The following is a 103,305-nucleotide window of genomic DNA, read 5'->3' as shown; positions in this document are numbered from 1 at the left end:
ACGATCATGTTCTTACACGTCATGGTAAAAAAAGATAACTTGTTATGGACAGGCAGTCACAACAGTCACGCCCTTGTCAAATACTAAGTAGCTGAACAAAATAATAATGCCCCGGCGTTAAAGTAAAAATTAATAACGAGTACTGATGTAAACAGTGGAAACGAGACGAGACACCAGAGTGTGGAGAACGTTACATATGAGGGGCTGGTGTATTACCGTTAACTGTGTGTATCTATAGGGCTTCACAGGAAATATATCTCACTGGATATCAACCGTTATGATAGTATGCCGTGGCCCTATGCGCTTGTACAATACTAAATATTCTAAAACACTGTGTGACATGTACGCGCGTACCGTACGCAGTATTCTTAAACAGTACGTGGCCCTGAGTTCCCTTACGTACTGGGTGCTTTTGAACTTCCGGGAATAGGGCGGCGTGAGTTTTTTGTAGGCGACAGAATCGTGCATTTATTTTTACGGAGAGGCTAGGGGCGAAACTTGTAAATGACTACATGTGACATATGTACACAGTTGATTGATTCGATGAGAGTTAGGTTGTATTTCTGTAATTAGGACCACGGATCCATCTGTCTCAATATCAAGGACTTGTATATAATTCACGTCTACCAGTACCTGACTCTGACCAGGGCGCCGTTGTACAAAGCGATCTTAGCGCTAAGTTGATCGTAACCTATACCTTAACATAGACTTACGACAGTCGTTGCGCTTAGGTTGTTTTGTACAACGGGACCCAGGTTTCGCGAAGCGATCTTAGTGCTATGACTACCGTAAGTGTGGTGAAAGTGCGTATATAACGACATAATCGTATCATTAAGAATGCTTTGTGGAAAGAGGACCGGGTTTCCTAAACGATCTTAGAACTAAGACCGTCATAAGTCTATGTAAAAGTGTATGTGTTACCTCATCTATAGCCGGGGGCACGGGGGGCCCAAACATCTAAGGCGCCGCGATTCGCTGTGCAGAGGTGCGTCCCTTGGGCACGCCAGAAACCTATGATTGTGGGTTCGAATCCCGGTTCGCCCCGATTATGTTTCTAGATTTGTCAGCACCATACCCGTGCTCGTGGGTGTCACCGAAGTGGTAAACGTCTGAGACCTGCATCACTTCGGGCTTTCCTCCCACATTAAGCTGACACGCCGCGATATAACTGGAATACTGTTAAAAGCGGCGTTAAACCCAACTCACTCACTCACTCATCTATAGCGCTATGATCGCTTTGTGATAGTGTTTCTGCACTGTCCTTAGTCGTGAGATCACTTTGGGGAACCTACCAAGAACCACCATGAGAAAAGTGCAGTTCCGGACAGACTTGCATTTTCCGGAGACTTCATCAAGGTTTTAACTCTTCCAGTGTTATATTCAGTGTGGTAGTGTACGCAGATAGATGCCATCTCCTCTTGCAGGTTATATATCCAGTGTCGTGAGCGGCGGCAAGGGCGGAGGAGGTAGGCGTGTGTTATAACTTCACATTGTTATTTACCCCCTGTTCACTATGTGTGTTGGCGTTTCAGTTCGGTCTCCTAGAACGTGGCCTAACATCGTCCTTCACAGTTTATAACACCATGTCCATGCACTAGAGTGGCTTATCGTTTCTTGCTCTCAGCCACTAAAGCAAGCGGCCCTGCCTACGTGTGGCTGCGTGTGTACGTGTGTACGTGTGTACGTGTGTACGTGTGCGTACTGAGGCCTACTAAGGTGATCAGTAGATCTAGGGGTGTCACTTTCAGTCCTCATAACCTCGTTTTTGCAGTCAAAAAATGTCAAGTTCTAGACAGTGAGCGTGGCGACATATACTGTACAGACGGCAGCAAACGAGATCCCAACACGCCCCCAGGTACTTGGCATGTGTGTCCTAGCTTGTAGAGGTTACGAGAGCTGGCTTCGTGTAACATAGATAGTTTCAGCAGTTGGTGTGTTCTCACATGCTTGGTGAATGTGCATGCGTTTAGTGGTGCTGCTGCTCGTGAGAGCCATGTTCTGTATCAACTGTTCAATTGTGATGCTAGACCCCATATCGACGTCAACATTGAACTTGATAAAATACATCTCCATTATTTTATTTCATGAATGCAGCCCTATTGCGTATAAAGTGTGTCCGAAACGTGTAACGTGTTCAAAAGAAGGACATTTAATGGATTAATGGTTATAATATCCCTGCGTTTTTGTTTAATGTTTAATGTCCAAGCAAAATTTGAGACGAAGTATATTGTGATTATTAGTCGAGCAGCTTTGACCAATATAGTCTACAGATACAGGACAACCAGTGACAACGCACATGTGTCAACGTGCACCTTTTTCAGTATCGTCGCATGCATAAGAAACACGCCCAACAGATAGCGATACAGGACCACGACTGTCTTCACTCATCTGTACACTCTGTTATTATACACTCAACAGATACTAAGATAGAGCCATTACTGTGTTCAAGGATCTGTACACTCTGTTATAACACACTCAACAGATACTGAGATAGATCCATTACTGTGTTCAAGGATATGTACTCTCTGTTATTACACACTCAACAGATACTGAGATAGAGCCATTACTGTGTTCAAGGATCTGTACACTCTGTTATAACACACTCAACAGATACTGAGATAGATCCATTACTGTGTTCAAGGATATGTACTCTCTGTTATTACACACTCAACAGATACTGAGATAGAGCCATTACTGTGTTCAATGATATGTACTCTCTGTTATTACACACTCAACAGATACTGAGATAGAGCCATTGCTGTTTTCAAGGATCTGTACTCTCTGTTATTACACACTCAACAGATACTGAGATAGAGCCATTGCTGTGTTCAAGGATCTGTACTCTCTGTTATTACACACTCAACAGATACTGAGATAGAGCCATTACTGTGTTCAAGGATCTGTACACTCTGTTATTACACACTCAACAGATTCTGAGATAGGGCCATTACTGTGTTCAAGGATCTGTACACTCTGCTATTACACACTCAACAGATACTGAGATAGAGCCATTACTGTGTTCAAGGATATGTACATTCTATTATTACACACTCAACAGATACTGAGAAAGGGCCATTACTGTGTTCAAAGATATGTACACTCTGTTATTACACACTCAACAGATACTGAGATAGAGCCATTACTGTGTTCAAGGATATGTACACTCTGCTATTACACACTCAACAGATACTGAGATAGAGCCATTACTGTGTTCAAGGATCTGTACATTCTATTATTACACACTCAACAGATACTAAGATACGGCCATTACTGTGTTCAAGAATCTGTACACTCTGTTATTACACACTCAACAGATACTGAGATAGGGCCATTACTGTGTTCAAGGATATGTACTCTCTGTTATTACACACTCAACAGATACTGAGATAGGGTCATTACTGTGTTCAAGGATCTGTACTCTCTGTTATTACACAATCAACAGATACTGAGATAGGGTCATTACTGTGTTCAAGGATCTGTACACTCTGTTATTACACACTCAACAGATACTGAGATAGGGCCATTACTGTGTTCAAGGATCTGTACACTTTGCTATTACACACTCAACAGATACTGAGATAGGGCCATTACTGTGTTCAAGGACCTGTACACTCTGTTATTACACACTCAACAGATACTGAGATAGAGCCATTACTGTGTTCAAGGATCTGTACATTCTATTATTACACACTCAACAGATACTAAGATACGGCCATTACTGTGTTCAAGAATCTGTACACTCTGTTATTACACACTCAACAGATACTGAGATAGAGCCATTACTGTGTTCAAGGATTTGTACACTCTGCTATTACACACTCAACAGATACTGAGATAGAGCCATTACTGTGTTCAAGGATCTGTACATTCTATTATTACACACTCAACAGATACTAAGATACGGCCATTACTGTGTTCAAGAATCTGTACACTCTGTTATTACACACTCAACAGATACTGAGATAGGGCCATTACTGTGTTCAAGGATATGTACACTCTGTTATTACACACTCAACAGATACTGAGATAGAGCCATTACTGTGTTCAAGGATATGTACACTCTGTTATTACACATTCAACAGATTCTGAGATAGAGCCATTACAGTGTTCAAGGATCTGTACACTCTGTTATTACACACTCAACAGATACGGAGATAGGGCCATTACTGTGTTCAAGGATCTGTACATTCTATTATTACACACTCAACAGATACTAAGATACGGCCATTACTGTGTTCAAGGATCTGTACGCTCTGTTATTACACACTCAACAGATACGGAGATAGGGTCATTACTGTGTCCAATGATCTGTACTCTCTGTTATTACACACTCAACAGATACTGAGATAGGGCCATTACTGTGTTCAAGAATCTGTACACTCTGTTATTACACACTCAACAGATACTGAGATAGAGCCATTACTGTGTTCAAGGATGTGTACACTCTGTTACTGTCCCCCTCAACACATACCGAGAGAAGCCCATGATTACATTTAACGATCTTTAGACTGTGCTCTTTTTACTTCGTTTGCGAATCCGCGACTGTTAACATTGAGGGGAAGATTAAATCAATATTGTATTGTATATAGCGCCGACAGTTTTCATACCAAATAAATCATTTTAAATATTTGGCATCGTTATGAATGCTGACATGAAACAATTTTCTGAGTGCATTACCAATACTTGAAGACAGAAAGTACATGTACTTACATTTTTAAAAAAACTTTGAAAGAACCAAAACCAGTGAGACCAGGTTATAAAAAATAAATTTCAAAGTCCCTTAAACACATCTATTTCTTTTATCTGTGTAGACCGACACGTAATTAGTAATATAATCTGGCTCTTATATACTGTTGTGTTTACGCAAACTACAAATACCAAAGCATGACTTTGTTCTACGATCCTTTAGCAGTATTATAACACACTCATCACATACCAAGACATGATCACATGTAATGATCTGTTTGCTCCGTGAGTACACACCCACATATACTAAGATATGACCACTGTAATTTTCAATGATACGTTTACAATGGTGTTAATACAGACAATACTATAACACGTAGAATGGCTGAACTATGATTGCGGTAAAGGCTACGGTCAGGACTATAATGGTATCTGTTCGTTATCACGGCTATGACTGAATGTGACTGTATTAAGACTAAGTCTAGGGACATTTTATTGTGACTCAGCATTCGATAAAATTATAACAGTGGTCTTTTATTGAACTGATTCAGTTGTGTCTGGTACTGATTTTAAAATCTTAATACTGGGCTAAATAAGCTGTATGCAAGTCCATCCTGGGAACTGAGATAGGCCAAACCCTTGTTGTACCCTTTGTCAATCAGTGCCTCATGTTGTTGGAGCGTCCGTTGCTGTCACAGTGCCTCATGTTGTTGGAGCGTCCGTTGTTGTCAGGGTGCCTCATGTTGTTGGAGCGTCCGTTGTTGTCAATCAGTGCCTCACGTTGTTAGAGCGTCCGTCGTTGTCAATCAGTGCCTCATGTTGTTAGAGCATCCGTTGTTGTCAATCAGTGCCTCATGTTGTTCGAGCGTCCGTTGTTGTCAATCAGTGCCTCACGTTGTTAGAGCGTCCGTTGTTGTCAATCAGTGCCTCATGTTGTTAGAGCGTCCGTTGTTGTCAATCAGTGCCTCATGTTGTTAGAGCGTCCGTTGTTGTCAATCAGTGCCTCACGTTGTTAGAGCGTCCGTTCTTGTCAATCAGTGCCTCATGTTGTTAGAGCGTCCGTTGTTGTCAATCAGTGCCTCATGTTGTTCGAGCGTCCGTTGTTGTCAATCAGTGCATCACGTTGTTAGAGCGTCCGTTGTTGTCAATCAGTGCATCATGTTGTTAGAGCGCCCGTTGTTGTCAGAACGCCTCATGTTGTTAAGCGTCCGTGGTTGTCGGGGAGCCGCATGTAAGTAGAGCGTCCGTTGTTGTCAGGGTGCCTCATGTTGTTAGAGCGTCCGTTGTTGTCAGGGTGCCTCATGTTGTTAGAGCGTCCGTTGTTGTCAATCAGTGCCTCACGTTGTTGGAGCGTCCGTTGTTGTCACAGTGCCTCATGTTGTTGGAGCGTCCGTTGTTGTCAGGGTGCCTGTTGTCAGTGTGGCTCATGTTGTCAGAATGTGTTTTGTTGTCAAAGTGTCTCTGTTTTCTGTGTTCCAAGTTTTGTTGTCTCCTGTGACCCTTTGTCCTCCTGGGTGTTTCACAGTAACTTTCCGTATTGTTTCTTTTTTTATTTTTTTATTGAGATTTACATTTCAGCCGTATGTCTCGTTACTTTCTTTCTCTCTGTGCGTGCGTGCGTGCGTGCGTGCGTGCGTGCGTGCGTGCGTGCGTGCGTGTGTAGTATACATGTTTTCTGGCTGTTGTCCCAGGAGGTTCAGTGTCGCAGTACGGATTCCGTCTACTATGTCACAGGTAGGTACGTATTGTTTGACCTGTGGTGCCGCTTTCACAACAATAGGTACGTACTAATTGTCCTATGGTGTAACAGCACTAGTCGACCTGGTTAAAGGTACGTCGTGTACAGTCATGTGACACCGTACAGTATTATCGGAAAGTACACATTTGATCCAGGAATAGCCCACGTTGCAGTATTACTTGTAGGTGATTTCTCTGCGAGATATATTCCTTGTTGATGTGCTGAAGGTAGGTGTGGATTGACCGGCTGATATAAGTATTTGTCTAATGATGAATTGTACATGTGCATGCAGTGTTCAATGGAGTTTCATTACCCTATTATAGACGCATGTCGTAATATACCCAAGGAGTGAGTGAGTGAGTGAGGTTTCACGCCGCTTTTAGCAATATTCCAGCAATATCACTGCGGGGGACACCAGAAATGGGCTTCACACATTGTACCCATGTCGGGAATCGAACCCGGGTCTTCGGCGTGACGAGCTAACGCTTTAACCACTAGGCTACCCGACCGCCCCTATACCTAAGGAAGCTGTATTGTTCTAATGGAACATTTGTATCAGAGGCGGACTCGATGCGGACTCTCTGTTGAGGGGGGCAGTCGGGTAGCCTAGTGGTTAAAGCGTTCGCCCATCACGCCGAAGACCCGGTTCGATTCCCGACATGGGTACATTGTGTGAAGCCCATTCCGCCGTGGTATTGCTAAAAGCGGCGTAAAACCATACTCACTCACTCTGTTGGGGACGGGCGTAAGCCTTGCTCCAAGGCTGTACTGAAAGAAATGTCCATGGATGTACTAATGCCATCCTCCTAACAGGAGCCTCAAGTCTAGATCTAAGAGATCCAGTACCTTATAGGGACAACAAGATGTTCTTATTATTTACATAATCTAAAAATTATGATTTAAACTAATAATTATTGCCTTAGAGACTTGTACAAGTCAAGGCGGACGTGTGCCACATAATTGAACACACGTTATTTCTTAACCATTTTAATATAAAGTTTTCAAAACCGTTGATACCGAATAAATTTAAAATTATGACTTGAATACTTATTTTTAAAAAACAAATCAGATTTGTTATTGAGCCTACGTTACCCTTGTACCCCAGTATCATCACTAAACAATGGTACCGTTATCCCCATCACTGCCGTACATTTGATAACTTCCGCCTGATGATCCTGTATGATGTTTCAGTGTTCAAGTCTACCTTGTACGGGTCGTCTCATCACGACAGCAGCACGTCCATCGTCGAGAGTGTCGGGATGTACCTGTTCGGTATCTACCACGTCGTCATCATCATCGTCCTCATCAACATGCTCATTGCTATGATGAGCCACTCCTTCGAAGACATTCAGGTAGAATATCGCATTCTCCGGGCGCATTTACCTTGAAACAGTGAGGGAGAAAATAGCGTTATAGGGATGGGGCACATGGGGATATTCGGGTAGAATATAACGTTCTGGTATTCGAATTCTTTATAAAAACTTCGTTTAGAAACTAGCGTTCTGGGGACTGGGCTCTTTAGGTAAACTTCGATTAGAAAATAGCTGACTGCCGATCGGATTCCAAACGGAAAGTTCGGGTAGAATATAGCTTCCAATCAACATTGTTCAGAACGGGTGGTCAATGCAGAGTTACGTCCCCTACTCCGATCGGCGGATCGAATCCGATTTTTTTCCTGATTTGGGTCTTTGTGGTCAGCTACATACCTTTGCTAGTGAGCTTCCACAAGCGCTAAAACGTCAACGTATGTCCTCCAACATCAAGCTGTCAGGCTGATATATAGCTAAATACCGTTAAAAGCAGCGTTAAGTCGACCCCTCGCTTCTCACACGTTCCCCTGACCGTGTTTCAGACCGACTGTGACGTGGAGTGGAAGTTTGCCCGTACGAAGCTGTGGTTGAACTACATGGACGAGGGCAGCACCCTGCCCGTCCCCTTCAACATGATCCCGACGCCCAAGTCCTTCTATTACGTGTATATATTCTTTAAAGACTTGATAAAGCATAGCAAAAATGGATTCCTAGAATATGAAAAGAATAGAAAGCAGACGTTTCTGAAGGTATGTACAGTATTCTTACTTTAGTTGTTTTACTTCTATTAAACTGGATATCATGACATAGAATTTTGTCTTAAAGCGGAATATGTTATCAGCGCGCTTCAACATACAATTCACTAAACAGAAGAACGAGCACCACCAGCTTTTAGAACACCCAGCGTGAACGATTTATGTTTGTGTATAGCCTATTTTTTCGGCATTTTCCAGCATTATTTTTAAAAAAATCGCTTAAGAATAAGATGAATAAAATAATCACAATTACATATGAATACTGTATATTTGGAATTTTTGCGAGCAGAAAGTACCGAAAACTGCGAGTGACAGCCGCAGTAGCTTTATGACGCATGTATTGTTGTAGGCAGATGCACACCGCCTCCGTGGTCTAGTGGCAGAGCGTCCGCCCGGAGAGCGGAAGGTCCGGGTTCCAACCCCGGCCGCGTCATACCAAAAGACGTTAAAAGATGGTATTTAAAAGATGGCACACACACACACACACACACACACACACACACACACACACACACACACACACACACACACACACGTGCATGCACGTCGCTATAACAGTGCAATAATCTTTCGCGCGACGTTACACCCCATTTCACCTCACCTGTAGATAGATGCTGATAGATGTCACTACTTTGCCTTCAGCAGTCGCGCTATGCACGAACATAACGGGAAACGCTGTTATTACTCGTCAGCAACAGCAGTACCATTAGGTGGAGGATGTAGATCACCCTGACAGTAGTTTCACACCAGATAACAACATCTTCAGTGCTTAAACAAGTGTGTGACAAAATCAACACACTGTTCTATTTCAAGGACAGCATGCCTACGGAGAACTGTTGGAACACTGAGATCTCTATTGTGACCTCCCCTACTGGAGAGGTGTTTCATAGGCGCTACATTGAGATACACGTGGCGCCGTGGAAACATCTACCTAGTGGGGGCAGCGATACGTCAGGGGCATCACCGGCGTCACCGGCATCACGACATACAAATAGTAGTGTATGTCCATACTGGGGGGTACGATACGTCACCGGCATCACGACATACAAATTGTAGTGTATGTCCATAGTGGGGGGTACGATACGTCACCGGCGTCACCGGCATCACGACATACAAATTGTAGTGTATGTCCATACTGGGGGGTACGATACGTCACCGGCATCACGACATACAAATTGTAGTGTATGTCCATAGTGGGGGGTACGATACGTCACCGGCGTCACCGGCATCACGACATACAAATTGTAGTGCATGTCCATACTGGGGGGTACGATACGTCACCGGCATCACGACATACAAATTGTAGTGTATGTCCATAGTGGGGGGTACGATACGTCACCGGCGTCACCGGCATCACGACATACAAATTGTAGGGTATGTCCATACTGGGGGGTACGATACGTCACCGGCATCACGACATACAAATTGTAGTGTATGTCCATAGTGGGGGGTACGATACGTCACCGGCGTCACCGGCATCACGACATACAAATTGTAGTGTATGTCCATAGTGGGGGGTACGATACGTTACCGGCGTCACGACACCATCTCGACATACAAATTGCAGTGTATGTCCATAGTGGGGGGTACGATACGTCATCGGCGTCACCGGCATCACGACATACAAATTGTAGTGTATGTCCATAGTGGGGGGTACGATACGTCACTGGCGTCACGACACCATCTCGACATAATGTTTACTGTAGAATATTTTAAGACTGTTATTGTGTACGCAGCTGTGGGATGCTGGCGAATCGAAGGTTTGACGTGATGATTTTACGACGCTTGTAAAACTTTCACTTTCGCACTCACAGAAGCGTCGAGAGACAGTGTGCAAAACGTTGGACTTAAAGCCTGATGAGACGTCGTATATAGACATCATGCACAGGCTAGTAAAGAGATACCTCTTCAAGCTGGAGAGAGCTAAAGATGAAACTGGTACGTATATAACAACTGACCTGGTGATAGCGCAGTCACAGAACACAGGAGTATTTGCTGGGGTGGGGGTGGGGGTGGGGTGGGGGTGGTGGTCGGGGGGGATGTAACGGGGTCATGTCTATAAAAAAAAGAGTGTGATGTAGGGAACGAACGAACAAGATCCTGGTGTCTTCTGTAATCTATGTCTTTGAGAGAGACGAATGCCATTCTTGCTCACATGATATTTTCTGTCAATCGGCTAATTCTATTTAAAAAATCGACATTTCTCATCCTTCTCATATTTTAAACGGGCCAGAAAATAGTGATGCAGGATGTGTATATGTCAGACCACCGGCATGTAAAATGTGTTATTTTATGCTTTTGACTTGTATGGCATTACAGTTCGAGAGAAATGTAGTTTTTAAAAATAGAATTAGCAGATTGACAGAAAATATGTTTAAAGAATGTATTGGTTAAAGTTAAGTCAGTTAGTCAAAGATTTCATTAAACCGAAAACAACTTTATTATCATGCATACAACACATTAGCTAAATGTTTACACAAAACGATCTTGAATACATAACACATAAATATTTATAATAATCCATTTTTCATATTTCGACAACGTACTAACATTCTTGTCTAAATTAAACGTTAAATAACGTTCTTCATAAAACTCCTTCAACACGTCAATACGTTGCGACCAAATATCGCAGCAGACACAAACACACCATCTGCAAACGGAAGAGGAACTAACTGTGCAGGTTTCAGGGTGGGGTTGGATTTCTGGTACCCACAGGCTAATCACAAGCCAATTCTTTGTTATTTGGTACTATAATCGTAAGAATAGAAAATAATAAAGGACTTCATGCACGCCCATGTTGTAAACCGAGTGAATCTAGCTGACTCCTTGACAATATTATAAAATTTTACACATGATTTGACACTATTAAAAACAGATTTTCTATGATTTAATGCTCCAAATATAACCCCTCTGGTTCTTAGAATGTTCCAAACATTTGTCCTGTTGAAGAAATTAAAGCCTTCGAAACATTTAAAACACATCTATCAATGTCCCTCGCGTTTTTATAAGGGATTGCAGAAGAACTAAAATATTGTCCATACTATACCCTTGAGCTTTAACTTTCTTCATGAGCATAAAACCAAAACGTCAAATTGTATATTTAGTTAACTGAACATACTTGTAATAGATATTGCTCTGTAGTTAGAACCACATCCCTTGTCTATCGGTACAGTGAAACCAATGCGTCATAATTCATGAACATAGGAGCTATCAAACAAAACATTAAACAAATCCCAATGTAAGGAAGTAAAACGTCTTGTACAGCTACGCTATAATGTGATCAGAACCGGCACTTTAGATGATGTTAAATCTACAATGGCTGCTGATATGTCATCTCTTGTAATAGGAAAGACAAGAATAACACTGCTTGTATACTAGTACTCTAATACACCATCCATAATCTGACCACCATTACCAAGGTCAACATAATTCCTACCTTAACTTGAAATACATCATTCATGTTTCCTACCAAATTTCCATAGATATATTCTCACTAGATCATCGGTTCTTATTGCTACATGAGCATAAACATTGCATTCCGTCTAACGTAACGATGGCGTGTTGGCATCGATGACTTCTGCATCCTTTAATGTTTTTATCTGTAATGCCTTGTGCCTTGTAATGAACTGCAGCCTTGAAAGACATGGGCAACATCAGAGCGGAGGAGGTGGAGTTCATAGAAGCCCCAGACGTTCCCCCGCCACCAATACCTAGCGACACACCCAGCCGGATACCCTTCGCCACGCCCCCTATACCAGAGGAGGAAGGGGAGGATAACTCTAAAGCTGACGGTGAGAGGTCTACGTGGACGCCGCTCCTGCCCAGCGTGAAAATATTCAGCGGTGTCACATCTATTCGTGTGTTTGTTTGTTTGTTGTTTAACGTCGCACTCAGCAGTATTCCAGCTGTATGACGTCGGTCTGTAAATAATCGAGTCTGGACCAGACAATCTAATAATTGACATCATGAGCAGCAATCCACGCAATTGGGATACGATGACATGTATCAACCAAGTCAGCAAGCCTGACCACCCGATCCCGTTAGTCGCCTCTTATGACATGCGTGGGTTGCTGCAATTCAATCTTAACTAGTCGTCGGAGTCAAGCCGATATTTACCCGCTGATATATAGCTTGTTTGCACTTGGGTATATAAGCCTATAGCTCCTAAGAAAATTGCATATACCTTCAACCATACAGTCACCGTCGACAGTGCCATATATGTTCAATGAAGTAGCCATCGTCTACAGCGTGGTAATATTCAGTCAGGTAGTCACCGTCGTATCTGTATCACCGAGGACATTGTCGTGTATGTTCAATTAATTAGTCACCGTCGACAGTGGCGTGTGTGTTCAAGTAGTCACCGTCAACAGTGTCGCATCTCTTCAAACAGTCACCGTCGGCATTATCGTAACTGCTAACGTAGCAACTGCCGTCTCTGTTGCAGGTCGGGCCTCCGCCCTGTCAAAGAGGAAGGCCAGTAACCGGAGCCATCACACCCGGCGAACGTCCATGGCCAACGTTCCCATGACAACCACCCTGGCTATCCCCCAGCTGGACGCCATCCAGAGGTCCCAGAAGCTCCTTGACGTGCGGCTCCAGCACCTGCAGGCCAACAGCAAGGAGAACAACCGTCTCCAGGACGACGTGGAGTTCATACGCAAGTTGATGACGGAGAACCAAAAAGCTTTGTGTAATGTGGTGCAGGCGTTGGCCAACATTCAGGGGGAAATTGTCAACTTGGCTCAGTGCCTAAAGCCAGCACCGAGGCCTCAGTCAAACGCCATTCCTAACGCCCATGGGCAGACTAACGCAGTGTCGTCCAATCGTGCTTCCAGGAAGAGATCCGGTCCTGAGGAGGACGATACCAAGGTCTGACGGTGAGACGAAGTGGAGGACCTCGTGTTCCTGATGTGGAGGTGTACTGGAAGGCGATGTGTATGTTTGAGTGGCACTCACGGTCACTTAGTCATCTCGCCTTCCCCTGTGTATAGCTACCGCGTGTATAGGACTCTCTACCTGGAGTACTCCAGGCACACAAGCAACATGTCGATATTTATGCTGTCGTGAGATTAAGGGCGCCAAGACGTTGAGTTCTGTAGTGCGGGCACTACACATCCCCGGGCACATGTCGTCACTCGTCACGGTGTCCAGTTGGGCACATGACGTCACAATGTTCCTGCGCGGGCACATGACGTCATATTGTTCCTGCGCGGGCACATGACGTCACAGTTTCCCAGCACACGTGGTCATGGTGCCCGTGTGGTGAACGTTAACAATGTCTTTACGGGGGACAGCTTCAGTAGTGAATTCTCGGCATCTCCTGTCGCCTGCAGCTCCTGTAAGGTATCGCTACACACATAATCGGCCTTGACCTTCAACGAATGTGTCCGGACGTTGTGGTGTCGGGATTCCTCGAGCAGCGTTGTTACTGAGAATGGCAGGGATATTGTACCGTACCGGGTGGTCGACCACGACCATGGAGATATATATATACATGCTGACGGCACCAATAGGATTTATTTTTTTCTTTCTAGTTCTTCGTGTGATGTCATTGTGCATGTAATTGTTTGCTGCTCTGAGCGCCCAGTGTGAGCGGCCACCCAGATAGCCACCCTTTCTTAGATTTACATTAATGTGCGTTGTCGGTATCATAATGAACGAAACCTTTATTTTAGCTTTGCTGTTCCCGTACATGTATTTGTATTAAGTGTGTTTACCGTTAGCGTGAAGGTGTGGTCCGTTGTGTTTGACCCGCAGCAAAGTCACGCAGTTGTATTTTCCACGTTTCCAGTGTTTTAACATTTGCGGGCCCTCATTCGGGGAGGGATAATGCGAGCTTATCATGGCTTTTAATTCCGTTAGATGATAGCCTCGGTATGAGATTCTCAGCATGCAGCTCTGAAGGGCGCTTTATAACTTCCTCACGACATCTCCCTCTAGGCTCCATGCCACGTTCAGTTTTTCAGGCTGGATATGCAATATTGATGTTTAAAGGATAGGTAGATAACTTCGATTTTTATTTGTGTGTGGTTACGTAGACTGATTGCGGATTTGAATATAGCCACAAAATGTTTTAACCTGCATTGTGTTCGATACATACTCGCGCCAGACCATTCTGAAAAACGACGTATTGTGAGATTAGCATTCCAAGTGAAAAGAGCTCTAACTTTCACACTTGCTTGGTTTTGCACAATATAACAATAAAGCTAGGCAGAACACATCTCGCTATGACGGGTTAGATTCAATAATAATCCAAACCCAACTATGTATTCATCACAACGGTGTGATTGTTTTAACGCTCTCGTCAGCTGAAGTCATGACAGGTGTTAATACCAATCTGGGATAGTGTGCTCCGAGCGAGCCTCGTACCGTTGTAAGAGTCCACCCTCCTCTGTACAGCCAGATATCTGAATCGTGTGTATATCCATATACACAAACAAGAGTATAGCTACATACACAAACTGGGGGCATAGCTATATACACCAAAGCTGTGTATAGCCGTATAACAAAGTGTGTGTATAGCCGTATAACCAAGTGTGTGTACACTAAGCGTGAGTATAACCAGTACACAAACTGTCAGTATAGTGATATACACCTACTGTGGGCATAGAGATATACACCCGGTTTCAGTATAGCTATATACACCTACTGTGGGTGTAGAGATATCACCAGCTGTCAGTATAGTGATATACACCTACTGTGGGCATAGAGATATACACCCGGTTTCAGTATAGCTATATACACCTACTGTGGGCATACATATATACACAAACTGTCAGCAAAGCTATATACACCTATTGTGGGCATAGAGATATACACCCGGTTTCAGTATAGCTATATACACCTACTGTGGGCATACATATCTACACAAACTGTCAGCAAAGCTATATACACCTATTGTGGGCATAGATATATACACCATGTGTGTATGTATATGCAGTGACAGTGTGTTTAGTCATAATCATGAACTGTGTGTATAGCCACACGCATGACTCCGGCGCATGTCATGATATTTGACCTACTTGTATAGCTATATCATGAACAACTGTTGATGTATATAGTATCATAGGCTTTGATGCATACAGATACAGTGTGAGTAGCGCCATACAGAAGCGTGATACAGAAGGGTTGTGAAGTCAGGGACACGATACTAGAAGAACCACGTCCAATTTGTTCCAGTCCAGATATTATCCTACACCGCAGCCAGGCTTGTTATCCAGATTGATTAATAATGAAAGGGCGGAGGTCACGTCAGGTGAACTATCTAATCAACCAATTAGAATCGAGGCTTATATTATGTATATTCGAGTGTGCAAATCATTCAGACAAGCATATCTGATTTCTGTTTCTCGAAAACGAATATAATCGGGAAGTTCCGAATGCACAAAAGAAAAGCCGCGCCGTTGTATTGTATTTATTGATCTATAAATGCTGTCGTTTCTGAGCGCCATGACATCTTCACCCAAAAAGGTGGACTGTCTAGTGTATATTATTGTTTTGTTGCGGTTTCCTTTTTCGAAATTTCCGAATCGAATTGATAAAGAATTGAAACCGAATCGTTTTAGAAAGCTAGCATCTGATTGGTTCAAGAAAACAAGCATCCTTCATTTTGACTGGGCGGTCAAAGTTCGCTCAGGGTTCACCTGACGCGGCCTTCTATGGAGACGTTATTGTTATTATTGCCGTGTGTGATTCTCCGATATTGTTACTGGTAGTTCATGTAATCATTAACCACTAGACTGGTAGATATCGTACAACTGGAGCAGACAACCAACATGGTTTTTGAACGATTGAAACACATTTAGTCTAGTGCCCTTTAAGATGCGTTTAACACGAAGCAGCGGTAAAATACCAGGGTTGACAACGCAGCCCGTCTGCATTATATAGCTATAGTTTGTTTCCGTTTGTAGTTGCAGTGATTGGTATCGTAAATGTCTTGCAGAAGGTCCGGAAATGTTAGCAATGGGGTGTAATGCCTCGTCACCGTCCGCCAGTCAACCGAAATGTGTTTGGTTGGATGAATGTATGATGCTAGTCACCAGTAGTTCTAATACAGATACCCATCTTCAGAAGTAATGGCATACTGATATTGTTTATACACACTGTATTGCCTGACAGTCAAAGTATGCACTTAATTATCAAAAATCTGAAAATGATATGGTTAGTGCAAAAGACAAATGGTTCATACTTGTCTCCCCTTGGGGAACAATTTACTCCATACGTTGTCCTTTCTACCTGTGGCAGGACCCTCTGGTGTGGTTCAGCTGTTAGTGAGGGTGTAGCCGTGTTGTAAAAATGTAGGTTTGTGCTTCAAAGCGTATTGTGACTGATTCATTTGGCATAAGTCTTGTGCTTTTTTAAATATTTTGTGTTGTAAATTTAGTCATTACTACTACGATTGATAATTTGTTTGCAGCGTCATATGCAATAATACCTCATCAACCTACACCCACGACATGTCCTTCTGTGGCGGTACTGGGGCGAACACTCTGCTGCTCGTTACTTACGTTTGCGTACACTCATTTATTTTCCAACATCCGTACCCACACCCACACCCACACCCACACCCACACCCACACCCATACCCTCACCCTCACCCACAACCTCACCCACAACCTTACCCTAAACCTCACTCACACCAGTAACCACACCCGTACCCACGCCCACATCCATATCCACAGCCATACCAACGCCCACATGCACATCCACACACACACACCCACTACCACACCCACCCCCTCAAACACAACACACCCTCACCCTCACTCACACCCTCACCCACACTACTACCCACACCCCTACCCATGCCCACACCCACACCCGTACCCACATCCATACCCACACCCATTACCACACCCACACCCGTACCCACATCCACACCCACACCCATTACCACACCCACACCCGTACGCACACAGACACCCCCTCCTTCAGCTTAGTGTGTCACCCCTTCCCATTTCTGTCTCTCCTCACGGCAACTATCACCCTATATCTGTGCCCTGTCTATCTCACATCTACCCCACCTCTATCTCCCTATCATCTCTCTATCTATCCCTATCTACCTTTCTATCGCCTCTATTTATATCTACCGCCATCAGCTCTATTCATGACTATCGACGATATCTCTATCTATGTATCTCTATCTAACTCTTTCTATCTCTCTATCATCTTAATCTACTTATATCATCTCTCCCTCTCTCTCTCTGTCTGTGTGTGTGTGTGTCATCTCTCTATCTCTATCTCTGTATCATCCCTCCCTCTCTCTCTCTGTATCATCCCTCCCTCTCTCTGTATGTATCATCCCTCTCTCTCTCTCTGTATCATCCCTCTCTCTGTGTATCATCCCTCTCTCTATGTCTGTATCATCCCTCCCTCTCTCTCTCTCTGTGTATCATCCCTCTCTCTCTGTGTATCATCCCTCTCTCTCTATGTCTGTATCATCCCCCTCTCTCTCTATCTCTGTATCATCCCTCTCTCTGTATCATCTCTCTCTCTCTCTCTCTCTCTCTCTCTCTCTCTCTCTCTCTCTCTCTCTCTCTCTCTCTCTCTCTCTATGTCTCTGTCTATCTCTCACATATGCTACTTCTTCACCAATGTCTCCTCTATTCCCCCTGCTCCTGTCTAATCCAGTTGGATTCCAAAAATAACTAGGTCCGTTTGGCTGATAAAGTCTGGTAATTCACGCAGCAAGGGTAAGTGGGAAGATGTCGGGGTGGTATAGGATATCATATCACGCAGCAATGGTGGATGGGAAGATGTTAAGGTGGTATAGGATATTATATCATGCTGCAGGGCTGTGTGAGAAGATGTAAGGTTGGTATAAGATATTATATCACGCTTCAAGGGTGGGTGGGAAGATGTTAGGGTGGTACAGGATATTATGTCACACAGCAAGGGGTAAGTGGGAAGATGTTAGGGTGTTGTAGGATATTATATCACGCTTCAAGGGTGGGTGGGAAGATGTTAGGGTGGTACAGGATATTATATCACACAGCAAGGGGTAAGTGGGAAGATGTTAGGGTGGTATAGGATATTATATCACGCAGCAAGGGGTAGGTGGGAAGATGTAAGGTTGGTATAGGATATTATATCACGCTGCAAGGGGTAAGTGGGAAGATTTTAGGGTGGTATATGATATTGTATCACGCTGCAACGGGTAAGTGGGAAGATTTTAGGGTGGTTTACGATATTATATCACTCAGAAAGGGGTAAGTGGGAAGATTTTAGGGTGGTTTACGATTTTATATCACGCAGAAAGGGGTAAGTGGGAAGATTTTAGGGTGGTACAGGATATACGCGTCGCAATATTCACTTGGTTGTGGACAAACCTTGTGACATTCTTGTATCCTTCCATGGTGATATGCAGTGGTTTAAGTTGCTTCGATATTGTCATCAACAACTGCTGTTGTATCTCCACGTGAACAGTTTTAATGTAATACACACAATGTCAACGTCGTTAATTGTGTTAAAGAAACAATATGCAAATTTTGATAGCGTTCCCATAACCTTATAGTTGTCTACGCCCAGTTACGTAAGGAGGGCATTGTCTTGTGCAGAGTGTGTAGACTCATCCCCTGCTGGCGACGCCGCTCGCCTGGTTCTCTCCGCAGTGTCAATCACGTTGTTCAAGGTCACGTGGACCTGAACTATTTGTCACAACTGATTATGAAAGATTATGTCACAGGTGCCTTAACGACACAAATTCCTTTATACCTGTGTAAGACATTGTTAAAGATTTTCTTGCAGTTTGTAATAGGCCAGTTCAATTATGTAACCCACGGGTCGCGGACGAACCCCGTATTACTTGAAACCATGTCCCTGTGTATAATGTTATAACAAGCATCGCAGTCCAGAACCCACGTATGACGATATAACACGTGTACGAGTATATCCATAGGTTATAACACGTATAGCAGCCCTATACTTATCTATGACGTAATAACAATAACAAGTCCAGCACTAGACTAACATTTAGTCTCTGAAATCTTATATTACACAATATCCTTCTTGACTCTAAAAATAAATAAAAAATTCCCTATGCTGATTTGGCTAGACTTGCTTTTGTATGCGTTTCTAGATTATTATTTTTTCATAAAATAAATATATTCAACGGTCTTGGTGCAGGACTAGTCCAGCACCTATATTTAACGGTATCTTGAACTACAGTTCTATGACATTGTATTACCCGCAAGAGAATTCCTTTACAAAGAAAGTGCAAAGTAGACATATACAAGTTAAGATGTACATCAATACTCATACTGAGCTAAATATAATAAACAGGTAAACAACACTGTAAACAACAACATGACATGTTATAACACGTATGGCAGACATACTCCTATATAAGGTGATAACGAGGAACTCTTACAAGCAGATATATAATATCATACATCCTTTATATTGCATATAAATATGCTAGCATGTCGGCCTACTTTGAGCTTCTGACTAGTATACAGCATATGAAACTTGGAGAATTTCGTAATATGAGTACACTGTGACACTGCGGCATGGAACCAGGTGACGGTCGCTCTCCGGTAGATGTTTTATGTCTGACAACAGAGTGTACTGGTTCGCCCTATATAGATGATATTCTTACAAGTTGGATGGAATTTGTTGCTATGTTTACGAAAATAATTTATTGATTGAATAAATGTTTGAAATAATATTGACTATTATAAAGGAATAAACTTCCAGTCCGGTTATGTTGCCTGTTCTTGTTCCTCATTTTCACAGCAATAAAGTCGGAATCGGGATGACATGTGACCAATGCCCTGTCTCGCCAAAAGTATAAGGAAAAACAGGTGCACAGTAGACTTATCTCACCTGGAATATAGAGTAAAACAGGTGCAGAGAATATTTATCTCACTTGGAATAAAGAGTAAAACAGGTGCACAGTACATTTATCTCACTTGGAATATAGAGTAAAACAGGTGCACAGTACATTTATCTCACTTGGAATATAGAGTAAAACAGGTGCACAGTACATTTATCTCACTTGGAATAAAGAGTAAAACAGGTGCACAGTACATTTATCTCACCTGGAATAAAGAGTAAAACAGGTGCACAGTACATTTATCTCACCTGGAATATAGAGTAAAACAGGTGCACAGTAGACTTATCTCACCTGGAATAAAGAGTAAAACAGGTGCACAGTACATTTATCTCACCTGGAATATAGAGTAAAACAGGTGCACAGTACATTTATCTCACCTGGAATATAGAGTAAAACAGGTGCACAGTACATTTATCTCACCTTGAATATAGAGTAAAACAGGTGCACAGTACATTTATCTCACCTGGAATATAGAGTAAAACAGGTGCACAGTACATTTATCTCACCTGGAATATAGAGTAAAACAGGTGCACAGTAGACTTATCTCACCTGGAATATAGAGTAAAACAGGTGCAGATAATATTTATCTCACTTGGAATAAAGAGTAAAACAGGTGCACGGTACGCTTATCTCACCTGGAATATAGAGTAAAACAGGTGCACATTACGTATATCTCACCTGGAATATAGAGTAATGAAGATAAAGCACATAGAATACCAGGAATAAAACGGCTGCAGTCTTGAAGCGGGTCAATAGAACATCTTCGCTTGGAACTCATAGAACCCCAAACTACGAAAGTAAAATCGGTTCATAACATCCCATATCGTGGATAGGGCAGAACAGAACGGAACTTCGCCCCAAGGCAATATATAGTTAAATATAGCACGCTGAGGATTTACAGATCAGAGTTATTATGGTGTAGGTATTTGACGTAAGCAATTTTCTGTTATATAGTCTTTATTCATTATGTATTGTAGGCCACAGGCCCATTATACATTACGGAGTATACAGTGAGAGAGAAACGTTATAATACAAAGGTAAATTTTAGGTATTTACACAAGACGTGGCTTCATTGCTTTGTGAATGAATACGGATAGATTTTGAATGATTAATACAATATTTGATGCCATTTAAATATTAAACGTAGGTATGGAGGGGTACATGTGAAACTTTTTGGGTATATATTTTCGTCTTAAATGAACATATCGATTACAAATTATTATAAAATGGAAATTCATCTTCAATTTGACTTTGATTGCAAGCCAGACACAACCTTTCAGATTTTAACTCCTTTTTATACCTCCCAGCCTCAATTCGGAGCTGGTGGGGAACAGCATCTAAATTGCGCAAGGGCACGTCTTTATTTAAAAATTGATAATTCTTTTAAATATGTTTATAGGAGAATAGGATGTGTTTTACTTTTGATGCCCAGTTAGTTTTACCATTACTACAGGCTAACAATAATAAGTTATAACATTTCTTTACCAAACGTGATTCAGGCATATTATTTTTTTTCCACCAATACCTTACCAAAAACAAAATATGCATATGTTAACTTGTTTAGGTAAAGTATGTAAATATGTTTCCAGTGCAATGTTATCTTCTATGACTTTAAAAAATCTTGTTTTGCCAGAATTCTGAGATACTGGAATTCCGGTTTTAAATAAAAGTATTTTCAAGGCGTGTCCACAATAAGAGGTACGCAGAGGGTTAACATGTATACGGAAGTCTTGATGGGTATACTGTTGATGACAGGTTATGTGTAAACTACCAACTCATGTGATGATCCTTACTCAACAAAAAGGAGAACGAAATCTTTCATGTGTATCCACAACATTGCACCTCCTTTTTCCAAACCAAAGGACCAACGGTTCGTCGACACTGCTGACAAGCAGTTTAATGAAGCGCTCGTACAATTCTACAAACTCCACTATTGTGTGTCAACCATCACACAACCCGGTTTTTCACAATTCTTTTCAATGCATTTGCAGGTTTTTAACGCTTATCAGGAGAAACAATTTTGAATAAAGTCCTTCCACATATGCTTGTTGCATGCAATGTTCTCCTTGTGAAATAACAAAGAGAAATCAAGGGTGTTCACGTTTAAAAAAGAAAATACCTAAAAAATAATACAGTAAAGTACGGTTATAACGAACTCAAAGGGACAACTAATGTTAGTTCGTTATAACCGTAGTTCGTTGTAAGCATATATACATCATAACTACAGCAAATAGTCGGGACCAAAAACGTAAGTTCGTTATATTCGTCAGTTCTTTATAAGCGTGTTCGTTATAACCGTAGTTTAGTGTATCACGTTATCCATGGCAACATGTAACACGTTACACAAGATTTCTCGCCTATACCAATACCGTTGGTAAAACAAGAGGCGTGGGGTGACCTAGGGTCATGCATGCTACAAACATGTTTGACACACATTTTCATTGTCAAAGGCCACAAAATAACATGAAAACAATAAAGAAAGTATTTTTATTCGGGCAATACATTTTTAAAAAATGGTATTTTCAATTAGGTCAATGATTATTGTACGACAATAACCAACTTTCGTCACACATGACACACACGACTTAATTTACTGTGAGTATTTGTGAAACCTCGTTAACCAGACACTTTTCAGGTGAACAGGCAAGTCTAGTCATTTCTAAGGCTGAAGTACCCCAAGTTTAAAATACATACCAGGAAGGAAACACAAGAGAACAACATACACTGCCGGGCAAAAGAAAGTATACACCCATGCTTGATGGCTAAAATTGAAAGGAACAAGAAATGATTACTTGGTGGTGATGTACTTGCTCCGGGTATGACAGTTGTGTTTTGGACCTTGGGTTGGCAGTATATCAGTGGCTGTTTTCAGCCTAGTAACGTTTTGATACTTTTTGGGTCAAATGCAGTTTTCAAGTGTATACATGTACTTTACTTTGTCCAGCAGTTTACTACACAGGGAGTGAGTATCGTTTTAGCAATATTCCAGCAATACCACGGCCCGGTACACCAGAAATGGGCTCAACACATTGTGCAGCTGATCAGGTCGCACAGAAATCTGACAAATGTCTAGATTTGCTACACAATTATCAACATTTCAAGATGGAAGATGAAATCATATGCCTAAAATGAATAGTTTGTTGACAGTACTGAGAAAATTATGACTTGGTTTTTGTGGAAAATACCGAAACGTTAAAATTTGTGTGTTAATAGTGAAAATGAGTAGATTGTTTGACGGTGCTCAGTAAATAAATAGTTTGTTGGATACAGCTGAGGAATAAACAGAGTGTTCTCAACATACATAGTCCTTTCGGGTATTCCCTACTTTCGCATTACTCATTACGCCTTGGCACTACGGATCAGGCACGGAGCATAACGAGCACTTGGAAACATATCTTTAAATCAAGTAAAAAGTATTCTATGTGCATCGGGGACTACTGATCACAGACTATACATATCGCGGACTACACATCACCGACTATACACATCGCGGACTACTGATCACACACTCTACACATCGCGAACTACGCATCACAGACTATACACATCGCGAATTCCTGATTACAGACTATACACATCGCGGACTACTGATCACAGAGTATACACATCGCGGACTACACATCACAGACAATACACATCGCGGACTAAGCATCACAGACTATACACATCGCGGACTACACATCACAGACAATACACATCACAGACTATACACATCGCGGACTACACATCGTGGACTACACATCACAGACAATACACATCGCGGACTACTGATCACAGAGTATACACATCGCGGACTACACATCACAGACGATACACATCACGGACTACGCATCACAGACTGTACACATCGCGGACTACACATCACAGACTATACACATCACGGACTACACATCACAGAGTATACACATCACGGACTACTGATCACAGAGTATACACATCACGGACTACTGATCACAGAGTATACACATCGCGGCCTATGCATTACTGACTATACACATCGCGGACTACACATCACAGACGATACACATCACGGACTACGCATCACAGACTATACACATCGCGGACTACTGATCACAGACTACACACATCGCGGACTACTGATCACAGAGTATACACATCGCGGACTACACATCACAGACGATACACATCACGGACTACGCATCACAGACTATACACATCACGGACTACACATCACAGACTATACACATCACGGACTACACATCACAGACGATACACATCACGGACTACACATCACAGACTATACACATCACGGACTACACATCGCGGACTACACATCACAGACTATACACATCGCGGACTACACATCACAGACTATACACATCACGGACTACACATCACAGACGATACACATCACGGACTACACATCACAGACTATACACATCACGGACTACACATCGCGGACTACACATCACAGACTATACACATCACGGACTACACATCACAGACTATACACATCACGGACTACACATCACAGACTATACACATCACGGACTACACATCGCGGACTACACATCACAGACTATACACATCGCGGACTACGCATCACAGACTATACACATCGCGGACTACACATCGCGGACTACGCATCACAGACTATACACATCACAGACTATACACATCGCGGACTACGCATCACAGACTAAACACGTCACAGACTATACACATCGCGGACTAAGTATCACAGACTATACACATTGCGAATGACTGATTACAGACAATACACATCGCGGACTACTGATCACAGACTATACACATGGCGGACTACTGATCACAGACTATACACATCGCGGACTACTGATCACACACTCTACACATCTCGGACTACACATCACAGACGATACACATCGCGGACTACGCATCATAGACGATACACATCGCGGACTACGCATCACAGACGATACACATCGCGGACTACGCGTTACAGACTACACATCACAGACGATACACATCTCGGACTACCCATCGCGGACTACACATCGCGGACTACACATCACGGACTACACATCGAGGACTACACATCGCAGACTATACACATCGCGGACTACACATCACAGACATTTGACTTCGCAGACTACGCATCACAGACTATACACATTGCGAATGACTGATCACAGACTATACACATAGCGAACTAAGCATCACAGACTATACACATCGCGAATTACTGATGACAGACTATACACATCGCGGACTACTGATCACAGACTATACACATGGCGGACAACACATTACAGGCTATACACATAGCGAACTACGCATCACAGACTATACACATCGCGGACAACACATCACAGACTATGCACATCACGGATTACGCATCACAGACTATACACATCGCGAACTACTGATCACAGACTATACACATCGCGGACTACGCATCACAGACTATACACATCGCGGACAACACATTACAGTCTATACACATCGCGGATTACGCATCACAGACTATACACATCGCGAACTACTGATCACAGACTATACACATCGCGGACTACGCATCACAGACAATACACATCACGGACTACTGTTCACAGACTATACACATCGCGGACTACTGTTCACAGACGATACACATCGCGGACTACTGATCACAGACTATACTCATGGCGGACTACTGATCACAGACTATACTCATGGCGGACTACTGATCACAGACTATACACATGGCGGACTACGCATCACAGACTATGCACATCGCGGACTACTGTTCACAGACGATACACATCGCGGACTACTGATCACAGACTATACTCATGGCGGACTACTGATCACAGACTATACACATCGCGGACCACGCATCACAGACTATACACATCGGGCCTATGCATCACAGACTATACCCATCGCGGACTACTGATCACAGACTACACACATCGCGGACTACTGATCACAGACTACACACATCGCGGACTACGCATCACAGACTATACACATCGCGGACTACTGATCACGGACTACGCATCAGGTCTCCGCACGACGCACACATGGAATCAAAATTAATAAAATCAAAGCCATTTCAATAGCTTTAGGGTTTGGGTCTGGAAATGGAGTTCTTGGGAGTCTTGCGGATGGTTTTGGAGACTAGGTGGGCAGGGTAACTGTTGAGGGAATTTGCCCACTGCTATTTTCATTCTTTTATCTATCAATGCCAATTATACCCGGCTACCCGTTTGCCCATTATCCATTTCCATTACCAATCAGTGATAATTTAATTCTGGCTTTGAGTTGTCCATAACTATCAGCGCTGAGTACTGTAAAGTGTTGACTTTCATTGTCTATTACTAATCGCCTATCTCCGACAATTATCTGATGTCTTTCATGGTGAAGTTTCCACCTTTTGTTATCTTATTACTTTTGTTGTTCTTACATGTAGAGATATATGCCTCATAGCATTCATTCACCTGATGAAGGGGTAAGCATGTACTCTGAAACGTTGTGTTCCTCATAAATAAAAAAGTTGACATCCATAATTTCTCTTCCTTATGTGTATCACTTCTAAATGCCATTCAAAGACTTCAATAGCTTTATTTAGAAATGGTGTCATTCACCAGCCTTGGTGTCTTGTTTGATCTTTCGAAATATATTTTTCGTTGTTAAATAGCGACAGTGTACCTTTTAATTTTGAAAACGTTTCAACTTTCGTATTTAACCTTTGTGTCCACAGTTTTCGGTTATCTGATTGGTGAAAAATACTATGTGCATCAAGTGGGAATTCCGTTGACGTCATATTACCAAATATAAAACTGAGAAGGGGAAATGTAGACTCGGAGCGGGGAAAAAACAAAGGAAGTGGTGTATCTGTTTTCCGACCTCAGCTTCACAGGAACGTTATAGACTTGTAGGTTGATGGACATTATAGACAAGGAAGTTCAGCTTTGCGCGTAATCGTTGTTTGTTTTTGTTGGTTAACGTCGCACTCAGCAATATTAAAGCTATATGACGGCGGTATCTAAATAATTCAATCTGGACTGGACAATCCAGTGATTGACATCATGAGCATCGAACCACGAGGTTGGGATACGATGACGTGCATCAACCAAGTCAGCGAGCCAAACCACCCGATCCCGTTAGTCGCCTCTTAGGACGAGCATTGTCGCCTTTTACAGCAGGGATGGCTTGCTGAAGAAAATCAATTTTGTGAAAATTCAACAATTACACATTTTACTCCGACGTCCGCGCCTTGTTACTCCTCTGGTATATAAGTTTACTCCGACGTCCACGCCTTGTCACACCTCTCGTTTATATAAGCTTAATCCGACGTCCGCGTCTCGTCACTCCTCTGGTATATAAGTTTACTCCGACGTCCGCGCCTTGTCACACTTCTCGTATATATAAGCTTAATCCGACGTCCGCGTCTCGTCACTCCTCTGGTATATAAGTTTACTCCGACGTCCGCGCCTTGTCACACTTCTCGTATATATAAGCTTAATCCGACGTCCGCGTCTCGTCACTCCTCTGGTATATAAGTTTACTCCGACGTCCGCGCCTTGTCACACTTCTCGTATATATAAGCTTAATCCGACGTCCGCGTCTCGTCACTCCTCTGGTATATAAGTTTACTCCGACGTCCGCGCCTTGTCACACTTCTCGTATATATAAGCTTAATCCGACGTCCGCGTCTCGTCACTCCTCTGGTATATAAGTTTACTCCGACGTCCGCGCCTTGTCACACTTCTCGTATATATAAGCTTAATCCGACGTCCGCGTCTTGTCACTCCTCTAGTATATAAGTTTACTCCGACGTCCGCGCCTTGTCACACTTCTCGTATATATAAGCTTAATCCGACGTCCGCGTCTCGTCACTCCTCTAGTATATAAGTTTACTCCGACGTCCGCGCCTTGTCACACTTCTCGTATATATAAGCTTAATCCGACGTCCGCGTCTTGTCACTCCTCTGGTATATAAGTTTACTCCGACGTCCGCGCCTTGTCACACTTCTCGTATATATAAGCTTAATCCGACGTCCGCGTCTTGTCACTCCTCTAGTATATAAGTTTACTCCGACGTCCGCGCCTTGTCACACTTCTCGTATATATAAGCTTAATCCGACGTCCGCGTCTTGTCACTCCTCTGGTATATAAGCTTAATCCGACGTCCGCGCCTTGTCACACTTCTCGTATATATAAGCTTAATCCGACGTCACTGACAATGACAATGACAAATTGTTTTTTTTTGTCTCATCGGAGATACAGGTTATAGGCACATACATTATTATAAAAGTACACTGTAAAGTATCTCTGCCACCCACGATGTGGGTTATAAGAGACCATACATAATACATACTAGTAAAACAAATTGAGTTAAAACATATAAAAGCAATATAAATATATATGGTGTTATTGGTAGTGAGATTTTCTTCGGACAGCCACTTTGTAGCACATACTACCTAGTGTTGAAATAATATTATAATCATTTAAAATATATACAAGGTCAATATTATTATTTAAGTTGCCATTTGTGGGGTTAAATACTTGTGGAAGGTGGCTAACACGGATATCATCATAAAGTGAGCACTGGAGGAGAAAGTGAGTTTCATCTTCTACACATCCAGGGCAATATTTACAAAAACGTTGGTTAACTGGCACAGGAAGATTAGAATAACGTCCCAATTCAATCTCGAGCTTCATTGAACAGCATCTTAAAGATGATAAAACCGACCTTTTATAACGGGGAAGGAGGACATAAGGCTCTGTATAAATGGCTGTTTTAAATGTTCTGTAGGTTCTCATTTTCGGTTTAGTTTCCAAGGATTGAAGCCAGGTGTCATTATTATTGGACTTGAATGAAAGTTCTATCCTAGATAAAACCCATCTTGCACTCTTTTCATTACATCTTAAAACTCCTCTGGTATATATGCTTAATCCGACGTCCGCGCCTTGTCACTCCTCTGGTATATAAGCTTAATCCGACGTCCGCGCCTTGTCACTCCTCTGGTATATAAGCTTAATCCGACGTCCGCGCCTTGTCACACGTCTGGTATATAAGTTTACTCCGACGTCCACGCCTTGTCACACCTCTCGTATATATATTAAGCTTAATCCGACGTCCGCGCCTTGTCACTCCTCAGGTATATAAGCTTAATCCGACGTCCGCGCCTTGTCACTCCTCTGGTATATAAGTTTACTCCGACGTCGGCGCCTTGTCACTCCTCTCGCATATAAGTTTACTCCGGTGGACGTCCGCGCCTCGTCTCACCTGTTGTAAAAACCCAATACTAACTCTATGCCTATTATCACAAGTTTTTATTTACACCCCACTCTCTTCCAGCCAAACCCAAACCCCTAGCCTTCACTAGCTTAAGTCCTGTAAACGTATATATATTTTTTGGTTGAGCTTCTTTATATATTCTTTAAGCCCCCCCCCCCCCCCCCCCCCCCCCCCTTGTATAAGTGCAACATATAATTTATCACATGCGGAAAGCGCACGTTAAATCTCCAATGAATGAATGAATGAATCTACGCTCAATCGCAACTCTGCCTCTATACCACACGGAACACTGCCAACACTAAACACCCAAAGTAATCCACCCCCTAGTCATCCCCATCCCATACTTGGAGGCAATTCATCATGCATTCAGGCTCATACTGGAACTACCGGAAGCAAATGCAGTCATCATATCATTGCACTACAAGCGGCCAGCTGCAGAAAATCAAACTCTAGACCAAACACTGTCAATAATATTTTTACAAATATCTACAAAACTGTCGTATCAAGGGAAACAGGAGAACCTATGGATTTGAAAAAAGCAGACAGACTGGCGAGGCTAGCTCTAGACAAAGGGGAGATACAGCCTTATTCCTTCAGTAAACTAGAGATAAAAAGCAAAATTAAATCATCCATATCCCAGCGATGACAAGCCCCATGGGACGCAACTATAATCAGCAGATGGCTTTACAAAATTCAAGCCATAATCCACAAAAAAGCCATACTTATACTCAAATGAAAGGAAAGTTGAAGTAGCCATCTCACAAAAAGCACCATGACAAGGTTAGTATATCTTGCAATCAACCTGAATCCATCGCTCACGTGTTACTGGAATGCCAAGACCATACCCCAACCCGGGCTCAGTTAAAACAAGGAATTGCAGTTAGATCATATATGTCGTAGATCTACTAAAGCCAGGAAATGCAACAAGGAAGGCCAAGCTAACTCTATGGTTCACTCTCAGTCTGCCTACATCTCAGTCTGCCTACACTGTAAATTAAAGTGTAGGCACAATGAGAACACCCCTATTTCAATAATAACAGTATCCAGACTGTTAGACAAACAAAAAAGAATGTGTTATTTTTAATGTTATTTAATAGCAAAAACTTTGAGTTGAGAAATTGGGCCCGGATCTATCAATAGTTCACATCGTTTATTTATTTATGAAAGTTGGTCAGCTACTCGAACGTATAAAAAGAGAGCAGCCAAAAATATTCTATAAATTTCTAAAAATCAAACATCAAATCATATCAATACGAAAATATAACTCTTATCGATACAAAAACAGAAATGATATCAATACCCGAACTCGCAATAGATATGTGTCCCCTACCCACACACATGAGCCCCAAAGAGGGACAGGTCAGCCGAAGTTGCGACCTTAGAAGGCGACCTCTTAAACACTTAGAGCACCACCACCACCGTACCACCACCACCACCACCACCCCCAACAACAACAACAACAACAATAACAACAACAACAACAACATAGTCAACGAAAATCCAGAACTTCAGTTCGTAACTCCGGGTCGGTTGACCCGACGTAAGTTCAAAGACGGGAGTCGCTGACCAGCTGTGCATACAGAAGTTGATTACGTAACATGTGATTTGGTCCAATGTCTAATAATCTACAGTCAAGTCTTATTAATCCGACACTCGTTAATCCGACAATCGGCTTTATCCGACACCAATGATAGGAACCGATTAAATCAATGCTATTTAGACCCGTTAATCCGACAGTCTCGCACCCCGACTCCAACACACCTAATTTGCAATGAATTACCGAAATCACTCATTAAAAGTCACGTTAATCCGACACAGTGATCAGCGTAGTCCGTGGTCATCTGCCCGCGAGTACGCAGCCAGTATTTTATAGGAGGCGAGTCGGCTGGTAGGTGCATATTACAAAGCTGCAGAGATAAACTTTGCTTAACACTAAACAATTAATGCTTTAAATAAAGGAAACAGGATTAATCACATGCTAGATTACCTCAATCTCATTAAAAACAGATACAAGTTCTCGCTATCGCAGAGGACATCCCATTACAGGTCACGTCAGAAGAACCTTTCGCGAACTATGACCGACGAACGTTGGTACTACTTACTTTCGTTCATCTGACATACTCATTTATCCGACATAATCATATGCAACCAGCCATTGACTGTATTTAGATCAGGTGTCTACCATCGGCGGTGGTTCGTGGTCGAAATATCAAAAAAGGCCAGTTTCGCGCATCAGTACCCAGGACCTAACTGTCGTAAATGTGAGTGAGTGAGTGAGTTGGGTTTAACACCGCTTTTAACAGTATTCCAGTTATATCGCGGCGTGTCAGCTTAATGTGGGAGGAAAGCCCGAAGTGATGCAGGTCTCAGACGTTTACCACTTCGGTGAAACCCACGAGCATGGGTATGGTGCTGACAAACCTAGAAACATAATCGGGGCGAACCGGGATTCGAACCCACAATCATAGGTTTCTGGCCTGCCCAAGGGACGCATCTCTGCACAGCGAATTGTGGCGCCTTAGACGACTGGGCCACCCGTGCCCCCTCGTAAATGTGAAGGGAATAGAAGAGATTAACAAATCAATTAGCATACTCAGTTAAGTTATGGCTTTGTCGGCATTTCTTTGCTCCTAATCAAGATTATAAGTAAAACAAAAAATAAAGATCAATGTGAGATAAAGTAACCTCTTTTGATGTGACCCCGGATCTGGGATCGAGACCCAGATTGGGGATCGAACCCCGGACTTTCCACTCCCGGGGCAGACGCTCTACCAGTAGACCACGGAGGCTGTCTTAAGGCATGTGTCGTAGTGCAAACCATATCAATACTTTTCAAAACGTGCGCCGAAATTTTACCTCCTTTGTCTGTTTAATATATTCAGCAAACACTCGGCGTAACCCATCTGAGCTCCATCTGGTCATGACCTTTAACACCCAGCGCTATCTATAAATGTCAGTTAGTTCTCGTCGCAGGATCTTACCTATATATATATATATAATACATGTGTGTCACTGACCTAGCTTGCCCTACGTTATGTAATACCTCTATCTACAAAACCTGACTGACATGGTCAATCAGGGTGACGGGCCCAGGTCATCGACAGATCGGGCGGATTATACAGCTAGTCGTGGCGTCCGCCACGGCCGTCGCCCCACAAACCACTACGTCGACGATGAAGAAGCGACGTCCGACTTCCTGCCTAAATGTGTGGCGGGGGGGGGGGGGGGGGGGGGGGGGGGGGAGTGTGTGTATGCGGCGGGGGATTGTTACTTTGTTGGTGTCTTTGTGCGTGGTTGGTGCTGCTTTTTGTGTGGAGGCGGGGAGGGATGTGGATGCGAGTGAGGACGTGGTTGATGGTGCGGATATGGGAGTTGGTGTGGATGCGGGAATGGATACAGGTGAGGGTGTGTTTAAGACAAAGTGTGTGTGTGAGGGTAATGTGTGACGCTGAGGGTTCGAGCGAGGGTTCGGATGTGATTGAACTGATGTCAATGAGGATTTGGATGTGTCTGAATGTGCGGGTGTGTTTCCGTGGTTTGCGTAAGCTGCTGCGAGTGAAGGCCTGGATGTGGGAATGGATGTGGTTGTGTGTATATAGGATGTTTGTATGGGGGATAATATTATGAATATTATTTTCATAATTACTATTAAATGTGGTGTGTACAAATATAAAATATTGTTTTTATGAGTCTTTTAGTGTCTCGTAGGCCATTTTGGCCGGCCGCTGAATTTTTACATTCTTGCCTTGTCATTTTATATGTACAGCGGGTGACACTATAATAAAATATTATTCTTCTTCTTCTTCTTCTTCTTCTTCTTCTTCTTCTTCTGTGTGACAGAGTGGGGCTCCGCACCGACCTACCACTCGGTCCCGGTGTGCGTTCTGTCACGTGATCACTAACATGTACGCTTTTCGACTGATATTCACAATCAACAATAAATATGATAAGATAAGATAAGATAAGATAAAAGATAAGCTAATATTTTATTTGCGTGTCACGCAGAATAAAAAACATACATCCAAAGTACATGACAACATATAAAATATACCACCCGGCCAGTTTGCCTATGAGACACGAGAGATCAAAAATAACTCAGTTTTATGTAAAGAGATTATACTATTATCGTTTAGTGAGATACAAATGCAAAATATATACGGACGTGTGGTAACAGAACTATTTTATAAATACTTATTTGAAAATGTCCCATTGTTAATGTCTTTTGTAACTGTTGAGGAATCCTTTAAGGAAGAATACCATTCAAACTGACTATATTTAGACTTTTATAAACATGTGGTTAAATCCTATAAGGAAGAATAACAATTACTTATGGATCAGAAGTGCACTATTTACAATGAAAGTTGAAATATTCTTCTTTTATACATAGCAGTAACAACTGCGGCTAGGGGAATAGCTAGACTATCATTCTGCATAACATATATATGGTCTTCTAGGGTTAAACTTCTTAGACAAGTATGTAATGGAGGAAACAAATGAGAATAGTCATATCGTAGATCAGAGTTGTATTCACATTCTGTGAGGAAATGTACTTCGTGTTCGACACACTGGCGGTCACATAACCTACATAAACGGAGGTGTAGTGGTGTCTTTGGACGGGAGTACCGACCAACTTCAACCTCCCTCCAAAAGGGAGAGAACTGCAGCGTAGTTTTGCCAAGGTACTACGTTGCTGTCTGTCTAAAACAGAGCGGACATAGGTCGACGTATTTAGAGTATTCCTAAAGAGTCTAAAAGTCCTCAACTTATTCCCATGTTCATGACCAGTGTCATTCCATAAATCACGTGACCAACACTCGGCGTCATTACATCTCAAAGTGCGTGTGATTAGATGGAATTCACTAATAGAGAAATTCAACAAATCCATAGATGGAAAATAAAGTGATATAAACATTGCATTAACTGTCTTATCCCATGATTTGCGGAAGGTAAGAGACCAATTTCGAATCTGTGAAACAAGTCTAGATGGCGGAACAGAGTTTATCTTTCTCCAAAATCGGAAAACTTCTATTTTCTGTTTAGTGAGCTGAGCAAGCCAACCCATCTCGCCCCGGACAGCTAAATTTGGAGTATATTTACCCACCCCGAGAAAGAAACGGCAAGCTTTTTTTTTGACCTGCGTTTATACAACTGAATTCTCGATTGCCAAAAATAACTGAGCCATATGATAAAATTGGTTGAACAAGATGGCTGCTGTCGTCTAAAACACCACCCTACGTAAATCAAGTAGTAGTCACTTGTACGTGATGTCATTTATTTATACGGTGGCAATTCGTATAATAAATATATGTGTGTCTTGTTTTCTTTACTCACTACGGAACTGTGGAAGGTACTTGGTGCAATTATCCCCAATCGACACCGAACTGTTGAAAATACTTGAGTGCACAAGTGACCAGCACCGAACTATCTGATCTCAAAGTTACCTCTATTTTAGGACTTTGTCATAAGAGACGACTATGCTTGTCGTAAGAGGCGACTAACGGGATCGGGTGGTCAGGCTCGCTGACTTGGTTGATGCATGCCATCGATCCCAATTACATAAATCCGGTCTGGTCCAGACTCGATTATTTACAGACCGCCGTCATATAGCTGGAATATTGCTGAGTGCGGCGTTAAACAACAAACAACAACAACAATAACATTTATTTGAGATTTAAGACACTTCGGGTCGACACCCTATATTTAGGTCGGGTTGTGTATTGCCTGTTGTACCCCCATCACACCAAACTAGTTCTCAATACGTTCGTGAAAATGTCGAACGGGCTCCAACTGTGTATGAACGTAGTGGACGTAGTAGCAACTATTGACAGTCTTTTTACGAACGTCATGGACGGGCTCGGACGGGGAGGTTGCTCTAGAACTTTGAGTCTGCTCAAAAAAAATTTCCGTCCATCCCGTTCTGCAATTAGTTGGATTGACAACGTACTTAAAACGAGAAAGACGTATAACGAACGGAATTGCCGTACTTCGAACGGAATTGTCGTACTTCGAACCTACTAAGGACGTGTTACGACGCCGTGCAGTCGGACATAAATTTCAGTACGTGTGCACACCGACCGGGTCGACTTCTCTTTGGAGGCATGATGTGTACAGCTCTTTGACAGTTCCGGAGAAAGACTTTGCCATACTCCTTGGCCTCATTTGTCTGGCAATCTTGAAGACATCATCCATTGTGATGTTGCCAGAATGCTTCACGTGTTTGACCTTCTTCCTGTCCCTTGGGGGCTCCTTGAGGGCCTTGATGATGAGGGATGCAGCACTAGCTACAACCTCGACCTTGGCCTGTCGGTTCTGGATGATCAGCATCACAGTGATCTTCAGTCCCTTCCACTCGGTGGTGTTCTTGGCAATGTCATCACCAATCTTCTTGGGAGACAAACCGAGGGGACCAATTTTGGGGGCAAGGGAAGAAGTGGCTGGAACTTCGAATTCTCCACCGACAGCCCTCACACATACTTCGTGAATAGCGGTTCTGGGAACCTGTCAGTCAGTTGGGTGCACAGTTGAGAGAAGTCATCCCCACACTGTCATTGAGAAGATTGACAGTGTAGAAATGGAAACCCCAGAGGAATAAACTGGCAGCATGGATGTTTTGAAATAAACTTTTATGCATCAAAAAATTTTTTTTAAAAATGTGTACAGCTCGGAGCCCTGAAATTGAATGAAGACTGGCTACAACGCGCTCGGTATCCATAGGAGTTGCGCCAGGACGCGAATACACACACACTTGGGACGCGATGAGGACGTACTGCGAACGAGTTGGTCGGGTTAAGAATTAGTTAGGACTGGCTTGGACGTATTTTGAACGGGGTAGAACGAGGTTGAACTGGTTAAGAACGGGTTCAGAACAGCTACGGACGTGCTCGAACTGCTTCGAAACGTTGTCGGGATGAGGTGAACGGGGCACTTTTACACGATCTGAACTGGATAAAAACGGACTGCAGACTGGCTAAGAACGAGACAGACGTATTGAGGACTGCTTATGAACGAACTAGCATCGTATTTTTCGCCAAACTACGCGTTCTACCGTGATAGAGCCCGTCCTAGTATTTTGTTTAGAACGGGGTAGAACGGGATAGAACTACTTTGGTGTGATGGTAGCATTAGACGTACTCACGCTGTTTGAGTCCAACTTTTATTTGCTTACTACTAATCATAACGCTTTTGCTTGGTGGTTACTGTCTAGTTTTAATAAATCCGTAAACTATCATTTGGACCATCTTTGTCAGTGCGCCTTAATGCTATCAGTCTGTCTATTTATCTATATTATCGAATTCACGTGTGTGCATTTACTCACGCTTTAAAATTCCACTCGTCAGTTCATCTGTGGATGGATGAAGCGTTACTTTAGCGTTGGCAGCGTAATCATTAATCAAGCACCATATGACACCTATAAAGAGGCAGTGTGTCTACAATCCTAGTTTCCCTACAGTCGTAGAACGTCTACAATCCTAGTTTACCTACAGACGCAGTGTGTCTACAGTCCTACTTTACCTACAGACGCAGTGTGTCTACAGTCCTACTTTACCTACAGACGCAGTGTGTCTACAGTCCTACTTTACCTACAGACGCAGTATGTCTACAGTCCTACTTTACCTACAGACGCAGTATGTCTACAGTCCTACTTTACTACAGAGGCTGTATGTCTACAGTCCTACTTTACCTACAGACGCAGTATGTCTACAGTCCTACTTTACTACAGAGGCAGTATGTCTACAGTCCTACTTTACCTACAGACGCAGTATGTCTACAGTCCTACTTTACCTACAGTCGCGGTATGTCTACAGTCCTACTTTACCTACAGACGCAGTGTGTCTACAGTCCTACTTTACCTACAGACGCAGTATGTCTGCAGTCCTACTTTACTACAGACGCAGTATGTCTACAGTCCTACTTTACCTACAGGCGCAGTATGTCTACAGTCCTTCTTTACCTACAGTCGTAGAATGTCTACAGTCCTACTTTACCTACAGTCGTAGAATGTCTACAGTTCTACTTTACCTACAGTCGTAGTATGTCTACAGTCCTACTTTACCTACAGTCGTAGTATGTCTACAGTCCTACTTTACCTACAGACGCGGTATGTCTACAGTCCTAATTTCCCTACAGTCGCGGTATGTCTACAGTCCTACTTTACCTACAGTCGTAGTATGTCTACAGTCCTACTTTACTACAGTCGTAGTATGTCTACAGTCCTACTTTACCTACAGACGCGGTATGTCTACAGTCCTACTTTACCTACAGACGCGGTATCTCTACAGTCCTACTTTACCTACAGTCGTAGTATGTCTACAGTCCTACTTTACCTACAGTCGTAGTATGTCTACAGTCCTACTTTACCTACAGACGCGGTATGTCTACAGTCCTACTTTACTACAGACGCGGTATCTCTACAGTCCTACTTTACCTACAGTCGTAGTATGTCTACAGTCCTACTTTACCTACAGACGTAGTATGTCTACAGTCCTACTTTACCTACAGACGCAGTGTGTCTACAGTCCTACTTTACCTACAGTCGTAGTATGTCTACAGTCCTACTTTACTACAGTCGTAGTATGTCTACAGTCCTACTTTACCTACAGACGCGGTATGTCTACAGTCCTACTTTACCTACAGACGCGGTATCTCTACAGTCCTACTTTACCTACAGTCGTAGTATGTCTACAGTCCTACTTTACCTACAGTCGTAGTATGTCTACAGTCCTACTTTACCTACAGACGCGGTATGTCTACAGTCATACTTTACCTACAGTCGTAGAATGTCTACAGTCCTACTTTACCTACAGTCGTAGTATGTCTACAGTCCTACTTTACCTACAGACGCGGTATGTCTACAGTCCTACTTTACCTACAGTCGTAGTATGTCTACAGTCCTACTTTACCTACAGACGTAGTATGTCTACAGTCCTACTTTACTACAGACGCAGTATGTCTACAGTCCTACTTTACCTACAGACGCAGTATGTCTACAGTCCTACTTTACTACAGACGCAGTATGTCTACAGTCCTACTTTACCTACAGACGCAGTATGTCTACAGTCCTACTTTACCTACAGACGCGGTATGTCTACAGTCCTACTTTACCTACAGACGCAGTATGTCTACAGTCCTACTTTACCAACAGTCGTAGTATATCTACAGTCCTACTTTACCTACAGTCGTAGTATGTCTACAGTCCTACTTTACCTACAGACGCAGTATGTCTACAGTCCTACTTTACCTACAGACGCAGTATGTCTACATTCCTACTTTACCTACAGTCGTAGTATGTCTACAGTCCTACTTTACCTACAGTCGTAGTATGTCTACAGTCTTACTTTACTTACAGACGCAGTATGTCTACAGTCCTACTTTACCTACAGACGTAGTATGTCTACAGGCCTACTTTACCTACAGACGCAGTATGTCTACAGTCCTACTTTACCTACAGAGGCAGTATGTCTACAGTCCTACTTTACCTACAGACGCAGTATGTCTACAGGCCTACTTTACCTACAGACGTAGTATGTCTACAGTCCTACTTTACCTACAGAGGCAGTATGTCTACAGTCCTACTTTACCTACAGACGCAGTATGTCTACAGGCCTACTTTACCTACAGACGCAGTATGTCTACAGGCCTACTTTACCTACAGAGGCAGTATGTCTACAGTCCTACTTTACCTACAGACGCAGTATGTCTACAGTCCTACTTTACCTACAGACGTAGTATGTCTACAGGCCTACTTTACCTACAGACGCAGTATGTCTACAGTCCTACTTTACCTACAGAGGCAGTATGTCTACAGTCCTACTTTACCTACAGACGCAGTATGTCTACAGGCCTACTTTACCTACAGACGCAGTATGTCTACAGTCCTACTTTACCTACAGACGCAGTATGTCTACAGTCCTACTTTACCTACATACGCAGTATGTCTACACTCCTACTTTACCTACAGACGCGGTATGTCTACAGTCCTACTTTACCTACAGATGCAGTGTGTCTACAGTCCTACTTTACCTACAGACGCAGTATGTCTACACTCCTACTTTACCTACAGACGCGGTATGTCTACAGTCCTACTTTACCTACAGACGCAGTATGTCTATAGTCCCACTTTACCTACAGACGCGGTATGTCTACAGTCCTACTTTACCTACAGTCGCAGTATGTGTACAGTCCTACTTTACCTACAGACGCAGTATGTCTACAGTCCTACTTTACCTACAGTCGCAGTATGTCTACAGTCCTACTTTACCTACAGTCGTAGTATGTCTACAGTCCTACTTTACCTACAGTCGCAGTATGTGTACAGTCCTACTTTACCTACAGACGCAGTATGTCTACAGTCCTACTTTACCTACAGTCGCAGTATGTCTACAGTCCTACTTTACCTACAGTCGTAGAATGTCTACAGTCCTACTTTACTACAGACGCAGTATGTCTACAGTCCTACTTTACCTACACACGCGGTATGTCTACAGTCCTACTTTACCTACAGACGCAGTATGTCTACATTCCTACTTTACCTACAGACGCGGTATGTCTACAGTCCTACTTTACCTATAGACGCGGTATGTCTACAGTCCTACTTTACCTACAGTCGTAGTATGTCTACAGTCCTACTTTACCTACAGACGCAGTGTGTCTACAGTCCTACTTTACCTACAGTCGTAGTATGTCTACAGTCCTACTTTACCTACAGACGCTGTATGTCTACAGTCCTACTTTACCTACAGACGCAGTATGTCTACAGTCCTACTTTACCTACAGTCGTAGTATGTCTACAGTCCTACTTTACCTACAGTCGTAGAATGTCTACAGTCCTACTTTACCTACAGTCGTAGAATGTCTACAGTCCTACTTTACTACAGACGCGGTATGTCTACAGTCCTACTTTACCTACAGACGTAGTATGTCTACAGTCCTACTTTACCTACAGACGCGGTATGTCTACATTCCTACTTTACCTACAGTCGCAGTATGTCTACAGTCCTACTTTACCTATAGACGCGGTATGTCTACAGTCCTTCTTTACCTACAGACGCGGTATGTCTACAGTCCTACTTAACCTACAGACGTAGTATGTCTACAGTCCTACTTTACTACAGACGCGGTATGTCTACAGTCATACTTTACCTACAGACGCAGTATGTCTACAGTCCTACTTTACATACAGACGCAGTATGTCTACAGTCCTACTTTACCTACAGACGTAGTATGTCTACAGTCCTACTTTACCTACAGACGCAGTATGTCTACAGTCCTACTTTACCTACAGTCGTAGTATGTCTACAGTCCTACTTTACCTACAGACGCGGTATGTCTACAGTCCTACTTTACCTACAGAGGCAGTATGTCTACAGTCCTACTTTACCTACAGACGCAGTATGTCTACAGGCCTACTTTACCTACAGACGTAGTATGTCTACAGTCCTACTTTACCTACAGACGCAGTATGTCTACAGTTCTACTTTACCTATAGACGCGGTATGTCTACAGTCCTACTTTACCTACAGATGCGGTATGTCTACAGTCCTACTTTACCTACAGACGTAGTATGTCTACAGTCCTACTTTACCTACAGACGCAGTATGTCTACAGGCCTACTTTACCTACAGACGCAGTATGTCTACAGGCCTACTTTACCTACAGAGGCAGTATGTCTACAGTCCTACTTTACCTACAGAGGCAGTATGTCTACAGTCCTACTTTACCTACAGTCGTAGTATGTCTACAGGCCTACTTTACCTACAGACGCAGTATGTCTACACTCCTACTTTACCTACAGACGCAGTATGTCTACAGTCCTACTTTACCTACAGACGTAGTATGTCTACAGGCCTACTTTACCTACAGACGCAGTATGTCTACACTCCTACTTTACCTACAGACGCGGTATGTCTACAGTCCTACTTTACCTACAGACGCAGTGTGTCTACAGTCCTACTTTACCTACAGACGCAGTATGTCTACACTCCTACTTTACCTACAGACGCAGTATGTCTACAGTCCCACTTTACCTACAGACGCTGTATGTCTACAGTCCTACTTTACCTACAGTCTCAGTATGTCTACAGTCCTACTTTACCTACAGTCGCAGTATGTCTACAGTCCTACTTTACCTACAGTCGCAATATGTCTACAGTCCTACTTTACCTACAGTCGCAGTATGTCTACACTCCTACTTTACCTACAGACGCGGTATGTCTACAGTCCTACTTTACCTACAGACGCAGTATGTCTATAGTCCCACTTTACCTACAGACGCGGTATGTCTACAGTCCTACTTTACCTACAGTCGCAGTATGTGTACAGTCCTACTTTACCTACACACGCGGTATGTCTACAGTCCTACTTTACCTACAGTCGCAGTATGTCTACAGTCCTACTTTACCTACAGTCGCAGTATGTCTACAGTCCTACTTTACCTACAGACGCAGTATGTCTACAGTCCTACTTTACCTACAGTCTCAGTATGTCTACAGTCCTACTTTACCTACAGTCGCAGTATGTCTACAGTCCTACTTTACCTACAGTCGCAGTATGTCTACAGTCCTACTTTACCTACAGTCGTAGTATGTCTACAGTCCTACTTTACCTACAGACGCAGTATGTCTACAGTCCTACTTTACCTACAGACGCAGTATGTCTACAGTCCTACTTTACCTACAGTCGCAGTATGTCTACAGTCCTACTTTACCTACAGTCGCAGTATGTCTACAGTCCTACTTTACCTACAGTCGTAGTATGTCTACAGTCCTACTTTACCTACAGTCGCAGTATGTCTACAGTCCTACTTTACCTACAGACGCGGTATGTCTACAGTCCTACTTTACCTACAGACGCAGTATGTCTACAGTCCTACTTTACCTACAGACGCAGTATGTCTACAGTCCTACTTTACCTACAGTCGCAGTATGTCTACAGTCCTACTTTACCTACAGTCGCAGTATGTCTACAGTCCTACTTTACCTACAGACGCAGTATGTCTACAGTCCTACTTTACCTACAGACGCGGTATGTCTACAGGCCTACTTTACCTACAGACGCAGTATGTCTACAGTCCTACTTTACCTATAGACGCAGTATGTCTACAGTCCTACTTTACCTACAGTCGCAGTATGTCTACAGTCCTACTTTACCTACAGTCGCAGTATGTCTACAGTCCTACTTTACCTACAGTCGCAGTATGTCTACAGTCCTACTTTACCTACAGACGCGGTATATCTACAGTCCTACTTTACCTACAGTCGTAGTGTCTACAGTCCTACTTTACCTACAGACGCAGTATGTCTACAGTCCTACTTTACCTACAGTCGCAGTATGTCTACAGTCCTACTTTACCTACAGTCGCAGTATATCTACAGTCCTACTTTACCTACAGACGCAGTATGTCTACAGGCCTACTTTACCTACAGTCGCGGTATATCTACAGTCCTACTTTACCTACAGACGCAGTATGTCTACAGGCCTACTTTACCTACAGTCGCGGTATATCTACAGTACTACTTTACCTATAGACGCAGTATGTCTACAGTCCTACTTTACCTATAGACGCAGTATGTCTACAGTCCTACTTTACCAACAGACGCAGTATGTCTACAGTCCTACTTTACCTACAGACGCGGTATGTCTACAGGCCTACTTTACCTACAGACGCAGTAGGTCTACAGTCCTACCTTACCTATAGACGCAGTATGTCTACAGTCCTACTTTACCTACAGACGCATTGTGTCTACACTCCTACTTTACCTACAGACGCAGTATGTCTACAGTCCTACTTTACCTACAGAGGCTGTATGTCTACAGTCCTACCTTACCTACGGTCGCACATTCTAAATGGTTTAGCTTTCGTGCAAGCCCCGTAGCCCTTAGCTGTCGTTTGGAAAGTTTGGAAAGCTCACAGATGCCCTAAACATAGCGCTGCTAATCAATATCCTCCCCTTAAACCCGAATACCATTTAATTTTCACTTTTACTTTGAGTCCCCGTATCCCCCTGTTGTCATGGTGACATCTGATCAACATGCTTATATACAGGAACCGCAGTATATCTAACTGTGTAGCACACCACTTGTGTCATGAAGAGATTTGATGGGGTCATTATCACCGACCTTAAATTAATCTTTGAATAAGAAAATGTGAATGTAGATCTGCTGTTATAGTCACGGGCGTCCATATAAGATATCATATCATACGAGGGCTTGTCAGAAAGCCTGACTAACTTTCAACTATGGGTCATAACAAAGTGAACTAGTCCATGTTGTACATTGTTTGGGTAGTTCATTGCAAGTGTATTTGTTCTGTTGAGGCCGTTTGTATGACAGCCAGTTGAACGTGATGGGGGTCCAAATGGACACAGAAAAAATGGAAAAGAACGAGTACCGAGCAGTCCATCTTCCCGAGGCAAGAGAGTTAACTGACTTTAAAAGTCCAGTTTCCACCCTTGTCGAACTAGGCTGGAATTCCTGGGCTCGATCGTGGCGCGATCAGTGGCTATTACGAGTTCTGTGCCTCTCCTATGGACCAATCAGATTCCACCTCTCGTATCACTTGCATTTGCTTCAAACAAAACGGTGGCGCCCAGTCAAGACGATCTGATCTATAATCAAGATCTATATTGTGATAAAACGAGTCTTACATCACGGAGTGCATCAAATCACGCGAGCACCTTGATTAAAAACATGAAAAGATTTAGAAAATATCTGTTGACAACGAGTTCGCGATGCACTTGCTTTGCAAATCCTCTAATCGACCGAAATCTGCATGACAGTTTACGAACCGGATTTCGATTTCGTTAGTCCAGCCAAAATGTAACTCCATAATACCAGCCTAGTTCGGCAAAGGTTGAAACTTTTAAAGTCAGTTAACTCTCTTGCCTCGGGAAGATGCGAGCAGTCATCAAGTTTTTGACTTGAGAGAAAAGTACTTCCCAAGGAATTTGTGACCCCATGCCACAAGTGTATGGGGATAGGTGCCCTAGCTGGTCTACTGTAGTACGTTGGACAGCTATGTTTAAGGCTGGGGGAACAAGCCTTGATGATGACCCTTGGTCTGGGCGTCCCTCAACTTCCATCAATGAAGATTCAATTAAGGAGATAGAACAACTTATACTGTCAGACAGACGTATTGCCATTGCTGAACTCGAAGAAGACACATGTCTGAGCCATGGATCCAATGAAACTATTTTTCATGAACATTTACAGATGAAAAAGAAATCTGCTCGTTGGGTGCCAAAGTTTCTAAATTCTGATCTTAAGAAAAAAACTGACATTGTCAGAGAATATTTAGAGCTTATTGAGGAGGATTGCGTCAAATTCAAAAAGAGACTAGTAACGAGTGATGAAACATGGGTTTTCTACTATGATTCCGAGTCAAAAAGTCAATCCATGGTATAGCACCATTCCACTTCTCCGGCACCAAAGAAAATCAAGTCTTCAAGATCAGCGAAGAAGGTTATGGTCACTGTATTCTGGGATGCGAAGGGTGTTATCCTTGTTGATTACGTAGAAAGTCAAAAGACGATTACCGGTTCCTACTATGCCGAAATGCTTCATCGCCTGAGAGATTCTATCGAAGAAAAGCGGCGAGGAATGCTGACTGCTATTTCATGACAATGTCTCTTGTCACACCTCTCGACTTGCAAAGGCTGCTGTGCGAAGATGTGGGTTCGAAGAGCGTCCTCACCCTCCGTCCTCGCCAGACCTGGCACCAAGTGATTTCCACCTGTTTCCAAAACAGAAAGAACACCTTCATTAAAAGCGCTATGACGACAACCATGACCTCTTAGCTGCCGTGAAAGGGTTTTTCAAGGTGGCTTCAGAAAACTTTTTCCTGACTGGAATTTCAAAACCACCCTATCCACATGAGAAGTGTATTGAAAAGCAGAGAGATTGTGTTGAAAAATAAAATTAAAAACACTTTCACAATTGTTGATTTATTTGTTAGGCTTAGAACCTTTTAACGAACCCTCGTAATGGCGCACATTTTTGATTTAATGCCTGCGTGTGCATGTCACGTACCCCTTTTTTCTCTAGTTCTCACATTTGCCAGAACTATAGTCCAGTAATATACACAGAACCAGCGGACACTACTTCATAACTATACATATATTCAACGCATGCATGGTCAATAACTCTACATGACTCGACTGTTAATAAAAGAAAATAACGGGGAAATGCTCACAATATAAAACGTGACCCGTTCAATTACTTATTTCGAGTTGGAATATATAATCCTGTGAATTGTACAGGACTGAGTAACTGGTGGCAAACAAGGCAACATTTTTTAAGGAGCTCCCTGCGCTCACCCGGCCTCAGCTATGACCGGTTACGTTATGCAAACAACTAAGGTATATGCCCTGGTGCCGTACTACTGGATAAGGCGAGTGAGTGAGTGAGTGGGTGGGTGGGTTGGTGAGTGAGTGAGTGAGTGAGTTGGGTTTAACGCCGCTTTGAACAGTATTCCAGTTATATCACGGTTTTACACGAAATTGTTTTATTGATGTTTGAAAGCTGCGTAAAAAACAATGTTATACTCGGGTAATTTTGAAATTATGAAAACACATTCACAATATAATATTTTATTTAGATTATGACAATACATTCACAATGCTGGTCTAGCTAAATGAAGACCAAGGCGGCGGGGTGTCTATTCCCGCTACGTAATGTGGCTATTACATGACACTCCTGTGGTTGACACGGGACCGTCGCCTTCGGCCTGGGTGGCGGCAAACCCTTCTAGTAAGTCGTATGCAGTATAGCCTGTAAATTTGTACTGTGGTGCAGTGCTGTGATAGTGACAAATGGTCAGAGGTGTTAAGATGGCTGGTGACATAGATATTCAAAATCATCAATCAAGACAAAGAACTAGCCTTCAGCCCTTTGATCAAGACAATAAAACAATTATACTAAAATGGAATAAACTCACTACCCTTAAAACAAGAATGAACTGACCCTATAACCTGATTAAGCTATGAGAGTAATATACCCGAGATTTGGATAGACAGACAACTAATTACGACACTTAACAAGCTGTGTAGTCTGTTGAACAACCCTATATACATATATACAACGCATAATAAAATGTAATTGGTACAGTTGTTTAAAATGGTTGATTTTATCCCTGTTACAATATAACATTGTGAATGTATTGTCATAATTACAAAATTACCCGAGTATAACACTGGCGAAGGCTACCAGGAAAGGGACCACATGGTCGATTACCATTTAGGAGCTATCATTTATTGAATGAATATTTTTTGTGTGCTATATGAGTGAAAAAAAACAATTAATTGATAAGGCACTTACTATTCCGTTTTAAAGCTATTCAGTACATTTTCTTGTTATTTTGGAGGGTTGACGTTGTAGATTTTAAATCCACTCTAGGTCAATACCGACCAGGTGGGCCCTTTTCTAGTAGCCCTCCCCTTATCCTGCCGTACCCTTCCAACTATTTAAAAATGTGTCAACAGTCAGAACTCTGCTACAACGCGCATGCTGTTAGGAGCTTTTGTATGAGGGGAAAGGTTGGCGGTCATTGGGACACTGCCATAGGTGAAGGTCGTGAAAAGCTTCTCTATCAGCTGCGACTGTCCTCTGCGTTGTATAAATCTGACAGTTTATAGTTCGCAGGAAATAAAATGTTCGAAGAACCACCTCCCATTGCAAACTTCTGATTAATGATATCTAGAAATACTGCAAGGATATGAGGTAGGTTAATTTATGTTTGCGTTTTTGTAGACCAAAGACATCTAGTCGTGCGTACCGTAACCTATCGGTAGTTATTTGACAGACGTCCAAATTGCTTCTCTATTCGCTATCCATAATCCCTTCAGTGTGTCAAACATATATTATGTTATAGTCTACGGTTTTGCTTGATTATTCCCTCAATATAAGCTCAGGTATACATATTAGATATGTTTTGTTATTGTTTGAAAATTGTAAGAGCAGTTTGTTTTGTCAAGAGACAATGGGACCAAAACAATCCGCCAATCAATGCAGATAATATTCGAAAAAATAGTGCGTTCTTCAACTACCTGAGTTGTCGTTTCATTTTGATTATTCTTGATAAAAAAAGTCCCCAAATTTTTCATCATTTTATTTTATGTTCTCTGTCGACATGTATATTGAATCAGGTGAAGTCTTTTGGTGAGATTATGAAACAAAGCATTTTGGCTGTATCTTTGGTACTTGTTTTAATGCTCGGTTTGTTAATATATTTACACATATTTTACAGAAACCTAAGTTTTATATACTGATTCTTTGATTATTGTATCATAGTTGCAGGTGAGATAAAAAAACAAAAAACAAAAACAGTCACATAGATCTATGTTATAATATGAAGTACCATTTTATGCAAAAATTGGGGTAGAAGATTAAAAAGGTTTAGCAATAAAGTGAATATGTAACCCAAATTCATGTCACTTTACAATATCATGACAAATTAATTTGTTAGTTAGAAGACAACTTCTTTCATAGCTTTAGTGTATTCAAGGTCCATGCATTTACTATGATTTGCTGTTTTGATATAGCTCTATATACTGCATGATAATTTTCACAGCTTTACAAAGATGGCTGGGTAGCATGGTGGTTAAAGTGTTCACTCATCAAGCTGAAGACTCAAGTTTGAATCTCTACTCATGGTCGCGAATTGTGAAGCACATCATTGGCGTCCCCTGCCTAATATTGTCTAGAATACCAATAAATGCTGCATAGTAAATACATTCTTAGCATTGTGATGCACAAGGATGATTAGAGAGTATCAGCATAAACAATCATAAATATTGAAATGGAGAAATGATAAATGTTACATGCTAACCTGGCTGCATAGGCTCCACATGGCCCATACCTCATGTCCACATAGTGCTTTGATGAGTGTTAGTTTGGTATGCACATTAGGGTCGTAATGATATATCAGACTATCAATGTATTGCAATTGTTTGCCCTATGATAGTACTATATTGACAGGAATTTTAAAATGCCAATAATACTGTTGAAAGTATGCATAGCAATCGATAGTTTCAACAGTTGCAATTAGTTTTAAATATAACATAAATTATGTGAATTTAAAACTTGTCTGTGCTTGTCATGACAACTTCAGATTAGAGTTACTTTCCTATGGTTTGAAAATGGCCAACTTTGAGACTTTTCAGCAATACCAATCTCATTAAAATCAGATCTTAAATCTCGTTACTGCTAAACAAAGATCTGAGAACATCCCATTCCGGGTCACGACAGAACGACCTTTTGCGAACTTTGACCGACCACTGAAACGACTAACAAGAAGTCGACATCAGCCAATTAGAAAGCAGCTTTCTCGAGCTTTACGGCACTCGTTTCAACGTAGCGACTTCCATTTCAGACTACGCTTGAAAAATATGTTGACACGGTTCTCGATTAAAAATTTGAAAACTGAACAAAGGAACATTCCGGAATGTCTAATATATGGTTGCGATTGTATGGCAGTGCTTCCCACATACTGTGCAACGCCTACTCCGTTCAAATGTTTATCCCACGGAAGGGAGAGACAGACGATAATTTTGATGTAATCAGTCGTACGGGCCGTAACTGTTGTTAATGTTTTCGCGGTTGCATGATTAGAAAACGCATTCCGACTGTCACTTTCATGATCTGGTAAGCTACGCTCTGATTGGTCGGATGAAGGTCGTTCTGATGTGACCCGTAATGGGAGGTCCTCAGATTTTTGTTTAGCGATAGCGAGAAGATCTTATTTCAATTGGATTGCAGCAATACTTTATTCATATCTATGACAATTATTAATATCATAATCAAGCCTTAATGTTGGTTTACTACTATTGCAATACAATCATATTAGCAGCGGTAGAAACTAACAGTTTTAGTTCACTAGTCCTTATAATGATAACATATAACCCCTTAAAAAGGGCAAATTTCTACTAGTCCTTATGATCCCTTAACTATTGGAAAGTTGGGCAAGGACTAAAGGAATAGTGACGATTACTAACCCTGCATTAGTTAAAAACAGCCCCAATAGTCCGTCCCAAGTGAGCCCATGTTTGTGCTTACTATGCTATATATATATCAGCAGATGTTCAGTGATAATATAGTGCTTCACAGCTATATTAATATGATAAACAGGGTCAAGTTGTTTAGCAGTCACCACTTGTGCCATATATAACATGGCAGAGAGATGGTTTATATTCTCCACTTTCACTTTCAATTTGTATGAGTTCAGTTGAATATAGTGCAGGCTGAACTTTGTATGAACATCGGAACTAGTGACAAAAGAATGTCGCTTGAGAATTTCAGGGTCATAAAATGTGAACTGTCCATGTGCTTGGTGTAGCTGTAATAGTGTGACCCATGTCACTCATGAAGAACATGATATGTGAATATGATATAATAGCATGACATCTGAAACTTTTCCTATAGAAATGTTAATGTAACCAGAGCTCGACAAGCCTTTTTGAACCATTGAGTATTAACTTACATGCTATCATTCTGTTTGATATTTCTGTTTAATTTGCTGTGTTGGGTGAATTCTGAATTGCATTTTTTTAATGTGTTGACCTAATGTGTCAAATGTTCCGTTTAAGCTCTCATTGGCGATATACAGTGTTCTCTTGCTTTTGTGCCCTTCAATAGCGCTAACTCAGTTGTAGTGAGTGATAATACCATGGCTCCCAAAATTTAGGTACTTTTTTATAACATTTTTAATTTTACACTGACACAATGTTTTCTTCACAAAAATATTACCATCTGATCACCACAAGCATGTAACACTGGAAATACCAGTCAACAAATCTTGGCTTATTAGCAGTGACGGCTAAGGCCTGCAAGCTGATTGGATATCACCACCAGTGGGTACAGATTATACTTGATCGTTTCATTAGTTGTGGGGAGATTTGTCTTGATGTATATAATGCTGATATGGGTTCCATGTATGTCAAGACTATGGCTAGTGGGGGCATGTCAAGTTACCTTTATTAAACGTGAATTATACAAATTTAGCAATGTAACATATGTTTCTTTTGAATTTAAGTGACCCCGAAATCACCAGATCATATTCCGAGAAACGTTCACATTCCATGATAACTCAAAAACTATTGTCATTTGATCTGAGAATATTTTAAACACATGGTGGTAGAGCGTCCGCCCGGAGAGCTGAAGGTCCGGGATTCGATCCCCGGCTGCGTCATACCAAAAGACGTTAAAAGATGGTACTTGTTGTTACCTTGTCTGGCGCTCGGCATTAAGGGGCTAAAACAAGGACTGGTCGGCTCGGAGTCAGTATACTGTGTCTGAGTGGGGTATTCATGTTAAACTGCGGCATGGTATCTCAGTGAGCTAGCACTATAAATCGGCATCAGTTTGGACTAGTACAAGCAGCCACACAAACACACACACGTACATGCACGTCACTATATAAGTGCAATAATCTTGGACGCGACGTTAAACTCCATTTCACCTTACCTTAAACACATAAATGTCTTGCAACAAAATAAATGAAAGTACCGAAACGTGAACAATAAATGCAGTTGAAGAAATAATGTTTCGCGTGTTGTTTTCTCACCGAATAGTAAACTCTATTTGTGATGTAAGAGGCCTTTGTCACATTTCCCTTGTTGAAAGAAAGAGGAGAATGTTAGAAACCTTTAATCCCCCTCATACGAAGGAAAGTACAGTGTACAAATGGTCATTGTTTAATTGTGGGTAGGAGAATGTCTAACAGTTAAAAAGGGTGAAGAAAAGAAGAAAGAGAGAGAGAAATAGTTAATTTATTTGTCACACATTACACTTTCTTCCATTGTTGAGAAAGTGTGCAATCATGATCGTGAACGGAGGCTTGCTAGCGATCAAGTATGTAATTTCGGAGCTAAACAACAAGACCAAATATGGAGCCTCTGTATATTAAAGCTACCCCCTGCAGTATTTTCACTTCAGCCTTTTAAACTGAAAGACAGAACAAAAGTGCAATTACTGCGAATAACCTTATATAATTTTGTAATTTGAAGTTTACACGATATACAGCTTTTCCATGGGACGAGAGGTCGGTCATATGAGCGTGAAATTGACGTTCATAAGTGTATGAACGACACAATTTGACGTTCATACGTTTTTCACGAGATCGTGTTCTTGAAATGACGTCAACACTGACGGACTACTTCCACATTCCTGGGGAACCCCCTGGGAATTCCCTAGCACGAAAACATACATAAGTGTTCTTTATGATCATTTACAACCTTTATTCTTGGTCTCAGCGTTTCAGTATACGTTGAGAAATTTCAGAGAGCGTGACTGCATGATTGTTCAGGAATATCCTTGCTGCGGCCCATCCTAATGAACAAACGAAGAAATGCACATCTAAACTATCGTAGTATCGACTCAATCCGTACCTAGGCTGACCCTGACTGTCTCCAGCAATCTATGAATTTACCTTAGTGTCTGTTTGACGCATCTTTATTCACCTTTCAATGATCGGCCAGTTGATCAATGATGACTAACACATGTAACCACCACAGGTTCATTAACAACTTCGTAAATCTCTCCCGTCACGTTTATCGTGTCGGCCATTTTGACGTCTTGTACTTGATGTGTATGTATTACGACGCGCTGTCATTGTGACTGACTAACTAAGGAAGTTCTTTAAGACCTTCCTCATCTAATGAGGATATGATTTGAACACATGTGCTGCGTAAGATGTTTCTGAAGAGCAAGTTGTGCATCCATACGCCCATGTCACCATTCTTTTTAAGGAACTATTTTACTCTGCGGTATAGCTGGTTGTTGTATGGCTGTCAGTGTAAACATGAAGTCACACATACTAAATAAAATTGTGTTTAGATGTTGGCCTACATCCTTTGAGGTAAGAAATTGTGATAAAAAATTATAAGAATTATAAAATTATTGAATTGCAAGCTCCGATGTTCATACAGTTTGGCCCTCACTCTATCTCTATTAGGTTCATACTCCAATGAACTCACACAAAGTGAAGGTCAATTCTTAATTTCATGCTGTTTTCGATGTTTTGAATACGATATTTGCAATAATGATTTTACGATCTATCCAAATCTGCAAAGTTGTATATTCCTATGTGACTTGCACTTTAAGGAATTATTAAATTGTAAAGACATAATGTTACTGGCTAGCTGCGATACAACAGTATATAATAATATTGATTCTCATATCTGTAACAGTTGTTTAGATTTTTCTTATCTCAGAGATGCTATCTTGTGATATTACTGATGGAGGAAGTGTTAAAGTGTATTGATGTTTTAAAATTGAACACGGCAGCAGGTGAAGAAGATATTCCACCTGAATTTTTCATATCCTCCGGAGGTTTCCAAGTTCCCTGTTTGAGAGACCTATTTAATAAGGTATTTCGGTATTTTCCCTACAGTATGGAACATAGGTATGATCGTTGCTTTATTCAAATCCGGTAAACTGAGTGAACCATCAAACTACACATCAATTTCTCTTATAGATATCTCGGTCAACTATACACAGGCATTTTAGATAATTGTTTATGTTCATGGGTGGAACTAAATGAATTACTTAGTGAAGCATAAACCCGGTTTAGGCGCAGCTATTCTACAGTTGATAATACATTCACTTTACAAGCTTTCTTTAAGAAGGCGTTCAACCTTGTAGATTAAAGCTTTTATATGTGCTGCACACAAAAGCATGTCATGGAAAAATGTATTTCTTTTTAAAGAGCATGTATGACTCCTTGGCTGTATGTGTGATAACTAACTGAGTTTCTCTGGTAAGACAAAGACGTTTAATACCATATCAGGTGTACTTTTCCTTTTCTTTATAAATGAACTTGTTGATGCTATTTATGAGAAATACAGAAATAGGTTATTTGTAACTCAATAAATTACGGATCAACTTTTACTTCTATTTGCTGAAGACATAGTTATGTTTTCTTATACAGCGAATGGTCTATAAAAGCAACAGAACACTCTACAGCAGTTTTGTGACACTTGGGGGCTTGAGCTTAACCTGGACAAGTCAAATATAGTGATATTTAGAAATGGTGGCATAGTTGTGCAAAAGGAAAACTTGTCATTTTGTAATGTAAATTTGAGAGTTGCTACCTAGTATAATTTAGGTTTAATGTTTTCCTTAATGTGATTAAATTGGTCAATGGCCAGGTCAATGGTATTTGGTGCAGAGATTTGGGGCACCAGGTATTTTAAAGAAATTGAAAAAGTTCATGATCATGTTTTAAAAGTTTTCTTGCTGTTGGAAAGTTTGCTTCAAGTAAAGCTATATCCAAGCCCAGATGAAAGTAATTAAATATTTGACTAAATTATTATTTAGCCACATTATCGTTACCCTTACCAGAGATTTTTTGGTTTGTTTTGATTTTATTCTATCCCTTACCAGAGTTATTGGTTGCTGGTGTCTTTAGATAATAATGGCAAACAAACTGTTACATAGACATCTGATGGCAGAACATTGTTATTTTCTTATGGTTTTTCATATGTTTGGACTGCCCAAGATGTTGGGGATAAGTTATCGTTTGTTTCTACCTTTAAACAAAGACTCGTTTATATCCTTCTTTCAAGATTGGTCGGAAAGTATTAGATCCTCTCACTTTCTTTCACATTATGTTTCCATTAAATCTGTGTTGGAACCTGAGAAATATTTAACATTAAATGATAAATCTCTTCTTCATGTGATGTGTAAGTTTAGAATTACATTACATTGTTTAGAAATACAAGATATTAGGAAGAACAAAGACATACACTATTCAAATATTATGTGTACATGTTGTAAAGCTGGGTCTATTGAAGACGATTTCCGTGTTCTGTTTATCTGCCATGCCTTTGCCCTCCAAAGAAAGAAATATTTGCCACATTTAGAAAATACATGCATAAATCACAAAGTAATGTACAATTTGCTCAACTGAAATGATGTAAGTACTATTATGTCAGTAGCCATCTTTATCAAATACATGTTCTATGAGGTTTCTGAGAGTTGTTAAGTTAGCTAATGTCCTGTCAGTCACATGGCTACAACTGTATTTTCTTCATTCAGTTGTACTCTGGGCCACAAGTCCTAAATACTGAAATCACGTTTGTGTGAGTGTGTGTCTGTCGATACACACAGAACAGTCATCAGTATATGTGGTGGCCATTGTGAACACATTCAGTCATCCTTCACACAAGCCAAACAGTGCATAACGATTGTTCTATATTGGGCCGGTTGAGCTCCAGGGACAGGTCAGTGCACAGGGACAACACAATAGTCTCTGTCAGCTGTATATTGTCATCACTCTATATTATGGTTCAGGTCAACTTGTTCCACTTGAATAATAGGTCACATTCCAATCAGCATACTGAAATAGTTACACGGGACAAAAGTGCAACTCAAACTTATTTAAGTGCCGCTTTATATGTTTTGAATACAATATTTGCATTAACGATGTCACGATCTATCTAAATCTGCAAAGGTGTATATACCCATGAGACTTACACTTTAAGTGACAATAAACGAGACATGGCACTTTTATGCATTCAGTCAACACATAAAGATCTGCAAAGTCATTTTGGGTACCCAAGCAGGAAAGCAGCGTTAGAAATTGGCACTAGTCCTGTAGTCCTTACCAAACTGCCCAATAGTAAAGGTATCCTAAGGACTAGTAGAAATTGGCCCATTTTAAGGGTTTTGCTATATGTTATCATTATAAGGCCTAGTGGGCAAAAACTGTTAGTTTCTACCCCTGGAAAGGCTGGATTGTTAGTATGTGTGTCACGATCTATCTAAATCTGTAAGAAAACACAAAACAGAAAAGATATAACATATTCATGCATGACATACTGTCATCTTGTCACATATTAATACTTTGTTTACATGCTTGTTCTTTTGTACTCTTTTGTACCACTGACGGTGGTTTGGAGAATAATAAACTGAAACTGAAACTGAAACTGTTATGCTGTGTGTTTTTAAATTTTCATGCACATTTGTATGCAACCAGCTCAAATTTAGTTGGGTTGTGGTGAATAATTTTGCATATTTTAAGTAAATAGGCAGCATATGTGTTGTTTCACATTACTGACATTCACTTTAAGGCAGCTATAAGTTAATTATTATTTTCATAATTTTTTATCCCCTCGGTTTGAAAAACTTGCTACCTGGGTATACAGATCAGTCTAATGGTGAACTGATGCCTTTTGATGATTTCGGATTTTGAAAAATACTGAACAGCAGTATTTTTGTCTTCGCTGAACCGAAAGTATCCAATGACAATGAACCAAAAGTAGGGTATAGTAACCAAACTCCATTTCTGAATGACACCAGACTGGGGTGGATATGTCATCTCCTGATGACTTTTGAGGAAAATGTGGGGGGAGAGGCATTTTTACTTTGTAAACAATAAAACTGTTGAAGGCAAGTGTTTTGCCTTGGTATGTTATCTCATATTTGACATGGCATAACATAAATAGTGACCCAAATGTGTATTAAGGGACTGTGTTTTTTCAAACCACTAATGAAACTAATTTATAAACTTCATGTGAAACAATCAATTTTTGGTGTGTTCTTCAGAACACAGTTAAACAAGACTCAGCATCCAAGCCATGAATTTGTGCATATTGGATGCATAGTTTCAGAGGCATGTAAAACCCTGACTGTCTAGTGATGTGATTCACATATTGGTCAGTCCAGTCGGTTCCTTACCAGGCTAACATGAGAACAGTTTTGTAATGGAATCCCTGATCATGCTGGTACAGAAGCGAAGCCAGGTAAAAAATGTTTTGTTCAACACCTACTGCATAAAAAGCGTGGCTGCACAGGTTGGTCCACTGAAAGCCTACTGAACATTTCTAGGTACCATGTAATCCCAAATTATAGAGTAGGTAAAAAACTAGAAGTACTAAGAACAGTATGGTATATGCTTATTGTAACCAATGATTGCTTTAATACGTTTCATTCGCACATAAAACGGAGCATATTTAGTGTACTAGTGCCTTTTGATGATTTTTCATGTAAATCCAGTAAAGATCTGTCAACCAGGACAGACATTTTACAAAATGGCCGCCACTCCCAAGCTTTTATTTACAAAATATCTGCCTTGAGAACGAAGTACTGCCTTGATAGTTATATCACTTTTTTTTTCTTAACTCCCTTGCATCTTACAATAAGTTTAAGGCAATGCACATTTCTGCTTATATCAACTGGCATTTAGTAATCCAAACTGTTAAGGTTAGTAGCCAACTACGGATCACAGTTGATTATTTAAAAAATGTTTTGGAATGGTGTACTATTTGGTTAGATATCTGCATCAGTATATATATGTAGCAGGATATATATATAAGTGACTTGTATAACATTTTAGCAAGTGTTTACCATGGAGTGATATATTACAGGTAGGGCTGGGATGGGTAAGTCGGACACTCAGGTCCGGTGGGTCCTGAGTACGACCCAGGTACCCACAGGACTAACCGGACCCGTGGTTAGTCACGTGATATATGGTTTAATGACAAAAATTATCTAAAACTCTATGATTACACTACAAGTCACTAATGTTCGCATTTCTTTCTGACTATGCACCCATTCCTTCTGACTTTTATATGTTTGAATAAAGAAACAATTTTCAGTCAACTTAAGTGTATGCATGACCAGGTCATTCTATTCCCAGTCGGACAGTTTGTCACTATCTACAATGGGTACCTGGGTAGGGACGGGTAAAAGGGGGGTGGGTAAGGGGTAGTAAATTTGGACTGGTCCCAGCCCTAGTTACAGGGTATTCTGTGTAAAGCTTCTGTTAACCAGAATATCGTCCCTAAAGATGCTCTGATGGATCCCTGATCGTTACATACTCATGTCGTGTTTCTTATAGATACATGCCGACCTGATGTTTGTTGGCTCTCAGTGTTGTAATGCATTGATATTTTGGTTAATCTTACAGCCCTATTTACTGACATTTTGTCTAGCAATGTGTCTAGTAGACCTGAGTATTTGTCAGACTTGGAGTAATGACTCTAAGTCCATGCGTATTATCTCAATCTTGAATTACCCCGTTAATGATCCCATTGCTAGAATTGGATAACACTTGTTTATACCAGCTTTGCTAAAAAGTTGGCCCAAGATTGGTATAGCAGCTGACTTGTTCCTTTTTATCTGGAGCAATGCCATTGATCTTCTGCTGTTCTTTGTACCTGTTGGTGTCTAGAGAGTGTCTCGGTGATAAGTGCAGTTGTTCAGGGATGATTTGGAAATGTCTCCATATGCATCTGCGTGTGACCTGAGTGCAGATTGATGCTATGTAACTGATAGTAATAACAAACATGGTATTAATACTTGGCAAGACTCCACTTTGTATTTATGGGCTGATTACTGAGTGAGTCTACGAACCAGCAAGTAGAAGACTGTGTGGTGGACCTGTATCGGTGATGATGAAGTTGCTGTGGGACTGTGTGGCGGGATTATTACAGGAAGGGACATGTGACAGTGTGGGAAGATTGTGGTAAATGATACTCAGTGGTGATACCGATTACATGGCATTAGACTGACAAACTGGGAGATAACATCCTGAATCAGTGATCCTAAGTGCAGCTTGAGGAGAGAGCATGACCAGGGAATGACAGTTCTTGTATGATGATGGATAGTGGAAGCGGTGGATGAAGATCCATGGTAGAGGCGTTATCTTATTGCTGCATGATGTTTTTGTGGGTGACAACTGGAAGTTGTTTGTTGTGACTGGAAGGTGCAGACAGGATTATGCTGTAGTACTGTCTTGCGATACCGCTTGCCTGAAATACCAGCAGTGCTGTGGTGTGCCAGCTCCCCTGCATCGCCTCCCCCCCACCTCCCCTACCCACCCCAACAGCCCTCCTCGAAGTGTTAATCACTTACCTTCCTGCACCAATGTTTCTTTTACACTTTTATGATCAGAGAGTCTCGACTTTACTGCGAACTCTATCTTTTCTAGAAATAGATGTAAAGTAAAATTGATTAGTGTAAATAAATACTTTTTCTTCTGAGTGGTACAGACAGTGGTTCCCTCAGATATATGGTAAGATTTCATAGCTTTGAATATGTGTTGTGAGCCCTGTGAGCAGATGCCCTGGTCCTGTTGTCAAATTAACTGCATGATCATATCTCTCAGGGTAGAATAGGTCTTCAGCAACCCGTGCTTGCCGTAAAAGGTGACTATGCTTGTTGTAAAAGGCAACTAACGGGATTTGGTGGTCAGGTTCGCTGACTTGGTTGATGCATGTCATCGATCCCAATTGCGTGAATTGATGCTCATGATATCAATCACTGGATTGTCTGGTCCAGACTCGATTATTCACAGACCGCTGTCATATAGCTGGAGTATTGCTGTGTGTGGCATTAAACAACAAACCAACCAAATCTCAGCTAACAAGGTTTTATGTGATTTATGGAAACACTAGGGTAGACACTCACACCTTAATGGAATGGTTCAAGCTTGTGTTCTTATTGATATATAGCATGGTGCATGTCCTAACTGTAGGGCTGCAACGAATACACTATGAGGAAAATATGATTCATATCACGAATATAGGGTAACGAATGCGAATATTAATTTACGAATACAATAACAAGCCAGCAGTTGATGTATTATTTGTTATATTCAGTGAAACATAAACAACATAAATTATTTGACATGGTTGGTTAATTATTAATATATTATACATTTATATACTGCACTTATCCAGGTATTAGTATCTGCTCAAATACGACAATGACCAGTGACCAAAATACTGTCAAATTAAATATCATAAGAGTGTTGTCTTTGAAGAAGTCTATGCATATAATATGTTCTTATGGATATTTTTAGGTACAGGGTATGTAAATGCACATGCTTGCATATTCATAAATATTTGAATCTAGTGGCCACGAATAACAAATTCAATTCAAACGCGAGTGAATTGTAACAGCCCTACCTAATTGACAAGCAATGTTTATGTCTACATAATTACCACTTACTGTCAAGCAATAACAACTCATTGCCATGCGTTTATGGTTGTTTTGGTTGATTAATTTACCAATAAGCTAGAAGGCATGAAAACATACAGAAAACCATGATGTGAAACATATTTTGAGAGTAGGGTCATGAAATGGATATGAATTGATAAAGTCAACAAGCTGATCCTGGATAGATGCTTTTAAGAATTATTTCAAATAAAAATGTATTGAACTGATATTGATGTAGGCGTCATAACATCTTGAGAGTGGAATTGAATTGATGGGTTTTCAGAAATAAATTATGACACCCAAACTCTTTAATACCAGAATAATAGAACATTTGTGTGTCATTTCAAATTTTGTATTGATTCAGCAGCTGTCGATATGGATATGGTTTCATCACCCATCACAGCACACTGTAAATCATAACACTCGCTAGCATAAACGAGGCTTGCAAATATTCAGTCATGGTTAAATGTTAAATATATTTCCAAAGGTTAAATGCCCCTGTCCTATGCATGATGCATGGGATAACTCTACACCGCATACATTTCTTTACAGTCAGGTGATAACCCCAGTGTCTGTTTGTGTATGTCAAATATGAAATGCATCGACAAATTATTATAACTTTACTATGCACCATAAATTCGAAAATTGATGTCTTCAATTATTTTTTTACAGAGTTATGGCCCTTGCAATATGCTTTTCAACTTACTGCATAGTGTCTGCAATGGGCACAAATTATCTCAGAAACTGCTGATGTTACATGAATGAAACTTTACATGCTTATCTATGAGATATTTGTCGTGGCTGTGTTCAAAAATTGGTCCTGTAAATTACTTTTCCAGATGAGGGGCCTCTTGTGTGTATTACTTTCACATTTAATCATTTTTTTTCTGATGACATAAATATGATGAAGGGACCCTAGTGCATATGTCTTCTAAGGCTTTGTTGGACTCTTTTTTATAGTAAATATTTACTACATATAACCAAACAAAATTCTAATGTGCCCCGTGGCGTGGGATAGTGATACCGTTGTGGTGTTGTTACTATAAAACATAAATTGGGAAATTAGTTTCCTCAGCCAAGCCAAGGCATTAGCAGGCCTTAAAGTTCTTTCTCTTGCTAGGGAGCGGCCTCGCTCCTAATATATTGCCCTGGTTGTCTAAAGCCAGTAAAGGGACAAATTCAGAATTAAGTCAAAATGGAGTTTCACTGAAGAGATGCCAACATTATCACTGTGGTACATAGACATAAATACAAGAAAGTCATTTGAAGAACAGCAGCATTCGCATGAGTAAGAGAGTATTCATGATATTTTTTTTAATAACATTTTCTGAGTAAAGTACAGATTCTTGTACTTTTTTGGGTGAGTCCTGTCCGGAATTCAAACCTACACTGCCAGTCTCAGTGAGGCCAGCACATAAAGTCAGCGATCTAACCCACTCAGCCACCGGGGCTTCCACAAAATGAAAGTCCGACAACTGGTAGTCCAAATCACTTGCTTTGTGTACCCCTCTGACAAGTGTAAATTGGCACGGCTCCCATGGTCGACAACTATGAACACACAATGCCATTTAAAAAGTGGTCAAGTGTAACCAATGTTATATTTGGGATAACACTTTCTGAATAAAGTAGTAAGGTACAGACTTTGTACTTTTTTTAGTTGAGTCACGTCCAGGATTCGAACAGACACTGCCAGAGTGAGGCACCAAATCGCCAGCACACAAAGTCAGCGATCTAACCCAATCAGCCACCAAGGCTTCCACAAATAGTCTGGATGGGACTCAACCCTCTAAAAATTTGTTACATTTGACCACTTTCTATATGGCATTGTGTGTTCATATGAGAGTATTTTTTAAGTATACAGGAGACAAATCTGCTGAGGTATTCTTAGCACTGGGACTTTAGGAGTACGAAAAAGTTGTTGACAGTTTTTAAGAAAGCACTGACGATCAGTTTCCCAATGTGTACACCCAACAAGTAGTGAAATTCACGAGTAAATGACAGTAGTACTACAAAGTGGACAGATCCTATCAACTTAGAGTAAATCTATCCATCAAATGATAGAGGAATGAGGAGTAGGAGATATGTTAGCTCACAGTGTGGTGTTTATTGCTATAGTTCAACAAGGTCCAGCGACACCATTAACACAACATATTCAAGTAAACAGCAGCTGTGTGTGTTGTTTTCACAAGGGACAAAAGCTGTGTGTGTTATTTTCACAAGTGACAAAACTGTGTACATGTTGTTTTTGACAAGTAATCTGGCCTAGGATGGGCTGTGTGGAAAATCCTCTGCTTAACCTATGTCAGTTGTGTTGACAAATTTCTGTTTATGACCTATATTTATTTGTGTGTAAATATGTTTTTAGAACTGTCTTACTTATATCAACATGGCCAAATGAACTAAAACATTGTTAGGAATACAAATTTAGTGTTGTATTGACCTGTTTGTAAACTTTATAATACATTGGCCTGCTTTTTTTTATGTCAATAAGATAAGATAAGTCTTTTTGTGTGATTCTTATAATTTCTCTCACCCGTGAAGGTCCAGGGTAGAATAGGTCTTCAGCAACAGCTTGTTGTAAGAGGCGACAAATGGGATCGGGTGGTCAGGCTCGCTGACTTGGTTTGATGCATGTCATCGTTTCCCAATTGCATGGAATGTTCATGATGTCGGTCACTGGATTGCCTTATCCAGACTCGATTATCTACAGACCGCCGTCATATAGCTGGAATATTACTGAGTGAGGCGTTCACCAACAAACAAACAAACAAAATACAATTTTTATATTTAACATGTTGAATAGACTCCATGTCCAGCTTGAGTCTACCCTGGAGTGTAAATAGGAGTGAGATCCTGAAAATTAGGACAGATTAATCTGATCCTGCTGATAGGGAATCTGATTAGCTTATTTATAGTATTAGTTACATAGACCACAAGCAGGCGTTACGGGAATGTATAGTGTCAAAGGTTGAGGGATGGACACAATTAAACGTATTGCACCCCTCAAATGACACTTTACAAATTTATCACTACAAGTTGCAAGGAATTTTGTTGGTGAAATATTTTATGTGACAATATAAGATTTATCTCGTGTCCCCTGTTGGACAGGGAGACTTAAAGTATGAAAAGTCCTGATGTGTGTGAAGGCTGCTTGGCTGACTAGCATGGGCTTCTTTATGACAGTAAGTGGCCAATCAGATACCTAGATTTTGTGATCAGTAATAAGTATGCATGTTATAAATCAGTAAAAATTAACATAGTAATTGTTTAATTCTGAACCTTGGAATACTTTCAATTTAGGGTACAAAGGATACACATCTTAAGGTTCCAAATAGTTCCAAACCTTATAAAAACATTCACATAAATGTTGATGCCTAATATGGTTGCATTGGTTGGTCAACACAACCTAACCTTGTTGTGATTGGTCAACTTACCCAAACCATGGTATAACACATATCATTTAGTATAAATATCGGTCGGAAGAAGTGTCTTATCCATAAAACAAACATCCTCTCTCTCTCTCTCTCCTTAATCCCTAAATACCCCCTTAAAACTACTACTCACTTCACATCAGACACAATACCCAAACATGACAGACACTCGCATCATAACTCACGCTGACATATCCGACATATCTGACATGGACACGCCGACACCTGCGGAAGCACACAACAGTTCTGACAGGGCACCCGAAACCCTCATTCCTGACGGCTATGGAAATAATATTCCTCAAGCCTCCTCCATCCCCCCCATCCCCCCCCCAATCCCTCCGCATGCAACACCAAGAAACGCAAACTTGACACGTCCGCACCACCCACACACTAGCATCCCTCATCATGACATGGGCCCGGTACTTCTGCTCGGTAGTCCCTTCATCTGACCTCGTACCCATCGTTTCAGGGAATAAAGTAGGGATATGGCTATACACCAAGGAAGCTAACTCTAACCCAGATAACCACTCACAACCGGAAATAAGTAGCATCCGTAGGATCAAATCTACCAGAAACGGCAAAACCTTCCCAACCCCCATCGTCATCATAACTTTTTTAAAAACATCTAAACATCCAGAAGCCCCCAAAACAATCTCTTTTGGCGCTCACACCAACCTAGAAGTTAAACCACATATTAAACAAGTAAAACAATGCTCCAACTGCTTACAATACAACCACACTGCCAAACAATGCAAATTCCCCAAAACTAAATGCAGGAACCGACTGCCCAGGCACATGCATGCCCTGGTGCATGCATTGTAAATCTATAAAACACTCCTCACTCTCCAACCAGTGCCCACATAGACATAATCCACATATAGCCTGCATACAAGAAAACAAAATTCTCTGCTAGATCTAAATTTACCCTTCCAAACTATAACTAAGAACTGACCGAGCCAAAACTAACCCGGGTAGAGCAAGAGGCGACCTCATCATATACGTCAGGGAAGACATAAGCTACAAAGAAAACGTTTGATTCACCTGATGAAGGAGTAAGCATATACTCCGAAACGTTGTTTCGTCATAATAAAGAAGTTGAGATCCAAAAATTCTCTTTCTTATGTGTATCACTTCTAAATGCCATTCAAAGAACTATTGTATCAAAGCCAAAATGTGTGTCTTGATGGCCCAGTCATCTGAGCTGCTGCAATTCACTGTGCAACATTGCACGCTTTTGGTTGTGTAGCAGGGCGTGGAGTCATCCCACAGATGACATCCTTACCTGACGGGGTTAACCTCTTTGGTCATGTGGACAAGGTGTCCGACCTCTGATGAGAAGGTCCGTGGTTCGAATCCCATCATGGGACTCAGAAATTTTATGGCCGCTACATTGGCGCCCAACGTAGGGCTGAGTACGTTCATATTAAATTTAAGCAAAATAAGCCTCAGTACCCTACTATGCGGCCCGGGACATGCCTTCTGTTGACGGGGGAGTATGTAGCAGGGCATGGAGTCATCCCACAGATGACATCCTTACCATGTCAGCTTGCTGACGGGGTTAACCTCTTTGGTCATGTGGACAAGGTGTCCGACCTCTGATCAGAAGGTCCGTGGTTCGAATCCCATCAAGGGACTCAGAAATTTTATGGCCGCTACAGTTGCAATATCCTCTGTAATGGTCGTGGGGTTGAATCCCAGATTCACCCAGATTATGTTTCTATGTTTGTAAGCACCATACCTGTGCTAGTCGGCACAACCAGATGACATAATGTGACGTAACTGCAATACTAGCAGTGTTATATCATACTCACGCAAGATTAGGTGTTGAAAGTTCTTATCTTGGGGGCATTGTATTAAGTCTACCATCTGTGTATTCCAGGGAAATCTTTGATATACTTCTTAGCTCACCTGCACAAAGGCTTTGTATCAAGACAAATTGCCTGTCAGTTTGTCTTATTGAAAGTACAAGGCTTGGGCAATGGGCAGTCATGGCAAGTTTGATTCTTGATTTTCAACCCAAAATTTGTTTGTTTGCTTACTTCAATTTTATGATGTAGATGAGTGACGAGGGTTGTTTGATAGTACATATAATTATTTAAATATGCTTACCAACAATGACTGTAAAAGAAGTACTTTTCTAAAAATATTAGCTTGCCGGTGATGCAGCTGTCAAATCAGCCGTTTCAATCAGAGGGGGTTTATTGTGATTTGATGCCTCTGATTGACCAATCAAAATCGAGTGTTTTCCAAATTCATGGTGGAATGTTTAATATGTTTAGCTGAATATGGACAAATGTGCTAAATTAAGTCCCTCTATCTATCCACATGAATATTAGCAATATTGCTTTATAATCATCCTTAAAGCCAGTGAGTTTATTATGTATTGGAGAAAACACGCTCACGAGGTTTTGGTAGACGGAGCATGCCCTGGGGAGATGGAAAAACCCAGGGGGCGAAGCCCACGCGGTTTTATCCCGACCCCCAAGGCATGCTCTGTCTACAAAAACCGAGGGAAAGTGTTTTTCCATGCTTATAAACCGAAAAAAGAAACTTAAAACAACATTTATCAACATTTTTATGTTTCCATGAACCTACGAAACGCTCGTAAAATATCTGTTGCTGGCATACAGATCTTGAAAGGACATTCTAAAAACCAGTGAGGCTTATCAACACCTCTGTAGCCTCGTGGTACACTCACTGGGCTACAGATATGAAGGTTGCGAGTTCGACCCCCGGAATATAAAGAAATCATTTGTCATTTGATTTTACATTTCATTACATGTTACAATCTGAACGGAAGTTATATTAATAAAATACCCAGGACATTATATAAAATCCCTGGGATATTATATAAAATCCCAGGGACATTACAACGTCCCTGTTTATGAGATTTAACCCGACTGGAAAGTAAAACCACACAATAGGTTTTAATGCCTATAGAAAGAAGTCTCTTACTTAATAGCGATCCCAATGAATAGGTTTATAAATATACATCAGTATATTTCAAGTGATTTTGAGCTAGATATTTGTTTTGACACAGGTTATGAGTCAGGCAATAACCTGGAATAAATATAGTACAATAACTGGAGGAAGGAGAGGTCAGACAGTTTGTATTGTCTGTGGGTGTACAGGATGCATCAAACTGACAAAGATTTATTAAAAATATCCACTAGCCGTGAAAGTTCCCTGGGAAGATGTTCCTGGTGTGACTGTGTGTGGGCTTTATGTGTGCGGCTCATACTGGGCTTCAACAAGGGATTGCTTTATGGCTGGGTTCAAGACAGTGGTATTGTTGCTGTCTGTTTAGAAAAAAAGCTTTGTCGAGGATATTGATAGACTAAAGAAAACTGTTCATTCATTTGTGTATCATACTTCATTGTTCATTACATACTGGTTAAGGGGCGGTCGGGTAGCCTAGTGGTTAAAGCGTTCGCTCGTCACGCCGAAAACCCCGGGTTTGATTCCCGACATGGGTACAATGTGTGAAGCCCATTTCTGGTGTACCCCGCTGTGATATTGCTGGAATATTGCTAAAAGCGGCGTAAAACCATACTCACTCGCTCACTACATACTGGTTAAAAACAAAAAAATACTTCTTTTATGATCATGCTTGACACTTTTTGTTTTGAGAATATCCCACATTCTTCCTTCTTCATATTGATCAGTGTTGTGGAAAATTAGAGAGAGTCTTTGACACAAAATACTTTCTCTTTATCTCCCTGTTTAATGAGTTATTCAGACTAAATTGCAATGTAACCACTATTCTTGTTGGCTTGCAGGGTTTTCCTGGATTGGAGCACCTGTATGGCAAGTCACTGTAGAACAAAACCTTCCAGGAGCACCAAAACCTCAAAGCTTAAAAGTATTCTGCACCTCAGCAGGCCAATGACTAAACTATGCCTCTCCACCCTCTTCTCAATCTATGCTGCCGAGTTCTTTAGTAGTAATTCTTTAATATGGCAGAGACTAAAAACTTATCTGTGCCTCGGTCCCGCCACCAGTCGGCTGAGAGCAGCACGAGCTGTAACACGGAGCACTCCGACAGCTCCTCCTCGTCTGACAGCTCCGTGGAAAGTCTCCCACATGCTCCAGATGGTGGATGGGGCTGGGTGGTTGTGCTAGGGGCTTTCATAATCTCTGTTCTTTGTGATGGATGTGCATTTTCCTTCGGAGTCTTGTATACAGAACTTTTAGACCACTTTGGCGAAAGCAAAAGTAAAACATCATGGGTTGGCTCTCTCTTTGTCGGGGTTCCACTGATTTGTGGACCTCTAGCCAGTGCACTGGTGACCAAATTTGGATGTCGGAAAATGACAATAGTTGCAGGATTTGTCACATCGGCTGGATTCATCCTCAGTTCGTTCGGAGACTCAATAGAGATGCTGTGCATTACATTTGGATTGGTTGCAGGAGTAGGGATGTCTTTCTGCTATGTCACTACGGTAGTTATAGTGGCTTTTTACTTTGAACAAAAGAGAGCTCTTGCAACAGGACTAGCTGTGTGTGGCTCAGGAATAGGAACGTTCATATTTGCTCCTTTGACGGAATATTTGATTGACGAATATGGGTGGAGAGGCACTGTGCTTATTCTGGGAGGCGTGCTCTTGAACATCATTGTTTGTGGAGCTTTGTTCCGACCACTGAAGTTTACCAGAGCAGAAAGAAGAAGGAGGGCACTGGAACAGTTCGACAAGTTATCCCGAACCATTTCGCGCCAAAGCCTGCCTTCACGAGGCCGTAGTCGCTATAGCAGTGAAGTAAGTCACTCAGACAGCTCTGCAGAAGAGACCAAAGACAACCAATTTGAACTTGAACAAATAAGTCATTCTCAAGTGCAGCTCCCAACTTATGTCAATTCAGACCAAAAGACCGAAATTCCACAAGAGGTTCTTGCCAAATTTCGTAAAAATGGTTCAAACATCGAACAAACACTTCAAAGATTCTTCCATAGTCTGAATTTCACAGTGACTGATGAGCAGATAAAGACTGCAGAATTATTGACAGTAACAAGTGATGATCAGATTGTGTTGATGACACAAGAACCTCAGGAAAATAAACTCACCAATGGTGTGTCCAATACAAGCAATGATATTCCCCAAAATCGCCACAAACAGCATCCTCATCGGGGACATGGGGTGTGGCAACGTAAGACACCCGTGAAACCCAGCAAGATGGTGCAGTACCTTCCCCTCTATAGGAAGGACATCTTCTATCGGGGAAACCTCCTTAAATTGTCAGGAACACACTACAGATCCAGCAGCTGCCCGGAGCTCTACATAAGTTCATTTGATGATGATGAAGATGACGATGAGGATGATATATTTGAGATATGTCCTCTTTGCAAGATTCTCCGCTTGTCAAAACAAGTGAAGAGGGTGATGAAAACAATGTTTGATGTGAAGATTCTCGGTAACCCTTTGTTTTTAGTATTTGCAATCTCCAACTTTATTCTTTATTTCTGGTATGATGTACCATATGTTTTCATGGCTGATAGGGCAACAGAGCTGGGTATATCACAGGAGAAGGCATCGCTGATAATCTCCGTGATTGGCATAGTCAACACATTTGGCCAGGTACTGTACGGCTACCTGGGTGACAAGAACCTCAGCCTCAACCTGCTGTATGCTGTGTCCTGCATCCTGTCCGGGGTCAGTGTCCTGCTGGTGCCGCTGATGCAATCCTACTGGTACATGTGCACCCTAGCGGGCAGCTTTGGATTCTTCATCGGCTCCAACTACGCCCTGACCACAGTCATGCTGGTGGAGTTCCTGGGGATAGATAAACTGACCAACGCCTGCGGATTGCTGATGATGATTCAGGGAATTGCCAATCTGATTGGACCCCCTGTTGCTGGTAAGTGGAACCTTTGATACTCACCATATGATGATTTTTCTTAATTCTTGTTGGGTGAAGCTGATTTCTGGTGCCCCTCCGTGATATGTCTGGAATGTTGCTAAAAGCGGCATAAAACCATACTCACTCACTAATTCTTGTTGTTATTTGCTTATGTTTAAACATAAATATTTGAAACCTAATGTGACAGTATTAAATGTGAATATATTTTAGCTCACCTGACTAAAAGTCACGCGACCTGCTTATATGGTGTCCGTTTAGGGCGGCGGCATCTGTAAACATCTTCTCAGAACCCCCTGTACCAATGAAGCTGAAACTTCTCATATCCCCCAATGATGACTTAGCAACCATACTAAAAAATTATATTTATGGCATTACTCAGTCATTTTTGTTAACATTAATGAAATGTGCACCTTTTTGTGAACTTGTTGTGTCATAGAATGTAAGAGAAATTCTTTCTCAAGCTGACCCTAAGTGAACCATGCCTCCCTGTCTTGTTCAAACCTGTTGTACTATGAGCCTAAAAAAATAAATAAAGCATCTGGCAACAATGTATTTTTTGTGGCAGTCAATTTCTTTATTTCAGCATTTTTGGGGACAATTTCTTTTTCTCGATAAAATCTCAGCCCCTGCCAGAATATCAAATAGAATATGGTTGTTCCATTAGTAGATTTAAATTGTCTATGGATGGTAATCAAAACTAATGTGTCTACCATATCTACAGACAAGCAGAGAAAAATTGGTAAGGAGCTTTATGGATATGACGGCCACTGTTGTCTTCCACAGGTTGGATGTATGATGAAACGAAGAGTTACGATGCCACGTTCTATGCTGCTGGTGCTTTCATCATCATAGCTGGAGCCATGCTGCTTGTCATCAAGTGTCTGAAGCGAGTGAGGAAGTGGCAGCGGATGCGTCACTACAACCGAGATATTGTAGTGAAGGCATCCTCGAGTGGGAGGCGGGTGCACATACAGGAACCCAGCTGTGTGGTAGTGGAGATCGAGTCTGTAGTGTGAGCTCACCTGTCAGTTTAGTTCACCTATAGTTCACCTATAGTTCACCCAGTAGCTAAATACACCTGTGTGTTTGGTACCCATACCAGATAAGTACATCCGTCACATGATACACCTGTGAAGTAGGTTCTCAGCAATATGTTCTGATGACTGTCTCAGGGATATGTGGTTGTGTGCTGACCGAGGATAAGACACTCAGTACTGTGGGTGCATGCCACATGGTCTTGGATGAGGTCATGATGACATGTGAGTTGCATGCCACATGGTCTAGCATGAGGTCATGGTGATGTGAGTTGCATGCCACATGGTCTCGGGTGTTGCCATGGTGACGTGAGTTGCATGCCACATGGTCTCGGGTGTTGTCATGGTTATGTGAGTTGCATGCCACATGGTCTAGCATGAAGTCATGGAGACGTGAGTTGCATGCCACATGGTCTCGGGTGTTGTCATGGTGATGTGAGTTGCATGCCACATGGTCTCGGGTGAGGTCATTGTGTCGTGTCAGTTGCATATTACATGGTTTAGAATGAGGCTGTGGGTATCTCAAGTTTGTTATAATAGTACTTGTCTCAGATCTCACTTGAAATGATATGTCTCACATTATGTACCCTAACAGCTAGCTGATGTTTAATCATACTATTGTGTATTGACTGTTAACTCATCTGGACCATAGGTCAAGTGAGTTTATATTATGGGCTACTTGTTTGAAATCTGTTCACAAAACTTTGGTTCCATTTCCATCTATTCCTTCAGAAATATCGGAAGGCTTCTCATATGAGTATTACATAGTTCAACTCAACATTCATATTCTGTTTTGGTCTGCAGACCATAAGTTTTGTCTTTAATTAACCAGAACATTTACTGGTTAGCACTATTTTTTGTATTTTATTTTATTGATATTGACAGAAGTCTTGTTTGGTGCTTAAAGCTGTTATTGTTACACAGATGCTGACTTCTATGTGTTTAATGTCATTGTTTATGATAATTATTATCATGCTTGTGTTGGAAAGATAATTTCACTTTAGTTGATGTCTTTGTTATTTTACTCACCCTGAGCATCTGTGTGATGACAGGGAACCTTTATCTCTTGTCAATCAAGCCTTTTTAGATTTTTTTAATGAAGCTATTGTATGTTTTATCTTTAGATCATGAGAGCTTGTTCAAGCGATTCCTCTCTGTGTTTTAGGACTGTATCTCTGACATCTTTGGCTTTAAGATATTCACCTACCTATCTCGAGAAAAAATATCAAAATACCTGTCCTTCTTGCCATCTTTATTTTATCTCAAGTGTTGTCGATAAGTGAATAGTGGTTTGTTCTTAAGCTTAATTGACACATGTTTAATATCTTATTTCAATGATGATGACAAAGCTTTAGAAGCAGCAAACATTTTTTAAGTTTGTGAAGTCAATCAATAGTGTCTCCCTTTTCCGATTCGAAAGAGCCGACAAATCAAATGTACTCTTTCTGAATCAAATCTGTTGCAACATGATCTATTCTTCACATTTTTTTACTTATCATTGCTTGATTCCTCCTCTTCAAGACTTTAGTGAGTGAGTGAGTGAGTGGGGTTTAACGCCGCTTTTGACAGTATTCCAGTTATATCACGGTGTGACAGCTTAATGTGGGAGGAAAGCCCGAAGTGATGCAGATCTCAGACGTTTACCACTTCGGTGAAACCCACGAGCATGGGTATGGTGCTGACAAACCTAGAAACATAATCGGGGCGAACCAGGATTTGAACCCACAATCATAGGTTTCTGGCCTGCCCAAGGGACGCAACTCTGCACTGAGACGACTGAGCCACCCGTGCCCCCCTTCAAGACTTAAGTGAGAGCAAAAATTGAATACCCTTTATCTCTGAAAATGAATGACACATTAGTAATAGGTGTCGATTTTATATATGTGGGGATATGGGTAGACCAGTTCTCTAAGGTGCCACAATGCACTGTTCAGAGTTGCATCCCTAAGGCTTTCCCAAATCTTATGATTGTGGGTTTGAATCTTTGCCCCAATTGTGGTTCTAGTTTTGTCAGTTTGTTTGAGCTACTGTTCAAAGTTCACTCATGTCAATCACATTGAAGCATGTTCTGTGGGTCTGTCCCACAACCATCAGAACATGTAAAGATCCTGTTCTCTAGTTGGATAAGAGACATTTTCAGTAATGTGTTTTTAGTACCTCACTATGAATATTAATCATCATAATTATCAGGCGATGTTTTCTCTTGTGTTCAGGATCAAGCTCTAATTTGATGTTGATCTGAAATTTTCTTACTTTGGACATGTACTGATATAAGGATTGTTGCATATCCCACATAAATCTCTCCATAATAAGTTTGTTATCTTTCATGTAACCCAGTATTCTACTACCTTCTTGTTGTATGTTGTGCATGCTAATCTCACTGGCAGAAGATTTGGTAGATGACAGTACCAGTGGTGGTAAAACCGGTTTGCCAGTTTAGAATAGGGCAATTTATACACAGTATTCTGAAAGTGCAGGATCTGTTGGTTTATTGGGGATTTTACATTAATGGCCTCTACCTGCTACCTGAAACATTTCATCCAAACCCATCCCTTGAACCATAAAGGTATGTACGAAATCACATGTACTTGTTTCATGAAATAATTTTGTCCATTGCCAGAAAACTCTTGATTTGATCAGGTTGTCTGATGACATATAGCTTAGAAAACAGTTAAGAGCTGTCAGAAAGCAATGGACCATCAGTACTGGAGTGCAGTATGGCCTGTTTATTATGTCTACATTTAACATTTGCAGGGATACATTATGAGCTGTTAATAGGTATGGACATGTTTGTTTGCTTATGCCCCCGGTGCGTCCCAGCACACACATTCCTGGTTGACAACCACGTCCTCTCCCCTCCCCCCAACCACACCCACATTCACTCATACCCCCTTAAGATCTCCTTCTGACTAAAGCAGATATTACTCTGTGAAAAAATCTGATCTGAGGACATTTTGCCATATCCAGTAGGTGTGTTGTCCTACATTTTCCTGTGTTTACGTTGCAACCTGGGCCCCCTTCCACAAACCTATCTTAAAGCTATGGTGGTCATAACACCCTTACTCAACATAGACTTACCACAGTCGGAGCTAAGATTGCTTTGTTGAACTGGGCCCTGATCATGTTGTTGGTTCATGTAACAATTTCATTTATTGATGACTTCATTTTCAAGGAAAATCAAAAGAAATATTTTTTTGCATCATGCATCAAAATTGCCATTACAGTTAAAGTAAATTCATTAGAAGAATGATATTAATAGTGATGCAATGCATATACTGCCGGGTATATGTGGAAGGATGCAATTGTTTGGCTCTGTGTAGGGAACAGAATACACTAGAGAGCGTGTATACAAACGAACAGTGACACTGATCAGTGCTGTGTTCACTGCATGAATGATACATGTTTCAAGAAATATTTCTCTATTCCAAATATGCACAAAAAAAACCTAGGCCAGAGAAATGCAAGTCTGATCATGTTCCTTCAACTTAACCTTAGACAGGACTATTTCTGTCACACTCTACTGTGACCTGTCACAATGGTGTCTTGAATTCCATGTTCTTACATCTCTTCTCATATAATGCACTTTCTCATTCACATTCTAGTGTACTATAGCACTGTGGTAGGGAGGTAGCTTTCTCTTCATATTTTGTACATATTACATAATAATGTTGTTTGGGTAGCTCTCCTGTGTGAGTGCTGGACACATCAGTTGTTTGACTAGCTCTGCTGTGTGAGTGCTGGACACATCAGTTTGTTTGTCTAGCTCTGCTGTGTGAGTGCTGGACACATCAGTTGTTTGACTCTCTCTACTGTGTGAGTGCTGAACACATCAGTTGTTTGTCTAGCTCTCCTGTGTGAGTGCTGGACACATCAGTTGTTTGACTAGCTCTGCTGTGTGAGTGCTGGACACATCAGTTTGTTTGACTAGCTCTGCTGTGTGAGTGCTGGACACATCAGTTTGTTTGTCTAGCTCTGCTGTGTGAGTGCTGGACACATCAGTTTGTTTGTCTAGCTCTGCTGTGTGAGTGCTGGACACATCAGTTGTTTGACTCTCTCTACTGTGTGAGTGCTGAACACATCAGTTGTTTGTCTAGCTCTCCTGTGTGAGTGCTGGACACATCAGTTGTTTGACTAGCTCTGCTGTGTGAGTGCTGGACACATCAGTTTGTTTGACTAGCTCTGCTGTGTGAGTGCTGGACACATCAGTTTGTTTGTCTAGCTCTGCTGTGTGAGTGCTGGACACATCAGTTTGTTTGTCTAGCTCTGCTGTGTGAGTGCTGGACACATCAGTTGTTTGACTCTCTCTACTGTGTGAGTGCTGGACACATCAGTTGTTTGTCTAGCTCTACTGTGTGAGTGCTGGACACATCAGTTGTTTGACTAGCTCTGCTGTGTGAGTGCTGGACACATCAGTTTTTTGTCTAGCTCTGCTGTGAGAGTGATGGTCAGCTCAGTTGTTTGACTAGCTCTGCTGTATGAGTGTGTCACATCATTTGTTTGACTAGCTCTACTGTGTGAGTGGTGGACACATCAGTTGTTTGACTCTCTCTACTGTGTGAGTGCTGAACACATCAGTTGTTTGACTAGCTCTACTGTGTGAGTGCTGGACACATCAGTTGTTTGACTAGCTCTACTGTGTGAGTGCTGGACACATCAGTTGTTTGACTAGCTCTACTGTGTGAGTGCTGGACACATCAGTTGTTTGACTAGCTCTACTGTGTGAGTGCTGGACACATCAGTTGTTTGACTAGCTCTGCTGTGTGAGTGCTGGACACATCAGTTGTTTGACTAGCTCTACTGTGAGAGTGATGGTCAGCTCAGTTGTTTGACTAGCTCTGCTGTATGAGTGTGTCACATCAGTTGTTTGACTAGCTCTACTGTGAGAGTGATGGTCAACTCAGTTGTTTGACTAGCTCTGCTTTATGAGTGTGAGTCACCCAGAAAGAGAGTATAAATCTCATAATTTAGTAGCTCTCCTGTGTGAGTGCTGGACACATCAGTTGTTTGACTAGCTCTGCTGTGTGAGTGCTGGACACATCAGTTTGTTTGACTAGCTCTGCTGTGTGAGTGCTGGACACATCAGTTTGTTTGTCTAGCTCTGCTGTGTGAGTGCTGGACACATCAGTTTGTTTGTCTAGCTCTGCTGTGTGAGTGCTGGACACATCAGTTGTTTGACTCTCTCTACTGTGTGAGTGCTGGACACATCAGTTGTTTGTCTAGCTCTACTGTGTGAGTGCTGGACACATCAGTTGTTTGACTAGCTCTGCTGTGTGAGTGCTGGACACATCAGTTTTTTGTCTAGCTCTGCTGTGAGAGTGATGGTCAGCTCAGTTGTTTGACTAGCTCTACTGTGTGAGTGCTGGACACATCAGTTGTTTGACTAGCTCTGCTGTGTGAGTGCTGGACACATCAGTTGTTTGACTAGCTCTACTGTGAGAGTGATGGTCAGCTCAGTTGTTTGACTAGCTCTGCTGTATGAGTGTGTCACATCAGTTGTTTGACTAGCTCTACTGTGAGAGTGATGGTCAACTCAGTTGTTTGACTAGCTCTGCTTTATGAGTGTGAGTCACCCAGAAAGAGAGTATAAATCTCATAATTTAGTAGAGGTATTTAATCCCACGTGTAGCTGATTTGGTGTTATCATCTTGCATTTATTCATATGTTGTTTATCTTAATTCCGAGGCCTTTTTCAAAAATATGTTTTGAGTTTATTGTGTCTAAAAGGAAGTCCTATTTTGATTTGAATTTGTTAGCTGAATACATGTCTTTTTGAGACAGACACTGGGACTCTGATAACATCTTCTTCAGTGAGTTAGTGCCAAACAGTCCTTCCAGATTAGATAGTCTTTGAGTAGCACTCCAGGAGGAGAGCCGTTATTCCATTACTTGGTGTTTGCAATATTTTTCTGTCTCTGTAACCTTCACCTTCTTATATTCAGTCTGGTTAAACCATAAATGTATATGCATGTGTCAATGAATTGTGTATACCATGAAATGGGTATTATGACTTCTGAAGGATATAACATGAATTAGTTTGAGCTGGAATTGTATAAATGCAGATCCAAAATGATGGGCTGAAAAACATCAGAGCATCAGGAAGAGAATTTATGGATGTCAACTTCTTTATTATGAGGAACACAACGTTTCGGAGTATATACTTACTCATTCATCAGGTGATGAAGGAGTAGGTATGTACTCTGAAACATTGTATTCATCATAATAAAGAAGTTGACATCCATAGATTCTCTTCCTTATGTGTATCACTTCTCAATGCCATTCAAAGACTTGACAGAGCATCAGCTTGTTATGTAGATCAGAAACCACAATGGTATTACTATTTAGATATGTAAACATTTACTTTGTTGCATTTCTAGGTAGTCCAAGCTCAAGTTTGGGATGCAAATTGTATTGCAAGATTTACATGTGAGTTTTGTTGAGAAACACTACAGAATTGTGACAGTCATTCTCTCGGTGTTAAGATAAGATAAGATAAGACTTTATTTTGCCATGGCAATATGAATTTCCCTTGGGATAATAATGTCTTATCTTATCTTATCTTCTCTTAAGTAGTTCCTTGTTCCTCTCTGCCACTTGGAGGATACTATAGAAAACTTCCACACAATGTAATGAACTGATCTCACCATTCTGATCATCCTCTACTGAAGAACATCAGAACAAAGCAAAGAAAACATTTTAATAGCTATTTAAAAAAAAAATTGTTTTCTTCAGGAAAGACTTTAACTAGACTTGGTGTTATCTTAAGTTCTTAAATGCAAGTTAAGCTACACTGGCTGTACATCATGGTACATAGGGGTGAAGGTTTGGTCATGTGGTTTTTAGAAAAGACACTCAAGGGTTGCACAAGATTAAATTTTGACATAAATTCAGTGTTAATACTGGACCAACAGCTCAGCACGGCCTCAAGCAAAGGATATAGTTCTTATTTCTGATGACCCTTTCATTTATATTCCTTTGCTTCCAGTGGAACACTTTGACCAGTTAATTATTGTAAGAGGCAGTTCATTGTATTGAAATATAGGGATTTTCAGTGGTGTTTTCCATGTGTTTTTGTGGACAGGGTAGTGAGTCATCTGGTGGGAGATGTGATGATTTGATGATGTGACAGACTGTGTGGAAGGCTGATCTCAGAGGTTATTGGTGGATAGATCTGTGTTGTGAAGATGGCTGTAGATCTGACTGATGGTTGTACTGTTGATAGCAGACATCAGGATGTCAGCTACATGGATATGAGATGTCTCAGGAAATTGTGATGGTGTCTTGCCTTCAGAGCTAAAGCTGTGTTATATAACTTGAACATATTGCAGAACAGGTCATTCCAATGTACAAGTTTGTCCTTGCTTTTGTTACTGCTAAGTAGAGAGGTTGTCATAAGTGACCTTCATAGCTGATTTCTGTATGCACATACCCATGAACTGTCCTTTAATAATTGTAAGTGGAAATGTTAGTATACCTATAGAGTTGTCTCTGGTTATCTATCACTAATTTTAACTTTAGTTCGCATTTTTTACTAAGCCATTGAAAACAGAATATGAGGAAGAGTTCAAAATTGATTGGAACCAGAGGAATAGAAAGTATTAAGAGCATAATATGTCTAAGTCTTTTAGGGTAGGTGAGATAGTGAAATATTTTGCTTTTGCTGAAACTGTGAAATGTTCAATGATGCTATTTTACTGCCTTAACCATATATGCCTGTGGCTTGGCTATCTTGGCTTGCCCAGCGCCAGGTGCCCTTGCTTGCTCACCCGCTACTGTGATACCAGAACTCCCTCTGTGAAATGCTTCATTTCATTATCTGTACCTCAAAAAGCCTCTGCATGGTATAGAACAAGCACAGGCATCTTGATTGTGAATTTGATTGTGAAAAACTTGCATGTTCTGCTTATCTCACACAAGTCAGACTGATTTGTTCAAATGCAACTTCAATAATGTTCTGTTAGCATCTACATTCTTTGTTTGTTGTGTGAAGTGGGCGTGGTTGTTGATGAAGCGGCCATTGTCTATTCTGCATCCACAGATGCTTATCCTGTCGCTGCTTAGCTAGAAACTGGGAATGTTATAAATGGAGACAGTCCGAATGAGACACCCCGAGTGCTTTTGTCTCAATTGGATCTGTGATATGGTCCAGAAGGTGACGTGATCATCAGATGTATAGTGTTTTAGTGCTGGTTATGTACCAAGCAGGGAAATGTCACATCACAGACCTGATTGACACATGAGATGCGATGTCAGGGTAGCAAGATAAGTATGACTTACGTAGCCAGATTTGTATTTTTCTATCACTGCATAGTTGTGCTGGTAAGCAATCCGGATGTACACATATGACTGTTATGCTGCAGCTCTCTGGTCCTAGAATGTCCTGTACCAGCCCTACTGTGTATATATTATACATCCCCATCCTTGTGCCAACACCATCAGTGAATGATACGGTGTTCCTGTTCATAGTTTTCCTTGACAGCTCATTGCTGTGTCACCAGGGTGCCATTGTACAAAGCGATCTTAGCGCTAAGGTGATCATAACTCCCATACCTTAACATAGACTTACGACAGTCGTAAGGCTAAGGTTGTTTTGTACAATGGCACCTAGGTCTTATTCCACATGTTATTGGTGTATGTCATACCTAAGTTGAAGTGGAGTGCTTTGTAACTTTACAAACACAAAAATGTATATACCTTGTCTCGTCTTGGTGATCTAGGTCTGTTTTATAGTATGGGAGTTACAATAGTCTTAACAGGGCGTAGGTACAATGGACACAGGGCATAGGTACAGTGGAGAGGGCATTGGTACAATGGACACAGGGCATAGGTTCAATGGACACCGGGCGTAGGTACAATGGACACAGGGTGTAGGTACAATGGACACCGGGCATAGGTTCAATGGACACCGGGCGTAGGTACAATGGACACAGGGCGTAGGTACAATGGACACCGGGCATAGGTTCACAGGGAGCTGTCAGTTCGCGAAGCAGAACTATTTTGTTATGCATCGAAGTTGTTGAACATGTTTATTATGTTTGTTTTAGTGTTGTTACTTTATTATTTTGTACCCAAGGGGGCATAATGTATTTGTGGATGACAATGGGGTTTACAGTTATTCAACAGTATGACTTGTATGACATTTTATTTAACCAGGTTGTTTATTAGAATATATAAACAATTTGCTGTGTTATATCCATTTCTAACTTTTCACTTCAACTTGTGAAATCCAAGTGCATATCCCTGTACAATACTTACTACTTGTTTTATTGTCTTATGAGAATAAACTTTAAAGGCAGCCTGCTTTGTTTTGGTTTTCATCCTGCTAGTAGTGTTGTGGTAGTGGTAGCCTAGTGGTTAGATTGTTCAGTCATCATACAGAAGATATGATACCCAACCTGCATGCTCTGTGTGGAGCCTGTCTGTGGTGTACCCTCCTTGATAATGTTGATATGTTGCTAAAGGCTGTGTAAGACCATGCTTCCTCCCTTGACCTATAGTTTTTTATACCAACTGCCCAAGAAGTGTCAGTGGTATCCTGGACATTTGTAATAATGAGGCAGTTGGGTAGCCTTGTGGTTACAGCGTCCGCTCGTCACCCCGAAGACCTGGGTACAACTTGTAAAGCCCATTACTGGTGTCCCGTGTCCCCCCCACCGTGATATTGCTGGAATATTGCTAAAATCGGCGTAAAGCCATACTCACTATTGTAATAATGAGACCAATGTTAGTTCGTGAATCAAACCTGGGTCTTCGGCGTGACGAGCGAACGCTTTAACCACAAGGCTACCCGACCACTCCTTCGTTTGTGTAAGATCTGAGGAGGGGATCTAGTGCTTAATTCGGTACATTGACTGGTTCCATGTCCTATGGAGTAGATGGCATCTCATGCCTTCAGCCACTGGTTTCTCTGGACTAGTCTGGCTATAACTGGACTCGGTCGTAAAACAGCATTCTCTCACAATGGTAAGTTAGCAGATGATATCTTTTAAAGTGATATACTTTTATTGACAGGGTCTGTCAGGAAAATTCCACTTCGAATCACCACACCAGTCAGTCAGCGCAGGGAATGAGTGTAGTTTGGGGAATAAGGTAAACATTAAGAAAGTCCATGGATGTTGAAAAAGGAAGTTTATGGTATGATCCCAAACAGGTCATCGATTTGTTGAGTGTTAAATTATCTAGATGAGGTGAGCTTCTGTACCTGTGTTACCCTTGATGTATGCATACAATAGCAAGTACATGGATACAAAGTTTGTTATTCCTTCTAATGTCTTGATGTAGTTTCCTTAACCATTATCAGCCTGTGAAGATCCGTGGTAGAATAGGTCTTCAGCAACCCATGCTTGCCATGCATGTCATCGTATCCCAATTGTGTTAATCGATGCTCATGATGTCAATCAATGGATTGTCTGGTCCAGAATAGATTATTCCAGACTGCCATCATATAGCTCGAATAGTGTTGAATGCAACGTTAAACAACAAACAAACCATAACCCTTATCAATATGTGTCCATTATTATTATTGTTATTATTATTATTATTTATTATTTATTATTATTATTATTATTATTATTATTAGAAGAAGAAGCAGCAGCAGCAGCAGCAGTAGTAGTAGTAGTAGTAGTATTTTTACAAATGAATTCTGTACATCCTACATCAAAACCATCTTTAAACAGGTTCGAAAATGTCTATTTCGGCGGTCATATTGACATCATATATCTCTTTCTGTGACTTATTCAGTTAGGTTGCCATGAAAGGATTTGTTTTAAACAACATTGATGGACACTTGAAGGGATGATACGTGCAAAGTTTAAACATTGTATACGCATCGGTTAAAGAGAAAATGGCAAACGTGATCGTCATATTGAAACAACAGCAGGCATACATCTGTACAACAATAGTACTTTAATAACACCATTTTTATATATATATATTAGAACGTCCACAAATAGTGTGTGCAAAACTGCCTGTCTTCATGTGCACAAAAGTAACATCAATAATGGAGGAAGGTTGCATTCGATGACAAGCATCTGACGACGCCTGAATCGTGATGCCAGTAGGTGTCACTTGATGGCTATCCAGCATCACCTCGAGACGACGTCTGGAGCGTCAGTAGCAACTTCTGGAGAGGGATGAGTGCAACGTCTTATCCTCACCTTTGACAGAAGTCCGTAGAGCACGCCACACCCAATCATACATCCTCCGGCGGCATAGAAGGTGTTGTCATAATTCCCCGACCCGTCATACAGCAACCCTGTGGAACACGCACACATATGAGTGTCAACACTCGGCCCTACATTGCCAGATATCCCGCATCTTTTCAAGTTATAAGGCATATGCCTTAAAGTGAACGAGTCTGGTTATACCCCGGAGTTTGGGAAACTACAAAGCCACACCATTTTCGTCTTGTGACACCCATTTGTCTCTCAACATGAAAACATTGTAGGTAAATTACAGTTAAGTATTGATCTGCGTCCCTTATAGTCTAAGAAATGTCCATACCATCAGCCAGAGTGGGTAGCCTAAATAATATAGAAATGCATTTCCCTGATTGTGATAGTGTATCTGTCATAATTCTTGACTACATTCTTTACTAAAATATCTATAACATATTTAGCAGTGTTAATTTCACCATTACGAAGGAGTTTATTTGCAATGAATTTTCAGTGGTTTATGGCTGTGTACCTCTTATGATGAGGATTGTCTTAATACTATTTCAAATTACAAAGAAATGACATTTCATAATTTAAAGTTGGCATTGGTGTCAGTAAATGGCTGGCTTCTTTAGTTATATTTCAATAGTTTTTTAAAGTTCTTTTTTTCTCCCAGCGATTGATATTGGTATGGAGAACTTTGGTTTGCTGCCAGGAAATATCGTGGTCAGGGTGGTCATAATATTGTTTTGTTTTTTTTACATTAATCCAATATATATATATACTCAATACATATCTCAATACGAGTCATCTGATAAAGGCACCCTGAAACGTCGAACGTCGATACAAAGAAGAAAGTGGTTGTTTTCCATTACTTAAGTGTCACGTATTCATCATCTGTCACGTTTCAAATGTACGCGCCGGAAGTGGAGGGTTTTCCAGGGAGAGAACTCTGTCTAATTTTGTCTAGAGTAATACTCGAGTAATAACACAAGGGATGAATCCGGGGCTTCGGTTTATCGAACGAATGCTCTAATCCCTAAGCTACCCCACCGCCCCATATGAATTATAAAACTTACACTTGATCCTAGATATAAACGTTTCAACAACAAACATATGGAAGCCCTAGGTAGAATTTAGTGCGACTCAATCGGTGCATTGTTGGACGGTTTAACAACTACGGTTGTCGTAAATCCCACGCCGAAGCACAACTTTGCATCAGCCGTAGTCTTAAAATAGCTTTGTGAACCGGGATCTGGTTTCCAAACGGTTGGTGAGTGAGTTGGGGTTAACGTCACTTAGGATAGATTTTAGCTACATCACGGCGTGTCATCTTGGAGTATGAGGAAAGGCCAAAGTGATGCAAGTAGTAAAACTTTGATGAACCTCACGAACACGTGTTTGTGTTGACACACCTAGAATCCCTGTCAGGGATATAACTTAGCAAAGTGAATTACGGCACCTTTGTCAACATGGCGACGAGGGGTCACATGGAGGTGTTCGACGTTAACCAAAAAGAAAGCTGCTTTCTCGAGCTTTACGACAATAGTTTCAAACTGGCGACTTCCATGCCAGACTATACTTTGAAAATTATTTTGACCAAATTCTCAATTCAATTTTTTGAATCCTGAACAAAAGAACATTCTGGAATGTCCAATAGATTGCCGAGATTGTATGGCAGTTCATCCCGCAAGCTATGACACGTCTTGTCCGTTGATGTTTAGCTCATATTGAAGCGAGAGATTGACGATGATTTTGATGGAATCAATCGTACAGCTCGTAAATGTCGTTCGGAATACACCGAGTTAACCTTTTCGAGGTTGCATGATTAGAAAACAAATTTTGACTGTAACTTTCCTGATCTGGTAAGCGACTCACTGATCGGTCGGATGACAGGTTGTTCTGACGTGACCCGGGTTATATATATTGTTTTATTCCTTTTATTTACAAAGGGAGGCATGGGAGAAAGTTCAAGGGTTGAAAGGTTTGGTTTGTATCAGTGTGTATGTTGTTTTACGCCACACTCAGCAATATTCCAGCTATATGACGGTGGTCTGTAAATAATCCAGTCTGGACCAGACAATCCAGTGGTTGACATCATGAGCATCGATCCAGCAATTGGGAAACGATGACATGCATCAACCAAGTCAGCGAGCCTGACCACCCGATCCCGTTAGTCGTCTCTTACGACAAGCATAGTCGCCTTTTACGGCAAACATGGGTTTCTGAAGACCTATTCCGGACCTTCACGGGTCGGAGTTGAAAGGAGATTATTAATAAAGGAAATAGTTATGATGGGGGCAGACAATGTTCACATAGATTGATTTATCACACAACCGTATCGTTTACGTCCTTGCACAAGTAGTAGTGTCCTTGGATAACAGTCATGGTACACACATCAGTGTAACTGTTGTTTAGCGGGACAAGTGGGATACATAAAAGGAGACAGCAGACTATATCAACATCTGACTGGTTTAGGAGAGAAGCACCGAGTTCGCTAGGACCGATGCTTATAATGACCAAATAGAGGTTGTTTCGTTCAGCTGTTTTCTTATTACACTTGCACACAATATGAGTAAGAAGGTCAGAAAAGTTCTCAGATCTTTTTTTGGCGGTAAGAACTAAGATCTGATTTTAATGAGATTGACTCAATGAAAACGTATTAAAAAGTAAAAGACTATGAAAATATCATTTGCTGATGTTTTCATCAAAATTTCGTCTACCCAACACAAGATGCCAAGTGATAAGTAAACCCCTCCTTACTCAAATAACTGTTTCCGCACCCACCATCCCAGAAAGGATTTCAGTGACACAAACATGAACTGATCTCAACCCAGTACCTTGAGGTACTCATGATCACCAGACACCTACCTGCAATGGGCGGGCCTAGCAATTCCCCGAAGCCCTTCAGAGTCATGATGTAGCCATACCCTGAGCTGAGCTGCCCGGAGCCTATGATGTCCACCAGCATCACTAGACTCATGGAGTCTGCAGGCGCTGAGGACAACCCAAACACAGCTGCCAAAACTGCAAGTGGTGTGAACGTAGAGAAGAGGGGCATAAGTGTCAGGGCTGTGCCAGAGAGAGCTGCAGTGACACAATACATGGCGGTCTTGTTAATGTTGCGGATATCCATTAGAGATCCAAAGAGGAGGCAGCCAACTAGCTGCGAAGCGCCTATGATGGATAGGAGAAAGGAGGCGTTCTTCTTGTCCACGCCTTGTTCTATGGCCTTGTCAGAAAGGTACACGTAGGGAATGCCGACCCAGAGGTTGAAGACAAAGACAGCAAACGTGTAGAGCAGATACTTAGGGTTTGTGAAAACATGAAGGCTCAAGTTTGAACAACAGGCTTTCAAGATTGCCTTCAAATAGCTTCCATTCTTTATACCGAAGCGTTTCTCTTTGTCCGTGGTGACATCATTCTCATTGCAGTAACTTTGAAGAATAGAGGGTGAAATATGTTCCGTAGGATATGTGGTTTCGCCGACAAAATGTTCAAATTTTTCATGCGTAGGTATGGTAGAAATACCATCTTGATTTTTCACTCGGGTTCTCTCCGTTCTCGGTGGTGAAGCTGGCTGAAATAGGGCACCACATACACATACATTCAGCATGATAGCAGACAGAATCATCAACGTCCCTCTCCACCCATAGGTCACCAACAAGTTCTCAAACACTATGGGCATAAACACCGTCCCCATCCCTGCGCCACACTCCGAGATGCCAGACACCAGCCCCAGCTTACTGCTGAAATGATGATCGAGAATCACGGAACATGCTAGGTAAGGAAAAGAAGCTCCTATCCCGGCCAGACAGCCAAACGTCAGGTACATCAGACCCAGCGACTGTACAAATACGCTAGCCAGTATTCCAAGTGCTGTGACGACTCCTCCAACCATGGCCGTAGTCCGACATCCAAGTTTGATAGCGACAAGACTGGCCACAGCTCCGCCGATAAGAGGAAGAGAGACAAACAGCGAACCAACTAATGCCACACTGCTTTTTGAAGCCCCGAAATATTTCCAAATGTCGGTGAAGAGTACACCGAAGGCGTTGAAAGACCCCTCGAGTATGAAATGGGTGAAGAAAGATCCAATAACAACTAGATACTTCCAGTGAGGCCTGCATGTCTTAGTGAGTTTGGGAGTAGAGCCATTACCATCACAGTCCCGTGTAGCTGGTGGTGTTGTCTCCTCTACTGACAGTGTGGCCGGGGAAGAACGACCATTGGGGACGTCATCTGAAGGCGACTCCACCATGGTGATGTCTGTTGTTCCTAATGTAGACTCGGCTGTATGCTCATCTTCCTGGTCAGACAACTCAGTACTTTCTCGGAGATGTGACTTCCCCAATGCAGTGGTCTTGATGTTCAATGTGAGCAATGTGTTGGTTCCATCTTGTTTTTCTTCAGCTGTAAACGAATCATCATTAAAAGGAGCTGGTGCCTTTTCTATGCCCTGGTCCCCCTTGTCCAGTTCACAGAGAGCCAGTGCTGCAGTGGGGACCTCGTTGTCCTGTCCCACTCGAGGCTGACCAGTACCGTCCTCCATGTGTCGGCACGACGGTGAGGAGAGAAGGATTATGGGCTACCATATAGGTCAATTCCTATACACTGTGACATCCTCGCTCAGCTGAAGGACGTGACTGGCATGATGGACTGTGTGCATTGCATTTGTAATGAAAGTTGATACGAGTTTATCAGTTATTATATTTTTAGGGGCCGACCATTTGATATTCGGGTCGGGGGTGGGTGGGGGATATCGACAAAAAGGAATTGTCATTGAACATACTTGAAAACAAATCATGCTTCAGACGCCTTCAGACACAGGATGTGATTTGTTTAAAAACATCAGCTCAATTTGAATAAATGAATGGTCGGCCCGTATAGTCCATTATAGTCCATGAAACATACATGCGAATCTGAAATGTTGCATTGTAGAAACCGATATTTAACACTGTCTTCTGAAACAACAAGGTGTATGATGCGTTCTCTTTTGCTTGTCATGTTATGTTGTTATATACATGTTGTGGTGTATTTGTTTATTTAGTTGGCACTGGGGGCGGTCGGGTAGCCTAGTGGTTAAAGCGTTCGCTTGTCACGCCGAAGACCCGGGTTCGACTCCCGACATGGGTACAATGTGTGAAGCCCATTTCTGGTGTCCCCCTCCGTGATGTTGCTGGAATATTGCTAAAAGCGGCGTAAAACCATACTCACTCACTCACTCACTAGTTGGCACTGTAATTCCCCATGATTCCCAGTGAGGTGATCTAGCTTTGGTTGCTAGTGGTCTATAGCCTGGTTTTAATTTATAAGAACTAATCTACTGAAATAGGTTTGTTTTATATCTAAACTGTGATATTACCTTACTGTCTTACTGTCCCCCATCGACAGGTCTTAAATTATAGTAACTACCTTGTTCTTATCGCGATATGGCTGCAATATTGCCGATGCGATGTAAAATTTTAACTCACTCACTCATTGTTTATTTAGTTCTATCTTACCGAGGCAAGGGCGTTAACTGATTGTAAAAATCCAGTTTCCACCCTTGCCGAACTAGAATGGAATTTCGTAGCTCGATTGTAGCGCCACCAGTGGCTATTAAGAGTAATGCCCCTTCCATATCCCTCCTATTGACCAATCAGATTCCGCCTCTCGTATCAACTGCATTCGCTTCAAACAAAATGGCTGCGCCCAGTCAAGACGATCTGATCGATAATCGAAATCTATATTGTAAAAAACGGGTCCTACCTGGTGAAGTGCATAATATCACTTGGGCACATTGATTCGGCCAATATGTCCAGCCACAATATAACTCCGGAATCCAAGCCTACTTCGGCAAGGGTGAAAACTGGACTTCTATAGTCAGTAAACACCTTTGCCTTGGGAAGATGATTTCGTTCGGTTGGACCTTTGACTTTTATGTACCACCTGTCTCTTATTGCAGTCATGTTCAAACTATATTTTAAAAAAGTGAGCTTAATGTCTGAGTGAGTGAGTGAGTTAATGCTTTACGTCACATCGGCAATATTTCAGCCATATCGTGACGAGAAGTTATACATGAAATATACATATATTTAAACTTTATAAAAATCTGTCATCGAAGGACAGTATGATAACTAGAAGATCACAGATAACTTAATGTCTGAGAAAGGCCCAAATTGTTGCAGCTCTTTCTTGGTGAAAACTAAACTAACATATAATCCATGAAACAAAGTTGTGAATTGGTTTAAGTAAATTTATTCTACAGAGGAACACATCAATATTGTAGGAACCCTAAAATACCCACGAGCACGGGTATGGTGCTGACAAACCTAGAAACATAATCGGTGCGAACCAGGATTCGAACCCACGATCATAGGTTTCTGGCGTGCCCAAGGGACGCAACTCTGCACAGCGAATCGCGGCGCCTTAGACGACTGGGCCACCCGTGCCCCCCTTAATTTCAGCTGAAAAGGGGATGAGTAAAGGTTAGATCAGAGAAGAGGATGAGAGTGGATTGGATGTAAATATATAGACCTCCCTGGTTAGAAAGCCACCCTGGTTATAATGTCCTTTTTTTTCTCAGAACGGATTTCTGCAGTGCAAAATTCCCTGGTAATAATGCCATTTTTTGTTTAATTTTGACAACAAATAAGCAATGCAGTAAATCAATTAGAGATAATTCCCTCTTCTAAATAAAAAACTAATTGCATTGGTCTCACTGATTTCACAACTGATCCTCATACAGAGAGTCTAATTCCTGAGCAGTTGTCACACGTTAACTTTCATTTCCTGCAACCTACAACAAGACACCTACAACCCTTGATGCTGTTGTCACCCATGCATTCAAGTCCCAGTACCGTCAACTCTACTTAATCATCTGATAGACTGTATTGACAATACACTGCCCCTAATGAAGATGATAGAAGGCCACCACCATCAACGACTACGTGCAACCACTACAACATGTTGAGGGGTGTTGAGGAGTACTGAGTCAAAAGCCAGTCCAAAATCTGGGGCTTTGGAGCAGTGCTCATACTTGATTGACACTGGCAAAGTATCGGCTGGTTACAGGTAGACTTGTGGACAATTTTTATTTGAAAACGCGTCTTTGACACATTTCACCCAAGGATTGGCAATGTGTATGATGAAATCTTGTTTGAAAAAATACCTTGGATTGAATGGGTGTGTCTTGGTTCCTATTTAATCATGGTAGTTAGGTCTGGTTTTCACCGCCCTGGTTATAAAGCCATCCTGGTTGTAATGTACGGTGGCCCATAAGGGACATGGAGTCTGTTTTTCAATATTTTGATGTTTCACCTACTTTTATCGTAACCTTTTGCAAATTAACACAATTTGTAATACAAATATGTGATAAATCATGTATAAAAACAACCGAAAACATGGAAAATGTACTTTCAAGTAGCTATTGAGTCGCTGAAATGTGAAGCGAAAATGTCAAAAACCAAAACGAAAAGGTCAAAAACTAAAATGAAAATGTCAAAAACAAAAACGAAAATGTCAAAAACTAAAATGAAATAACCGAAAACTATTTCCACCGCGGTGATAATATTTCCACAGCGGTGTTAATAGTTTTCTGTATTTTGATTTTCGTTTTTGACATTTTCGCTTTTGTTTTTGACATTTTTATTTTAGTTTTTTCATTTTCGTTTTTGACATTTTCGTTTCACTTTTCAGCGATTCAATATCTTCTTTACACATGATTTATCACATATTTGTAAGACAAATCGTGTTAATTTGCATAGGGTTACGATAAAAGTAAGTGAAATATCAAAATATGGAAAAACAGACTCCATGTCCCTTATGGGCAACCGTAATAATGCCATATTTTCGCAAGAAACTCCGCTTTGGGTTCTGTTTTGGGTGACTAGGTCTCTGGGCATATTCCATACAAATCCGTACAAAGAGAGATGTATAGCTGGGTCCAGCAAATGTACCACCAAAATCTCTGCCTCAAAGATTAACCATAATCCTTAATAATATCAAGGAAGGACTTTCTTTATATTCACAGTAAGATTTTGAGACAAGTGGAATTAATACCATGTGGATTTTCAAAAAGGACATGCTTGACCTTTTGTAATCTCATAAAGCACCGAGTTCAATTCTGCCAAACATTTCACTTTTCAAGTTTGCACACCACTATCAAACATGAGAAACCCCACACATCTTCAGAGGTTCAGGACAATTTATCAAAAATAAAAGCAAATGCCGTGTGAAGTTTACTGAGAAGACAATATGTGAAACGCTGGACTTTCTCACTAAAAGCATCTATGTAAAATGTGTGGGTAAGACAAGAAGTAAGAATCCACCAATTGTGCCAATTCTTGCTGATCTGTGTCTTTATGAATGAGTATGAATCGGAATTTCTGCTCAGATTGGCAAAGTCAAAACAAGGTAATTCGGCGATAAAGTTTAACTTAGGCATCGGATATATCGATGGTCTTATATCGTTCAATAACCATCACATAGCCAATAACCTTGCACTGATTTACCCACTTGAACTAGAACTGAAGGAGACCAGTGAGACTACCTCATCTGTTTCATATTTAGATTCAGGGTGACAAAACGCTCTCCACATGACCATGACAAGAGGGGTAATTTGACTTTACACAGTAGACAACTTTCCCTTTACGTAGAGCAATACTCCAGCTTTTGGTGTCCAATTTTCACAACTTCTGAGGTACAATTGATCTTTCTAGGAAGATTTCAGAGAGCGCCATACGATTCTTGCTCAAAAGTTGTTAGGCCACGGTTATAACAATTAAAGACTTTTTTTTATAGTTTTTAAAAAGTTTAATGCTAGACATGTGGAGGACATGTCCAAATTTGACACATCAAATATGATGTCCGATGCAATTCCCTAGCTTGACTTGTTTTTTTCAGATGAACACTTGACTTGCTTTTGCATGTGTTTGTGACGGGTGCCGCCGGTGTGGCAGGATGCGCTCACCTTTTCACGAACACCAGGTATCATCACTTTTTGATAGTAGTTCATAAACACATGCTCATGATAAAGTCGGAATCAGCAGAAATGTAGTGTAGTGTTTCATTGCACGATAAACAACGACCACGAGTCGTTTATTTCTTTTAGCAGATATCAACTTTATGTACAGCCTCTTTAAGGATGATGATAAAATGTACAGACTAAATAATTACCCGTATTTTACTAATGACGCCTCCCTCAATATAATCATGAAGTTCATTTTATGCACAGGTGGGCAATTCCCGCACATTCTCACAATCCTCGCGTCGATTAGCTGTACCTTTTCTCCTAATACAGATTGTCAGATCTCTCCCGCTTTTGGATGCGATCGTGAGGCCATCGCGTTTATCGGCGTTGCCCAGCTACATCTATGGGGAACAACTCACAAGACACTCTCGTCTGAAAAATAATGTAGTCCAATATATGACGTCATCAAGTCAAGCGTATGTTCGAATTTCCAGATGTGACGCCATGATAGAACAATGTTTTATCGTGAAATATACCACAATTCGTTCTTCATTGTGATTTATCGCGTAGCTATCTTATATTTCAAGATAAAACATTTTTCGTCATTACGTCATTTCTGGAGATTCGAACATACGCTTGATGACGTCGTAAATTGCACGATGCTATTTTTGGGAGGGTAGTGAGTTGTTCCCTTTAGATGTAGCTTGGCAATGCTGTCCGGATAAATGTCCGTCAATTATCCACTTGTCACATTTCCTCTTTTTACTGTTAATTGTAACCCACATGTTCATAAAATGGACTTGTCCGACACTACCGAGGTCGGATTATATTTTGTTGTTGTTGTTGCTTTAAGTGTTTAAGAGGTCGCCTTCTGCCACAGCAATTTCGGCTGACCTGTCCCTCTTTGGGACTCCTGTGTGTGAGTAGGGTACACATATCTATTGTGAGTTGTTGCATTGATATGATTTTTATTTTCGTAAATTGATATAATTTCATTTTTATCCTTGGCTGCTCTGTTTATATACGTTCGAGTAGCTGTCCATCTCTCAGAAATAGAGTTAGTTTGGCCTTCGCTATTGCAGCTCTGTGGATCGGGGACATAGACGCGAGAACAATGAGTGAGTGAGTGAGTTAAAGTTTAACGTCACATCGGCAATATTTCAGCCATATCGTGACGATACAAAATTTGACATTAACAATATATATTAAGCTGTATAAAATTCTGCCGACAAAGGGCAGTATAAAAACTAGCATATCACAGATTTTCGTAAAACTAGTTTGAGAATATGTTAAAATAGATAACTAACTTAATCATTCGACAACACATTATAAAAACGGGCTATAGATCGCAACCAACTAAAGGTTGATCACCGCGCTGGGGACCATGGGGTCTTACAGTACTTTTGCTACCTGCATGGACCTCAGTCGGATTTACATCATCCCTCCAGTTGTTGGCGATGGCTGACAAATTTAGCCAAACATTAAAATAACACATATACTACTATTAAAAACGTGGAAGAAATAAATATACTTTGAAAGACGTGGTCTTACATACCCTCTCAGGGGGACAATGATCTTTCACTACTTTAACCCCCTTCGAAGATACTGCAACTAACAATATCAGTTACTGATTTATTCAACCAATTGTAAAAATGAATATATTTATTTACAAAACTTTGTAATCAAAATTTATGAATCAATTGAATTTCCTTTAAAAAAACAAAAATTAAACGAGAACTTATCTGTTTAAAAAGATCCTTGATGCCTGAAACTTTGAAATATTGATCCCTTGTGATGGAAAAATCAATGCAGTCAAGGCGAGCACAATGAACTATCTCCGATAAACTATGCTGATAGAGTTGCACATCTTCTTGGAGAGAATTAATTAATCTTAGCTTGTCTTTCGTGCATCCCTGTTCACAGTAAAATGGGTTGACAATATTATGCTTGTGGCTCTTTTTTTAAAGTGCTAAAATAGATAAATGAATGAATGAAGAAAAATTGTATTTTTGTTTCAATTTCGTGCATCCCAGTAAAATGGGTTGGTCGACAGTCATGCCTACTTTGTCTAACTAGCAAAGTCACTCATCCCTGACTATACCTGGGTTGTCTAATAGCTACTGTTTACTTGTTTATTAATTAGACGAAGCAGGTTGATACCATTTAAATAAGGTAAAAAAACAAAAAAGCTTGTAAAACAATTAGCATCATTAAATAGTCTGTTAATACTGTTAATATACCATATAAAAAAACGACCCGTGGTCGTGTTTATAGTACAATAAAACACTGCAGGAGAATTCAATAAATCACTCGGGCCGTATTTCGTCACACTATAAACAACTCCCCATTGTCATGAATTAATGATAATCAGGGCGAATTTACTATCATAGGATTCTGACACACCCAACGAACGCCCTAGTCATCGTAGACTTTACTCTAGCATTATAGTGAGTGAGTGCGTTGGGTTTAACACCGCTTTTAACAGTATTACAGTTATATCACGGCGTTCTAGCATTACAAGCTGACGCGCCCCGATATGTCTGCAATGTGTCCAAAGTGGAGTTATACTCTACTCACACACTCAACTCCCTAGTTAAGATATGGAGACACATTCTATCAACGCAGCAAACGACGAGAAAGTTGAGCCATGGTCAAGTTGTAAATAGTTCACCATCCCAGCTACACACCCACCACGGGGTGTCACAAGGACAATGCTGTAAGCCAGTGGATTTCCGACAGGCAGCACCAAGGATACTTGGATGGTATACCCAAGCAGATTAATGAAATATCAATTTATCCACCGCCTTCTGGGCATAAGGCATTTTAAATAGTACACAAGACCTGAAATGTAAAGACAATTCAAAAATATTTTTGTGCAAATACAATTATTAATGCACAGGGCTCGGCATGACCAGCTGATTGATAGGACCGGGCCCATCCTACCACCCGTCTAGGCGAAGTAAGGGTCAAAGTGGTGTGTTGGACTGAGGAACACTTTTGCCGGTTCCGGCGTCCTCAACCACCAGACTCCCTTCCACTGCCGACACAGGGGCGCAACCCGCGGCATTCGGATTAAACCTAACATTACAACTGCCAATATTGTTTTAAATAATGTTTCTCCTTTCGGGCTTTTGTTGTCTGTTCCTTGGCAACTTATCAGACCGGAAGTGGACTTTACTCTTACACAGTTTAAAAAATCAGACCCAAATCAATTAATATACCAACAAGAATATATAGAAGTTAGAATATGAATCCCACCGTTACATTTATACAGATGGATCCCAGGACGGTAGCACAGTTTCCAGTGCTGCTGTCACTGGATCAAAAACCATATCATCCCGATTACCTGACCATAGCTCAATCTTCACAGATGAAGCCAAAGCCATTTTAACGGCTTTGGAATATATTCAAAAACAATCTAGCAGTAAACGGTTCATCATCTTTTCAGATTCACTTTCTTGTCTACGGGCAATAAAATCGAGTTCAAGTCATCCATTCATATTAGATATTTTAGAATTGTTCAATGACCTTGCAACTCGTCAATACGACATCGTCTTTTGCTGGTTGCCCAGTCATGTTGGAATCACGGGTAACACTATGGCCGATGCTGCAGCAAAAGCAGCTCTCAGCAAATCTGTGACACCACTTCTTATACCATACAGCGACTACAAACCTTTAATTAGATGCTATATCAGAGACCAAGTAGGTACTAATAAATTACATGCAATAAAACCTATCGGTTACACTTACATGGGTTGTCAGTCCAGATTTGAAGAGGTCATTATGCGACGATGTCGTATTGGCCATTCGCCTTATACACATGAATATTTATTAAAAGGTGAAGATCACCATTCTGTGTCCCTTGTGATGACAGAATCAGTCAAGCATGTTAATTCTTGTTTTTTTTCAAAGAAATAGAGTTAATAGATAAATTTTGATAATATGTATTGTAAAAAGTATGTGATTTTAATTTGGTAAAATGATTATATAACTGTTTGTTAGTGGCTGTACCTTCAAAGGGGGTTGAAGTAACGTAAAATAATTGTCCCCTGAGAGGGTACGTAAGCCCTACTTCATTTTCCTGGATTTTAATCGTAGAATTCTTTTTTTTTTTTTAATGCTTTGGCTTACACTTACTGTCAATCACCAGTAGCCTGCGGGATGATGTAAATCCTGCTGTGGTACCATGCAGGAAGCAGATGTACCGTAAGTCCCCGTGGTACCTAGTATGGTGGCCTAACTTTGGTTGCTGGTGATCTCTAGCCCCATGTTATAATGTATTGTTCCGAATAGCCACTTTATGGTAACATGCAAGTTTTAAATCTATATCTGTGATAGTCTCGTTATTTTACTGTCCTTTGTCGACAGATTATATAGTCTTTATTTATATATTATTCCTGTAGAACTTGATTTAGTCATGATATGGCTGAAATACTGCCGATGTGACTATAAATCTTAACTCACTCAGTTGTACAATATTCCCTCAAAATTACAACACGCTGGTAGAATAGGAGTTATCATTCTTGTTTGAAGCGACATCTGGTGTTTATGCCACTCCATCCCTTCGAGGGTCACCAGTCTCCATTTGGCTGCTGCCGGAATGGCACGAGTTAAGCAGGAATACGTCAGACGGCATTCAACATCGATTGTGTCCACCATTAGCGTTAGGTGTCACATCATGTAACACATTGTATTGTTTGTTTTCGACCATCGTAAGAAAACCCGTTGTTTTCTATTTGTCCCGTGTATAATGTTCTGCTGATACCAATTTGGAGGAGTGAGTGTGGTTTTACGCGGCTTTTAGCAATATTCCCGCAATATCGCGGCGGGGGGACACCAAAAATGGGCTTCACACATTGTACCCATGACGGGAATCGAACCCAGGTCTTCGGCGTGACGAGCGCACGCTTACCCACTAGGCTACCCCGACCGTCCCCAATTTGGACGAAAGGAATTTGGCATCAATATTGACTGTTTGGTTGATACATGTTTTCGTATCCCAATTGCGTGGATCGATGCTCATGATGTCAATCACTGGATTGTCTGGTCCAGACTCGATTATTTACGGACTGCCGTCATATCGCTGGAATATTGTCGAGTGTGGCGTTAAACAAACAAGAAAAACGCTCTCCATTGTAGTCATTAATGTGGGAGGAAAGCCTGAAATGATGCAGGTCGGACACGTTTAGCACTGGTGAAACCAGTCAGAAGGAGCGTGGGGCTTACAAGTTGGGATCTGGGATTCAAACCCACGATCAGGGATCCAGGCACGACAAAGGGAGGTGACAGCAAATTGCGGCGGCACCAGGTAACAACTTGACAACACAGCTAATTTTAAAACTTTATTGAAACAAATTTACAAATGTCATGATGGAAATCACCAAGTAATCACGCATTTAAACAGCCGCGTGTTTTACAAGATGTTACAACGAGACAATGAAAGGAGCATAAAACATGTATATATTTGTGGATATGGACTGCTTTAAGCAGAATATCAGATAATCAGACATTGTGCAAACACTTCCTCCGCGATGCCGGGCTGTCTCCTCAAGATACGTTTATACTTATTGAATGTTTGACTACCTATCTCTGTCTATATATGGAACATGTATCGTCATTAATATCACTGGAATTTGCAATGACAAGGGTAAAATGTGACCCATATCAACGTTTTGAGTCGTTTGTACAAGGAACTTATGGTTTGATACCATGTTTGAACTCATAGTTTGAATAATCTCTATGCTTGTTTAGAAGGTATCAAATGAATACATCCAGAGCAGCATGGCTCAACCACATCTGTATATATTCATTCTCATGACAGGCCGAAAGAGTTTCAAAATTAATATGACAAATGCAGAATTTGAAGCATGGCGGAAACCTTAACTATAAACACTAACCCTATGTGTATCCTTAATTATAAACACTAACCCTATGAGTTCCGACTGTCAGCATTAACGTTTGATCAGTGCTTATTTGTATTCAGATGTATATATCCAGGGCAGCATGGCTCCACCACACCTGTATATATCCATCCTCATAATAGAAACCAAAATACATTTCATGACGGTTTTGGAGTAAGTGGTAACAGAACATGGACGGAAGAATTACATCTGACTTTGGAAGACAAAGCTGATCAAGGAGAAGGGGTTTGAATTGGAGAAGGACTTAGTTAATTGTATCAACTGATATCTATGTAGTCAGCATCCTTTGTAACTATGACCATACAGACTGTGGTGTTGTAGTCTTCAGTGTGACAAGCACAGATATGGGAGCAGCATGGCTATTGGGACACTCCAGTTCATGAGAGTTCATTTACATTGTGGAGGGAAGAAGCTGGGTCCACACAAGTCCATTGGGATTCGGAGGAGATGCCTGTTGGAGAGAGAAACATTCGTTTTATATGAACGCAGATGGACGATGGTTAAACATGCATGTATATATATATTCATATGTCTATTATATACACCGAAACATTTGTTTTACTATTGGAGCAGGACTGAATAACGTTCTGGCAGGTCGGAGTGTTCTGAGGGATTAATTTGTCCTGAGCCTTGACAAGGGCGTTCAACATTATTTCACTAGGGACATATAATGCGTCATTCCGAGTAGCGAGTGGGGTATTCTATATATTACCACAGTCACCCCTGGTGTTCTTTGTTTTATCACTAGTAGAGGCATCATGGCCCACTTGCACAAAGCGATTTTAGCGCTACGACTATCGCAAGCCTATGTTAAAGTGTGGGAGTTACGATCATCTTAGCGCTAAGATCGTTTTGTGCAAGTGGGCCCATGTCAGTTCCAATAACAGATTGACTACGTCACACACAGACTGACGTCAAAAACAAGGAATGGCGTCATTATTCATCATATGCAAGCCATTACTTGATATGACGTGACGTTGCTTTGGTATGCTTCGCAAACAATGAAAACAATGTGACAATGGAATGACGTAGACAATTAGCATGAAGAAGAAATTTTATTGCTCAGGGAGAATTACTGAAAATAATTGCACCAGTACCCCTGCCCCTATGGATAATATGCTATACTACTATTTGGTATCGCGATTTGCCTAATGATATATGACAGGGCTGTAGTATGGAAGCGTAGTATTTCCACAGTGTAAAATATAGCATCTACGTAGAAGGTTTTGTCTTGCATCGAATTATCGCACTATTTTAGACACGTAATAATGAGAGGAGAGTACAAAATGTTCTCCAACTACAATCAAAGAAACAACTATAGGTCAAGACTCACACTTTTGGCGGAGTTATATATCAACCATAACATGATTGAAGCCGAAGAAATGACTCGAATATTTTGATTGTCATGATTTCTCCATTACAGAAAGGACCCGTGAAGATCCGGGTTAGAATAGGTCTTCAGCAACCCATGCGTGCCGTAAAAGGCGACTAACGGGATCGGGTGGTCAGGCTAGCTGACTTCGTTGATGCATGTCATCGATCCCAATTGCTCACTGGATTATCTGGTCCAGATTCGATTTTTTACAGACCGCCGTCATATAGCTGGAATATTGCCGAGTGCGGTGTAAAACAATCAACCAACCATTACAGAAAGTAGGTTTATGAGGTAAAACGTGAATATGAAAGAGTGAGAATTATCCAAACTATCAAAACTATTCCAAACCAGTACCCGTTATCACCCAGTGAAGCACTGAAGGACCAATTCTGCAGTTTGTGTTTTTATTTTAGTGCTGACAGTTTGACAATTTGAAATGATCGGAGTATGTTCTAAAAATACGGAAAAGGCCAAATGAAAATATACATGCTGCCAAACATTCAATTAAATTAACAGTACTTACGTTATCAGCTACACATAAACGTTGGTATAAACTAGTGTCCAACTAGGGCCGCAACTTCACAAGACAAAAATCACTGAGTTACGATATTTATACCATATGAACTCGCATACGCAGTTGAAAGTCTCCTTTATACATAGCTGAAAGTGTGAAGGTAATATGTTTGGAGACTGGAACTTACACGCTTCCTGTGTTGAGCCACCGTGACTATTGCAACTGATATACAATCAATACTACAGACAAACTGCAGCGACCGAGGTTTTTACACTCACCATTAGAGCGGTGAAGGTTGCAGTAGACGGGTGCAGTAGACGGGTGCGGAAGACGGGTGCGGAAGACGGGTGCGGTAGACGTAAAGCTGGGGCAAGGATGCCTGTACAAGTACAAATTGTGATCAGATGTCATTTCTCACACACAGGAACACGAACTTAAAATTTAACTGACCAAAAGATAGGTAGGAAGTTTTGTCATTCTAAAGAAAGTTGTTTGGAACAGACTGTCTGTAAGTGAGTCTAATAACTGTTAACCATCAAATAAGTGCATCTTGAAACTTACCTTGTCATTTAGTTCTGTTCAACATCCTACCATGGCACCGCACATGATTAGGAATATCCTCCTTAACTCATGAATGTTAACCGAAATATTTTGTTGAGGTGACGTTTTCACCAAAAGCAATTTGATACGTTTTTGGAAGATACTAGTGAGATATGACACGCTCATTTTAAATCGCGTACATACTTCCCGTATCAAAATCTTTCACAACAATCCCCTGACTGAAGACAGTTGACCAAATACAATCACCCTAGAAAATGTTTGTGAATACAACCGAGTCATCGTTCAACTAGAAAGTGTTAGCGGGTGTTTCAGGTAGAAATGTGAGCCATGAAACATGAAACATCCCTCAACACTTCAAAGCAGCCGAGTCATCAGGAGGTACACATGGACACCACCAGGGACTTGTAAGTGGACGATGTGTCAAAAGCAGGACCTTGTAGAAAGGTTTGGATATACAGATAATAAGACCAACATGTTAAGTTGGCATCTTTGGATCGCGCAGGTTATGTGAAGATTGAAGAAATGCTTTGTTTTGTTTAGTGATAAGATACACTGATATCGAGTATATCAGAGGGTGTCAATTCCTGCACATGAAGCGGTATATTTGGAGAATGTTGGAGAAGGTAGCCTGTCAACACACCTGAAGAAGAAACAAAGTTTCGTTAATTTCTCAATTATTCAATCCATTTTATAAACAAACATGACCAATTCACATACGCGTGGCCGTTTTTAAAGTTTTGGTTGATAGTGGACACACAAATAATGTCGGAAATGCATGCACTTATATGACAACTGTTCAAGGGAAATGTACAGCAGGAATTCAATCTTTATACATTAAAAATTAATTCATACTGTATAAATGACTCGTTTCAAGCTTCAGTTTTACTTACTGCATCTGAGGAGGTAACTCCAGATGGCATGGGCGCTGAAGGAGGAATGACTCGATGACCAATGGACTGTTGACGGTGAGACCAATGGCAGCTAGTGGATGAGGTTGAGGATGGTGGAAACTGGATAGACGGCAACTTCGCCTGGCAACTGTTAAGGTGACTGAGGCTGTGTTCTGGTCCTCCGGAACGACACCTGAAGTACTAGTGATAAGGAGATTTTCGTTAAGATATATGAAAGAGGCAATTAACAAACACCGGCATAGGAACATCTATTACTTGCCAATGTACATACTATTCTACTAACACCAACTTTAGAAACTATAACCTTGTTTACGATGAGACCATGGACAGCTGGAGATGTATACTGTCTTGGTTGAGTCCGGATTAGTTTGGTAACAGAGTCTGATAAATTTAGGCTGAGTGTATGTCGGGTGAGGTACCTGAGGCAGGTGGAGGTTGAGGCAGGTGGCAACTGAGGCAGGTGGAGGTTGGTGGCAACAGAGGCTGGTGGCAACAGAGGCTGGTGGGGCAAGTGGCAACTGAGGCAGGCGGCAACTGAGGCAGGCGGCAACTGAGGCAGGAGGCAACCGAGACAGGTGTCAACCGAGGCTGGTGGTAGGTGGCAACTGAGTCTGGTGGCAACCGAGGCAACAACTGAGGATGGTGGCAACTGAGGCTGAAGGAGGCAAAAAGACAATCTTTAGAATTTTGAAATTTTCCAATCGCAATATCATATACTTGTTCCTCTTTGACGAGGTGTATGGAATTGGAGTTTCTGGGACATTTAAGGGAGGTAGAGTTACCATTGCATGTGGCAAGGTGAGGGGGTGAATGAAAAGCGAACAGTGGTCGATGGGATGGTAGAATGATAAACATGAGAACAATCACACATGTGTTTATTTGTTTGTTGTTTAACGCCACATTCAGCAATATTCCAGCTATATGACGGCGGTCTGTAAATAATCGAGTCTGGACCAGACAATCCAGTGATTGTCATCAAGTTTGAAATCAACCAAGTCAGTGAGCCTGACCACCCGATCACGTTAGTTGCCTCTTACGACAGGCATAGTCGCCTTTTAAGGCAAGCATGGGTTGCTGAAGACTTATTCTACGCCGGATATTCACTGGCCATCACACATGTGACTGGCCCTGATTGTATTCAACAACCAAAAGGTACTGGGTTACCTATTCTGCACATAGAATAGCCCTATTCGATGTGGATGAGGCCAATGCTCGCTGAATGCACTGTCTGTCCCCAATACAGATAGTTATTATTCAAACATACACTCGCGTGATAACAGCTATTTTTACTATGTGGATATTATTATTTGCCCGCTGGTGTCTTAGGCTGTAGGTGCAATCGAGTGGCATCTCTTGACGTTTACAGTCTTCATTGTGTATATAAAGTATCCAGTTAACTTCCAGGGATCTAGCGTTCATATACTCACCATAGACTAGAGCTGAGGCGTGTTAGGCGGACGTGGTAGGCGGTGTAGTGTATAGCTGCGACAAACTTCACTGTAAAAGTACAGATCGTGATCAGATGCCAAGTCTCACACACAGGAACACAAACAGAACTGAACTGACGAAAGGCGTGTCGTGTAAAGGAAAAGATAGGAAGTTTTGTATTCTTAAGAAAGTTCTTAGGAAGAGTCTGTCCATATAATTTAGAATTGAACTTATGAACGCGGTGTTCTATAAGTCGGGGAGTTCTGAATGTCTTAAGACAGTTGTTTGGAACAGCCAGTCTATAAAGTAAGTTACACTATTTAACCATAAAATAAGCGCAGTTTGGAACTTACCTTGTCACTTAGTTCTGTTCAAGAATCATCCATCTTCGTTGAAGACTGATACAGCCAACATCCTTCTATATCGCCGCACATGATTAGGAATATCTTCCTTAACTCATGAATGTTAACCGAAATATTTTGTTGAGGTGACGCTTTAACCCATTGTAATTTGATACATTCTCGGACTCTAAGATCTGACACGCTCATTTCAATGCGCTTATTAAAATCTTTCACAACAATCCCCTGACTGAAGACGGTTGACCAAATACAATGACCCTAGAAAATGTTTGTGAATACAACCGAGTCATCGTTCAACTAGAAAGTGTTAGCGGGTGTTTCAGGTAGAAATGTGAGCCATGAAACATGAAACACCCCTCAACACCTCAGAGCTGCCGTGTCATCAGATGGTACACATGGACACCACCAGGGACTTGTAAGTGGACGATGTGTCAAAAGCAGGATCTTTGTGGAAAGTTTTGGATATACAGATAATGATAAGACCAACATGTTAAGTTGGCATCTTTGGATCACGCTGTTTTGTTTAGTGATAAGATACCCACTGATACGCTCGATGTCAGTGTATTAATTCCTGCACATGAAGCGGTGTAATTGACTGATGTTGGAGAAGGTAGCCTGTCAACACACCTGAAGAAGAAACAATAATTTGTTAATTTCAGAATTATTCAATCACCTCTTTAAACAACCATGACGATCGGATCACGTTTGTGTCCTTCGTGAGGTTGTTTATAGTGGACGGAAGATTATCTGGAAAGTATGTACTAACATAACCACTGCCAAAGTGAGCTATAAATCAGAAAAACAATCTTGCTTTAAAACGAAGGGAAAATGTTTGCCCTAAAGAATTAATACCTGGAGAGTAAATGATTCGTTTATAAGTTTAGTTTTACTTACGGCATTTGAAGATGTAACGTCAGGCAAATGCGGTCGCCAGTGGCAGCTTGTGGCCACAGAGGCTGGGCACCTATCGCTGCCATGTTCTGATGAACGCAGCCTGGTCGTTATTTCGATGTCTGAAGTGGTAAGAAGATTTTCGTTAACATATGAAGAAACAGATAATGTTAATACCAGGTGATGATAAACCTGGAAACAATCATGTCAAATCAGGATTCGAACACGAAATCATAGGTAACGGGGACGTCTGTGGGAGGCAGAGTCACCTTTGCATGTGGGTGTTGTAGAACGCCGAGTCCGCAATGTGACAGCTAATATTTTCTAACAAGCAAACTGGTCGATGGGATGGTAGAATGATCAAAGTGAGTACAATTACACATGTGAATGGTCCTAATTGTATTCAACAACCATAAGGTACTGGGTTACCTATTCTGCCCAGGGTCGCCCCGAGAGCATATAGGACATAAGAACCCTGTCAAATGTTGGTGAGTGGGTGAGGCCAGTGCTCGCTAAATGCAATGTGTTCCAAAAGGAGGGGAATGGAGTAGAAATGATTCGTTTACAACTTTATTTTCACTTACGGCATTTGGGGATGTAACTCCAGATTAACCTGGTCGCCGGTGGCAGGTCTTGTTCAAGGAGGCTGGTCACCTATCGCTGGCGTTTCCCTTTAAACTTAGCCTGGTCGTTGGTAACTACGCCTGAAGTGGTAAGGAGATTTTCGTCAACACATGTAGAAACAGACCATTTAAACACAAGGATGGAAACTCCTGTTCTTTGACCAAGATACACAATCTACTTCTACAAGCATCTACCAACACCAATTTCCGAAACATACAAGTATGGGTTGCCGGAGGACACTACTGACCCGGACGTTCGCGGGGCTAAACGTGGGCGAGTGAGTGAGTGCCTGAATATCATTATTCCACCAATATCAGGGCGGATACCAAGAATGGGCTAAACACATGGGATAACAACGTAGGTTTTTCGCGAGTGAGAAGCCAGCGGTTTAGACACGAGGCTAACCCACGTAGAACTGGTCAATGTGTTGATTACTCCCTTTGTAAATGATACATCTGGACACATTGGGTCAACTCACTTGTCATGCCTCCTCCAAGGGTCATCTGAACAGCACCTGCCGGCTTGCGGACGCGTCCCCTACTCTGTAATGAAACAAACAATAATTAGACCCTTACTCAGCCACTGGGTACACAGTCCCAATTATTAAAACGATACAAAACCTAAATCATGTTCCTATTGCGGAGGGTGGCTGTCGGTTCGTTTATATAACGCCGCGCTCAGTAATATTCTAGCTATATGATGGCGGTCTGTAAATGATCGAGACTGGAACAGACAATTCATTGATTGACATTGACATTCACGCAACTGGGATACGATGACATGTCACTGAGCCTGACCACCCGATCCCGTTAGTC

General features: G+C 41.3%; 4 protein-coding genes across 5 annotated transcripts in view; 2 read left to right on the top strand and 2 right to left on the bottom strand.

Moving 5' to 3' along the window:
• LOC124142693 (short transient receptor potential channel 3-like) overlaps positions 1-13,700 on the top strand; it is a 116,159-nt gene extending 102,459 nt beyond the window's left edge. Inside the window, exons 10-15 of the mRNA XM_048400985.1 lie at positions 1,749-1,855; positions 7,616-7,776; positions 8,277-8,483; positions 10,304-10,427; positions 12,122-12,280; positions 12,934-13,700. Of these exons, the coding sequence (XP_048256942.1) occupies positions 1,749-1,855; positions 7,616-7,776; positions 8,277-8,483; positions 10,304-10,427; positions 12,122-12,280; positions 12,934-13,364 (1,189 nt within the window). The 3' untranslated portion in view covers positions 13,365-13,700. The remainder of the gene's footprint in view (positions 1-1,748; positions 1,856-7,615; positions 7,777-8,276; positions 8,484-10,303; positions 10,428-12,121; positions 12,281-12,933) is intronic.
• A 21,905-nt stretch (positions 13,701-35,605) lies between these two features.
• LOC124142748 (60S ribosomal protein L12-3-like) lies at positions 35,606-63,374 on the bottom strand. The gene is made up of 2 exons (XM_048400984.1): positions 63,279-63,374; positions 35,606-36,049 (listed from the first exon to the last, which is right to left on the bottom strand). Exons 1-2 carry the CDS (start codon positions 63,372-63,374, stop codon positions 35,606-35,608), a joined length of 540 nt encoding a protein of 179 aa, XP_048256941.1.
• On the top strand, positions 47,093-79,096 carry LOC124142696 (monocarboxylate transporter 12-like). Of its 2 annotated transcripts, none has more exons than XM_048400762.1 (3): positions 47,093-47,263; positions 66,693-68,766; positions 69,553-79,096. In XM_048400762.1, the coding sequence occupies exons 2-3, from the start codon at positions 66,870-66,872 to the stop codon at positions 69,783-69,785; spliced, it is 2,130 nt and encodes a 709-aa protein (XP_048256719.1). In that variant the 5' UTR covers positions 47,093-47,263; positions 66,693-66,869; the 3' UTR covers positions 69,786-79,096. The 2 variants fall into 2 exon arrangements, with proteins under 2 accessions (XP_048256719.1, XP_048256720.1); XM_048400763.1 differs by lacking the exon at positions 47,093-47,263 and adding an exon at positions 57,414-58,174.
• Positions 79,097-80,347: 1,251 nt separating this feature from the next.
• Positions 80,348-85,556, bottom strand: LOC124142697 (monocarboxylate transporter 14-like). Its single transcript, XM_046511284.2, has 2 exons — positions 83,825-85,556; positions 80,348-81,054 (listed from the first exon to the last, which is right to left on the bottom strand). The coding sequence occupies exons 1-2, from the start codon at positions 85,503-85,505 to the stop codon at positions 80,885-80,887; spliced, it is 1,851 nt and encodes a 616-aa protein (XP_046367240.2). The 5' UTR covers positions 85,506-85,556; the 3' UTR covers positions 80,348-80,884.
• Between the last annotated feature and the right edge of the window lie 17,749 nt (positions 85,557-103,305).

This window comes from Haliotis rufescens, unplaced genomic scaffold (assembly GCF_023055435.1).
Source record: "Haliotis rufescens isolate VD_foot unplaced genomic scaffold, xgHalRufe1.0.p SCAF_20, whole genome shotgun sequence".
Lineage (NCBI taxonomy): Eukaryota > Metazoa > Mollusca > Gastropoda > Lepetellida > Haliotidae > Haliotis > Haliotis rufescens.
The sequence above is the reverse complement of the archived record's forward strand: the minus strand, read 5'-3'. Positions and strand labels throughout refer to the sequence as shown.

Excerpts from the sequence above, each read along its gene's own strand:
- LOC124142748 (XM_048400984.1), bottom strand. The coding sequence starts at position 63,374 with ATGGGTACGAGGTCAGATGAAGGGACTACCGAGCAGAAGTACCGGGCC. Across the intron at positions 36,050-63,278 it reads GGGTGGTGCGGACGTGTCAA|GTTCCCAGAACCGCTATTCA; the intron begins GTTTGCGTTTCT and ends ACTGACTGACAG.
- LOC124142696 (XM_048400762.1), top strand. The coding sequence starts at position 66,870 with ATGGCAGAGACTAAAAACTTATCTGTGCCTCGGTCCCGCCACCAGTCG. Across the intron at positions 68,767-69,552 it reads GATTGGACCCCCTGTTGCTG|GTTGGATGTATGATGAAACG; the intron begins GTAAGTGGAACC and ends TGTCTTCCACAG.
- LOC124142697 (XM_046511284.2), bottom strand. The coding sequence starts at position 85,505 with ATGGAGGACGGTACTGGTCAGCCTCGAGTGGGACAGGACAACGAGGTC. Across the intron at positions 81,055-83,824 it reads GCTAGGCCCGCCCATTGCAG|GGTTGCTGTATGACGGGTCG; the intron begins GTAGGTGTCTGG and ends CGTGTTCCACAG.